This window comes from Lathyrus oleraceus, chromosome 1 (assembly GCF_024323335.1).
Source record: "Lathyrus oleraceus cultivar Zhongwan6 chromosome 1, CAAS_Psat_ZW6_1.0, whole genome shotgun sequence".
NCBI lineage: Eukaryota > Viridiplantae > Streptophyta > Magnoliopsida > Fabales > Fabaceae > Lathyrus > Lathyrus oleraceus.
In genome coordinates, this window is record NC_066579.1 from 354,864,879 (window position 1) to 355,009,057 (window position 144,179).

The window sequence follows — 144,179 nt, forward strand, 5'->3', positions numbered from 1 at the left end:
ATTATGATGTTTTATCCAACATAACAATTTACTTATACATCTTAAGCTTTCCAATTCATTTGATCCCACCTTAAAATCATAAAAAATGAAGGAGTTAGGTCCTTGGGAAGTTGACCCAAAATTAGGGTTTCAATCAAAATGACCTATAATGTTTTGAAATGAATGATGATCCTCCATGTTTCAAATGATTTTTTGATAAACATGAACGTTGTTCACATGGTTCCTAAGAACATTTTTTCTCTTAGGGTCATCATCATTTGACAGACATACCAAAAGTTAGGTCTCAGTGGATTTCAAAATAGTCAAATGAATTCACTGATCAACTTCTCAAGTCCAAACTTCAAATATTGATGAATTGATGATTGAGGACACTCACATAAGCTCATATATGCATAAAATTATGAATGAAAGAACTTCGTTTGATTGTATTTATTCATAGGTTGAGGTTGCTTCATGAGCAAGGCACAGTCAATGCATAGTTGAATTAGGGTTTCCTTGGGAAACAATCCTCAAGCCCTTTGGTTTATCTTGATAAAATTGTCAAATTTAGAAACTTGGGAGGAATATATGATTATTTAAAGCTTTGTGAACCATTGCCATGCTTGCTTTCAACTTCATCTGGCCACATCAATGAGCATAGGGGCCTCCTAGGAGCCTTGGATCACATGATTGCTAAAGCTTCAAAACAAAAGATGTTAGTGACATATTTTTGTGCTTTTGCTTAGTAAACAAAATAAGAAAAGCAATAATATACAATTCAAGCATGCTTGGTGGTCTCAAACCAACTCACACAAGTCCCAACCCAAGGGTTAAGGAGCCAAGATGTTATGATCCTTGAGGCAAATGCAATGTGCAATGATATGATGCCATGAGGGATCTTAGGGTCAAAATTAGGGTCTTACAGAGTGAAGACAGAATCTTGTTCATTGAAGAATGATTAATGTCATTACTCTCCTTGTTTCTTTCTAAAACAGTTTTGCACGCCTCATTATTCCCTTCTTGAAATACTTTCTTTCCATATTAAGATTCTTTTCGGTTACGCGTTCTGGACTGGTGAATCTACGTCAGACTCTTGATATATCAGAGTTAGTATTCAGAGGATGATTATGTATAATCCCATCAGACATTCCCAATGCACTAGACTTCTTTAGTATCAGAGTCTGGATTTAGTAGTCATTTATCAGAGCTTCTGACTTCTTAATGTTGCGCTAGTATCTGCGTTGATCAGAATCAAAACCTTCTGGACGCATCCTTTCTGAGTGGCATCTGATCATCGAATATTTTATATTTGATGTAATTTTCTATCTGATGTATGGTCAGAGTCCTGCATAATTGGTCAGAGTCATGCACACTAAGAAAAAAATCTCATTAGAGTACCATTTTTGTTTCATCCTTTGTTATCATCAAAATCTTAGAGATATATTGTAGAACCAACTTTGTTCTTACAATCTCCCCCTTTTTGATGATGACAAAACATTTCAGAGTAAAGATGAAACATTTAAAGAAAATATTAGATCAGATAGTACAGAGGGCTCCCCCTGAGTTAGATCTTTGGATAACTCAGAAGTTCTTACCGGACCTTCCTTAGTTTGGTGCTTTTAGCTACTTTCCTGCATATCTTTAGTAATAGTTTATTGAAAATGTTTGCAGTGCTTGAGAGGAATTAGTTATGTTTTCATCAGAGATGTTTTAGTTCTCCCCCTTTTTGTCAGAATCAAAAAGACATAGCAGCAAAAAAATTGATATTGATAGAGAAGCATTTACAGATAAGCACATATGTCAGAAAGCAGAAAGCAAGGAGTAAACAACAAAACATAGAAAGCAACAAGAAAATAGCCTAGGTGCCTAAGGGTTTGGAGGCGGAGGCATCCTCTGGAGCAGCTGGGACAACATGTTCTGAATGTTAACATTGACAGAGTCTTGTTGATCCAGTTTGGCTCGAACTATCTGTTGTTCTTTCTGCAGTTCCTCTAGAGTCTTCAAGACCAGAGGGACGAACCTAGAATTGGAGTGCTCCCCCTGAGTAAGTTCATCAGCGTTGGCTTTGGCAGCAGCTTCTTCACCAATACGAGCTATTTCTTCAGCGTCGGCTTTAGCTTTTTCCTCAGCCTCAGTAGCAGCAGCAGCAATAGCCTTTGCTTTAGCTTCTGTGATTCTCTGAAGTTCTTCTTTATGCACTTTCTCTTCAGCTTCCTTCCTTTCCCGTTCCTCATCTTCTCTGGCTAGGCGGTCTTGGAGTCTGATCCCAGCGTCTCTGATGAAGTCATTGCGGACTTGTTCAGAGAGGCCTTTCAGCTTGAAGGCTTCAGAGGTCATCCAACTAATCACTCTGTTCCAGTGGATCCTTAAAGCAGAGGGATCATCACTAATACCAGAGTTGATGGTCAGAGACTTGACCTTCTCAACTGAAGACTCTGCAAAAACCTTGATTGCTTCTTCAAGGGTAGGAAGAGTAGTTTCTGGTTCAGTGGCAGAGGCTGGGGAGGGTGAGGAGGGTGAGATGGAGGCACTTAGATTAAGTGTGGGAGTTGTTGGGTCAGCGGAAGTGATGGGTGGTGGTATGTTAGAGTGGATCTGTGAGGATAGTTCAGGTTGTGGGGTTGGTTCAGATGGTGGTTGGGTTGGTTGTGGTTCAAAGTGGGTTGGTTGTTGTGCATGTGGTGTTTGAGGTGGTTCAGATGTGGTTGGATTTGGATGTTCCGGAGGAGGGGAAGTGACTTCAGGTTCAGGTTCAAGATGTGATGGTTGTTGAGAGGCCAGAGCACGGGCTTAAAGCTGAGCCAGAGTGGGGATTGAGGGCCAGATGGTTCAGTATCAGAGGAGAGTTCGTAGTAAGATGGGGATTGAGGAGATGGTGATGATGATGGTGAGGTGGTTTCATTCAGCATCTCTGCTTCTGAAACTGGTAATGTTGTGGTGGCGAGATTGAATATTAGAGAATGTGGGTTAGAGGATATGGTGGTTAAGGGAAGAGTTTCAACAAAGGTGTATATGGGAGTTGTTTAGGAAAGAGAAGAAGCAATTGGTTTAATTTTGACAGAGGTAGGGAAAGATACAGACTTACCTAGAGAGCCAACCAGTGGACCTGAGGGCCTTGATCCAAAGGATTCTCCCAGCTTAGCTTTCTTCGTCTTCTTGGATTTCTCAGAGGGCTCCCGCATTCTCTTCATGAAGTTCTGTGGATGCTCAGGTAGCCAATCCACTGAGAATTCAGAGATATCCACCCCTTGATTTACAAGGTTCTGTAGATAGTAGGCTACTACCTATGGAGGGTCAATCTTGGAGAATAGGTAGAGTCTGTTGGGAATCTCCCTCTGATCTCTGAGTGCTTCCCAGGAGGTATCAAGTGTTGGTTTGGCTCTGACTTGATCAATGATTCCCATGCTCTTCGGATTTCGAGCATTAAGATGTCTTCCAGTGTCAATGGTGACATCTTCCATGAGTCTGAGCTGAATCAGGTGGTCCACGAGGCCACTCTCGATCAATACATCAGATATCAGTCTCCCCAGAGGGATGTAGTTCCTTGTCTTCATGTTGTTTCTGGTGTCTTTAACTGAATCTCTGAGGTACTTGAAGAGGAGTGCAGGTAGACAAAGTTTCAGACCCTTGTGAATGCAGTACAAGATGCACTTCTAATCTGTGTTGATGTAGTCATAAGAGTTTGAAGCAGGACGATGACGGATGGTGCCTAAGATGATCTTTAGCCAGACTCGGAGGTTCTGATGTAGTTCCTTGTTCTTGGAATGCTTGCCTTCAGCACTCTGTTGGAAGATGGAAGGGTTTATTTCCTGGGACAAGTACTTTACCCTAGGGTTTATGTTGTAGATGCGTCTTCTACCTATCTTCTCCATGTTCAGAAGGGAGGCAATTGATTTCTCAGTGATGACTATCTTGACTCCCAGAACATAGGAGACAATGTAGTTATCATCAGAGTCTACGAAATGCCAGAATTCCTTCACCAGATTCGTGTACACAGGGCCATAGAGGTGTTGAAAGTAATTTTCCCACCCTTGCATTTTCAGTTCTTCAGTGAGGTCGACGCCATTACGCTTCATGTTTTCGAGATCAACCAAATTTCACATAGAACTTCAAGCTTATCAAAGGGAGTTGCTAGATGAATGTGGGGCTCACGATCAAGGATGTGGGGTTCCCTGTAGATTGAAGTTGAGACGACGCCGGTGGTTGCAGTAGTTTGGTGGCTAGAACTGGGTGCTTGCTCTGTTGAGTTCATCTGTTGGGAGAAGTTGTAAACTGATTATTGTTGAGAATCCATGAAGAACAGTTGAGGGTGATGATGAATGTTTGAAGAACTTGATGAAGACAACAGAAATCCTTTGAAGGAGATGAAGAACTGAGAGAGAGAGGGTTTTGTGAGGTCGTGAGTGTGAAAGTGTGCAAGTGTAGTTTGTGAAATGAATATATACACATTTAGGGTGCATGCAAAACGATAATAGAAAGTGAGTTTAATAGTTAAGAAATTGAATGCAGCATGTTAACCAAGTAAGCACGTTTAGAGAAGAATGATTACAGCCCATGATGAAGGTCTAATCCCCAAATCAGCACACTGCTCGAGGAGATATCAAGAGTCTGTTTCTTGATTTCTGCTAGACAGTTGTCTAGAAGTTCCAAGGTCAGACGCAAGATGTACCACACGTTACTTTATCTAATCTTCAAGAATACCAAAGGATTGGATCCTGAAGATTTCTAACTCAGATGACTTCTAACTGGTAGTAGCATCAGAGTTAGATACAGAATCCAGGTGTTTACTTCATAGTCTTATTTTGCTATTTTAGAGGCACATTCCATTCTGAACAATTTTGAATGTTTAGATTTTTCAAGATAAAAGAGAATCTATCTTCAGCCAGGGGTTTGGTAAAAATGCCAGCCCATTGATGGTCTGTATCAATAAATTTTAATGTTATTACCCCTTTCTGAACATAGTCTCTAATGAAATGGTGTTTTATTTCTATGTGCTTAGCTCTGGAATGCAAAATAGGATTCTTACTTAAACAGATGGAGGAAGTATTATCACAGAAGATAAGAATGTTACTCTTAAAAATCTGAAGATCTTCTAGTTGATTCTTAATCCAGAGCATCTGAGTAGTGCATAGTGTTGTTGAAATCTATTTTGCTTCTGCAGTGGACAGAGCTATGGCTGATTGCCTTTTGCTGGCCCATGATATCAGATTCTTTCCCAAGAACTGACAGTTCCCAGATGTACTTTTACGTTCCATTCTGTCCCTTGCATAATCTGCACCACAGTAACCAGAAAGTTTATACTCTGATGTTTTCTCATACATCAGGTCCATGTTAGGGGTTCCTTTCAAATACCTGAGTATTCTTTTAACAGTTGTTAAATGGGATTCTCTAGGATCTGATTGGAATCTAGCACAGAGACATACACTAAACAGAATAGCAGGACGTGTAGCAGTCAAATAGAGAAGAGAGCCTATCATACCACGATAGAGCTTCTGACAAACCTTCTGGCTAACTTCTTCTTTTTCCAGAATGCAGGTTGGATGCATAGGTGTCTTAGCAGGTTTGCATTCCGCCATTTCAAATTTATTCAGAATGTCTTTTGTGTATTTACTTTGATGAACATATGTAGCTTCTGAAGCCTTATTGATTTGAATTACTAGAAAGAACTTTAGTTCTTTCATTAAGCTCATTTCAAATTCTGCCTGCATTAGCTCATAAAATTCTTGACATACAGAAGGATTAGTTGAACCAAAAATAATGTCACCAACATATATCTGGCATATCATGAGGTCATTACTAATGTTTTTACAGAAGAGTGTAGAGTCAACTTTTCCTCTAATAAAGCCATGTTCCAGAAGAAAATTGCTTAGTCTTTCATACCAAGCTCTAGGAGCTTGTTTTAAACTGTATAATCATTTCTTAAGTTTAAAAACATGTTTTGGACAACTGAAGTTTTCAAAACCTGGAGGTTGATTGACATACATTTCTTCTGATATATAACCATTAAGGAATGCAATCTTGACATCCATTTGATATAGTTTAATTGAGTGATTTACAGCAAATGAAACAAGTAAGCGAATAGATTCTAACCTGGCGACTGGGGAAAAGGTTTCGTTGTAGTCAATGCCTTCTTGTTGACTGGACCCTTGTGCCACCATTCGAGCTTTATTTCTGACAACTTCTCCAATCCATTGCCCGCTCATGGTAATGCTACTATCAATACGGTGGATGGTTGTCTAGGAAATTTCTAACTCTTTGATATACAATGTATCCGTTGGTATTTAGTGGAGATGCATAGAACTTTGTGTTTGATCAATGATTCTGAGCACGACCATGATGGTTGTGTAATCTGTAGTGTGAGCCCTCGTGGGTGTATGATTGTCAAGAGGGATATCCAGAAGTTGATGGACGAGAATGTAATCCAGACTCAACAGTCAAGGGATATAGATGATGTTAATGTGATCGTGACAGTGTTCAAGACCCCTGAGCTGGTAATAATTCAGTATGACAGTAGCATCAACAACAACATTAATAGATCAGTTTCGCCGTTGGTTATACGGTTAGCAGGTCCTGTCCCGTATCCATCCGATAAAGTTGTGCCTTATCAGTATAATGCTATAATGGTGGAAAATGGTCAAGAAGTTCCTTTTCCTATAACGAATTCTATGGTGAATATAGTTGATATTGCAAAATTGACCCGTAGTGGTCGTGTCTTCAGTCCGGTCTTTCCGAAGGAGGTAGAGGACGTCTCAGCCAGTAAAAAGGTGCATGCGCATGTGGCGAATCTAGTTAGTGCTCCAGTATGTCAGTCTAGTGAATCCAGCAAACTGAAGCCTAATGATGATAATGAAGTTTTGCGATTGATTAGGAAGAGGGATTTTAATGTGGTGGAACATCTGCTCCAAACCCCGTCAAAGATTTCAGTATTGTCTCTGTTAATGAATTCTGAAGTACACAGAGAAGCATTGTAGAAGGTACTAGAGCAAGCCTATGTTGAGTACGATGTTACTGTTGATCAGTTTGACCACATTGTTGCTAACATTACTTCCTGCAATAATCTGAGCTTTTGTGATGAAGAGCTTCTTGAGGAAGGCATAAATCACAACCTAGCACTCCATATTTTATATGAACTGCAAGGAGGATGCACTGTCCAATGTGTTGGTTGATATTGGTTCTTCTTTGAACGTGCTTTCGAAATCAACTCTTTCCAGACTCTCTTATCAAGGCGCCCCTATGAGGTACAATGGCGTGATTGTTAAAGCATTTGATGGTTATCGAAAAACCGTCATTGGTGAAGTGGACCTGCCAGTTAAGATAAGTTCGAGTGATTTTCAGATTACTTTTCTAGTAATGGATATCCACCCGGCCTATAGCTGTTTATTGGGAAGGCCATGGATCCATGAAGCAGGAGCTGTGACATCTACTCTGCACCAGAAGCTTAAATTTGTGAAAACAACAAGCTTGTCATTGTTGGTGGGGAGAAGGAGCTCTTGGTGAGCCATCTGTCATCCTTTTCCTATGTTGAAGTTAAGGAGGAGGTTGGAACTCCATTCCAAGCCTTGTCTACTGTTGAAGTAAAGAAAACGGGGGAACTCATGTCGTCTTTCAAGGATGCTCAGAAAGCTATTGAGACTGGCAGCACTTATCAGTGGGGTCGCATGGTAGAAATTGTTAAAAACAAGAATAGGGTCGGATTGGGATTTCAACTAGGTGCAATACCCCAAAATTTACCCTTCATTTTTCTTGGAAGCATGGGATTGTGTTTCACATTGCATTAGCATCATACTAGGTCATACTCATTGCATACTACATCAGTGACTTGGGAAATTAGGGTTTGATTGATCACTCCTTAACAGATGGAGCCAACACAAAGCAAAATTGAGAATTGGACTTCATTTTCCAAATATACAAGTCTAAAGGGTCTCAAGGAGGTCCAAGTGTCTTATTATGGTCCTCAGTGCATCAGTGAAAGATTCAGAGCTATCAGAGTATTCACCTGGATTTAATCAAGAAATTAGGGTTTCGTGGATACCGGCAACAGGAAATGTTTGATTGGAAGTGAAGGAGCTTATCCATTTCATGATTGGAGAGTCATCTTGGTCTAGGAAGACTCACATTTATCTCAGAAAGATCCATTGGCAATCAGTGCAATCAGTTCCTGATCATTTTTCCCTAAAACTAGGGTTTGGTATAAAATCAGTTTATTTCTGATTCCTTGGGTGAAACTCTTTTCCATGGCCCTCCATATGTCCACAAGGGTCTACATAAAAAAAATCAGCTCATTATTTGATCCAGAGGTGCTTCAATTGATCAATAGAATCGGGAATCAGATAGTATGGGAAAAGTCAACTGTGGGGCCAGAAAAGTCAACTCCTGACATTTTGAAAGTGGAATCTCAAAATTCATGCCTAAGGGAGCCTACATGTGAAATTTTATCAAGGTTGGATCATGGATTCATCATTTAATCAGGAGTTGGAAAAGTTTCTAAATTTGGAAATAGTTGACTTTCCATTTAAGGCAAGTTTTCATGATTGTTGCACCCATTTTAAGCCCATTTTCCATTAAGATGCAAGATCCATTTTAAACTTTCTCCAACATGAAAGTTGTTCCTCTTGTTCCAAGCTTTCTAGAGATATAAATTTTGTTTCATTTGGATTAAAATTGAGAAAGTTATGCTTGGTCAAAGTGAGACATTATTTTAGGACACTTAGAAAATTTTCTAAGTCCAAAATCTTCAAGATTTGTCAAGACTTATGGGCCAGTTTTCTTGCACTTCAAGGAATCTTTTGAAAATACTTTCTTCATTACAATTGTACCTTTCCATGTCCTCTTTCACATCCTTTTGGAATAATCCCATTTGGATAATTGGTTTGGGAGATGCAATCATCTAAAGTTAGCATCATGAACTGAATTTTTAGGAAGCATTTAGGCCAAACTGGCCCAGCCATTTTGCAGATGATGAGACACGATTTCATGGCCATTTTTCACCTCTTTCCACTCATCATTTCAACTTGTGTTCAACATGAAAGATGTTAAGCTCCATGCCCTCTTCCTACTGTTTGCATTGCCTTGCCATTTGGTCATGTATACATCAAGATACAAGGTCACAAAGTCACCCTGTTGGATTGTTTTTATGCTGCAGCCAAAACAGACCAATAATGCAGCAGACCAAGCATAACAGCACATGCACTCTTTACCTCATTTGGCCATGTACTTTTTTTGTCAACTCACTTAAGTTTTGCCACAATTATAAGTTTTCTCATACACCTCACTTTTGCACCTTTTGTTCATGAATCCAAACCAAACATTGCAAGCCCATTAAGGACACCTTGAGCCTACATATTTAAGACATCAAAACCCTAATATGAAGGGTGGCTGCTACTATTTTCGAGCAAGGGCAAGGTTGGACTCCATTTCCATTTTCAAAGTTCTGAAAGCACAAGCAGCAGCATTATTCCTCTTTTATCTTCTCCACCACCAAGAAGCAGTGGACTGTTTTCCACTAGGTAAACCTTTACTTCTCCATTTCCATGGCCATATATTCATGCTCACCATCAATACTTACTATGATTATGCTTGCTACTGTTTTTTCTTCATGTTATTACCATGTCATTCCATGCTTGCTTTATGTTGTCAACAATATGCTATGCATGCTTATAAAGCCCTCAACATGAGGCATTGCTTTTAGCTTGAGTTTGTGTTGTTTGATTTCTGTCATATCCATGTGCGTATGCTCACCTTGTTGTTCACTTTTCTCTATGTTCAAGTCACTATTTTTAATGAAACAAAACACCATGATGATCTACTCGTTCCATACTAGAACTTTGGTTTTTACTTCATGACGTTTGGAGCACTGTAGCGTGAGGAATGTTGGTTGAAAGATGGAAGAGTTTCGCTGAATTTCACGCGTTTTAGCTGCATGTTGTTAGGGTTTTTTTATGTTGCATGGAGAAGACCAGACGTGTCATCACGTGGGGCCATTAGATCGCGTGTGCTTGAAACAATCCTGGCCATTCGCTGTTATTTTGTCTTTTATGACTTAACATCCACATGACCGATCGATGGCAAGTGACATAATTTTTTTTAATGTCCATTTTATTTACTTGTCACGCCTGGAATAATGTGTGGACCGGGCCTAGCGCGCTACTACTACCCACACCCCCTTTCTTCCAGGCCCATCAGCAATGTTTCATTTTATTTTCATTTCTTTTCTTAATTCATTTTTATTTTCTGTTTTGCTTTTTAATTAATAAAAATATTTTATTTGTTCATAAAAATACCAAAATATATTTTTCACATTCCTTAATGTTTTATTTAATTTATTTAATTTTTATTTTCATATTTATTTATTGTTAATATTTTATTTTAATTATTTGTTTCAAATAGTCCATTCTAACACACATATTTTTATTAATTTTATTTTCTTGACTTAAAATTATTTTTAGGTTTTTATTTTTGGGATGAGGGTTGCCCAGTGTCTCATGGTCAACCTGACCTTTTCTTGGAATTTTATTTCTCATTTTCAATTTATTTTGGATTTATTTTTGACCTAGCTTGCTTGGTTGACTTTTCATTTGACTTCTGTTTTATTTCAATTAATTTATACACTAAATCATATTATTTTTAAAATATTTTTGGGGGATGATGATTTCCTGACTCCTTAGTTAGTTTAATTTTTCATAATTTTCTTGATTAATTTACTATTTATTTGATAATTTTTAAGTTGACTTGACTTTTCCGTTGACTTTTCTATGATTGATGTTTGACTTAAGGGATTGCTTAGGGAAATTGAAGAGATCTTTTGATCCTCCCTTGTTCATCTCATATGCCATGTATTAGAGGCCTTTCATCTTGATTTTATTTGATCCTTGCATCCTTTCCCGATTAAATTATTCAGTGATCCTTTGTGTGCATAGTTTCATCTGTCTGATTCATCTGATATTTTTTTATACTTGTTTCTTTCATCCATGCTTCTATTGTTTGATTGTTTAACATGTTTATACTTCTCATGCATTGTCTAATGCTTATTCATTTCATTCTTTGATTATTTGATTTGATCATATACCTGTTTATTTATCTTATCTGTTTGATTAATTGTTGCCTACTTGTATGATGTATGAGGCATATATTATTATTGTTTGATTGCCATGAACAACCCCCATTCATAACAAATGTACCCCTCTCCCATGAAGTGTATTATGCTTATTCTTTCATTCTTTATTCATCTGCTAATACAAGGATAAAAACGAACATCCGATAACCATTTCAAAACAAGATCAAAACCTCGATCCAACGTCGAGTAATCATTTTCAAACTTAATAGAACCAACATGTATTCATCCATCCTTTTGTAAGTCGATTGCTTCAGGCATCGCCATTTCTCTTGTAAGTCGATTGCTTCGTGCATCGCCATCTACCTGTAAGTCGATTGCTTCCTGCATCGCCATCTACCCTTTACCCCACTCCTCTTCTTGCTCCATCCGTCGATTCTTGTTCCGTTTAGGTAGCACCCATCAGGTAGAACCCCTTGTATGATAACATAGGTAGAACTCCCTTATTCTTTGTATGATACCATAGGTAGAATTCCCTTATTCTTTGTATGATAACATAGGTAGAATTCACTCATTCTTTGCATGCTAACATTAGGTAGATGTTCCCGTTTGTAAATCCTAACACATAGGTCCACATTGCATGACAACTCTAGGGCAGAGCTTCCCCATTTTTTAGACCTCCCGTGCGTCTCCGATCTTGTGGCATGTCAGTCCGTTCTATTGCAAAGAGGTAACTACCTAAGACTCGATTCAGCGAGCTGCGACACCTGCTGCTAGGACGTGAACACATTGCCCACTCTCCTTTGACACAACTGGTGTCCTCCTTTGTAAGTCCATGTTCAGATGGCAATCCTTAACCCGTAGTTAGCCGAACTACGACAACTTTGATTCTCATGTTTAGATGAGATACGTAGGCACGAGATGCGATGTCTTGCCGAGTTTTTGACTGACAACTAACAACTAATCCTTGTTTGTTTTCGCCCTTGTTGCGATTATTTTCTCTCGCCCTCGTTGCGATCGAGACATTCCCTTTCTCTTCCCCTAGTTGCAATTGAGACCCTTGTTCCCGTAGTTAGCTGAACTACGTTTTGCTTTGATTCTCATTCCAGATGAGATACGTAGGCATAAGACGCGATGTCTTAGCGAGCACACTTCTCTTTAACCCATAGGTAGCCGAGCTACGAAGACTCTAATTCTCATACTCATATGAGATACGTATGCAGTGGATGCGACATCCGTGCGAGTCATTTTCTTTTGACCCTTTCTTTTAGTAAATAGTACATTAGATACACACACACCCTTTAGACAAGATCAACAAGAGTGGATCCCGTAGAGTACTACGGATGCGTAGGGGTGCTAATACCTTCCCTTCGCATAATCGACTCCCGAACCCAAGATTTGGTTGCGAGACCTTGTCTTTTCCTTTCCTTTCTCCAGGTTTTCTTCGAGCGTTTCCTTTCCCTCCTTTGGGATAAATAACGCACGGTGGCGACTCTTCTGTCATTTCTTTTTCGCCGGTTGTTTTTCTCGCAGGTTGCGATACTAGGGTCGTTCAACATCAAAGCTGAAGATGTGCAACCGAGTTTCCTCAGTTGAGGGTTCATTCATGGTAATGATTAACACTCAGCTACTGTGATCGAGGATGATGAAGATGAAGCTTGTGCCAACTTTGTGACGCATGGCCAGACTTGCAACAATTGGGTTGCTATTGATATTCCTGTTATTGTTCACCGCTCTAAGTAATTTGTTTTTTATTTTTAAAAATCCTTCCCCTGTGCCTAAGGGAGAAGTGAACATTGTTAGGCATTTCAATTATCATCAATAAAATATAACTTTATTCATCCACATTTATGATGTTTTATTTTCACTTTTTGCTTTTCTGAAAATGGTAATCATAAAAAACATAAATAAATAATAATTGTCCATCTGCATAATATTTGGTCATAATTCACTTCTCTAAAATCAAAATATCAAATCATTATGTAGGTTGGTTCCCAAACCCATTGAATATAATGATCTTACTCCCTCTCCAAACTTTGATTTCCCTGTGTTTGAGGCTGAGGAAGAAACTGATGATGAAGAAATATCTGATGAATTATCTCGTTTACTTGAGCACGAGGGAAAAGTCATTCATCCATTTGAAGAGCAGATTGAATTAGTAAACTTGGGTTCCGAAGATAATGTGAAGGAAGTCAAGATTGGGTCTCAACTATGTCCAAAAGCTAAGAAGTGGTTGATTGATCTTCTTCGAGAATATTCAGATGTGTTTGCTTGGTCCTATCAAGACATGCCTGGTTTGGATTCTGAGATTGTAGAGCATAGATTGCCATTGAAGCCAGAATGCCCGCCAGTCAAACAGAAGTTGAGGAGAACTCATCCTGATATGGCAATGAAGATCAAAGAGGAGGTTCAGAAACAGAATGATGATGGTTTTCTTGTTACTGCTGAGTATCCGCAGTGGGTGGCCAATATTGTGAATGTTCCTAAGAAGGATGGAAAAGTATGCATGTGTGTTGATTATAGAGATTTGGACAAAGCTAGTCTGAAAGATGATTTCCCTCTATCACACATTGATATGTTGGTAGACAATATAGCTAAATTCAAAGTCTTTTCATTTATGGACGGATTTTCCGGTTATAATCAAATCAAGATGGCACCCGAAGATATGGATAAGACCATATTCATTACGCCCTTGGGAACATTCTGTTATAGAGTAATGCATTTCGGTTTAAAGAATGTTGGTGCAACATACCAGAGAGATATGACCACTCTTTTTCATGACATGATGCATAAAGAGATTGAAGTTTATGTTGATGATATGATTTACAAATCAAGTGATGAAGAAGAACATGTTGAGCATTTGTTGAAGTTATTCCATCGTTTGAGGAAGTACAAACTCCGCTTGAATCCCAGTAAGTGTACTTTTGTTGTTTGTTCTGGTAAGTTGTTGGGCTTTATTGTCAGTGAGAAGGGTATTGAAGTTGATCCCGCCAAGGTCAAAGCAATACAAGAAATGCATGCGCCCAAAACTAAGAAGCAAGTTAGAGGTTTTCTCAGCCGCTTGAATTATATCTCAAGATTCATATTGCATATGACTTCCACATGTGCGCCTATATTCAAGCTTCTTAAGAAAGATCAGTCTTGTGATTGGACTGAAGATTTCCAAAAAGCTTTTGACAGTATCAAAGAGTATCTACTTGAGCCTCAAATTCTGTCTCCACCTGTTGAATGAAGACCGTTGATCATGTATTTGACTGTGCTTGATGATAGTATGGGCTGTGTTCTGGGTCAGCAAGACGAATCTGGAAAGAAAGAATATGCTATTTACTACCTTAGTAAGAAGTTCACCGACTGTGAGACTCGGTACTCTATGCTTGAAAAGACATGTTATACATTGGCTTGGGCCGCTAAGCGTCTGCGCCGGTATATGTTGAATCATACTACTTGGTTGATATCCAAAATGGATCCAATCAAGTATATTTTTGAAAAGCCTGCTTTAACTGGGAGGATCTCTGATCCGTTGTCGCAGACGGGCCAAAAATGAGTTTAAAAGTGTAGTAAAACGGAAGCGACACTCGAATATCGTATCACAAGGACTCTTGAATATTATAACCAAATGAATAGAAAGAAGGGGTTTTTAAGGTTCAAAACTTAAATCGAATATGATTAAAGGTAAAAGCAAAAATTTATAAATAAGCTAATCTATTGTATTGATTTTCGACTTATCATCGATTCTTATAATTTCAATTCCCTAGCGGATTCAATCCCATTCGATTATAATACCCACTGATAAGTGCAAACGGGTATTATATGATGTATGTTCCTAATTTCCGAATTAAGCAAACGGATTTAAGCAGACGCGAATTAAGCAAACGCGACTTAATCAAACACGATAACGAAAAAGCTACGCTAACGTGATTATAGTTAAGGATCATACAAACAATCAAATTTAATCAACTCTATCCTATAAGAAACAATCGAATTAAGCAAACGAAATTAATCGAATTAAGCAAACGAGTTTATAGGAAGAATTGAAAAGAAATTGAAATTAAATTGAAATTAATAAAAACCTCAAAGTGGAATTCAAATACAATAGATCAACTCTTTGGGAATTAGCTCTCCATGAAATCTTCTAAGCAATATTGTATCATCAAAATTTAGAATTAGGATTTCTATAGTAGTGAAAGACCTAATATAATAAAAGGTAAATTTGGGCCCTTATAGGATCCGATCCGAAAATTAAAAAAACTGGCACAAACTAACTATTTTAATTAAGTCTGAAAATTCAACGAATTATTCGACCCTCCTTCACTTAGAATTATCTTTTGACTTCAACATTAAACTTTTAGCTTATCCTCTCAGCTTTCCAACGCATATTAGAACGCATCAATCTAATCCTTGTAGCTCAAGTTATGATTTGCATAGTAACAAGGTATGAAATAACTATTTATGCTGAAAATAAAGTACGAAAATAAAATAAAATAAAAAATAAACTTAAATATAAAAATACACTAAAATAGTAAAAATAATAGAATAAATTATAGAGTTTCCTAAGTATAATAGTAGAAGAATGTGCATCAAAATGCAATGATCAAACTCCTGTTGGTAGATGTTGTTATCCGAATATGATATTGAATACCGATCTCAAAAAGCAACTAAAGGTAGTGTCTTGGTTGAACATTTGGCTCACCAACCGATTGAAGACTATCAGTCAATGCAGTACAATTTTCCTGATGAAGAGATTTTGTACTTGAAAATAAAATATTGTGATGAACCATTTGTAGCAGGGTATTCGTTACCTTTAGATTTATAGACTAAATCAAAAGTAAATCATACAATTCGAGTCGCCACCGCACTTCTATTTATCCAAAGGAAAGGTTAGAAAGCAAACAAAAACCGAGAAGTTTTATCAAATCAAAAACTAATAAAAATGTCAGAGATCTGTGTAAGGGGGTTTGTTATGCAATGGGAAGGTTTTAAGCACCCAAAACATCCTTAGTACTCTAAGGGAGCCCTTTTTGCAAAGCGTATTCTAGGTTGGTATTTGTGAAAATATTTGTGCAAACAAGATTGGGGAGATGAGAAAAGAATATACATATTATTTACAATTTTGTTTGAATGGATAAACCCATTGCCTACGTACCATCACAAAGGTAGGATCAAAACCTCGTAGTTCGGGGTAAAAATCTCAAAAAGATTAGTGAATTGATTTGACCAAAAGCCTTATGGTCTTTTGTTATCAAAGGGAGAAAACTCAACCTAAACCAACAATCCACCATGTGAGGAAAGCTTCAAGATACTAGTGAGTGATCCACCCTATAATAAGTATGGAAGACTTATAGTCCAATCACTAAGGATAAGGTGAGGTTTACATCAACCACTATGATAACTCAAACCTATGGCTAATGTTTATGAAAAGGTTTTAACAAAGGTGGTCATTGGAACCACAAAAATCACTTGAAGTGAGTTGTATTTACAAGTTAGAAGTATTCACAAAATGAAGTCAAAGTTGACTTAAGATTCAATTCAAAATAAGTATTAATGAAAAGAGTTAAAAAAATCAAAGGCATAAGGCCTAGGTTTCTAATTTGAAAACAATGTCAATGTTTTCACAAAATGAGTTTGGCTTAGGTTAGAGTGGAGAGAAGAAGAGAATGGCTAGTCCTAAACATACAAAGATGAGAGAAGAGATAAAACCCTTGGAGTTCCTTTCTTGAGATCATAAAGATGATTCAAGATGCTCCTTTCCTTTGGACTTAGCAAGCAACAAGCAATCAAAACAATTAAACATTCAAGCTCCTAGGATCTCCAATTGGCTTGTCTTTATCTTAACTTGGCTATTCATGACAATGGTCCTTCTTACTATCTCAAGTTTGGAATCCCTATCACACAAGAACAAACAATCAAAAATTTCACAATGCAATAAGAGGAATGGACAAAGAGAGAGTTTAGATTAGGGGTCCTTTGAAGACAACTTCAAGATTAAGCATTCTAAAGGCACGAGGCCTAGTTGCTCTTCAACAAAATTAGCATTCTAAAGGCATGAGGCCTAGTTGCTCTTGAACTCCATTAAGTATAGGTTAGGTCATAATTCTAAGTACTTTCTCCTTTTTGCATTGGGTTCACACAAACAAAGACAAAACAAGCACAAAGCCACAATATATTTATATACAATAGTAAGCTCAAATGAGCAAAGGGAAAATGGCATAAACATAAACATGAGCTCAAATGAGCAAAGGGAAAAGACAATATGAATAAATGAGAAAGAAATTAAATTGCATTAAAGTAAATTGCAAGAATTAAATGCTTGAATTAAAAGTTAGTAATTAGTAGTTAGTGTTAGTGTGCCATAAGGCAATTTAGCGCTATATTAAGCAATCGTAAGTGGACTAATATAGTAGTCACACCTATCTGAGGCTGGTCAATAAAACTATAGGCAAATAAACACAAGTTAGAGATCATGACTAGTAAGCCAAGCTCCTACAACTTGCCATGCCAAAAGAAAAGAGGGATGACCTTATATGGATTTTAGGTTTTTTGCTTGACCAAGAAGCAACCTATCTTGGATCCAAAGCAATTCACTTGATCTTTGATCAAGTTAAATTTGATTTGGATCAAAGAAGGTTAAACCTCTAATATGTCAAGGCTAACCACAAATCATTAACTCATTGGTCAAAATAAAAAGAAGAAGATGAGAGATGAAGATGGAATGTACAAAGTAAAAATTCAAATGACATAACCAAAACACAATGATCAAATGTGAATGGAATCAACATCAATCAATGGTAAACAGAAGTGAAATGAAGATTAGAAGTCAAGAAAGGTCAAACATATTTTTGGTATTTTTTGGAATTAAAATATTACATAAAATAAAATGAACCAAGTAAGGTCAAACTTCAAATCCAATTCAAATGAATTTGGATAAGTCCAATTGGATCATCATAAGTCTAACATGGTCAAACTAGGTTTGACAAATTTTCTCAACATTTTTTGAAAACAGAAACTATTTTTAAACAATTAAAAATGAAGAAATATAACACAAATGGACTAAAATCTCAAATAAATCTCAAATCAATTAAGAAATTGATGAGAATGTTTTTCATAGACTTATCATCATCCATATGTATTAAGAAAATATTTTTGGCATTTTTGAATATCAAAAGGTATTTTAAATGAATTAAAAACTATCAAAAATGAAATAATTCACAAAAAATATTAAATGGAATCACAAAAATAATTAAAAATCATATTAAGAAACTAGATTTTAAAAGAAAATTTTTGCAATTGGTCCCATATTTTTGTGATTCCAAATAAAAGAGTTATGAATTTCTAAAAATAAATGGAATAAAAGGAAAATAAAACAGAAATTAGAAAAAGAGAAAAATCCAGGAGCGTCTGATCAATTTCATTAAATGACGTGGACATGATCAATGGATCAGAAGCGCGCGCATACCATGTACATGATTCAAGCGCGAAGCAACATGAATTAAAATAAGTCATTTGAATCATTGGCCAGGATTAGAACGTTGGAGCCTCATCCAAGGGCCAAAACTCATCCACGTGGGGACGGTGGTGGAAACCACCGTCTTCTCCGGTGAGCAAACGAATTCCGGCCACCAGTTGTAGGTTTTGCAACCTCAACTAAAACACACGTGCCTTATACCAAATTAAAGTTGGGGTGATGTAAATCACCCCTGTAACCTTGGGTTTCTCTCAAGATCCCTATAGAAGGAGAAATCTGAGATGGAAAATCCAGATGTTCAATCTGAAATGCATCAATTCATGAAATTAAAGCCACCATTGGCTTGCCTCTCACACGAGGACTTTAGAGAACCAAACATACACAAGCACAACATAATATATGAGGAGATTCGAATCAAAACAGTTGAGATGTAAACCTTTGAAGTGCAACTTTGATGAACACGATCCACTCCAATTCTTGCTTGCAGCTTGATCTTGAGGTATGGTATGAGTGCAAGGCTAAGGAATAAGTGTTGAAGATCAACTGATTTTGTTGAAATTCAAACTTGAAAAGAGAAATGAAAATTCAAAATTCCTGTAGTGTGGCTGGGATTCAATTTCTGCAGAGCTTCAAGTTGATTCAAGGACCCGAAATGAATGAAGCATGACATGTATTTATAGTTGAAGCTGCAAGGAATGTGTGACAAACTCGTGTGCATGAAGCTTTAGGTCCTCCATGCATGGGCCTGTACAGGCGCATGTGAGGCCCAAAAGCAATTGGAAATGAATGTTGAGCTCATACCAAATGGAAATGGACGTGCAATTTGAATGGCATTTGCTTGTGTAAGAAGATTTCATGTGAAATGCATAAATGGTCACAAATATTCCTCTCTACGAAAGTCCCATGTGGAAAATCCAAACATAGGCATGTGAGTAAAGGTTGGAAAGGTCTTGACATAAGGAACAAAAGCTGTGTTGAACAAAAATCCATTTGGAGTTTGGAAAATTGTGAAAACTGTCCATGAAGTTTAATGTACAAAACATGTCTTTGAAAATTTTGCCAAAAATGACCAACTTCAAGCCCTTCTGTTTCAATGATGCAAGCCTCAAATAAAAAAACCTCAAACATCAAAGTTGTAGATCATTTCAAGATGATCAATTTGGAGTTAAATGTTGCATCATTTGGATTTTTGATGAAAACGTTATGGGCACTTGAACTTGGACTTTTTCAAAATTCAATGGCTTTGGTCCAAAATGACCTATAATGTTTTGTATTATCACATGTACTTCTTTTAGGATTATGAAATTTTGTCCAACATACTATTTGAATTATATATGCTTTCCAATGCAATTAGTGTCACCTAAAAATCCTAAAAAATGAGTGAGTTAGGTCCTTGGGAAGTTGACCCAAAATTAGGGTTTCAGTCAAAATGACCTATAATGTTTTGAAATGAATGATGACCTTCCAAGTTTCAAATGGATTTTTGATGAACATGAAAGTTTTCATATGGTTCTTCAGAACATTTTTTATCTTGGGGTCATCTTCATTTGACAAACACATCAAAAGTTAGGTCTTAGTGGATTTCAATTTAGTCATATGACTTGACTGGTCAACTTCTCAAGTCCAAACTTCAAATCTTGATGAATGAATGATTGAGGATACTCACATAAGCTCATATATGCATAAAATTATGAATGAACGAACTTCCCTTGATTAAATTTGATCATAGGTTGAGGTTGCTTCATGAGCAAGGCACAATCAATGCACAGTTGAATTAGGGTTTCCTTGGGAAACAATCCTCAAGCCTTTTGGTTTATCTTGATCAAATTGACAAATTGAGATACTTGGTAGGAATATATGATGATTGATAGCTTTGGGAACCATTGTCATGTTTGCTTTCATCTTCATTTGGCCATTTCAATGAGCATAGGAGCCTTGGATCTCATGATTGCGTAAGCTTCAAAACAAACAAGTTAGTGACATATTTTTGTGCTTTTTGTTAGTAAACAAAATAAGAAAAAGCAATAATATACAATTCAAGCATGCTTGGTGGTCTCAACCAACTCACATAAGTCCCAACCCAAGGGTAAAGGAGCCAAGATGCTATGATCCTTGAGGCAAAATCCAATGATCAATGATGTGATGCCATGAGGGATCTTAGGGTCAAAATTAGGGTCTTACAGATGCCCCTATTTAAGGTCATTCTAGCCGGAGATATGAAGGTTAAAACCTTCGTCTCGACGTGATAGAATGGGCTTAAATAATAACAAAGAGACGAGTTTTGGTCCCTAAGAGACCTCATGATGCAAATGTATGTATGCAAAAGTTAATGCTCTGTGGGGATATATAGCCACAAAGAAAAAAGAAATCCGGAGAAACTGAGAATCCAAAGGAGTAATACACTCACTAGGGAGACAGAGACTCTGGGGAGAAATAAGGTAAAAATGCGTGAGCAGGTCACGACTTGAAACTTGCTGGGAAACACGAAGGGATTCCACGAAAATAAATCGATGGAAAGACTCGAGTTGACGCAAAGATGCATGTATTGGGGAATATGCCAATACAGCAAAACTATCCACAAAGGATAGTTCGGATAGAATTCAGACTCAGGTGGGGATGTCCACAAAGGACTGAGCTGAGGAAGCGGAGCAATGAGATATTACCGGCTACTGGGTAATAAACTCAAAGAGAGACATGTGATCAAAAACCGGTATAAGGGTGAGAGAACAACACGCTTAGGGAGAAAAAAATATCTAAGACCGGTATAAGGGTGAGAGATATCAATCATCCAAAACATCTGAGGAGGACCTAAAAGGTATGTCTCAACTCAGGAAAATCTGACTCCACAGGGGACAAAAAGTCATAATAGGGAGCAGAAGGAAGGAACACCAGGGATACCGGTTACTGGGCATATAATAGGTGACCAACCAGGCGTGAATTGGGGAATATTTCCAAGACACTCATCATCCGAAAGGAGGGCTGAAAAAGCAAACTCGATTACAGGATGGACATTCGATTCCATAAGGAAATACGAATCTTACTCAACTGGGGAAGAAAAAGGCTTCGACTGAAGAGCGCATGAGATACATTATCTATTACCGTCAGAACGTAGATAACATACTCGCATGGAAGATTATCCACAACCGGTTACTGGGTTAATAAAGGATATATCAACCGAAAATAAAGGACATCGGGATACCGGCTACTGGGTATATAATGATGACCAATCAAAAGGAGAAACCATCACTACCACACAAAGGGTAAATGAAAGATGTCTCATTGGGGATACATTGACAAGAGCAATGATCCAGGAGATATATCACCAGTTACTGGGTGGTATACTTAAAAAATGAAGGAATATCAATACCGAATATTGGATAAAGATAACCAACAAAGAGGTAATTACATCTACCGGTTACTGGGTAGAAAACCACAAAAATAGGACTTACAACTACCGGTTACTGGGTAGAAGGCCCCAATCATCCGCTGGGGGAGAGAATGAACAATTACTGTTTACTGAGTAATTGATCACCTGAACCACAGGAAACTGCAGGGGAAATAACAAGAAAGGGGTCAATCTAGGAACAAACTAGAGAGACACAATGAAACAAGACTCAACCGAGTGAGGATATAACTCAGGGGAGTAATTCCATCCCAATACATAATTAGGGAGGAAACTGAAACAATAATCATCCACGAGGACATAACTCAGTGGGGAATATAGAAGGAAAGATAGACACTTTCTGCCTATAGGGCTGACTCTATATGGAGAGATCAGACACAAACATATGCTTGGGGAAGTACATTTCACCAATAGCAGGAGATAACAAGCAAAGATATATGGCAAAGAATGCAATATGAATATTTGAACCCTAAAATTATGCATGTATATGTGTGGTTTATGTATGATTAATGCTGACAAACAGACATATCTAACACGAACAGGTCCAAGAATCAATGGACAGACATCCGGTATAACATCTCAAAAGAGAAGGCCAGGCCCACAGGAGAAAATCCAATCTGGTGGGGAGCATCTAATACCAGGAAACACCAATCACCGCTTCCTTGGACAAATACTAATGATGGGGATCAGAGACCGCTGATGGGGATAAGCAAAGGTCACAACTACCAAATGTCGGGGATCTTCCAACAGTTCTCGGGAACCGCTGAAGAAACAATTCTGCCGCCGGGAGAAGGAGCAAACTGCTCCGCTGGGGAAACTATAGAGTCACCCCCAGGGCTTCGCTGCTGAACAGACAAAAGAACCTATGTAGAGGAAACTCTATCGAGGAGCTCAACACGGATAAGATCCATTGTAGAAGAAACTCTACTGGGGAACTTATCAGGGGGAAAGATATGAAACTTTGTGGGGAACAACCACCAAACAGAAGTTTCAACAAATAAAACACTTCCTTTCATCTGCCGGAGAGACATCTCTGCCAAGGAGAAAGAAACAATTCTCCGCTGGGGAAAGACACAACATCTTCACCACCAACCCTGCTAGGAGGAAACCTTCCGATAAGGAGGGGAAAACAAATATCAAGATCTGATCAGGCAACTCCACTGGGGAAGACTGAAGGCGATCATACTGGGGATAATCTTCGTGTGCAACCCTACCGAGGATGAGTTATAAGTCATCCTGCTAGGGAGAGACTATAAGTCAACTTGCTGAGGATTTCCACTCATGCTGGGAATTCCTGCTCACTCTGCAGAAGATTTCCACTTATGCTGAGGGAAAGACCAACTTCCTCGAAAATAGATAGCATATCACTTTTTATCAATTTATAAGGGATTTTAGGTCAGTCCACATAAGGGATGACAACCATATAATTGATAAAACACAGATGCTAGACTCAGACTCTCTAGGGATCTGAGGACGAATGTACACACATTTCCTAAAAGATCAAGGCCAAAAGTCCAAATTCCCTGGTGACTTGATGATGTATCACCTTCCTCTGCGCTCGTTGAGGAGACAACCTGAAAGATGATGAGGAGAAAAAAAATATGCTAGAAATATGAACAAATGCCTTACCCTTTTGGAAATTGTACTATCCTTGGGAAAGCACTGAAGACGTTCCATATATCCTTTCAATCATTGTGAATGTTCACTTTGTTTAAAAACAGTTTTACAAAAACTTTATTTATTTAAAACAATGATATTTATCAATTCAAAACATGTAAACATTTGCTGAACAGGAACAAATAAGAGTGCAAAGAATTGGATAGAGGCTCAAATTTATTTGATAGAATGGTAGTCCGCAAATGACGAGACTCCATGGATCTTTACAAATTTGAAAATGGTGATATATATTGGAAAAAAAAGGCTACATTGAACATTATGACCATTTCTCCACCAACTCTGAATCCGATGTATTTGAAGCTTCAGTTGACGATGATTGAGCGAGAATCTTTGACAGACGACAGCTGTAGAACAAAGTCTTGTTAGGATGCAGGTACTTACCAAATCCCTAATATTGCCTAGATTGCCCCAGGGTGAGGTACTCAATCTAGCGGGATATATATATATATAATATATATATATATATATATATATATATATATATATATATATATATATAATATATATATATATATATATATATATATATATATATATATATATATATATATATATATATATATATATATATATATATATATATATATCATTTTTTATATGTCTCTAACTTTTGCCTGGACCGCCCTTTCGGGTTTTCAATCCACCGAGATGCTCATTTTTTCCTAAGTCGCCCTTTCGGGTTTTTAACTTAGCGAGCTATTCTGTTTTTATTTTAGGCGAAGTATTTCTTGACTGCATCTGAATTCACAGGACGAGTGAAATCCTCCCCATCCATAGTTGTAAGTATCAAAGCACCGCCTGAAAAGGCTCTCTTAACAACATATGGACCTTTATAGTTTGGAGTCCACTTGCCCCTGGAATCGGGCGCGAAAGACAAAACTTTCTTGAGCGCAAGGTCACCTTCTCGGAACACACGAGGCTTGACCTTCTTATCAAAGGCTTTCTTCATCCTTTGCCGATACAACTGACCATGGCACATGGCAGTTAATCTCTTTTCTTCAATCAAATTCAGTTGGTCATAACGACTCTGAACCCATTCAGCCTCAGTCAACATGGCTTCCATCAAGACTCTCATTGATGGGATCTCAACCTCCACGGGGAGCACAACCTGAATGCCGTATACAAGAGAGAAAGGGGTTGCCCCTGTTGAAGTGCAGACAGATGTACGATAGCCATGCAAAGCAAATGGCAGCATCTCATGCCAATCTTTGTACGTAACAACCATCTTATGGATAATCTTCTTGATGTTCTTGTTAGCAGCTTCAACAGCCCCATTCATCTTGGGTCTATAGGGAGAAGAATTATGATGTGCAATCTTGAACTCGCTACACAGCTCCTTCATCATTTTGTTGTTCAAGTTAGATCCATTATCAATAATGATCTTATCTGGCACACCATAACGGCATATGAGTTGATTCTTGATAAACTTCACGACCACCTTCCTGGTCACATTCGCATACGATGCCGCTTCAACCCACTTGGTGAAGTAATCAATTGCTACAAGAATAAAATGGTGATCGTTTGACGCCTTTGGCTCTATCATGCCAATCATGTCAATTACCCACATGGAGAAAGGCCATGGAGATGAAATAACATTCATAAGTGTCGGGTGAATATGAATCTTATCCGCATAAATCTGACACTTGTGGCATTTCTTCACATATTTGCAGCAGTTAGACTCCATTGTCAGCCAATAGTAGCCTTCTCTCAACATCTTCTTTGCCATGGCATGTCCATTGGAATGAGTACCAAATGAACCTTCATGGACCTCAGTCATCAACAGGTCTGCTTCGTGTCTATCCACGCATCTGAGCAGAACCATGTCAAAGTTTTTCTTGTATAGCACATCGCAATTGAGGTAGAAATTGCCTGATAATCTCCTTAAAGTCTTCTTATCTTTAACAAATGCCCCAGGCGGGTAAATCTGACTCTAAAGAAAACACTTGATATCATAATACCATGGCTTATCATCTTGCACTTCTTCAACTACAAATACATGAGTTGGTCTATCCAAGCGCATCATAGTGATATTGGGAACTTCATTCCAGAATTTCACCACAATCATCGAAGCAAGCTTAGAAAGAGCGTCTGCCATCCGATTCTCATCTCGAGGAATATGATAGAATTCAACCTCAGTAAAGAAAGTTGAAATCCTCCTCGCATAATCTATATATGGGATGAGGCCAGGCTGATTCGTCTCCCATTCACCATTAATCTGATTAACAACAAGGGCCGAATCACCATAAACATCAAGATGCTTGATCCTAAGATCAATACACTCTTCCAAACCCGTAATACATGCCTCATATTCCGCCATATTATTCGTGCATTTGAAAGTTAGCCTTGCTGTAAAAGGAAAATGTGTGCCCTAAGGAGTAATAATCACTGCCCCAATACCATTTCCATATTGATTAACACCGCCATCGAACACCATACCCCATCGGGAACCAGGCTCTGGCCCTTCATCGAGCGTAGGCTCATCGCAATCTTTCATTTCAAATACATAATCTCCTCATCAGGGAAGTCGTACTGAACAGACTGATAATCCTCAATTGGTTGATGTGCCAAGTGATCAGCCAAGATACTACCTTTAATAGCCTTCTGAGCTCGATACTCAATATCATACTCAGACAACAGCATCTGCCAACGGGCAATCCTCCTAGTTAAAGCAGGCTTCTCAAAGATATACTTGATTGGATCCATTTTGGATATCAACCAAGTCGTATGATTCAACATATACTGGCATAAGCGCTTAGCAGCCCAAGCCAAAGCACATCATGTCTTCTCAAGCATTGAGTATCGAGACTCATAATCAGTGAACTTCTTACTCATGCAATATATAGCATATTCTTTCTTCCCTGATTCATCTTGCTGACCCAATACACAACCCATAGAGTCCTCAAGAACATTCAAGTATATAATCAATGGTCTCCCTTCAACCGGCGGAGACAGAATCGGAGGCTCAGACATATACTCTTTAATACTGTCAAAGGCCTTCTGGCAATCCTCAGTCCAAACATGACGTTGATCTTTCTAGAGGAGGTTGAATATAGGTGCACATGTGGCCGTCATGTGGGATATAAATCTGGAGATATAATTCAAGCGGCCAAGAAAACCTCGGACTTGCTTCTCAGGTTTGGGCGCAGGCATTTCTTGTATTGCTTTGACCTTGGCAGGATCAACTTCAATACCTTCTTCACTGACAATAAAGCCCAATAACTTACTAGAACAGACTACAAATGTACACTTGTTCGGATTCAGGCGAAGTTTGTATTTCCAAACGCTGAAAAAGCTTCAACAAGTGCTCTAAATGTTCAACTTCCATTCTCGACTTCGCAATCATATCATCAACATATACCTCTATCTCCGTGTGCATCATATCATGAAACAAGGTAGTCATAGCACGTTGATACGTGGCTCCAGCGTTCTTCAAACCGAAGGGCATCACTCGATAACAGAATGTTCCCCAAGGTGTGATAAATGTTGTCTTCTCCATATCCTCGGGTGCCATTTTGATCTGATTATAACCGAAAAATCCGTCCATAAATGAGAAGACATTGAATTTAGCTGTATTGTCTACCAACATATCAATGTGTGGTAGAGGAAAATCATCTTTCGGACTAGCTTTATTCAAGTCTCGATAGTCTACGCACATTCGGACTTTTCCATCTTTCTTAGGCATAGGCACAATATTGGCCACCCATTAAGGATATGTAGAAGTCACCAGAAACTCCACATCAATTTTCTTCTGAACTTCTTCTTTAATCTTTACTGCCATATCAGGATGAGTCCTTCTGAGCTTCTGCTTCACAGGCACACACTCAGGCTTCAACGGCAGGAAATGTTGCACGATATCAGTATCTAGACCAGGCATGTCTTCATATGACCAGGCAAAGACGTCGACATATTCTCGTAGAAACTCAATCAACCCCTTCTTAACAGACTCTTCCAGGAGTACCCCAATCTTCACCTCACGAACACAATCCTCAGACCCCAAGTTGACTGTTTCCAGATTCTTAAGATGCGGCTGAATGATCTTCTCCTCGTGCTCAAGCAAACGGGTAATCTCATCAGGAATCTCTTTAACATCATCTTCTTCGGCCTCAAATACAGGGAACTCAAAGTTGGGAGAAGGTGTTGGATCATTATGTTCAATGGGTTTGATCAACCTGCATAATGATTTTGGATATAAAAGAGATTTCAGAATTCAGACAAGGCAAATCATTATGCAGATGAAAAGATTGATTTTATTCTCTTTTTTTTTAGGGTTTTTAAATGATCACCAATTTCATGCAAAAGCAAAAAGGGAAAATAATTTGGAAAAACAAACATTTAACATGTAATTATTGAATGAATATCATTGTATTAATATGTGCCAACAATGTCATCACTTCTCCTTTTGGCATGGGAGAAGGGTTTCTAAACAAAAGTGAACACATTACATGGACTTATAGATAGCTGTTGGAACATCAACAGCGACCCAATTATTGCAGATTCCTCCAGGGATGATAAAGTTGCCCAGATCTTCCTCTGCATCATCTTCCACTATGGCAGCAGCCTCTTGGTCTTCAACAATATGGATGAAACCACCACTCTGGAATAGCCCATGCTCGTTGGAAGTTCCTGAAGAATACCCTATTCCAGCCCGGGATTTATTGTCTTCCAGCCTAATCATTTGTCCTAAACCAGTAGTTGCACCATGCTCAATGGCCAACTTCGCATCATTGTAGGACGCAAATGAATAAGGCCCTTTCCTTGAAGGCTCAGCAATAGATAAGGCTTGGAACGGAGTCCCAACCTCATCCTCAGCGTCTATGTAGGAAAAGGAAGACAAATGGCTTACCAAGAGAGCCTTCTCTCCCCCTATCACCATCAACTTCTTATTCTTGACGAATTTTAACTTCTGGTGTATGGCGGATGTCATGGCGCCTGCCCCGTGAATCCATGGTCTGCTCAGCAAGCAGCTATATGATGGGTGGATATTCATGACCTGGAAAGTGATTTGGAAATCACTAGGTCCAATCTTGATTGGGAGTTCAACTTCACCAATCATGGGTTTCCTGGATCCATCAAAAGCCTTGACTACCACTCCACTCTGCCTCATGGGAGGCCCCTTATATGAACGTTTCTCCATAGTGGATTTCGGCAACACATTTAGTGATGACCCTGTGTCTACCAACACATTAGACAAGGAATCATCCTTGCAGTTCATAGAAATGTGTAGATCCAAATTGTGGTCTTTTCCCTTCCCGGGAAGATCAGCATCGCAAAAGCTCAAATTGTTACAAGTAGTTATGTTTGCAACAATGCTATCAAACTGTTCAATTGTGACATCGTGATACACGTATGCCACGTCCAATACCCTCTGAAAAGCTCCACGGTGTGGCTCAGAATTCATCAGCAAAGATAGGACAGATATCTTTGATGGAGTTTGAAGCAGCTGATCAACAACATTATACTCGCTCCTCTTGATGAGCCTCAGCATCTCATCACAGTCCTCTTTCAGAATGCCATTCTGGCCAACAGGGACAAGAGCTTTAACAACAACGTTAGGGTCAACGCCCTTCACAGGACTGGCATAATTATTAACAGCAGCTCTTCTCATGTCATCTTGGGGTTTCGGCGACGCTGAGAAAACACGACCACTACGGGTCACACCACTGACATCAGATATACTCACAACAGAAGTGGAGGGCAACGGCATCTCCTTCCCATATTCTAACGCAACTGCATTATATCTGTAGGGAACAGCTTTATCTGAAGAGTACGGGATAGGGCCCGTTGGCTTGATTACGAGAGAGGGAGAAACCTTCTTCTTGCTGCCATCATATCTGACAACAACAGGTTCTGGTATTCTGAAAACGGGGGATATAACATTCACTTCATCCTCATTGCGATTTTGAAGTATCTCGATCACACCCTGATCCAGCATCTCTTGGATGTCCTTCCTGACTTGGCGACATCCTCTCTCGTTGACAGTGCACACTCGGCATCTTTCATGGTCATGCTCATAATGACTGTATCCACATAACAGTCTATGCATCTCGACCAAAGATTGTCTGATATGACTGACATACATGACTTTATATTTGCCAGGGTAACCCTGGACCATGTTCACAACAACTTTCCCATGCTCGGGCAATGGGTGCTTCTTAACATTCGGACCTACATCCTCGAAAAAAAATCCCACTTCTAACAAGGTCTTGCACCTTGGTCTTCAGGGGATAGCATTTCTCCACATCATGTCTGGGAGCACCGGAATGATATACATTATGTAGCTCAGGCTTGTACCACCACTGAGGGTTGGTCGGTACAGCAGGTGGGTCGCGTGGAGTAATCAGCTTTCTATCTATCAGCGACGGATAGAGCTCAGCATAGGTCATTGGAATTGGATCAAAAGTGACCCTCTTCCTATCATAGCTAGTGCTAGTATTGTTGTTGTTTCGAGGCTGGTAGGCCTACTGTTGCGGACGATGTTGTTATTGTTGATATTATTGATGTTGTTATTGGTAATGTTGAGCTTCCCTGAAGGCAGGTGCTATGTGAGCCACCTGGTGCTGTTTACTGGCAGGGCAGACAATCTTCCTCTTCACAAAGGGTCTTCTTTTAATATGGGAAGACACGGCATGTGCCTCTCCCTCTTTCTTCATTGTAAAAGCCCCATAACACTTTGCAGAAGAGCCCTCATCCCTGGTCAGACGTCTTTCCTGGGCTCCTTCCTCTAGCCTCATCCCCATGTTCACCATTTCGGTGAAGTCTGAGGGAGCACTAGAAATCATCCGCTCGTAGTAGAAAGAGCTTAAAGTCTTTAGAAGTATCTTCGTCATTTCTTTCTCTTCGAGTGGGGGCACAATTTGTGCGGCCAATTCATGCCACCTCTGGGCGTACTCCTTAAATGTCTCCTCCTCCTTCTGGGACATAACCCTCAGTTGGTCCCTGTCGGGAGCCATATCAACATTGTACTTGCACTGCTTGACGAAAGCTTCGCCAAGGTCGTTGAAGGAGCGGATGTTCGCACTATCCAGACCCATATACCATCTGAGTGCAGCACCAGACAGGCTGTCCTGGAAATAGTGGATGAGGAGTTGATCATTCTCGATTTGAGTTGACATCTTGCGAGCGTACATCACAAGATGGTTGAGAGGGCAAGTGTTTCCCTTGTACTTTTCAAAGTCAGGCACTTTGAACTTGATAGGGATTTTGACGTTGGGCACGAGGCACAACTCAGCAGCAGATTTACCGAAGAGGTCCTTCCCTCTTAGAGTCTTCAATTCCTTGCGTAGCTCAAGGAATTGGTCATTCATATCATCCATTTTCTCATAAACATTTGGGCCCTCAGATGGCTCAGAGTGATAAATGGTGTCTTCGATTCTCGGTAACGTATGCACAACGGGAGGTGGCACAACAAGGACCGGGCTAGATGCCGGCAGAAAAGCAAAGGTCAGAGCAAGACCCTCAAGTACAAAATTTGCGGGCATCCCCCAGGGAAACCCGACTGGCATAGTTGGAGGAGTGAAATGAGAAGTGGCGGCGGGCACAGTTGGGGAAGCTACCTCTTAGATGACCATCCTCTGGGGAGGAGTTACAGGTGTTGGAGAATACTGGCTCTGAGAAGCCAGCACTGACTCCATCATGGCAGTCAGCCTAGCTACTTCTTCCTTCAATTCTCTGTTCTCTTGTTCAGGATGATCCATCAGCTTTGGTAGATTCACTCTGGTGTTATACCGGTGTGTCAGCTTGTCTTCAAAATAAATGAAGAACACTGAGTTAGACCACTGATCAAGAATCCTTGAACAAAACCTGCTTATGCACATGATGCATGCAATGTTTGTGCATATGATTTTGTTTTTGTTTGAGGAACTTTTAGAGATCTATTTGCAAATGTTTGGAAATATTACTCTTTTAGACATGTATGGAATATTCATATCAATAATATCTGGAAAAAAAATTACACCAAAGAAGTACAGTCTTGGTAACCAAATACAATACAATAGAGAAGGAAAATGAACATCCTATGGAACCCTAGAAACAATCGTCCAAAGCTCTCGAGACCGGAAGATAAGTTGCACGAAGCCTGAAATTCTGGTATTAGATATAAGATGTCGAAGGTAATGTCATGACACTAATATCTGTTAACACAAATAGGATAAAGAAACAGAATGGTAAAGCAAATGACACAGGGAATTGTTAACCCAGTTCGGTCCAACTCACCTACATCTGGGGGCTACCAAGCCATGAAGGAAATTCACTAAAATAGAATCAGTTCAAAGACTCTCCGTACACTTCAACAAGTTACAGTCTTTCTCACCTAATCTCTACCCGTGCAATTTCTACCTAAGCACTCTTAGATATGAGAACCCACTCACTTCCCTACAATCACACATGTGATCTTAAACAATAATCCCTTGAGAAAAGAAAATACTTTTCAATAACACACTCTTGATTTTACTTCACAATTTCAATCAAGAAGACACACTCTTGATCTTGCTTCATAACTTTGATCAAGAAGACACACACTTAATCTTGCTTCACAACTTTGATCAAGTAGACACACACTCTTGCTTAACAGCTTTAGAGTGACAAATTACAACCACAAATCAGTCCAATTCAATCATCAAAAGATTACTTGAATGACTTACAAGTCTCACGACTAAACAGACACAAACCCTAGCTCTCTCACAATATTTCGCTCAGTATTGGTTGTGTTGTAAAACAGGTTTTCTAAGTCCCTTTTTATAGAAGCTTTCAGTTAGGCTTGGACATCTTGAAAACCCTAAATCTATTTTCCAATCAAATCTTTTCATAACAGCTGGTTAGATCTCTTTGGAAAATAAGTAAATCAGGTTGTAATCCATGATTGAATGCGCCAGCTAATCAGATCTTCAATCATACAAAGATTTCCATTAATTGTACAATCACAAAACACCAGACATTCATACTGAATGTTCTATGTACAGGATGTCATGACATCGGGTCTGACATCATGGAAAATTCCTGTATAATCCAATAATTCCTTTTAAAACTTCCAACAGGTACAACCATATCAGATGCCATGAACTTGTGTATGTCATCTGAAACAATCCTGCATGAACATGTCTTTCATTCAAGCTCCAGCAGGTACATCCAATATCAGAAGCCATGGCATTGTATGTGGCGTTCTGAAACAATCCTGCATAAACATGTTCTTGAACTCCAGCAGGTACATAGGATATCTTATGTTAAGACATCACACATAACATCTTGTGAACACTCTTTGTTTTACCAAAATTGCTGCCAACACATAGAATCAACAAACTCCCCCTTTGGCAAATTTTGGCTAAAACATATATTTGTCCTTTTTGTTCACAAGGTAAACTATCAGCAGCTAAACAACATAACAGTAGTTTAATCAGCAGCAGAAGCAAAAACAATTACTAGTTATAGCTACTAGTAATACACACATGCACAAGGGTACTTCTCCTCCCCCTAATTCTGTGCAACAAAAACAGAATTACTAGTTATGGATGTAACTAGTAAGACACACAAATGCACAAGGGTACTCCTTCTCCCCCTAAATCTGTGCACACAGCAAGTAACAGCTATTGTAACTCCAGCACATGTACCATCCAGAATGTCATTCTGACATTTGCTTCAACGTCACCACCTGTGTACCACCACATCAGACATCCCCTTTGACATATGTAAACAAAACAACATTCTGTTTAACAATAGTTGTCCATCTGTCCAGCCACATACATCTCCTCACAGCTCCAGCTCCACATAAACACTTCTCCCCCTTTTTAGTCAAAATTGACCAAAGGTGACCAATTAGACAAAATAAATGTCAATTAGCCTAGTAGAGAATGTCAGCACAGATGTTATAACATTAAAAATGTTAAAACATAATATTCAGGAAGTACAAACCATCATTATACACAGCTGTGATAGCTGACATAATGAACAAATCCAAGGAACTCTTCAAGAGCCCTAAATATTACAAAATAGACATCAATGAGGACTGCCATAAATTACACATTTTCAAAAAACAATAAAACTGTAGCATCTAAACAACAACACCAGACCAGCTTTCAAAATACCATCCACCACAATCTTCACAACACCATCTTCAGTCTTCAACACACAAGGGAGGAACCATTAATCAGAAGAAGAAGTATCATCTTCACTTTCACCTTCACCTTCATCTTCAGAGTCTTCAGAGCTTTCAGAGCTGCCACTGGATTGGGCTTTTGCATCTGAATTCTTAGCAGCCTTCTCCATCTCTTCCTTTTCCATGTTGCAGATAAGAACTTCCAAAGCTTCTTTTCTTGCCTTGGCCACCCTTATACTATTCTCTAATTCCTTGCAGGTATCTTTTAGTTGGTCAATTAAGCTCCTTTGAGATGCAGGCTCCCTTCTGGCAGATGTCATGACAACATCAATGACATGACTTCCCTCAAACAGCTTATAATGAATGGATAAAGGGGGTTTTCTTCTGCTTGGCATGTCCTTTGTATTAAGAATGCCTGGTTGTTGACTCAAGATAATACCACAAAGAATGGATGGGAATGCAATGGGCAATTTCACAGCATTTGTAGAGGCATGTCTGATGGTTTGATCAAATATAAACTTTCCAAAATCATAGTTAATCCTGGTTCCAACTTGAAAAGAGAAATGAAAATTCAAAATTCCTTTAGTGTGGCTGGGACTCAATTTCTGCAGAGCTTCAGGTTGATTCAAGGATCCGAAATGAATGAAGCATGGCTTGTATTTATAGTTGAAGCTGCAAGGAATGTGTGACAAACTCATGTGCATGAAGCTTTGGGTCCTCCATGCATGGGCCTGTACAGGCGCATGTGAGGCCCAAAAGCAATTGGAAATGAATGCTGAGCTCATACCAAATGGAAATGGACGTGCAATTTGAATTGCATTTGCTTGTGTAAGAAGATTTCATGTGAAATGCATAAATGGTCACAAATATTCCTCTCTTCGAAAGTCCCATGTGGAAAATCCAAACATAGGCATGTGACTAATGGTTGGAAAGGTCTTAACATAAGGAACAAAAGCTATGTTGAACAAAAATCCATTTGGAGTTTGGAAAATTGTGAAAACTGGGCATGAAGTTTGATGTACAAAACATGTCTTTGAAAATTTTGCCAAAAATGACCAACTTCAAGCCCTTCTGTTTCAATGATGAAAGCCTCAAATGAAAACACCTCCAACATAAAAGTTGTAGATCTTTTCAAGATGATAAACTTGGACTTGCATTTTGCATCATTTGGAGTTTTGATGCGAAAGTTATGGGCACTTGAAGTTGGACTTTTTCAAGATTCAATGGCTTTGGTCCAAAATGACCTATAATGTTTTGTAATATCACATGTACTTATTTTAGGATTATGAAATTTTGTCCAACATAACAATTTAAGTAGACATCTTAATATTTCTAATTAAATTAGTCTCACCTCAAAATCATAAAAAATGAGTGAGTTAGGTCCTTCGGAAGTTTACCTAAAATTAGGGTTTCAGTCAAAATGACCTATAATGTTTTGAAATGAATGATGACCTTCCAAGTTTCAAATGGATTTTTTATGAACATGAAATTTGTTCATATGGTTCTTAATAACATGTTTTCTCTTGGGGTAATCTTCATTTGACAAACACATCAAAAGTTAGGTCTTAGTGGATTTCAATTTAGTTAGATGACTTGACTGGTCAACTTCTCAAGTCCAAACTTCAAATCTTGATGAATGAATGATTGAGGATACTCACATAAGCTCATATATGCATAAAATGATGAATTAAAGAACTTCTCTTCATTAAATTTGATCATAGGTTGAGGTTGCTTAATGAGCAAGGCACAGTCAATGCACAGTTGAATTAGGGTTTCCTTGGGAAACAATCCTTAAGCCTTTTGGTTTATCTTGATCAAATTGACAAATTGAGATACTTGGGAGGAATATATGATGATTGAGAGCTTTGGGAACCATTGTCATGCTTTCTTTCATCTTCATCTGGCCATTTCAATGAGCATAGGAGCCTTCTAGGAGCCTTAGATCTCATGATTGCTTAAGCTTCAAAACAAACAAGTTAGTGACATATTTTTGTGCTTTTTGTTAGTAAACAAAATAAGAAAAATAAATAATATACAATTCAAGCATGCTTGGTGGTCTCAACTAACTCACACAAGTCCCAACCCAAGGGTAAAGGAGCCAAGATGCTATGATCCTTGAGGCAAAATGCAATGAGCAATGATGTGATGCCATGAGGGATCTTAGGGTCAAAATTAGGGTCTTACACCATTGCTTGAAGAATGGCCTAAACCTGGTTCTCATTGAGACATGGTATTTGATGGAGTTGTTAATCAGTATGGTAATGACATTGGGGCAGTAATTATCACTCCTCAAGGTACTCATTTTCCGTTTACATCTAGATTGACTTTCAAGTGTACAAACAATATGGCTGAGTATGAACCTTGCATTATGGAGCTTGAAGAAGCCATCGATCTTAGAATCAAGTATCTTGACGTCTATGGAGATGCATCTTTGGTTGTGAATCAGATCAAAGGTGAATGGGAGACGAATCAACCTGGTTTGATACCATATAGAGATTATGCGAGGAGGATTTCAACTTTATTTACAAAGATTGAGTTTCATCACATCCCTCAAGATGAAAATCGGATGGCAGATGCTCTTGCAACGTTGGCTTCAATGATTATGGTGAAATTCTGGAATGAAGTTCCTAATTTGACAGTGATGCGTCTTGATAGGCCAGCTCATGTGTTTGCTGTTGAAGAAGCTAAAGATGTAAAGCCGTGGTATTTTGATATTAAGTGCTTTCTCCAAAGTCATATTTACCCACCTGGGGCAGTTTAGAAAGATAAGAAGACTTTGAGAGCTAGCAACTTCTACATGAATGTTGATGTGCTCTACAAAAGAAATTTCGATATGTTTCTGCTCGGATGTGTGGATAGACACAAAGCAGACATGTTGATAACTGAAGTCCATGAAGGTTCCTTTGGTACTCATTCCAATCGACATGCTATGGCTAAGAAGATGTTGAGAGTAGGTTACTATTGGCTGACAATGGAATCTGACTGTTGCAAGTTTGTGAAGAAATGCCACAAGTGTCAAATTTATGCAGATAAGATTCATGTTCCTCTGACACTGTTGAACGTCATTTCCTCTCCATGGCCCTTGTCCATGTGGGGAATTGATATGATTCGTATGATTGAGCTCAAATCTTCGAACGAACATCGTTTCATTCTGGTGGCTATTGACTACTTAACCAAATGGGTTGAAGCGGCATCATACACAAATGTGACCAAGCAGGTTGGCGTAAGGTTTATCAAGAATCAGATTATATGTCGTTATGGTGTGCTAAGTAAGATCATTACTGATAATGGATCTAACTTGAACAATAATATCGTGGAAGCTCTTCGCAAAGACTTCAAGATTGCAAATCATAATTCTTCTCCCTACAGACCTAAGATGAATAGGGTTGTTGAAGCTGTGAACAAGAACATCAAGAAGATCATTCAGAAAATGGTTGTGACGTACAAAGATTGGCATGAGATGCTCCCATTTTCTTTGCATGGATACCTGTAGCACCTCAAATTTGCACCTATCATTGTACATACCATTTCATATTAGGTCATAGCATATCATGACCCATTGCATAGCATTGCATTGTCCCCAGTTGCCTCAAGAGCAAGCAAGTCAAGAATTAGGTCAAACTGATCAGGAGATCAGTCAACCAAGCAAGCAAGGTTGTTTCTCAAGGAGCCAAGGCCCTAGGGTTTGTCCAACAAGTTCACATGACTTGGAGGTCCATTTGAAGTGTTTAAGTCAAGGGTTGGATGTTCAGAAGCCATCAGTTCATGCACAGACAGTCAGAAACCCTAGAAAGTCAAAGTTGGTCAACTGTGGTTGATTTTTTGGTTTTGATGGATGGATTTGGTTTGAGAGAGCATATTCATGTCCCAATAGGCCTCATATGTCATGGCAATCAACATCATTGAAAAATTTGAAGCCAATCAGAAAATTTCCAAAAATAGAAACTGGACCTGTAATTTTAACTGCCAAAAATGGAAACTTCTTGATCCTCAACTTGCATCATGATACAAGCTTCAAATGAATTTTTGCCCAACATGAAAGTTGAAGATCTTGTTCTCCCATTTTCAAAAAGTCCAAGAACTCTCAAATCCCACGTATGGTTGTCAAGATATGATCAAATCAATTTCAAAAATTTGTGAACTTCAAAGAGCCATATCTCTCAAACCATTTGGCCAATTTTTGTGGGGTTTTTTCCTACAAACCACATTTCATCTCCTCTTTCCAAAAATATAAATTTCATGTACTAAAACCTTGCCAATCAAAATGGCATTTTTTGACTTGTCTCATTTAAAATTCAAGTGGACCAAAGGTTGACTTTTTGAATTAATTGTTTTCAGCACATTTGGCCATTTGGAATTGATTTATAATGTCATTTGAGACTTGCCAAGGCCCAAAATTCGTGCACATGCTATCACATACCACCATTTTGGTCAAGAGTGCAAAATTAGCAAATTGGTTCAAATGAGCAAAACTTGATTAGCATCCACTTAGCATTGCTTAAACAGATGGTATATAACACATTTTCTGCAGAATGAACAACCCTAGCAGCCTTCACACACAGAAATTTTCTTCATTCTCTCAACTTGATCTTGCTTGCATTTTCCATTTTTCTTCCAAAACACTCAAAGTCCACGACCTGGCTAGCATTGTTCAAGCATCTAAGCATCATTGTGAACTTATTTCCATTGCCATTTCACAACTGGAAGGGGGTTTACTCTACTGTTCTTCAACACCAACCATCCATGGCAGAACTTGATTCCAGCTCTTACAAGGGATGCTGAGCCAAGTTTTCTTCATCATTCAACTTGTGGAAGAAGAATCTCCATCTGTTTTAACTATCCAAAGCCAGAAAGTTCCTGAATCTTCACTGCTCATCACTTTGGTCAGTTTTTCGATTTGCTTGTTTTGCCAAACCATGCCATGATTAGAGTAGATCCTAGTATGCTGATTACTATGAACTTTGTATCATGAAAAATAGTTAAGTATTGTGCAAGAAATCAGAAATTTAAAATTGATGTTCATATGCATTTCTGCTCGATTCTCTTTCAATAGGGTGCTTCCATGAAAATAGTGTTTGGATTTGTCTTTACCATGCTTAGATGAACACATTGGTATGCTACTTATTCATTTCTGAGAATGTTTGTTCTTGAGCAAAAGTTTGATGTGAATTTTCTCCTGTTCGATTCATGAACCATGTTGTGTTATGTTGAAAATGGATAATGGATTGTTGTTTGCCTTGCCCTAATGAACATTTCTGTGCATTCAATTTTGGTTTCTGGGATTTTTGTGAAAAATTCGATTTGAAAGGGATGATGTTCTTCATGCTGCCCAGAAAAACCCTAATCTCCATGTGCCATGCCCAGTTTCTGTTGCAATCTCCCGTGTGTGCATCCAGTTCACTGTTCCATTGGAACTGGCCAATGGGAACATTTCCCTGGCCATGAGCAAAACGCAGCGTTTTGCTAAATGAATCTCCAAATTACACAAATGCCACCCGGTCACTTATTTATTCTAATTAATCCATTTTAATTTCAATAAATATTCCATTTGATCATCACGTCTTTGAAAAATCACAACTTGCTCATTTCAAGTCCAAATCCAGTGGGGTTTTTTGCATCATGATCATGAGATTGTCTACTTTTTTATCATTATTTTTGATGATTTTTTGGATCATTGGTTTTAAAATGGCCTTAGGGTTTATATCATGTGACCAAAAATTGTACATGTTGCCAAAACCCTTGTGAAATAATCATGTTGCATCCATTTGATCTGAAAATTTTTATGGCTATTCGACACTCATCCCTGTTTGTTTTGGTGTAAATTTCATGATTTTATCATATGTGGATTGAGAGCTTTGAAATTTTGAAGTAAGGTGTGACAACTTGTGTCACACCATGAATGTGTCATTTGCTGATTTTTGTTTACATGCTTCATGACCTCCAAATAATCCAATTTTTTGCATGAATCTCCTCTGATATGTCTAGTTGACTTGTGATTTTTCTTGGAATTAATTTAGCTATTTTCCATTTGTTTGAGATTTGTCTTTCCTGCCTAGTCAATTGTTGACTTTGTGTGATACTTCTTGCCATTTCATTTGGGAAATTCTCATGCCTTATTGTATGATCATGAAATTTTATATGTGCATACTAGACACCTTGAGCTTTGCATTGGTGTTGATCCCATCCATTTCTCATCTGTTTTCATTTAGTTATGATTTTTTGAAGATGACACATGTTTTGTTGACTTCTTTGTGCACATTTGAAATTGTGTTGACTTCTTGATTTTAATTGACTGCCTTCCACTTGTCCAAATGCAATGAAATTTGACATGCTTACCATGCTAGATGTTAGGATTGAGTATGATTTATTTTATGATTTTTGAAGTTGTTTGAGTTGACTTTTGATGCAAGTCATTCTGTTGACTTCCTTGTGCTTTCATTTGCTATGCCTTGCCTTCTTTGGTTTGTGAATTGATGATGATGCATGATATGAGTTTGAAACCAATTGTGCTTGCTTCTTAAATGCTTGAACTTGACTTTGGTTGACTATTTGTTTGCTGTTTTGACTTTCCCTTTTGTTTTTGACCCTAGGCTTGTCCTAGTGGTCTTTTAGACTTATGTTGAGCTCATTGTTTCAGGTTAAGCATCAATGCTTCAAAGAAACCATGCAAATTTGGTTGAGTTTGATTATATATCATGTGCTAACCTTTATTTTGTAGGTGGTATGATTCATATAGTTGGGTCTTGTGCTTTTGCACTTCTGTTTATTGATCTAACTGTTTGATCCCTTTCTTTCTGATTTAAACTGTTGAACTGTTTACTGATAAGTTTGACTTTTTCAGGTACTCTTTAGTTGCTTTATTTGCTTGCTTTGCTATTTAGCAATTTGCTTTTGAGGTATAATTACTCTCTCTTCATGTAGTCTGGAGACCCGACCTGTTATTTGGCCGGGCGAACTGTCTGAAGTCCTCCTTAAGAGGCCATGCTTGTGTATGTTTAAAATTGTCCCAAGCAGGAAAAGTCCTTCAAGTAAGGCAATTGGTAGATCAAAGGGATAAGCAACCTATCCCCTACTATTCAGTGAGTCTTCTCCTTGCTCCCATTACATGGTTGTAGCATTGAGATCAAAACCCAAAATCTATCGAGTCAATAATGTGGAAAGAGCTCCATCTTTCTGAGCTCCCACACTTTCTGATAATGCTCTCCCTGATCAGGGATAAGAGCAATGAGGCACACCCCTCATCTCCTTTCATCTGCTTCACCTTAGCCTCTCAATGGCAAGGTTAAGAGCAACTCTTTGACCCTATCCCAGTTGGCCTCAGTGCCTAATCCTTGTGTGAGCCTCTTGTGTGCATATAGTGTGTGCTTCATGTGATTGTATTTGCTTGCTTTGCCTCTTAGGTTTAGTTTAGACTAGTTCTTTTCTCTCGCCCTCGTTGCGATCCTTTCTCTCGCCCTCGTTGCGATCGAGACTTTTCCTTTCTCTCGCCCTCGTTGCGATCGAGACTTTTCCTTTCTCTCGCCCTCGTTGCGATCGAGACTTTCCCTTTCTCTTGCCCTAGTTGCAATCGAGACCTTTGTCCCTCCGTAGCCGAACTACGGCAACTCTGATTCTCATGTCCAGATGAGATACGTAGGCACGAGATGCGATGTCTTGTCGAGTTTGACTAACCACTAACGCTAAGTCTTTTCTCTCGCCCTCGTTGCGATCGAGACTTTCCCTTTCTCTTGCCCTAGTTGCAATCGAGACCTTTGTCCCTCCGTAGCCGAACTACGGCAACTCTGATTCTCATGTCCAGATGAGATACGTAGGCACGAGATGCGATGTCTTGTCGAGTTTGACTAACAACTAACACTAATTCTTTTCTCTCGCCCTCGTTGCGATTGAGACCTCCCCTTTCTCTTGCCCTAGTTGCAATCGAGATCCTTGCTTCCTGTGCAAGTTAGGTTAGGTGTGGCTTGCTTCCTGTGCAAGTCATGTCTAGGATAGGTTGGCCCTTGTGCCATTTAGCTAGAAACCTTAACTTAGGGTTGACTTTGCATGACAACATCTAGGCTCGAGTCGTAGTCTCCCTAGAGTTGTGTCTCCCTCTGTTATCTGGTTAGGCTAGATCCTTGTCCCTGCGTAGGGGAACTACATCGCCCTGATCTTCACACCAGATGAAGTATGTAGGCAGGAGATTGAGCTGATCTCTCCGGGCGCCCTTTTTCTTTTTGTGTGTGTTGTTTGACAGTTGCTAGGCTCGAGTACCTGACTCCTTAGCAATTTGTTGTCTGTTTGTTTGAGTGTGTGCTTGACAGTTATAGGCTCGAGTCCCCGACTCCCTATTAACTTGTTGTGTTGTTGTGTGCTTGGAAGCCGATGTAAGTCCATCGAGTGGCATTTGGGTTCCAATGTGTGTGTGTTTTGGTTCGGATGCTGATGTAAGCCCAGTGATTGGCATTCAGGCTCCACGTTTGCCTTTGCCTGTGTTTGTTTGCGTGCGTGTCAGCCGAGCTACGAATGCTCTAATTCTTCTCTCGTCCGAGAAGATACGTATGCATAGGATGCGACATCCTAGCGAGCATGTGTCGTTTCCCCAGCCCGAACTACTTCGACTCTGATGTCTATGCCTTATAGACTAAGTAGGCCCAGGATACGATGTCCTGCCGAGTCAGTTTCAGTCAGTTTCTTTTGTCTCTTTTCAGCCAGTGTGTGTGAGTGTGAGCAGCGTTTTAGCAACCATTTTCCTTCCTTTTGTGCGTGGATCTCGTAGAGTACTACGGATGCGTAGGGGTGCTAATACCTTCCCTTCGCATAACCGACTCCCGAACCCATTCTCTTTGGTCGCGAGACCATGTTCTTTCCTAGGTTTACTTCGAGCGTTTCCTTTCCCTCTTTTGGGATAAATAACGCACGGTGGCGGCTCTGTTGTTTCTTTCTTTTCCCGCCGGTTTTTCGCGTAATGCGACAGCTGGCGACTCTGCTGGGGAAAAGAGAAGTTGACCTATGCTGGTCCATCTTCCCTGAGCGAGTCTCTCCTAGCGCTCTCTAGGTTAGGGTTTTGGTTGCTGTTTGTTGTTGTACTTTATTGCATTCGTTTGTATATATTTGCATTTACTGTTTGCATTAATGTTTGCATTCATATTCATTATTCATTCTGCCTGGCTGTGCTGTCTGTGTTTCTCTGTTTGGGGGTGGGAGTTACTCGAGGTAAAAGGCCCAATACCCAGGCTATGAGTGAAATCTAGGAAACCTAGGAATAGAGTGATTCATGGGAAGCGGGTGGTATGGCGCCACTTAGCGGAACATTGATATCACGAGCAGTTCAGACCCTGGTAGGATATTATTGGTGCATACATCGGGTGTGCACAGGATGATATTCTGCGAAAGGTTATTTATGCTGCGTTTCTCTCGACCTTACCCTGGCCTAGACTACACCCGTGAGTGGGGAAGGGTTCATTATTACAGGTACCGTTGGTGACTCCTGGTACTGATCGTGACTACGATTTATATTTCTGGACGCCGGAGGTTTGACCCTGGTATTGATCAGAGGGTTCCGTTTATTTCGGATCCCTAGGCTGAATTTGAGGGTACTCGCTCAGATGGTGACTCAGTTCTCCAGACTTGGGTTCAGATGCCAGCTCCTCAGATGACTTTGGGGTTTCAGATGGTTCCTCAGATGCCAGTTCCTGCCAGTCTTGGCGCCATCATTTGCATCATAGCATGTTTATTTTCCAAAAAATAGTAATGCATGAAAAAGTTAACTCGCATACGCATATCCTTTTCAGGATCATTCATGATAAAATAGCATCCGCCTCATACGCATATCATGTACATATCATCCTTACATTACAGACATGTTTGGGGACGTGACTTCTCACTTTGGGTTTTGACTGAGACAGGATTGTTGATCACCGTCCGCACCACGACCAGACTCAATCAACAGAGAAGTATGGATCAGGTTCAGACTGAGTTAGCTGAGATGAGGGCAAACATGGCCCAGTTCATGAACATGATGCAAGGAGTCGCTCAAGGTCAGGAAGAGCTCCGAGCTTTGGTTCAGGGACAAGAGACTGCACTTCAGACTTCCAACCGTGCTTCGCCTGTTACTGCACCCGCTCATGAGACTATCAATGTTGCTTCTCTCACTAACGACTATGCCGTCGGGGATGAACTTGAGGGTATAAGAATCAATGGACAGCCTCTTGCTGCAGAGGTCAATGTCAGAGCTACCCGGGCTCCGATTCGTCATCCAGCTCCGTTTGTCAACCAACAAGAGGACATGTTTAATCTCCTCAGTGAGGACTATGACGTTGTGAAAAACGAAGAGAGGGATAGAAAAGTGGATGCTCTTGCTGAGAAAATCCGAGCCATGGAATGTCAGAACTCCCTTGGGTTTGATGTGACCGACATGGGTCTGGTGGAAGGGTTGAAGATCCCCTACAAGTTCAAAGCACCTTCTTTCGACAAGTACAACGGTACCTCCTGTCCTCGCACCCATGTGCAAGCTTACTTCAGGAAGATATCCGCTTACACTGATGACGAAAAGATGTGGATGTACTTTTTCCAAGATAGTCTATCTGGGGCATCTTTGGACTGGTACATGAATCTGAAGCGAGAATCAGTCAGAAGTTGGAGAGATTTGGGTGAGGCCTTTCTGAGGCAATACAAGCACAACATGGACATGGCGCCGAGCCGAACTCAGTTGCAGAGCTTGTATCAGAAAGATAAGGAAAGCTTCAAAGAGTATGCCCAGAGGTGGCGTGAGCTAGCCGCTAGAGTGCAACCTCCTATGCTGGAGAGAGAGCTGACGGACATGTTCATTGGGACCTTGCAAGGAGTGTTCATGGATCGCTTGGGAAGTTGCCCGTTCAGCAGCTTTTCTGATGTTGTTGTCTGTGGGGAGAGAACTGAAAGCCTTATCAAAGCAGGAAGGATACAAGATCCTGGCGCTTCAAACTCTTCAAATTCTAAGAAGCTATACTCTGGGGCACCCAGAAGGGGAGAGGATGAAACAAATGCTGTGCACCGCCGAAGAAGTGCAAACAGAGGATCATATCGTCAAGTCGCTGCTGTGACTATTCCAGTAACTCAACAACAACAGAGAAGACCAACTCAGCAGCATCAGCGTCCACAACGTCATCCTCAGCAGCAGGCTTACCAGCCTCCCATTGACGATCAAGCTGGTACAAGTAATGAGAGGAAGAAGATCATTTTTGATCCAATCCCCATGTCCTACGCCGAACTGTATCCCACTCTGATAGAGCGGAACTTGATCACTCCCAGAGACCCGCCGCCCATACCTGTCAACCCTCGGTGGTGGTATAGGCCTGAACAGCATTGTGTCTATCACTCGGGTGCTCCTGGTCATGATGTGGACAGTTGTTTCCAGCTGAAGATGAAGGTTCAAGACCTTGTGAGGTCAGGTATTCTGATCTTGGAGGATTTAGGTCCCCGTGTTAATCAAGCCTGAAGATAACAAGTCCCGGGCTGGCGCCGACTTTTCTTCAGAAGGGTTGTTCAGAAAACAGAAGCTACTGATGCAAGAAATACTGACAGTTGTCATCCCCGGTGGGATCTATCACAATTGGGTCACTGTGGGCGTTCCTACAGTTGTTCATAAGTCTTTGTAATAATCACTTTGTTTAAAAACCCTTCTCCCATGCCAAAAGGAGAAGTGACGACATTGTTGGCAACATTTTGTGCAATGATATTTTCATTCAAATAAATTCATGTTAAACATTTGTCTTTCCATTTGTTTTCCCTTTTCGCTTTTTGCATGAAATTGGTGATCACAAAAAACCTTAAAAAACAAGAATAAAAGCAATCTTTTCATCTGCATAACGATTGTCTTGTTTGATTTTCAAAGTGCTTTTTATACTCAAAATCTTTATGCAGGTTGTTTCTCAAACCCATTGAACATGGTGATCGGACGTCATCTCCCAATTTTGAATTCCCTGTATTCAAAGCGGAAGAAGATGATGTTGAAGGGATTCCTGACGAGATTTCCCGACTTCTTGAGCAAGAAAAGAAGATCACACTCAGCTGCATCTCGAGAATCAGCAGAACAGCCAACTGGGGCATTATCAAAAAGAAAAAAGAAAAAAAAAAAAAAAAGAAAAAAGAAAGAGGAGGGTGCAAAATCAAAAGAAATCAAAAGAAATCAAAATCAAAAGCAAAATCAAAAGAAAAAAAAAACAAAAGAAAGATAGCACCCTCAAAGTCCCAAGTTGACTAATGCTGAATTCGACGGAAAGAAAGAAGAGATCAACTGCCATGTGTCATGGTCAAGTTATATCAGCAGAGAGTGAAGAAAGCATTCGATAAGAAGATCAAGCCTCGTGTGTTCCGAGGGACCTTGTGCTCAAGAAAGTCTTGTCTTTCGTGCCCGATTCCAGGGGCAAGTGAACTCCAAGCTATGAAAGTCCATGTGTTGATAAGAGAGCCTCTTCAGGCAATGTTTCGACACTTACAACAATGGATGGAGAAGTTCACTCGTCCTGTGAACTCTGATGCAGTCAAGAAATACTTCGCCTAAACAAAAAAAAGCAAAAGCTCGATAAGTCGAACACCCCAAAGGGCGACTTAGGCAAAAAGGAGCGTCTCGGTGGATTGAAAACCCGAAAGGGCGATCCAGGCAAAAGTTAGAGACATTGAAAAAAGGAGAGAGAATTCGTATCCCGCTAGATTGAGCACCTCACGCTGGGGCAATCTAGGAAAAAATTAGGGATTTGGCAAGTAACTGCATCTTGACAAGACTGTGCTGTACATCTGTCATCCGTCAGGGATTCTCGATCCGTCGTCAACTGAAGCTTTGAATACATCGAAAATTCAGAATGGTAGAGGAAAGATCATTATGTTCGATGTAGCCCTCTCCAATATATATCACCGATATCAAACTTGTACAGATCCATGGAGTCTCGCCCTTTGCAGACTACCATTCCATTACATCTATTTGAGCTTTTATCCAATTATTTGCACTCTTATTTGTTTCAACTCAACAAACGTTTTGCATGTTTTAATTGATAAAGTATCATTGTTTTCAAAATAAACAAATTTTTCACAAAATTGTTCTTAAACAAAGTGAACATTCACAATGATGGAAGAATACTTAGGAGATCCGCAGTGTTCTCCCGAGGGTGGTATGATTACCAACAGATAAGACATTTGTTCGTATCTCGAGCATGACTGTATCTTTATCTTGCAGAACCTCGTATGGTCTTTCCTCAGTGAATTTGCCTGACGCAGTGTTGTTTGAAGTTGTTCATCTTCATGTTCCCGGCAGTACAGATTCTTCCTCCAAATCCCTGTTAGCTCTATTATGGGGCATCCCCAGTAGAATGCTGTTTGAGCCCTATCGTGGGGCATCCCCAGCAAGTTTGCTGTTTCGGACATTATTGTGGGGCAGCTCCCCTAGCAGAGTGTTTACTGAAGACTTCAACTTTCGCCTCTCCAGCAGAGCAGTCTTCATCTCCCCCCCAGCATGGGTGCTTTTCTTGGAAGTTTCAGTATTTGGAGGATCGACATCCCCGTAATCCGGCATTCCCTCAGATAGATCCCCTAGTGGAGTTGTTCGCGTAAGGAGCTTTATCAATGCTTTTGTATTTCTCATCAGAGATCTGGTTGCTTCTCGGTATCTCAGATTTTCATCACGAGTTGTTGTGGCGCATACGCCTGTATGTTGAACTCTGTTCTCCGGTTGTGACTGACGATCCCTCCGGAAGCCTCTGGTGGCCTTCCTCCCCTACAGGATGATGATTGTTCCCTATTGTCCCAGTCCCCAGTGGATTTTCTTTGCTCTCTGGTAGCTTTGGTTTTCTCTCCGGACGGTTGATTCCCGGACCTGCGTGTTGAGCATGTCTGTTTGTCAGCATTCATCATACATTCATCATGCATAATGCATACATGCATAATCATAGCATTTGGATACTCATGTTGCAGCTGTCGCCGGGTATCTGTTGATTGTTACCTCCTGCTATTTGTTGATACAGATCTCTCCAGTGGATCCTCCTAGCAGAGTTGGGTGTGTCTGATCTCTCCATGTAGAGCCAACCCCTTAAGCAGAAAATGCTTATCCTTTCCTGCCATTTCCCCACTGAGATACATCCTCGTGGATGACGGTTGTTTCCGTTCCCTCCCTACACGGGATGGGTTTTCCCTATTGAGTTCTTTCCTCATTAGGATGAGTCCTGTTTCAGTCTGCCTTTTTGGATCGATCCTAAATCGGCTTCCTGTTGGCTGTCTCCTATGCTTCCCTGGGGCATAAATGAATAGTTGCTCACTAACCGACACTCATTCATCTTATCCTCAGCGGAATTTGTTGGCCTCTACCTACGAACCGGTAGCTGTAAGTCCTTTCTTTACGGTCTTCTACCCACTACCCGGTAGTTGTAAATCCTTTTTTCTCACTCTGTCTCTCAGCAGATCGTTTATGGCTTCTACCTACGACCCGGTAGTTGTAAGTCCTATCTTTGTGGTTTTCTACCCACTAGCTGGTAGTTGTAAAATCCCACATTCCTCTCCTTGGTGGAATTAACCCTTTGTGCTCATCCCGATGATGACTGGTTACTTTTCCATTGGCCTCTACCTACAAACCGGTAGTTGTAAGTCCTATCTTTGTGGTTTTCTACCCACTAGCTGGTAGTCGTAAAATCCCACTTTCATCCCCTTGTTGGAGTTAACCCTTTGTGCTCATCCTATCGATGACTGGTTACTTTTCCGTGGTTTTCTGCCTACTAACCGGTAGATGTAATCCCCTCTTTGTGGTATTGATACTCTTTTCCCCTTTGGATACTTGCCTTGATCAAGCAGTATTGTCCCCATTGGGTCTTCCCCTTCTTTTTGGATACTTGCTCCGAGTAAGCAACTTTATCCTCTTTTGATTGGTCATCTTTTGCATACCTAGTCTGGTACCCAGATGCCTTTCTTTTCGGTCGATCATTCATTTAACAACCTACAACCCGGTTATGGATAATCTTCCATGCGAGTGTATTATCTACGTTCTGACGGCTATAGATAATATATCTCATGCACTCTTTGGTCAATCTTTCGATTGTTATCACCAGCAGAGTAAGATTCGTATTCCCTGTGGAATCGGATGTTCATCCTCTAACAAGTTTGCCTTCGCTCTCTTCAGGATGTTTTCGGTCGATTATTCATTTAACAACCTACAACCCGGTTATGGATAATCTTCCATGCGAGTGTATTATCTACGTTCTGACGGCTATAGATAATATATCTCATGCACTCTTTGGTCAATCTTTCGATTGTTTTCACCAGCAGAGTAAGATTCGTATTCCCTGTGGAATCGGATGTTCATCCTTTAACAAGTTTGCCTTCGCTCTCTTCAGGATGTTTTCGGTCGATTATTCATTTAACAACCTACAACCCGGTTATGGATAATCTTCCATGCGAGTGTATTATCTACGTTTTGACGGCTATAGATAATATGTCTCATGCGCTCTTGGGTCGAAGTCGTCCTCCCCAGTCGAGTAAGATTCGTATCCCCTATGGAATCGGATGTCCATCCTTTAACAAGACTGCTTTTCTAGCCCTCTTCAGGATGTTGAGTGTTTTGGAACACAAACCAATTCACGCTTTGGCACTCAGGCCAATTTTCCGGTATTCAGACCGAAGGAGTTTCCGACGATCAGGTCGATGTACTCATGGCACTCAGGCCAATTTTCCGGTATTCAGACCGAAGGAGTTTCCGATGATCAGGTCGATGTACTCATGGCACTCAGGCCAATTTTCCGGTATTCAGACCGAAGGAGTTTCCGACGATCAGGTCGATGTACTCATGGCACTCAGGCCAATTTTCCGGTATTCAGACCGAAGGAGTTTCCGACGATCAGGTCGATGTACTCATGGCACTCAGGCCAATTTTCCGGTATTCAGACCGAAGGAGTTTCCGACGATCAGGTCGATGTACTCATGGCACTCAGGCCAATTTTCTGGTATTCAGACCGAAGGAGTTTCCGACGATCAGGTCGATGTACTCATGGCACTCAGGCCAATCTTCCGGTATTCAGACCGAAGAAGTTTCCGACGATCAGGTCGATGTACTTATGTTTTTTTCCGGTGTTCAGACCGAAGAAGTTTCCGACGATCAGGTCGATGTACTTATGTTTTCTTCCGGTGTTCAGACCGAAGAAGTTTCCGACGATCAGGTCGATGTACTTACGACGCTCAGACATTGGTTATCCCTGTGTTACCATTTATTTTGGTATCCAGGTTGACGTTTCTGTTTCGGTATTCAGGCCGATTTCTTTTCCGTTCCAGACGGATTGTTCTTTCAAGACTGTTTCTTTGCCGATCCTGACAGGCGTTGTTTATATTATATCCAGTTGGTGCAAATTTCTACGGTTCTTTTGTATTCAATCCCTGTTTACCCTGAAAGTCTGACAGCCGTTGCTCTCATCCATTCGGGTTCCCAGCTGATTGAATAGGGGCAGCTGTAGCACCTCAAATTTGCACCTATCATTGTACATACCATTTCATATTAGGTCATAGCATATCATGACCCATTGCATAGCATTGCATTGTCCCCAGTTGCCTCAAGAGCAAGCAAGTCAAGAATTAGGTCAAACTGATCAGGAGATCAGTCAACCAAGCAAGCAAGGTTGTTTCTCAAGGAGCCAAGGCCCTAGGGTTTGTCCAACAAGTTCACATGACTTGGAGGTCCATTTGAAGTGTTTAAGTCAAGGGTTGGATGTTCAGAAGCCATCAGTTCATGCACAGACAGTCAGAAACCCTAGAAAGTCAAAGTTGGTCAACTGTGGTTGATTTTTTGGTTTTGATGGATGGATTTGGTTTGAGAGAGCATATTCATGTCCCAATAGGCCTCATATGTCATGGCAATCAACATCATTGAAAAATTTGAAGCCAATCAGAAAATTTCCAAAAATAGAAACTGGACCTGTAATTTTAACTGCCAAAAATGGAAACTTCTTGATCCTCAACTTGCATCATGATACAAGCTTCAAATGAATTTTTGCCCAACATGAAATTTGAATATCTTGTTCTCCCATTTTCAAAAAGTCCAAGAACTCTCAAATCCCATGTATGGTTGTCAAGATATGATCAAATCAATTTCAAAAATTTGTGAACTTCAAAGAGCCATATCTCTCAAACCATTTGGCCAATTTTGGTGGGGTTTTTTCCTACAAACCACATTTCATCTCCTCTTTCCAAAAATATAAATTTCATGTACTAAAACCTTGCCAATCAAAATGGCATTTTTTGACTTGTCTCATTTAAAATTCAAGTGGACCAAAGGTTGACTTTTTGAATTAATTGTTTTCAGCACATTTGGCCATTTGGAATTGATTTATAATGTCATTTGAGACTTGCCAAGGCCCAAAATTCGTGCACATGCTATCACATACCACCATTTTGGTCAAGAGTGCAAAATTAGCAAATTGGTTCAAATGAGCAAAACTTGATTAGCATCCACTTAGCATTGCTTAAACAGATGGTATATAACACATTTTCTGCAGAATGAACAACCCTAGCAGCCTTCACACACAGAAATTTTCTTCATTCTCTCAACTTGATCTTGCTTGCATTTTCCATTTTTCTTCCAAAACACTCAAAGTCCACGACCTGGCTAGCATTGTTCAAGCATCTAAGCATCATTGTGAACTTATTTCCATTGCCATTTCACAACTGGAAGGGGGTTTACTCTACTGTTCTTCAACACCAACCATCCATGGCAGAACTTGATTCCAGCTCTTACAAGGGATGCTGAGCCAAGTTTTCTTCATCATTCAACTTGTGGAAGAAGAATCTCCATCTGTTTTAACTATCCAAAGCCAGAAAGTTCCTGAATCTTCACTGCTCATCACTTTGTTCAGTTTTTCGATTTGCTTGTTTTGCCAAACCATGCCATGATTAGAGTAGATCCTAGTATGCTGATTACTATGAACTTTGTATCATGAAAAATAGTTAAGTATTGTGCAAGAAATTAGAAATTTAAAATTGATGTTCATATGCATTTCTACTCGATTCTCTTTCAATAGGGTGCTTCCATGAAAATAGTGTTTGGATTTGTCTTTACCATGCTTAGATGAACACATTGGTATGCTACTTATTCATTTCTGAGAATGTTTGTTCTTGAGCAAAAGTTTGATGTGAATTTTCTCCTGTTCGATTCATGAACCATGTTGTGTTATGTTGAAAATGGATAATGGATTGTTGTTTGCCTTGCCCTAATGAACATTTCTGTGCATTCAATTTTGGTTTCTGGGATTTTTGTGAAAAATTCGATTTGAAAGGGATGATGTTCTTCATGCTGCCCAGAAAAACCCTAATCTCCATGTGCCATGCCCAGTTTCTGTTGCAATCTCCCGTGTGTGCATCCAGTTCACTGTTCCATTGGAACTGGCCAATGGGAACATTTCCCTGGCCATGAGCAAAACGCAGCGTTTTGCTAAATGAATCTCCAAATTACACAAATGCCACCCGGTCACTTATTTATTCTAATTAATCCATTTTAATTTCAATAAATATTCCATTTGATCATCACGTCTTTGAAAAATCACAACTTGCTCATTTCAAGTCCAAATCCAGTGGGGTTTTTTGCATCATGATCATGAGATTGTCTACTTTTTTATCATTATTTTTGATGATTTTTTGGATCATTGGTTTTAAAATGGCCTTAGGGTTTATATCATGTGACCAAAAATTGTACATGTTGCCAAAACCCTTGTGAAATAATCATGTTGCATCCATTTGATCTGAAAATTTTTATGGCTATTCTACACTCATCCCTGTTTGTTTTGGTGTAAATTTCATGATTTTATCATATGTGGATTGAGAGCTTTGAAATTTTGAAGTAAGGTGTGACAACTTGTGTCACACCATGAATGTGTCATTTGCTGATTTTTGTTTACATGCTTCATGACCTCCAAATAATCCAATTTTTTGCATGAATCTCCTCTGATATGTCTAGTTGACTTGTGATTTTTCTTGGAATTAATTTAGCTATTTTCCATTTGTTTGAGATTTGTCTTTCCTGCCTAGTCAATTGTTGACTTTGTGTGATACTTCTTGCCATTTCATTTGGGAAATTCTCATGCCTTATTGTATGATCATGAAATTTTATATGTGCATACTAGACACCTTGAGCTTTGCATTGGTGTTGATCCCATCCATTTCTCATCTGTTTTCATTTAGTTATGATTTTTTGAAGATGACACATGTTTTGTTGACTTCTTTGTGCACATTTGAAATTGTGTTGACTTCTTGATTTTAATTGACTGCCTTCCACTTGTCCAAATGCAATGAAATTTGACATGCTTACCATGCTAGATGTTAGGATTGAGTATGATTTATTTGATGATTTTTGAAGTTGTTTGAGTTGACTTTTGATGCAAGTCATTCTGTTGACTTCCTTGTGCTTTCATTTGCTATGCCTTGCCTTCTTTGGTTTGTGAATTGATGATGATGCATGATATGAGTTTGAAACCAATTGTGCTTGCTTCTTAAATGCTTGAACTTGACTTTGGTTGACTATTTGTTTGCTGTTTTGACTTTCCCTTTTGTTTTTGACCCTAGGCTTGTCCTAGTGGTCTTTTAGACTTATGTTGAGCTCATTGTTTCAGGTTAAGCATCAATGCTTCAAAGAAACCATGCAAATTTGGTTGAGTTTGATTATATATCATGTGCTAACCTTTATTTTGTAGGTGGTATGATTCATATAGTTGGGTCTTGTGCTTTTGCACTTCTGTTTATTGATCTAACTGTTTGATCCCTTTCTTTCTGATTTAAACTGTTGAACTGTTTACTGATAAGTTTGACTTTTTCAGGTACTCTTTAGTTGCTTTATTTGCTTGCTTTGCTATTTAGCAATTTGCTTTTGAGGTATAATTACTCTCTCTTCATGTAGTCTGGAGACCCGGCCTGTTATTTGGCCGGGCGAACTGTCTGAAGTCCTCCTTAAGAGGCCATGCTTGTGTATGTTTAAAATTGTCCCAAGCAGGAAAAGTCCTTCAAGTAAGGCAATTGGTAGATCAAAGGGATAAGCAACCTATCCCCTACTATTCAGTGAGTCTTCTCCTTGCTCCCATTACATGGTTGTAGCATTGAGATCAAAACCCAAAATCTATCGAGTCAATAATGTGGAAAGAGCTCCATCTTTCTGAGCTCCCACACTTTCTGATAATGCTCTCCCTGATCAGGGATAAGAGCAATGAGGCACACCCCTCATCTCCTTTCATCTGTTTCACCTTAGCCTCTCAATGGCAAGGTTAAGAGCAACTCTTTGACCCTATCCCAGTTGGCCTCAGTGCCTAATCCTTGTGTGAGCCTCTTGTGTGCATATAGTGTGTGCTTCATGTGATTGTATTTGCTTGCTTTGCCTCTTAGGTTTAGTTTAGACTAGTTCTTTTCTCTCGCCCTCGTTGCGATCCTTTCTCTCTCCCTCGTTGTGATCGAGACTTTTCCTTTCTCTCGCCCTCGTTGCGATCGAGACTTTTCCTTTCTCTCGCCCTCGTTGCGATCGAGACTTTTCCTTTCTCTCGCCCTCGTTGCGATCGAGACTTTCCCTTTCTCTTGCCCTAGTTGCAATCGAGACCTTTGTCCCTCCGTAGCCGAACTACGGCAACTCTGATTCTCATGTCCAGATGAGATACGTAGGCACGAGATGCGATGTCTTGTCGAGTTTGACTAACCACTAACGCTAAGTCTTTTCTCTCGCCCTCATTGCGATCGAGACTTTCCCTTTCTCTTGCCCTAGTTGCAATCGAGACCTTTGTCCCTCCGTAGCCGAACTACGGCAACTCTGATTCTCATGTCCAGATGAGATACGTAGGCACGAGATGCGATGTCTTGTCGAGTTTGACTAACAACTAACACTAATTCTTTTCTCTCGCCCTCGTTGCGATTGAGACCTCCCCTTTCTCTTGCCCTAGTTGCAATCGAGATCCTTGCTTCCTGTGCAAGTTAGGTTAGGTGTGGCTTGCTTCCTGTGCAAGTCATGTCTAGGATAGGTTGGCCCTTGTGCCATTTAGCTAGAAACCTTAACTTAGGGTTGACTTTGCATGACAACATCTAGGCTCGAGTCGTAGTCTCCCTAGAGTTGTGTCTCCCTCTGTTATCTGGTTAGGCTAGATCCTTGTCCCTGCGTAGGGGAACTACATCGCCCTGATCTTCACACCAGATGAAGTATGTAGGCAGGAGATTGAGCTGATCTCTCCGGGCGCCCTTTTTCTTTTTGTTTGTGTTGTTTGACAGTTGCTAGGCTCGAGTACCTGACTCCTTAGCAATTTGTTGTCTGTTTGTTTGAGTGTGTGCTTGACAGTTATAGGCTCGAGTCCCCGACTCCCTATTAACTTGTTGTGTTGTTGTGTGCTTGGAAGCCGATGTAAGTCCATCGAGTGGCATTTGGGTTCCAATGTGTGTGTGTTTTGGTTCGGATGCTGATGTAAGCCCAGTGATTGGCATTCAAGCTCCACGTTTGCCTTTGCCTGTGTTTGTTTGCATGCGTGTCAGCCGAGCTACGAATGCTCTGATTCTTCTCTCGTCCGAGAAGATACGTATGCATAGGATGCGACATCCTAGCGAGCATGTGTCGTTTCCCCAGCCCGAACTACTTCGACTCTGATGTCTATGCCTGATAGACTAAGTAGGCCCAGGATACGATGTCCTGCCGAGTCAGTTTCAGTCAGTTTCTTTTGTCTCTTTTCAGCCAGTGTGTGTGAGTGTGAGCAGCGTTTTAGCAACCATTTTCCTTCCTTTTGTGCGTGGATCCCGTAGAGTACTACGGATGCGTAGGGGTGCTAATACCTTCCCTTCGCATAACCGACTCCCGAACCCATTCTCTTTGGTCGCGAGACCATGTTCTTTCCTAGGTTTACTTCGAGCGTTTCCTTTCCCTCTTTTGGGATAAATAACGCACGGTGGCGGCTCTGTTGTTTCTTTCTTTTCCCGCCGGTTTTTCGCGTAATGCGACAATACCGTATATCCGTCTGCATTTCAACAGGGGCAACCCCTTTCTCACTTGTTTAAGGTATGGAATTTGTACTCCCGATAGAGGTTGAGATCCCATCATTACGGGTGTTGATGGAAGCCAAGTTGACAGAAGCTGAATCATGCCAAACTAGATATGATCAGTTGAATTTAATTGAAGAGAAGAGGTTGACTGCCATGTGTCATGGTCAGTTGTATCAACAGAGAATGAAAAAGGCATTTGATAAGAAGTTCAGACCTCACGTGTTCCGAGAAGGTGACCTTGTGCTCAAGAAGATTCTATCTTTCAAACCTGATGCTAGGAGAAAATGGACTCCTAATTATGAAGGCCCATATGTTCTTAAGAGAGCATTTTCAAGCGGTGCTTTGATTCTTACAACTACGGATGGTGAAGAGTTCACTCGTCCTGTGAATGCTGATGCAGTCAAGAAATACTTTGCCTAAAAAGAAAAGAACAGCTCACTGAGTTGAAAACCCGAAAGGGCGGCTTAGGCAAAAATGAGATTTTCGGTGGATTGAAAACCTGCAAGGGTGATCCAGGAAAAAATTAGAGACATAAAATAGAAAATTTATCTCGATAGATTGAGTACCCTACCCTGGGGCAATCGATGCAAAAGTTAGGGATTATGACGAGTAATTGCATTCGGTTGGTCCTAATCATTTGAGAAATTTTGAGCAAGTCAGTCAGTTCTTATTCATCATTCTCAACTGAAGCCAAGAGCGCAGAGGATATTAAAGTTGGTAGAAGGATTATTGATCATTGTGTTCAATGTAGCCCTTTTCCATGTAAATTACCATTTTTAAACTTTTGTAAAAGATCTATAGAGTCTTATCATTTACAGACTACCATCCTATTAAATAAAGTTGAGCCTTTTATCCAATTGTTTCTACTTTTATTTATTCAGTCAAATAGAATTGAATTTTATGATGATAATTAATAAGTAAAAATCATTTTTCTTAAATAATAATGAAAGCAATTACTTTAAAAAGATCAATCAATTACAATAAGGAATATCAACATCAATTTGAGAACATGTAAGTCCTAAAGTGTGAAGCATTGTTGGTTTCTCCCAAGCAGTTGGTTTGGTAACCTATTCCTCCCCAACAGCAAGTCAGTTTCCCCAGTTGAGTTTGTAATCACCTCCCCAACTGATTTGTAGGTGTAAGACCCCAATTTTGACCCTAAGATCCCTCATGGCATCATAACATTGCATTTGCATTGCCTCAAGGATCATAAGCACCTTGGCTCCTTACCTTTAGGTGGGATCTCTTGTGAGTTGGTTTGGGATCACCAAGCATGCTTGAATTGTATATTATTGCTTTTCTCATTTTATTTACTAACCAAAAGTACAAAAATATGTCACTAACATCTCTTGTTTGTAGCTTGAGCAGTCACAAGGTCCAAAACTTCTAGGAGATCCTATGTGCATTGATATGGCCAAGAGAAGATGAAAGCAAGCATGGCAATGGTTCCCAAAAGCTCTCATCCATCAAATATGCCTCCCAAGTGTCTGAATTCATCATTTTGATCAAAGTAAATCAAGGGGCTTGAGGCTTGTTTCCCAAGGAAACCATAATTCATCTGTTCATCAACTATGCCTTGCTCATGAAGCAACCTCAACCCATGATCAAATAAAATCAAGGGAAGTTCTTTAATTCATCATTTTATGCATACTTGAACTTAATTAAGTGTCCTCAATTATCAATTCATCAAGATATGAGGTTTGGACTTGAGAAGTTAATCAGTCAATTCATCTGACTATTTTGAAATACACTGAGACCTAACTTTTGATGTGTTTGTTAAATGGAGATGACCCCAAGAGAAACAATGTTCTTAAGGACCATATGAACAATTTTCATGTTCATCAAAAATTGATTTGAATCTTGGAAGGTCATCATCCATTCCAAGACATTATAGGTCATTTTGACTAAAACCCTAATTTTGGGTCAACTTCCCAAGGACATAACTCCTTCATTTTTCATGATTTTGAGGTGGGATCAAATTAATTGGAAAGCTTAAGATGTCTAATTAAAATGTTATGTTGAGAAAATTTTCAAAATTCTAAAATAAATACATGTGATAATGCAAAACTTTATAGGTCACTTTGGACCAAATGCATTGAAATGTGAAAAAGTCCAACTTCAAGTGCCGATAACTTCTTCATCGAAAATCCAAATGATGCAAAATTTAATTCGAAATTGATTGCCTTGAAAATATCTACAACTTTTATGTTGAAGATTTTGTCATTTGTAGCTTGCATAATTGAGACATAAGGACTTGAACTTTGGCCAATTTTGAAAATCTCACATGTGCATGTTTTGCACCCTACACTTCATGTCCACTTTTCATCAATTTCCAAGGCTCAAATGGAGTTCTGACCAACATAACAAATTATCCTTATACAAAAAGCTTTCCAACCATTACTCATGAGGTTGTGTTTCTATTTTGGACATAGAATTTTCGAAGACTTGAACATAATGGTGCAATTTTGGAAAATCATTTAATTTGCATTGCATGAGTCATTACCACATAACCTGCACGTCCAGTTTGCATTTGCTGATGTTCAATTGCCAAATCTAGTTGGAATTGGGCCCTCTATGTGCCTGTCCAGGCCCATGCATGGAGGCCCTTTCCATTCATGCAAGTGTGTGATCATGCACTTCAGCCATGTCTTGCCTGTAAATACAATGCATATGAGCTTCATTTCATTAACCTGAAGGCGCCCCAAATGTTGTGCAATTGAAATCCCACCCTCACACCAAAGGAACTATCTCACTTTTCTTTCAATTTTCAGATCTAGAATTCAATTGCCTCGACTGTTTTCTCAGATCTTAAAGTTCATAGACCTCTTCACCTTGATCCATAGTGTGAACTGTAAGCATTAGCATCAAGAAATTGTGACTCCAAGCCCTGCAAATCATAGGTTCACCTCACACTTTATTTTCTTCGAATCAGCTTGTATAGTGTTTAATTCTTGTTATTGTTGTGTGATCTGAAGTCCTCTGCATATAGGCAACACTATTGAGCTTTCAATTTTCAAAAATCATGAAGTTCATTTGAACACCATAGATCTTCCATCTCTGATTTCTCTTAATGTAGAAATCTAGAGTGGATTTGGTTGGTACAGGGGTGACGTGCATCACCCCAGCTCTCGATTGATGCATGGATCGTGTCTTTTGGTTAACATTTGATTCTCTGCAAATTTGGACTTGGCCGGAAGTTGGCCGGAGAAGATGGTGGCGCTGGCCACTGTCTGGTCTCCAGATTGGATCTGAGTCGTCCATCTCAGTTTCCAGATCTAATCCCATGCGTCCAACGTTATGACTTTTTTATTGGCAAGGTGCGTTTCAGTTGACCAAGGCACATGGTAGGCGTGCGCTTCCTGACCTCATGATTTGCCAGCTCAATTAATGAGCTCAGATCAAACGGTCCACGCATTTTCCTTTTTTTCATTTCTGATTTTAATTTCTTTTATTTCTTTTAATTCCATTTCTTTTAAAAAAATCATAACTCCTTCATTATTGGTCCAAAAAATATGAGACCAATTTCATTTTTCTCCTTTTAATTTCTACTTTCTAAAAATGATTTTTAATATTTTTTATTTTATCATTTGATATTTTTTAGTAATTTTCTCTTTTCTGGTTATTTTTAATTCATTTAAAATAGTTTTTGATATCCAAAAAATACAAAAATATTTTTCCAACCTCTTTGAATGATGATAGATCTATGAAAAATATTCTCATCAATTTATTAATTGATTTGAGATTTATTTGAGATTTTAGTTCAATTAGGTTATTTTTATGCATTTTTAATTGATTTAAAATAGTTTCTGACTTCTAAAAATGCTGAAATTTTTTGTCAAACTTTTTTGACCTTGTTGAACTTGGGATAATTCACTTGGACTTTTCAAAGTTGATTTGAAGTGAGTTTGAAGTTTGACCTTTTATTATTATTTTAATTCAAGTTTATTTTTAATATTGAAAAATACCAAAAATATTGTATTTGTTTCTTGACTTCTAATCTTCATTTTGCTTCTGTTTTCTATTGTTTGACCTTGATCTTCTCTATCTTTACATTTATGCAATTTACTATTCTTGTACATAAAAAAATCAAGAAACAATTAATTCTTGCTCTTTACATTTATGCAATTTACTATTCTTGTACATATTATTCATTTGCTTTTGCTCTTTGCTCACTTGAGCACATGTTTATGTTAATGCAATTTGCCTTTTGCTCGCTTGAGCACATAATTGTATATATATTATTGTGCTTGTGTTTTGTTTTGATTGTTGTGGACCAAATGCAAAAAATGGACAAATGGACTTAGTTTCTAGGACATTCCCTATGCAAAATTGGAGTAAAATGCCTAATGTTGAAGATGGATTAGAAGGACCAAATCTCTAAACTCAATCTTGTCCATTCTTGATTTACTTCATAGAACTCTTTTATGTGTGTGCTTTTGTGTTAGGGAATCCTATTTGAGCCAAATTGAAGAACCATTGCCATGTTCATCCAAAGTGAAAGATACAAGAGCCATTGGGGATCTTCTAAGAGCTTGTTTGATTATGTTGATTGCTTGAGCTTACACTTATTTTGCTTGCATATTCCAAAGGATGGGAGCTACTTGGATCATCAATATGATCTCAAGAGAGGAACTCCATTTGTGGTCTTGTTTCTTATCCTTCATCTCTTGTGTGATTAGGACTTTAGCCATTCTTCTTCTTCCCTACACTCTAACCCAAGCCAAAACTTTTTGTGCAAACATTAGAAACCTAAGCATTATGCTTTTGATTTTCAAACTTTCTTTTCATAACACTTATTTTGAATTGAACCTTTAAGTCATCTTTGACCATATTTTATAAATACTTTTCATTGGTAAATATAACTCATTCAAATACTTTTGTGGTTTCAATGGCCACTTTCTTAATCAAAAACTTTTCATAACCTTTAGCCATTAGGTTTGAGTTATCCTTGAGGTAGATGTAATACTCACATATATCCTTAGTGATGGAAAATGAGTCTTCCATGCTTATTATAGGGTTAACCCCTCACTAGCATGCTGAAGCTATCCTCACATGGTGGATTTGTGGTTTTAGGTTGAGTTTTCTCCCTTGGATAACAAAAGACCTTAAGGCTTTTGGACCAATCAATTCACCAACTTGTTTTGAGATTTTTACCCCGAACTACGAGGTTTTGATCCTAATCTTTTTTAAGATGGTACGTAGGCAATGGGTTTATCCATCCAAACACAAAATTGTAAATAACTTGTATATACTTTTCTCATCTCTTCAATCATGTTTGCACAAATAATTTTTTCACAAAATACCAACCTTACAACAAGTGTGAAAAGGGCTCCCTAGGAGTACCTAGGATGTTTTGGGTGCCTAAAACCTTCCCATTGCATAACCAACCCCCTTACCCAGATCTCTGACATTCTTACTAGTTTTTGATTCGATAAAACTTTTAGGTTTTTATTCTCTTTCTAACCATTCCTTTGGATAAATAGAAGTGCGGTGGTAACTCGACTTGTATGGTTTACCTTGGATTTAGTCAATATCTCTAAAGGTAACGAATACCCCGCTACAGTAGGCTCACATCTTCAACGGTTTGCATGGACCCGACCCAGAGTTTTATCCCCTATAAGTCCCCCAACGGAGTTCATTTCTGATCCCCGACAGTGTTGATTGTGTCCCTTGCAAGGTTGTCTCATTTGATACAATGTTGACCTAAAATTCCCCGCAAAGTTGACAATTCAGGTCTTCGGCAGATCTTCTCTCTCCATCCCCATCCAGGTTTAGGATGTTCAAAGCCAGTTGATTTGCATCCATCCATAGTGTGTTTCTCTGGTTGGTGTTCCCATCTTGTAGAGGATAGCTGAGTGTTATAGCGATGATTCAAATCAGTGACATTTGTATCCTTTGTAATTATTTTGTCAACATAATCATCAATAATATACATACACATTCATACATCTGATATTTCATTATGCATTCTATTGCATTTGACTCCTTACTTTTGATCCTCTACTACGGTGATATTATTTCCCTATGCAGGTTTGGTGTGTCTGTCCTCTTTCAACGGTAGAGTATCAGCCCTTTAAGCGGAAAGAATTTAACCTTTCTCATTCCCCATCGAGTTATTTCCTTGTGGATGATTATTATTTCAGTTTCCTCCCCGGTTGATTATCTGGATGGAACCACCCCCTTGAGTTATATCCTCATCGGACGGAGTCTTTATTTGGCCGTTTCTCTCTAGCTCTTACCTAGACAGATATCTTTGGTCCCATTGAGACTCTATTACCCAGTAATTGGTAATATTCTTTTCAATTTTGAGTACTTTCTCAATACCTCGTAAAAGTAATTTACTTCCTATTTTTCCCCAACAGATTCGTTTTCACGTTTCCCCATGCAGTCTATCTTTGATATGTCCATCCTAACCGATAACGGATATTCTCCCGTTTGTGGTTTTCTACCCATTAAAAGGTAGTTGTAATCCCTATTTCATTCCTCAGAGAGTTAATCCTTGATATGTTCATCCTAATCGATGACGGGTTTTCTCCTCTTTGCGGTCTTTTGCCCAGTAACCGGTAGTTGTAAATCCTACTTTCTCCTTTAAGTATATCCTTGATATGTTCATCCTAACCGATGATAGATATTCTTTTTTTGGTATTCTATCCAGTAACTGATAGATATAATTCCTAATTTGTCAGGCAGTTTATCCTTGATATGTTCATCCTAACCGGTGACGGATATTCTTCCTCTGAGCCTATCCTTGATATGTTCACTTTAATCGGTGACGGATATTCTCTCCTTTCGGTCTTCTACCCAGTATCTGGTAGTTGTAAATCTTCTTTGATATTTTCCCCAGTAGGCTACTCTTACCCAATAACCAATAATGAATACACCTCCTTTTTCCTCAGCGAGTCATCCTTGATATGTTTACCCTAACCGGTAACGGATGCCTCTTTGTCAGATTATATTATCTTCCTACCCAATAACCGGTAATAGATCATATACTTCTGGTACTCCTGTGTTGAAGTTCATTCTTCCCCAGTTGAGTTCGAGTGCATATTTCCTCAGTGAAATCTCCATTCCCTGTTTGGTTCAGGTATTTCAGCTTTGTTATGATTTATCTGTCCCCTCTGCAGTTTTTTCCCCTATTCCTCGGCCGAGTTCTTCCATTGATTTATTTTCATGGAATGCTCTCGTGTCCCCAGCAGTTTCTAAGTCGTAGCCTGGCCTACGCGCAACACTTTTATCCCCCAGAGACTCTGTCTCCCTAGTGAGTGTTCCTTATGGAATGCATTTTTCTCCTATGGACTTTCAGTCTCTCTGAATTCTTTTCATTTGTGGTAACATCTTTCCCCATAGAGATTACTTTTAACAGACAAATCATATGCATCATGAGGTCTCTTAGGGACCAAAATTTGTTTCTATATGTTGTTATTTAAGTCAATTCTACATAGTTGATACGAAGATTTTAACCTTCACATCCTCGGTTAGAATTTCCTTAAATAGGGGCAGTTATGAGACCCCAATTTTGACCCTAAGATCCCTTATGTTATCTCATCATATGCATTAGCATTGGGATCACACCCTGGCATCCTCCTTACCCCTCATTCATTGGGTTTGCATTAGGAGAGATCACCAAGCAAATTTTGATTGTATCATACTTTGTCTTTCATTATTTACTAACCAAAATACCAAAAATATTTCAAGGTATAGGTTGTTGCTTTTATAGGTAGTGTGTATGCCCACATATGCTATATCAAGCTCATATTTAGGGTTTAAGACCCTCAATGCAAGGAGTTCAATCAATAGATGGTTCACATTGACTCTAGATATCATATATGGATCCCAATGGTCTTCACATATAATTTTTATCAAGAATTCATCAAGAGTTTGAAGTTTGTTAGCCTTGGAAACCCTAATTCATCTAGGTGTCTTGTGTGACTTCTTCAACAAGTTTATTCATCAATTGAATAAATATTTCAAGGGATACTTCATATCAAATCATCTTATGCATATATGATCCTCCATGAGTCCCAAAAATTAACAGAATGTCAAGCTAGCAATATGGTTCATGGTGGTTGACCAGAGAAGTCAACTAGTAAAAACTAGGGTTCCCTAGACCCTATCTCCTACAATATTTGTCATATGAAAATGATTCTAAGATCAAAGTCACTAAAAATGACATTCCAAACAACTTCCATGTTGAAGTCAAGACCTAAGTTTGCTTGTAAAGTCATTTTGTATGGTGAAATATTATAGGTTATTTTGTCAGAACCCTAGTTAGGAGGTCAAATTCCCAAGACCATAACTTACTCAATTGTTATGATATGAAAGCCATTAAAATTCCATCATCAAAGTAAATATGTCTACTTAAACTTTGATGTTTGGAGAAATTTCAAATTCAACTTGCAAATACAAGTTCCACGAGGAAAGATTATAGGTCATTTTGGGCCATTACCATTGAACAAGTGATTTTCCTTAAGTTTTAAAATGCATAACTCCATCATACCAAATCCAAATGAGGACAAATTGGTGACAAAATTTAAATTTATTGAAAGAGCTACAACTTTAATGAAGGAACATTTTCCATTTGAAGTCCATAGAAAATGTTATTCAAGGTAGAAGAAGTGAACATTTGACTTGGTACTTATAAAATTTTCAAATATGTTTGAGTTTCCAAATTTCCACCTTAAAATTCATCATGATCAAAGATTCAAATGGAAAATTGTTCAACATGAAAGTTGTTCCCCTTGATCTCACCTTTCCAAAAAGTCCAAGATCATATCATTTGGATCAAAATTGAAGGACTTTCGTATGGGTGCAATGTGTGGTACCATTTGGAAGAATTTCATGATCAAACTCATTCCAACTTTGCATGGCTTAATGCAACACTTTCAGCATGACCTATGCATGACTTTGGACATTTGCAAATGATTGTTTGGGCTTTGCACACGGCCATGATAGCTCATGAAGGAACTTGCTATTTTTGAACATTTGAAAGAAAGTGTGTGAAAAGCATATGCATTGGCTATAAATAGAGAAGCATTATGATCAGAGCTCCATCAGTACCTTGCCCAAGTTTTGCCAGACCAATCCAAACCCTCCATTCCATAGAACTTTTGAAGATTTATTTTGAAATCGAGCTTGAACATCATCTTCTGTTTGGAAGTTCAAACTCCAAACATTCGCTTCCCTTTTCATCTCAATTGGTTTCTGCAAGCAAGAAGAGGAGAAAGCAAGCAAATCCAGATCAAGATCAAGTGAATTTGAAGCAACTCAAAGGTGATTTTTTAGAAAATTCATCTCTTCGATTTTCTCTTAATTCTTCACCATTCTTTGTGATTTTTGGTTGTCTGAAGTCCTACCAACGTAGCCAACAAGAATGAGTTGCGTTGAGGTCAAATCAAAGCAACTCAGTTCATAATCCTCAAAACTCAAATTCCATGTATCTTTTTATATACTTGGAATTGGACAAAATTGAGGCCAAATTCGAGCTCCTAAGCTTTTTTTAGTTGAATCCATGCCCTTGTTTTGTATTTTGGTGATGGTTGATGGTGGACCAATCCGATGAGTTCCACCGAAGAAGAAGACCGAAGCCCTAGCTCCGGTGGTGTGTTGTCACACCTCTCAACCATCAAATCTTATTTAATTGTTTTAATCATAGCCATTGGATTTAATTACCATTGTTGCAGCGCGTTGACTAGGGTGTACCATGAATGACATGCGCGCAGCCATCAGATCTGCCACCTCAATTAATGAGGGAGATCTAATGGCTCTGTTTTTTTCTATTTTTCATTTCAATTTCTGATTTTATGTTTAATCATTTATTTTGTTTAATTCATAATAATTTCATTTTTAATCCAAAAAATATGGGACTTTCACCAAAAATCTTTAAATATTTTCCTCTTTCATTTTACAAATTAAAATTATTTTTTGGATTAATTTTGATATTTTTCACGAATTAATTGTTTTTGCACATATTTTTAATTATTTAAAAATACTTCTGACTTTTCAAAAATCATAAAAAAAAATTGTCTAAGGTCATTTGACCTTGCATGGCCTAGGATAAATCTCTTGGTCATTTATTTGGTGTTTTGAAGAGATTTTAGGTTTTGACCAAATTAAATTGAATATTAATGCATTTTTAATTTGATTTTTATTTGATTAATTGTGTATAAATTATGTTGAGCCATTTTTATTGGCTTGTGATGTTTGACTTTTTTTTGGGCCTTGGTCAAGGTTGATTTGACTTTTGTTGGATTAAAATCATTGGATTTAGGGAATTGATGAAATGTATATTTCATCTCCCAAAATGAATGAATAATTTTAATTTGATAAAATTCCTCCCATGACCAATTTGTGTTTCTCTCATCTCCCCTCCCTCTTCATCTTCATCTTCAATCCCATTATTTCCCATCCCTTTCATTGACCAATGAAATCTCAAGATCCTAAGGCTAATTGGTTCATCAATAACCTTGTGTTGGATGAACCAATACAAGTATGGATGAGATAGATTCATCCTTTGATCTTTTTTTCTCTTTTAGTGTGTGGTATGTTTTAGGAGTTTGGTTCATTATACCAAATCTATAACATACATTAGCACCTAAATTTTTATTGCTCGGCCTCAGATAGTTGTGACTTCTAAATAAGTCCAATTATGATTGCTTAACATAGAGCTAAATTTGACCCTAAAGGCATAGCCTTCTAGTAAGTGAGACTGTAAGTCTCCCATATTTCATGGTATTATATGGAAACTTGGCCTTTTTCCTTCCTTTGGAAGATGTCTTGGTTCAAGGATCTATGATTTTGAATAGATGGTTGAGTGTTCTCCAAAGAATGACTTAATCAATTGAGAAGCAAAACTCAACTAACATCTAATTAACTTTGACTAACACTAACTATTATTAACTTTGCTTTAATTTCAAGTCATTTACTTTATGCAATTTAATTTCAAGTCATTTACCATTCATTGCCATTTTCATTTCATTTAACTTGTTTATGTTTATGTCATTTTCACTTTGCTCATTTGAGCCTTATATTGTGTTTGTATATATTTGTTTGTGTATTTTGTTTGTGCTTGTGGTCTTAGGACCTTAAAATACTTAATAAACAACAAAAACCCTAAAAAAATGTTTGTGTGGACTGTTGGGTTTGATCTGAACTTTTGGACTTAGGATTAGGCAACATTCCATATGCAAAAGGACTTGGCCAATGCCAACATTTATGAGACCAAGTTATTGTAATTTGAGCTTTCATATGATTCAAGTATTAGATCCACTTGAATTCATCTGCTACATGGTCTTGATGCAACTGTTATTTTGATCTTATGCCTAATACTTTATTCTGAGCAAAATCAAAGAGTATTTCATCTGGTACATGAGAAGACAAAGGAAGATTGTTAGATATGGATTTGTTTGCTTGGATATGGCCATCTTTATTTGATACCTTACTCTTCATATTGCTAATTGCTTGTGGATATTTTCTTGATTCAAATTCCAGAGAGAAAGTGGGTTTTCTATATGACATTCTTGTCTGCCCATTGGTCAGATCTTTTCAACTCTTAACTTTTAATTTTATGCTTAGGATTAGTCTCTTCATCTCCTCCCACTTATTAAATTTCAAAATCTCTCTCCCTTTTCAAAAACCTTTTTTGCTTGCAATTTCAAAAATTAGACCTTATTTCAAATTAGAAACTTTGGCCTTATGCCATTGCATTTTTTTAAAACTTTTTTCTTGATCAAAACTTGTAAATGAACTTAACAATATTGACTTGAAATTTCAAAAGATAAAAAGAACTAACACTCATTCAAACTTTTGGGTCCTTTGTGCCTCTTTTAAACTTAAATTTTGATTAAAAGCAATTCACTCATTTTGAAATTGTTACCACGAACTTGGAGGTTTTGATCCCTCATTTTTATGTTGGTACGTAGGCACAAGTCTGAAGGTTTTGTCAAACACAAAAATATAATCAATAAATTCTTTTCTCATCCCCATACTCTATTTTTCTCAAACATCTTTTATATCAAAAACACAAACACACATAAAAAGGGCTCCCTAGGAGTACCTAGAACATTTTGGGTGCTAACACCTTCCCTCTATGTAACCAACCCCTTTACCTGTAATCTCTGGTATTTTATTAGTTTTGATTTAAAAACTTCTTATCTTTGAGTTTTGTTCGTACTTTTCCCTTTTCCTTTGGAAACAATAAAAGTGTGGTGGCGACTCTAGTTTAATTGATGTTAAACTTATCCATAGTTTGATGGTTATGAATTTATCGCTACAGTGGAGACCCTTGCTTTGTGAGGTAAGTTAATCAATAGCTTAATCTCAAAAAATTTACCGCTACACAAAGGACCAAAACCAGTTGGTTTATGGTGCAAACCAAGTCAAAATTTTCCAATTTGAATCCCCAAAATCTCATTCTCAGGCATGCCTCATATCAAAACAAGTGCCCAGAATCCATCCATAAATATCACTCAAGCTTTCCCAAACACTAACTCACTTTCCCAACACCTCACTGAGCTATTGAAACTTATCGGAGTTCACTTCTGAAACCGATTCCGATCGAGTAGATATGTAGGTGTTTAATTGGCTGCATTATATGGTAAAACACTAGCTGGATTCTAATGTCTTGACTGATGTCATGACATGGTGTGTATGTGTGACTGCATTGTAGGTTAGAATATCTAACTGTACTCTAATGTCTTGACATATGTCATGACACACTTGAGTGGTTACTGCAGGATTAGCTAATACAGGATTTATTGAATGTCAAACTGGATGTTGTGACATTCATCCCTGTCAGCAGATACTAAGGAATAGAACAGCTGGTGTTCTGTTAGAACTTAGTATTTATTTCCAGTCTGGTTATCAAGGAAATACCAGACCTGGCATAAGGCCTACTGACTGAATGTCAAACTGGATGTTATGACATTCATCATTGACAACATATACTGAACGATAGACAAAGTGGTGTTCTGCTATACTTCAGCATGTTTCTTAGTCTGCTCTTCGAGAGGATAACAGAACTGACTTAAGGCCAATTGTGTAAATGTCAAATTGGATACTTTGACATTTATTAATGTAAGTTGTTACTGTAGTATGGTCATTTTGGTCATATATAGGTCAGCAAAATTGTACAGTCTGTTTTCTGGAAAAACAGACTTAGCATATGATCCTTGATGTCAAGCTGAATGTCGTGACATTCATTCCTGACAGCATATGCTATATTGTAGGTTGTTCAGTTTTCTGTTTCAGCTTTTTCTCAGGCTATTCTTCAGGGATTCAACAGCTGAGAGAAAATCCAGGAAATCAACAACCAAGCTACATTTAATGAACCTAACAAATAGCCTATTTGTTAGTAACCTAGATGTGGAATTTAGGGGAACTCGCGTGACCTTAAATTCAGGAGAATACAAATGCAAAGGCCCAAGTACTGCAATATAAAAGGAAGTCGTTCCTTCATTCAGAACTGGGGATTTTGAGGCGTGAAGATTTAGTGTGTCCATCATACTTCACTGCTGTATTTTTGTGAGTCTTGTATTAGACATATCTTGTAAGCCAAGCCATTATCACGTAGATGATTGCTTTGGCATACGGTGTTCATTGAGTTGTAAGTGTTATGTCGCTCAAAGCTTTTAAGCGTGAGTGTTGTGTATCTTGATTAAAGCTGTTAAGAACAATCAAGAGTTGTTTGAAGTGTGTCTTCAAAATTGTCTTTAATATTGATTAAAGGTAGTAATCACTGAGGTGATTGAGGGGGAGTGAGTAGGAACTCTGATCTTAGAGTAAGATTGAAATTGCATTGGGTAGGGATTAAGTGAAGAGTTGTAAACGGGTGAGTTTAGCTTTGAATTAATACTACTGATAATGGATTTCCTCCCTGGCTTGGTAGCCCCCAGATGTAGGTCATGTTGGACTGAACTGGGTAAACAATTACTTGTGTTATTTACTGCACTTACTTTTAAGATCTGCATAATTCTTGTCTGTGCAGAATTGGATGTCATAACAACCCGTGTGACATCTAAAGTCTGATAACTAGAATTTCAATTGGCATCAGAGCAGGCACCCTGCCTGTTAATTTCTGGGTGAGATCTAGGGAAGTTACTTTCTAGTACCATGGACAAGGATATAGGACACTCAAATAGACCACCCATGTTGGATGGCTCTAACTATGATGACTGGAAGCCTCGTATGATAGCCTTCTTAAGGTCTCTAGATAGTAAAGTCTGGAGAGCTGTCAACAAAGGATGGGAACATCCAACAAAGACAGGTGAAGATGGAGTCAGTGTGCAGATTCCTGAAGAAGAGTGGGACAAGGAGCAAGAGGCATTAGCTCTTGGAAATTCCAAGGCCTTGAATGCATTGTTCAATGGAATCAGTAAGAACATCTTCAGGCTGGTGCACCACTGTGAACTAGTTAAGGAAGTTTAGGATACCCTCAAGGTAACTCATGAAGGTACTTCCAAGGTGAAGATGTCCAAACTTCAGATGCTGACCACCAAGTTTGAAAATCTGAGGATGAAAGAGGATGAGACTATTCATGACTTTCACATGAATATTCTTGAAATTGCAAACACCTCTGGTGGACTAGGTGAGAAAATGGCTGAAGAGAAACTTGTAAGAAAGATTCTCAGGTCCTTGCCTAAGAGATTTGCTATGAAGGTCACAGCCATAGAGGAGGCGCAGGACATCTGCAATATGAAGGTGGATGAGCTAATTGGTTCTCTCCAAACCTTTGAAATGGGCTTGTGTGAGAATGCTGAAAAGAAGAACAAAAGTGTAGCTTTTGTATCTAATGCTGAAGAGGAGTCAGAAGCAGGATACACTGAAGGTGATGAAAGCATATCAGAAGCCTTAGCCATGCTTGGGAGAAAGTTCAACAAGTTCGTGAAGAAGATTGATCAAAGAGGTAGACCTAATGTCAAGAACATCCCGTATGACATTAAGAAAAGATCAACTTCTGAAGAGAAGTTCAACCACGGCAAGGGAATCCAGTGTCATGGTTGTGAAGGGTATGGACACGTCAGAGCTGAATGTCCTACTTACCTCAAAATGCAAAATAAGGGGCTAGCTATAACATGGTCTGAAGGAGATTCTGAAAGTGAATCTGAAGGAGAATCTGAAGGAGAATCTGCTAAACACGTCACTGCACTAACCAGTGTTTGTGCCACTGATGATGACTCAAGTGCAGATGAACTGACCTTTGATGAACTTGCTGCAGCTTATAAGAAGCTGTGTGTCACCAGTGCAGAAGTACGTGTACAAGGAGAAAAGCAAAAGAAACTCATCAAGGAGCTGGAAGATGAGAGACTGAAGCATCTGACGGCCATAGAGGATCTAAATGGTGAGATAACCCTGCTGACCTCCAAGCTGAATCAGATGACTAAATCCATCAGAATGATGAATAAAGGAACTGACACCTTGGAAGAGATCCTAAAGGTAGGACAGAAGTCTGGAACCACATCTGGTTTAGGCTTTGGGAAAAGATCCTCAGCTGAACGCAAACGCCCAAAGGCTAAAGTTCAGAAATCCAAAGGGAAGTCACATCCAATGTCTCAACATCGGGGAACCAGGATGACTAATCATCAGAAGAGGAAATTCCAGAAATGGAAATGTCACCACTGTGGTAGGCTTGGGCATATAAAAGCCTTCTGCTACAGGCTTCATGGTTACCCGAACCAAGTCCCTCATGTCAGACCTAAGCATAAGACATTTAGGCACCATGTCTCCAACAAGAAGCGACAATGGTATGCTAGGTTAGCCCACACAGCTCTAAGAGCTTCTACCAAAGAAGACTGGTACTTTGACAGTGGATGCTCAAGACATATGACTGGTATGGAAAATCTATTGGCAGATATCCAACCTCACTCTACCAGCTATGTGACCTTTGGTGATGGTGCTAAAGGAAAAATAAAAGGTGTGGGTAAGTTGGACTGCTCTGGAGTTCCAAAACTGAAATATGTGTTGTTAGTAAGAGGACTAACTGCAAACCTCATCAGCATAAGCCAGCTGTGTGATCAAGGGTTCTATGTTCAGTTTACTAAGGAGCTATGTATTGTGACGAATGGTGACAATCAGGAAGTTATGAGAGGATCTAGGTCCAAAGATAACTGCTATCTGTGGGAACCTAAAGTCTCAAACTTCTCCACAATATGCTCTTCAATCAAGGAAGAACAGGAGGTGAAGCTGTGGCATAGACGCCTTGGACATCTCCACTTACGGGGAATGAAGAAGATCATATCCAAGGAAGCAGTCAGAGGAATTCCAAAGCTGCTTATTGATGAAGGAAGAGTCTGTGGAGAATGCCAGGTGGGCAAGCAAACCAAGATGTCACATCCGAAGCTGGGACATCCTACTACTTCCAGAGTTCTGGAACTGCTGCACATGGACTTAATGGGACCTATGCAGGTTGAAAGTCTGGGGGGAAAGAGATATGCATACGTGGTGGTTGATGACCATTCCAGATACACGTGGATAAGTTTCATCGGAGAGAAGTCAGATACATTTGATGTCTTCAAAGACCTGTGCATCAGACTCCAAAGGGAAAAGGACAGCTGTGTTGTCCGAATTAGGAGTGATCATGGTATGGAATTCAAGAATTCCAAGTTTGATGAGTTTTGCTCGTCTGAAGGAATAAGTCATGAATTCTCTTCCCCTATAACTCCCCAGCAGAATGGGATAGTTGAAAGGAAAAATAGAACTATCCAAGAATCTGCCAGAGCTATGATTCATGCAAAGAAGCTCCCTATGCACTTTTGGGCTGAAGCTATGAATACCGCGTGCTATGTTCACAACAGAGTCACCTTGAGAAAAGGAACCTCCTCCACTCTGTATGAAATATGGGAAGGCAGAAAACCCACTGTGAAGTACTTTCATATCTTTGGAAGTAAATGCTACATTCTCACAGATCGTGAACAGAGAAGGAAACTGGATCCCAAAAGTGATGAAGGTATATTTCTAGGATATTCCACTAACAGCAGGGCGTACAGAGTGTTCAACTACAGGACCAATGTCCTGATGGAATCCATAAATGTCATTGTGGATGATAAAGAGGAAGGAATCGATGTCATAGAGGATGTTGCAACATTCCCTGACAGTTCAACAGACATTCCAGTCAAGTCTGAAGAAGTACAGGATCCTCCTCCTGAATGTGAAGTAGATGCAACCACCAAAATGCTATCTATCAGAATTTAGAAAGACCATCCTAAGGATCTTATCATAGGGGATCCCAATAGTGGTGTGACTACCAGGTCAAGGGGAATAAGCTCAAATTCCTGTTTTGTTTCCAAGGTTGAACCCAAGAATGTGAAAGAAGCCCTGACTGACGAATACTGGATCAATGCCATGCAAGAGGAACTTGAGCAGTTCAAAAGGAATGAAGTATGGGAGCTAGTTCCAAGACCTGAAGGGACCAACATCATTGGTACCAAGTGGATCTACAAAAACAAGTCTGATGAGAAAGGAGTAATTACTAGGAATAAAGCAAGACTAGTAGCTCAAGGATACACTCAAGTTGAAGGGGTTGATTTTGACGATACGTTTGCTCCTGTGGCTAGGCTTGAGTCCATCAGATTGCTGTTAGGTATAGCATGCATTCTGAAGTTTAAACGGTTCCAAATGGATGTGAAGAGTGCATTCTTGAATGGCTACTTGAATGAAGAAGTCTATGTGGAACAACCTAAAGGGTTCTGTGATCCTAACCAACCTAAGCATGTATACAAGTTGAGGAAAGCCTTGTATGGGTTGAAGCAAGCACCTAGAGCATGGTATGAAAGGTTGATCGAATTTCTGACCTTAAATGGATACAGAAAAGGTGGAATAGATAAAACCTTGTTTGTGAAGGATGAAGACGGCAAAATCATGATTGCTCAAATCTATGTGGATGATATAGTCTTTGGTGGTATGTCAGAACAAATGGTAACACATTTTGTTCAACAAATGCAATCTGAGTTTGAAATGAGTCTGGTTGGGGAACTAACCTACTTTCTTGGAATGCAAGTCAACCAAATGGAGGACTCTATGTTTCTCTCCCAAAGCAAGTATGCCAAAAACATAGTTAAGAAGTTTGGTATGGATAATGCTAGGCACAAGAGGACTCCTGCTCCTACTCATCTGAAGTTAACCAAAGATGATGGAGGGCCTAGTGTTGATCAATGCTTGTATAGAAGCATGATAGGCAGTCTACTATACCTAACTGCAAGTAGACCTGACATTTCTTATGCAGTTGGAGTGTGTGTTAGATACCAAGCAGAGCCTAAAGTGAGCCACTTGAATCAAGTCAAAAGGATTCTCAAGTACATCAATGGGACTTGTGACTATGGGATGCTGTACTCACATGGGTCTGAGCCTGTCCTATCTGGGTACTGTGATGCTGACTGGGCTGGGAGTGTTGATGACAGAAAAAGCACATAAGGAGGATGTTTCTTCTTGGGAGACAATCTCATATCGTGGTTCAGCAAGAAGCAGAATTGTGTATCTCTGTCCACTGCAGAGGCTGAATACATAGCTGCTGGAAGCAGTTGTTCCCAACTGGTTTGGATGAAACAAATGCTCACTGAGTACAATGTCACTCAAAATGTCATGACATTGTTCTGTGATAATCTCAGTGCCATCAATATTTCCAAGAATCCCATCCAACAAAGCAGGACCAAGCATATTGACATTACACATCACTTCATCAGAGATCTGGTGGAAGACAAGGTGATCACCTTGAAACATGTAGCCACTGAACTTCAACTAGCTGACATATTTACAAAAGCTCTGGATGCTACTCAGTTTGAAAACTTAAGGGGCAAACTGGGAATATGTCTCTCTGAGAACTTATAACAACCACTGATGTTTGGGATGTATTGTTTAATATCTCTGTGTCGCAACCTGAAAAATACAGTGCGCAAAAAAAACAACCGGCGAAAGAAAAAGACAGAAGAGTCGCCACCGTGCGTTATTCATCCCAAAGGAGGGAAAGGAAACGCTCGAAGTAAACCTGAAAAAGGAAAGGACAAGACGGGGTCTCGCAACCAAATCTTGGGTTCGGGAGTCGGTTATGCGAAGGGAAGGTATTAGCACCCCTACGCATCCGTAGTACTCTACGGGATCCACTTTTGTGGTTTTTGTCTAAAGGGTATGGGTTTACCTAATGTGTTTATTTACTAAAAAAAAAGGGTTAAATGAAAATGACTCGCGCGGATGTCGCATCCACTGCATATGTATCTCATCTGAATATGAGAATCAGAGTCTTCGTAGCTCGGCTGACCTATGGGTTGGGGGGATGTGTGCTCGCTAAGACATCGCGTCTTATGCCTACGTATCTCATCTGGAATGAGAATCAGAGCAAGCCGTAGTTCGGCTAACTACGGGGTTATGGATTGGATTTTGGACGAACGACGTCACTACGTAATCTACCGGGTGCTCGACCTTTGGAGACTTACTCGCCTGTAGTAGAAGGAGTAAACGTGTGTTTAGGAGAAGAAAAATCAATGAAGGGTTAGGGTTTGGGATGCTCAAGGGCAAAAAGGCAGTCCTCGACGAAGGAACCGCGCTACCTGTGGGGATACGAACACATACAAAACAAACACGTATAAAGTAAACATGCCAACAAGGGGCTAAGAAGTAAATAAACAAAAGAAAACAAATGCCTCCTATCGATGTCTTCCAGCTAAGAAAGCGATAAAATGCGGAAAAAGAGGTAAAAGTACCACACGGATAAAGATCCGAAGTAACAGCAATTAAAGGAGTAAGAAACCCAGGGATCTCCCAAGCTAATGCCATCAAAGGAAGGTGAGTCAGTACAGGTAATCAGAATGAAACCTCCAGGGGTTATCCCACAAATAAAGTGGGAAACCACGCAAGTTATCCCTGCAAAAGTCATGTGCCTTCACAAAAACTCAACAAAAGGGTTAGTGAAACAAGATAGGGTAACCAAGAGTTGCCCCCAAATCAAAATATAACCACATGAATCATGCTCTTTCAATTCACAAAAAGCTCACAAAAAGCAACCAAGGGTAGGAGGCCTAAACCTCTTGTCAAACACATGCATCAAAAGGGTATCAAATCCACCCATAATACCTCATACATTTAGAGCATTCAAATTAAAGGCATAAAGATGATGGATATAGGGCAAACCTGATTGGAGAGCTTTATTGAAATTGAGTTGCACCCATGAGGCAAAGGTGATTCTGTGCAGTTGAGTTCCCTTCAGGGTTTGGAGGCTGCTCTGAACTCTGTTAGCTCTTCTCTCACTATCTTTTTCCTCAGGGTTTTGTTCCAAGGAAACCTCAGAGTATTTTGCTTCTCTTCCTTTTTCTCAAGTGAAGCCTTGGTATTTATAGACTGAATTTTATGGTTTTGTGGGCTCAAATGAGAGAGACCCAAGTCCAAAATTTTTTATTATATTTTATTTATTTTTTTATTATTATTTTTATTTATTTATTTATTTTGTAAAAAATTTTATTTTTTTTTCGTTTTATTTTTCATTTTTTTTTCCATTTTTTTTTTCGGATTTAATTCTGATTGACATGATGAAATGCTAAATGAATGCATGAATGAGGAGGGCAAATTTTGGGGTGTTATAGCTGCCCCTATTCAATCATCAGCTAAACCGAGTAGGATGAAAGCGAACAGCTTATCAGACAAACGGGGTGAGCTGTGATTGAATACTAAAGACAAACCAAAAATTTGCGCTCCGAGAACACCACAAAAACGCGGAAATACACCGTGCTGTTTATTTTTCTTCAGATCCTCTGGCTTAATCTGGAGTTTCGATCCTCTGGTTGAACCTATACTCAATTTAGTCCTCTGGTTGGATATTAATTTTGATCCTCGAGCTGGATACGATTTTGATCTTCTGGCTAGATCTTCTTCGATCTTCTGGCTAGATCTCCTCCGTTTCGATTCTCTGGCTGAATCTATTTCCTTTGATTCTCTGGCTGAATCTACTTCGATCTTCTGGCTAGATCTGAATTATTTCGATTCTCTGGCTGAATCTATTTCCGGTCTTCGGGCTAGACCTGACTTCGATCTTCTGGCTAGATCTTCTTCGATCTTCTGGCTAGATCTCCTTTGTTTCGATTCTCTGGCTGAATCTATTTCGATCTTCTGGCTAGATCTGGATTGTTTTGATGATAAATTCCCATCATTAGGATCCCGCATCTGAGGCATGCGCTGGTTGACCCTCTTTTGAAATCTACACCCAACCTTCATATTAGATATGCAGCTTCGAGAATATTCCACTTTTGGGCTTCGTACATATTCTTCGGGCTAGAACATGTTGTAACGACTCCTCAATTAGACTTGGGCTTGCTGGGGAAATAAAGCTTGTAGGCGACTTCACTGGGGAATCTTCAAATTGAGTCTTAGGCTGGCTTACTGGAACACGATTCTCAGGCTGAATCTTCGAAATGACCCTCAGGCTGGATCACTAGAACACGATTCTCAGGCTGAATCTTTGAAATGACCTCAGGCTGGATCACTGGAACACGATTCTCAGGCTGAATCTTCGAAATGACCCTCAGGCTGGATCACTGGAAAACGATTCTCAGGCTGAATCTTCAAAATGACCCTCAGGCTGGATCACTGGAACACAATTCTCAGGCTGAATCTTCGAAACGACCCTCAGGCTGGATCACTGGAAAACGATTCTCAGGCTGAATCTTCAAAACGACCCTTAGGCTGGATCACTGGAAAACGATTCTCAGGCTGAATCTTCGAAATGACCCTCAGGCTGGATCACTGGAAAACGATTCTCAGGCTGAATCTTCAAAACGACCCTCAGGATGGATCACTCACGCTTGATCCTCTGGCTGGATCTCATGACCTTGGTTGTAAAGTAATTCTTCAGTCTGCTTGGAAGAACCTGTTTATCAGCTTATGTGTATGCTTGATATGATATGCATGCAAATGCAAATGTTATGCATGGTGTAAAAAGAAATCTGCTTGGGGAAGCAAACTCCGGTAGGGAACAGATCGCTATATCAATCCTTGAATGCTCTGTGGGGAATGATCCGTCTGCCGGGACCAATGAGCCACCAAAAATAAATTGGCTGCTTGAAAAGTTGACTTTGTGGGGGGAGTATCAACTATGGAAACTTTTCTCGGCGAGGCTCTGTGAGGAGAGTCTGTGGGGAAAACACTTCCTGGGGAAATGTCGTAGGAAACGACCTTTGCTGGGGATATGAACTTGCTAATCGTCCTCAAGTTGGGGATTAGAACAAATCTGTTAGAAATAATCTGCTGGGGATGAGATGAACATTGGGAACACCACCCTCTTGTCCGTTGGGTATGCAACCACTCCGCTGTTGCTAGGAAGATACAGTCTGACACTGTCAACTCCGCTGGGGATATATAGTCTGGATACTGTCAACTCTACTGGGGATAAACAGTCTGGATACTGTCAACTCTGTTGGGGAACATGCTCTGCTGAGGAGAGACTTTGTCAACCGCTTGGGGATGAGGATTCATGACTTGGCATCCGGTTCCTGTGACCTGCAACCAAAAATACACGTATGCCTCGGGGGAATTACTCGGTTTGAATTCACCGTTCGGGATTAAGCACATTCAAAGCAATTTTAAATGTTTTCCTGTGCAAATCATCTGCAAAAGCCACCATTATGTTCATATGCAATATGTTTTATAAAAAATTCTAACATTTTTGCAAACAAACTGATAAATGAAAAATAAAGAGACTCTTTAACTGAATTATTCGACTCTTAATGGGGAGAAAATTTGTGCCAGGAATGGGCGAGGGTATCAGGAAGCTGATCCCTGAAAAGAGGTGATCGCTATAAAAAGAGAACTATCCTAATGACAACGGGGATACGGGGTCCCACTGAGTTTCGACTCTGCTATGACTCGTATGTCCTCAAGACGCTCTGCTCATCTTGCTTTCTGAATTGGATGATTAGTCGATCTTTAACCTTCGAAGATTGCCGGATTGAATGAAACGGTGATATAACACTGATGAACTCAGATCACAGTCATTCGCTTATTCCCTAACTTTTGCCTGGATCGCCCCCTTTTTCGGGTTTTCAATCCTTCGGGATACCCATTTTTGCCTGAGCCGCCCTTTTGGGTTTTCGACTCACTGGGTGTACTCTTTTTTTATATCCCTAATTTTTGCCCGAACCTTTTTATTCTCTTTTCTTTGGTTCGTCGGGATGCCCTTTTTTTTCCTGGACTATTCTTTTTATCGTCCAGCGGGTCTATTTTATGCGAAGTATTTTTTTTTTAACTGCGTCTGAGTTAATAGGGGACGGTAATCCTTCGCCATCCATGGTTGTTAGCATCAAAGCTCCGCCATAGAAAATCCTTTTAACCACGTACGGACCCTCATAGTTCGGTGTCCATTTGCCCTTGTGATCTGTGTTGGGAGGAAGAAATCTTTTGAGTACCAATTCACCGACTTGATACCCCCAAGGGCGCACTTTCTGACCAAATGCTTTCTTCATTCGTCTCTGACCGAGATACGTCAATTCTGGGTACGTAGTTCCAGCATAGCACCATTTCCCGTTGGTTTGATTGATGACCAAAGCTGAATCCCCGTATACATCCAGGGTTTTAATCTGTATATTGACGGCTTCCTCAAGTCTTAGGATACAAGCTTCGTATTTGGCTTCATTGTTGGTGCAGGGAAAAGTTATTCTGGCACCAAATGGCATATGAACCCCCTTCTGGTGTGGTCAACACTACACCAACTCCGCGACCATTGACGTGGACCGCCCCATCAAACATCATAACCCATTTGGATTCAGGGTCAGGCCCCTCCTTCGGGAGTGGTTCCTCTCAATCTTTCGATTTGAGAAACATGATGTCCTCATCAGGAAAGTCAAACCTCATAGGTTGGTAATCATCAATCGGTTGCTCTGCAAGATAGTCTGATAAGACACTTCCCTTGATGGCTTTTTGTGAAGTCTATTGGATGTCATACTCTGTCAGTATCATTTGTCACCTAGTAACCTTTCTGGTAAGTGATGGCTTTTCAAAAATATACTTGACTGGATCCATTTTTGATATCAATAGAGTCGTGTGAGTCAACATATACTGTCTTAGTCGGCGAGCAGGCCATGCCAAAGCGCGATAAGTTTTCTCGAGCAATGAGTATCTTTGTTCACAGTCGGTAAACTTTTGCTAAGGTAGTATATTGCATGCTCTTTTCGACCTGACTCGTCATGCTGACCGAGCACACAACCCATTGACCTTTCTAACACAGTCAAGTACATGATCAACGGTCTTTCCTCTCGGCCTGTAGACTGGCCCCGATCTTGATCTCTTTCTTGTCGTCTTCGGTACCAACGTTGATGGTCTCAACCACCTCCTGATAAGGTGTAATAGCTCGGTCCTCCTGTTTCAACAATCTGGCTAACCCTTCAGGCAATTCACAATCTTCCTCAGCCCCTTCTTCGGCTTGATAGATAGGATTGTCGAAGTCATACTTGGCCATAGCAGTGTCGTTAGCAGTGAGATCCGAGTGGTCGGCTCTGCATGATGGAGGATCATGCTTTACCTTAGAATGAGAGATTTTTTTTTTTGGAAAGAAAGAAAAAACGAAAAAAGAAACATTGCCATTTTTTTTTGTAAAAAGTAAAAAAACTGAAAGAAAGAGAACACAAAATTGTTTTCAAAAGCCGTCCTTTATTGATGATAAAAATAATTGCGAAACGTAACTAAATGGATGGCCCTACAAATGAGCCGTTACACCTTGGGCAAAGTGTAAGAATTTATTATGCATGTAATAAAGGAAAACAATAAAAATCACTCTTTCAGCAGAGTAACCCGGACGGTTTTTTCAGACGACCAATTGTCGAGCTTTTCTCCCGGGACACACGGGCGAATCCAGCTATCTAAGTCACAGTCGCTGTCAGCCTTGTCTTCATCTGCAGCATTGACAATGTGGGGGGAAACCAAACCCCCGCTGGAGAAAGTACCGGTTTCATTCTTCTGAGATCCCGGAGCATACCCCAATCCAAACTTGTCTTCTTTGATGACTGGCTCCACAAATTTGCCCCAGCCTTGGGCATTACCAGCTTTAACCACTTCGACAGCTTGCTTGTATGAAGAGATAGAAGTCCCGACCTTCTCAAACTCAGGTGAAAAGACAGCTTCGGGCGCGACCTCATTGATGTTTGTAGTTTCGAAGCCCTGACACAGCATCTCATGCATCTCGCCATCCATCTCTACATACTTAAATGTAGACAGGTGGCTAACAAAAATATCCTCTTCACCACATACAGTGACGATCTGACCTTCTAGTTCATATTTGAGCTTCTGGTGGAGAGTAGAAGTAACAGCACCGACAACATGAATCCAAGGCCGACCTAGCAGACAGCTGTAGGCAGGCTGGATATCCATCACATAAAAGGTGCTCTTGAACACCTGCGGTCCAATCTTAACTGGCAATTCAACTTCGCCAAAGACAGCTCTCTTAGAGCCATCAAAAGCCCTCACAACTAAGTTACTTGGCCTCAGGATGGTGTCATCGCAATCCAACTTCATTAAGGCTTTCTTTGGAAGAACATTCAGAGAAGAGCCTGTATCAACCAAAACATGGGAAAGCATCACCCCTTTGCACTCCATTGTGATATGCAAGGCTTTGTTGTGATTCCTGCCCTCAGGTGTCAGGTCATTATCGGTGAAACCTAGCCCCCGGCTAGCGTTTACATTGGAAACTACCGACTCCAGTTGGTTAACAGTTATCTCCGGTGGAACATAGGCCATATTCAGTACTTTCAATAAGGCTGCTCTGTGCGCCTCAGAGCACAACAATAGTGAGAGAATGGAGATCTTTGAGGGTGTCTGATTTAGCTGGTTGACTACCTTGTAGTCACTTTTCTTGATAATCCTCATAAACTCATCCACTTCCTCCTCGAATGCGGTCTTAGGAGGATCTTCCTCAGTAGTAACCTCTTCGGTGGATACCTGTTTCCCTTTAGCCTTGGCAGCTGCCTCGGCTTCAGTATTCGCGCGTAATGTTGATGGTGCAAATAGGCGTCCACTGCGAGTGAAGCCACCAACCCCTCCAACATTGTCTATAGCGGAGCTACCAATGTCAATGTCTTCTTCGTTAACTTTCTGCCCCTGGCAGTAGATATCAGCCCCATAGTGCCACGGGATAGCACTGTCTTTCTCATACGGAACAGGTCCTGGTACCGTGATGGTGATTGGACCAATCAAAGTCGGTTGAGGGCTGTCAGAGTAAATTGCGACTGGTGCTGAACTTTCGATGTTCACCGCTGCTGGTTCTGTACTTTCTGGGAAATATATTGTTGTCGGAGCGAGTCTCTCGGGAACACATATTTCTTCAGGAGTGAAATAAAACGTCACCGTCGATACATCATTCTTCACCGGACGGGCCTGATCGAACTGAAGACAACCTTCATCTATCAGCTGCTGAATACCCCTTCTCAAACTGTCACATCCGTTTTCGGCAGCTTGACAATTTCTGCATTCTTCCCCACAGCCCGGGAAAATCTGTCCTTTCAGAAGTCGGTCTTTAACCACCGATAGCGAAGTCTTCACCTTAGTCACATCAGAAACCAAATTCAAAGTTTCCCCACTATCAACAGCATTAATCCTCTGCCCGTCGTGAGCCGGCATCGGGTTCTGGATAACATTAGGCACCGGAGCGAAATTGATAGCCTAGGCATCTCTCAAATCTTGTACCTTTAACTGGAGAGCCTTGCAATTATCTGTAGTATGGCCAGGTGCGTTGGAGTGAAAAGCGCATCTGGCGTTGACATCATAACCTCTAGGCAAATTATTGGGATCGATTGGTGGGGCCAGAGTTCTCAATGTAACCAGATTCATGTCAATCAGCTTGGGAAATAATACTGAATAAGGCATTGGGATTGGCTCGATGACCCGGTCCGTCTGCCTTAGACGTTGTTGATAGTGTCTCTGCTGACCCGGATTACCTCCTTGTTGTTGATTGTTGTACCTGGGTTGTTGTTGCGGATGATATTGCGGTTGAGGAACAGGTGTTGGAATAGTGACTGCGGCCACTTGATCTTGATAATAATTAGGGCGTCCTTTACTCCTGCCTCTGCCGGCATACACAACGCTTGCCTCGCCTTCTTTTCTTCGCTGACCGTTACCAGCAAACGGTCTCTTGGGACCTGATGGGTTGGAAACACTATTGTCTTGAATTCGGCCCATCTTCAACAGACTCTCGATTCTTTCTCCAGCAATTACTATCTCTGCAAAGCTGATTGACGGGCAAGCAGTCAATCTCTCAATATAATTGCCTTGAAGAGTATTCATGAACATGTCCGCCATCTCCCTTTCAGACATAGGGGGTTGGACGGACGCAGCAATCTGTCTCCAACGCTGAGCATATTCTCTAAAGGTCTCCTTGGCAGTCTGGGACATACCTTGCAACAAGGTCCGATTTGGAGCCATGTCCAAGTTGTATTGATATTGCTTGAAAAAAGCCTCTGCCAAGTCTTTCCAGCTCTTGATGGTAGTACGAGACAAATGAGAATACCATTCACGAGAAGCTCCAGTTAGACTGTCTTCAAAATAGTACATCCACAACTTTTCATCTTCCGTGTGAGCTCTCAACCTTCCCAAATAAGATTGGAGATGAGTGCGTGGGCAAGAAGCCCCATTGTATTTCTCAAAAGTAGGGGGTTTGAACTTGTGAGGAATCCTTACTCCCTGAACCAGACCAAGATTTGTGACATCAAAGCCTAAGGAATTTTGAGACTCCAAAGATTTGAGCTTCTCAACAATCTCATCCATACGGCGAGTGGTCTCGAGGGCCTCGTCGTGCAAAGAAAATTGATCATACTGATAATCTTCAGTAACGGGGTGTCCATTAATCCGAATTCCTTGATTCACATTGTACCTTCCGCCAATACCATTTCCAACATTCCCTGTGTTGCCAACATTACCCGGGTTTCCATCAGCATTTGCGTTACCCGCGTTACCAGTGTTCACAGGGTTATCAGCGTTCCCAGGGTTACCAGGGTTTCCCTCAGCATTTGGTATCTCCACCTCAGGCCCCGGTTGCCCAACCAATTCCCTCAGCTTTTCTTGACCTGCTGCCATACCAGTCATCAATGTCATGAACTGATCCATCCTTTCACGCATATCAGCCAGCTCTTTCTGTACTTGGTCCATCGCTAGTCATGGACGGTTTTCCTTTGTCGGGTATCTGTGAACTCTCTTGGGACCAATAACTGCCTGATACAGGGAACAAACATTAGACACTGCGGTGACACCTGCAAAACAGACAAGGGTTAATATGCATGGTATGCGATGCACTGCTTGTTCAGTTTTAAGGCACCCCCGTTTTGAAAGGGAATACCCTGCAAATGAATAAGCATGAGATGTTGGATGCAAATATGCAGATGATGCTATGCAATGCAAAGGCATGTCAATCAGAATTGATGGATCCGCTTGAACATCTGTCAGGTTGCACTTCCTAGAGAGAAATTCACTGAGGAATATAATACAAGACCAAAACTCTGCTCCAGAAAACCGGGTTGGTTGGAGGTTAAGGTTTCCTGAATTTAGCCCACCCCTCACTAGTAGGTTCTAAGAACAGAAGTTCGTCAGCTTCAGCCCTTCAGTCGCGAATAATACGTTTACCACTGAAGGTTTGGCATTATTACGGGATAAAAGACCTCCACTGACTCCCCTCAACAGGACATCCTAAAGCAAGTTCCCAGTCTCGGGGTCCTCGGATTGATCAGCGAGAATGCGCCCACCAGAGCTAACATAATCATGCTCGGAGTAGAGGCCTCGACTGAGTTCTCGGGAAATGGTTACCAGAGTCGACGATTTCTTAAGGAACACCATGTCGTTACGGAACATCCGTAGGACATAATATATCCAAAAGAAACCTCGTCTGGGTGTGGTTCTTCACGAACGACTTAACGTAGCAACATGCCACGCAAGCCTCATGATCATCCACTCTAAAACCTGTGTGTACACTCAAGCCTGGGTAATGGGCTTATCTCTCATAGAACATCCCATCCCAACAAACAAACAAACAGATCCAATAGATACAACAGATGCATGCAAGCAGGTAAGCAAATAAATGTACAAAAGCATGAACACCCAATAAACAAGAAATCACACAAGCTAGAAGGGACTCGCTTAGGGAAGATGGACCAGCAAGAGGTCAACTTCTTAGTCCCCAGCAGAGTCGCCAGCTGTCGCAACCTGAAAAATACAGTGCGCAAAAAAAACAATCGGCGAAAGAAAAAGACAGAAGAGTCGCCACCGTGCGTTATTCATCCCAAAGGAGGGAAAGGAAACGCTCGAAGTAAACCTGAAAAAGGAAAGGACAAGACGGGGTCTCGCAACCAAATCTTGGGTTCGGGAGTCGGTTATGCGAAGGGAAGGTATTAGCACCCCTACGCATCCGTAGTACTCTACGGGATCCACTTTTGTGGTTTTTGTCTAAAGGGTATGGGTTTACCTAATGTGTTTATTTACTAAAAAAAGGGTTAAATGAAAATGACTCGCGCGGATGTCGCATCCACTGCATACGTATCTCATCTGAATATGAGAATCAGAGTCTTCGTAGCTCGGCTGACCTATGGGTTGGGGGGATGTGTGCTCGCTAAGACATCGCGTCTTATGCCTACGTATCTCATCTGGAATGAGAATCAGAGCAAGCCGTAGTTCGGCTAACTACGGGGTTATGGATTGGGTTTTGGACGAACGACGTCACTACAGAATCTACCGGGTGCTCGACCTTTGGAGACTTACTCGCCTGTAGTAGAAGGAGTAAACGTGTGTTTAGGAGAAGAAAAATCAATGAAGGGTTAGGGTTTGGGATGCTCAAGGGCAAAAAGGCAGTCCTCGACGAAGGAACCGCGCTACCTGTGGGGATACGAACACATACAAAACAAACACGTATAAAGTAAACATGCCAACAAGGGGCTAAGAAGTAAATAAACAAAAGAAAACAAATGCCTCCTATCGATGTCTTCCACCTAAGAAAGCGATAAAATGCGGAAAAAGAGGTAAAAGTACCACACGGATAAAGATCCGAAGTAACAGCAATTAAAGGAGTAAGAAACCCAGGGATCTCCCAAGCTAATGTCATCAAAGGAAGGTGAGTTAGTACAGGTAATCAGAATGAAACCTCCAGGGGTTATCCCACAAATAAAGTGGGAAACCACGCAAGTTATCCATGCAAAAGTCATGTGCCTTCACAAAAACTCAACAAAAGGGTTAGTGAAACAAGATAGGGTAACCAAGAGTTGCCCCCAAATCAAAATATAACCACATGAATCATGCTCTTTCAATTCACAAAAAGCTCACAAAAAACAACCAAGGGTAGGAGGCCTAAACCTCTTGTCAAACACATGCATCAAAAGGGTATCAAATCCACCCATAATACCTCATACATTTAGAGCATTCAAATTAAAGGCATAAAGATGATGGATATAGGGCAAACCTGATTGGAGAGCTTGATTGAAATTGAGTTGCACCCGTGAGGCAAAGGTGATTCTGTGCAATTGAGTTCCCTTCAGGGTTTGGTGGCTGCTCTGAACTCTGTTAGCTCTTCTCTCACTATCTTTTTCCTCAGGGTTTTGTTCCAAGGAAACCTCAGAGTATTTTGCTTCTCTTCCTTTTTCTCAAGTGAAGCCTTGGTATTTATAGACTGAATTTCATGGTTTTGTGGGCTCAAATGAGAGAGACCCAAGTCCAAAATTTTTTATTATATTTTTATTTATTTTTTTATTATTATTTTTATTTATTTATTTTTTTTTGTAAAAAATTATTATTATTTTATTTTTTCGTTTTTTTTTTCATTTTTTTTTCCATTTTTTTTTTTCATTTTTTTTCTTTTTTTTTTTTCCGGATTTAATTCTGATTGACATGATGAAATGCAATATGAAATGCTAAATGAATGCATGAATGAGGAGGGCAAATTTTGGGGTGTTACACTCTACCTATTAAACTATTGGAACTATGCTCTGATTGGTCAACAGATCATAGCTATGCCACTTGCAACAAGTGTGGCAACAAGAGGGTAAGGAGACACCCTAACGTGAGAAGGCCTATGCACCTGCAGGAATTCAAGGATGTTGTTTATGCAGGAGTGGTTCTGGATGTCAGAAACAAAGTCATGGCATCTGATATGGCTGTACCTACAGTAAAGCAAAAGTGGGTGATTACTTGATCAAAGCTGTGAAGCAAGATCAAGTGGGTGCTAACTTGGTTGAAACTGTGAAGTAAAACCAAGTCTGTAATTCTGTCATTTTTTTCTGTTTATGTTGTTGGCTTTGGCAACATTTTTGACAAAAAGGGGGAGTAACAGGTGATACCCCAGACAACAGACTTTCATGACAGATTCGAAGATTCCCTCCCCTGCAACTGATGTGTGTTGAAGTTTTTATTTAACTTCTGTACCTCTGTATGTGTGCTGTGGATGTGTGCTGCAATTAGAAGTTTTTATTTAACTTCTGTATGTGTGTTGTTATGTGAAGTTTTATTTAACTTCCATGTGTGTGAGTGTGTTGCCACTCTGAGTGTATTAGCTAGGTCTGTTTCCTGCTAGATGTGTGATTCCGCTGCTATGAACTCTATTATGGGGATCAAAGTGTTTTAGCCAAAAAAATTCCAAAGGGGGAGTTTGTAGGTGTTTAATTGGCTGCATTATATGGTAAAACACTAGCTGGATTCTAATGTCTTGACTGATGTCATGACATGGTGTGTATGTGTGACTGCATTGTAGGTTAGAATATCGAACTGTATTATGATGTCTTGACTGATGTCATGACACACTTGAGTAGTTGCTGCAGGATTAGCTAATACAGGATTTATTAAATGTCAAACTGGATGTTGTGACATTCATCCCTGTCAGCAGATACTAAGGAATAGAACAGCTGGTGTTCTGTTAGAACTTAGTATTTATTTCCAGTCTGGTTATCAAGGAAATACCAGACCTGGCATAAGGCCTACTGACTGAATGTCAAACTGGATGTTATGACATTCATCATTGACAGCATATACTGAACGATAGACAGAGTGGTGTTCTGCTATACTTCAGCATGTTTCTTAGTCTTCTCTTCAAGAGGATAACAGAATTGACTTAAGGCCAATTGTGTAAATGTCAAATTGGATACTTTGACATTTATTAATGTAAGTTGTTACTGTAGTATGGTCATTTTGGTCATATACAGGTCAGCAAAATTGTACAGTCTGTTTTCTGGAAAAACAGACTTAGCATATGATCCTTGATGTCAAGCTGAATGTCGTGACATTCATTCCTGACAGCATATGCTATATTGTAGGTTGTTCAGTTTTCTGTTTCAGCTTTTTCTCAAGCTATTCTTCAGGGATTCAACAGCTGAGAGAAAATCCAGGAAATCAACAACCAAGCTACATTTAATGAACCTAACAAATAGCCTATTTGTTAGTAACCTAGATGTGGAATTTAGGGGAACTCGCGTGACCTTAAATTCAGGAGAATACAAGTGCAAAGGCCCAAGTACTGCAATATAAAAGGAAGTCGTTCCTTCATTCAGAACTGGGGATTTTGAGGCGTGAAGATTTAGTGTGTCCATCATACTTCACTGCTGTATTTTTGTGAGTCTTGTATTAGACATATCTTGTAAGCCAAGCCATTATCACGTAGATGATTGCTTTGGCATACGGTGTTCATTGAGTTGTAAGTGTTGTGTCGCTCAAAGCTTTTAAGCGTGAGTGCTGTGTATCTTGATTAAAGCTGTTAAGCACAATCAAGAGTTGTTTGAAGTGTGTCTTCAAAATTGTCTTTAATATTGATTAAAGGTAGTAATCACTGAGGTGATTGAGGGGGAGTGAGTAGGAACTCTGATCTTAGAGTAAGATTGAAATTGCATTGGGTAGGGATTAAGTGAAGAGTTGTAAACGGGTGAGTTTAGCTTTGAATTAATACTACTGATAGTGGATTTCCTCCCTGGCTTGGTAGCCCTCAGATGTAGGTCATGTTGGACTGAACTGGGTAAACAATTACTTGTGTTATTTACTGCACTTACTTTTAAGATCTGCATAATTCTTGTCTGTGCAGAATTGGATGTCATAACAACCCGTGTGACATCTAAAGTCTGATAACTAGAATTTCAAGATACACTCATCCCCTTCCCTCAAACAAGTTACCATTCCACTCGAAATCATTCACTGAAGCTTAACCTTATTGTTTGAGTCTTGATTATCCAGTATCAAGCATTTAATTCTTATTTTAGGTCAAAACAAGTTTCTGTATTTTTGGAAAATACTCCACACTCAGAGCCAATCAACGGCTCATGAGTGTGGAGGTAAGAATGATGATGTGTTTGGATGATGATTCTATGTTCAAATCTCATTAAAAAACATGTGTTCTGGATTTTTTATTTTGAAGGTCTAGAGGTTGACGACGAACTCTTGCACGCTATTTGAATTTCAAATGTATTCGTTGTCTATTCCTGATTGACCAAAATGCGTGTGTGTTCACTTTTGGCATGTGTCTTAATATTTTATTTTGTTAAAGCACTTTATTATCACTAAGAGCGCTTGGCTTAGTTGGTGAGGGGGTTGACTCCATGACCCCAAGGTCAAGGGTTCAACCCCCAGCGCGCCCTGTCGCAACCTGCGAAAAAACAACCGGCGAGAAAGAAAATGACAGAAGAGTCGCCACCGTGCGTTATTTATCCCAAAGGAGGGAAAGGAAACGCTCGAAGTAAACCTGGGAAAAGGAAAGGGAAAGACAAGGTCTCGCAACCAAATCTTGGGTTCGGGAGCCGATTATGCGAAGGGAAGGTATTAGCACCCCTACGCATTTGTAGTACTCTACGGGATCCACTTTTGTTGTTCTTGTCTGAAGTGTGTGGGTTTATCTAATGTACTATTTACTAAAAAGGGGGTTAAAAGAAAATGACTCGCACGGATGTTGCATCCACTGCATACGTATCTCATCTGAATATGAGAATCAGAGTCTTCGTAGCTCGGCTGCCTATGGGTCAAATAGGAGTGTTCTCGCTAAGACATCGCGTCTTATGCCTACGTATCTCATCTGAATATGAGAATCAGAGCAAACCGTAGTTCGGCTAACTACGGGTTAAGGGTTGTGTTTTGGGGTGAACGACGTTACTACGCAATCTACCGAATGCTCGACCTTTGGAGACTTACTCGCCTGTAGTAGAAGGAGATAACGTGTTCTTAGGAGAAGAAAAATCAATGAGTTGGGGTGTTTTAGGGATGCTCATGCAAAAGGGCAGTCCTAGACGAAGGAACCGCGCTACCTTAATTGACATGTAAACGGGAGACTATACGAAGCCTAGCAATCCTATGGGGAGACGATCACACCATACAAAACAAACATGCATAAAGTAAATACGCCAGCAAGGGGCTCAAACATACATGGGTAGGGCTTTAGTCAAGAGGGGTCATATCAACCTCGACAAACAAGCCATGGGAGGGTAATCAAATGGGCTCTTAACCACTGGCATTGAACGTCAGGGTGAGCAGATCAAAAGGGTAATGAGGATAAGACCTCATAGCTCTTAACCCTGGATAGGGTGAGCTCATGACAAAGCGTGGGGATTCAGAAAGATGGAACCCTCTCCACTGACTGACCGGACAAAAGATTTTGGGCTTTTGTTCTGAAGCATCAACATGTAGTGTAAGCTTAAAGAACGACACACTGAATAACGGGGGATTGACTACTAATCCCTTTTATCCGTCAATTGCCTCTTCGGGGAGGTCTTAGGGCACAAAAGTAAACAAACAAAAGAAAAAATTGCCTCCTATTGAGGTCTTCCAGCTAAGAAAGCAGTAAAATGCGGGGAAAATAAAGGGATCAAGAGATCTACCGCACGGATAAAGATCCGAAGTAATAACGGCTAAAGAAGCAAGAAAACTAGAGATCTCTCAAGCTGGCATCATCAAAGAAAGTAGGTCAATACAGGTAATCGAAATAAACCTCCAAATGGTATCCCACAAATAAAGTGGAAAACCAAGCAAGCTATCCCTGCAAAAGTCATGTGAGCCCTCACAAAAACTCAACAAACGGGTTAGAGTAACAGGATGGAACCAGGAGAAAAAAATGCCATGATAAACACAAAAATAGATTAGAGCAAACAGAAAAAACAACTACTGTCGCGATCGCTGCTGCGTCGGTTAGCGAAGGCTTAACGAAGCCTCGCTACGGGCTCGCCTAGCGAAGGTGCTAGCGAGTGCCTGCGGGTTTTGGATTTTTTCATGGATAACAGTACGATTTTAGGGACTCCAAACCCTATGGTATCCCTTTCAGAAATCAAGTGATCAAACATTCAAAGCATTATTTTATACATCTAAAACCACATGCAAAACCTAGCGATGATACCTCATACATTCAGAGTATTCAAATTAAAAAGCATAAAGTAATGAGAATAGGGAAAACCTGGTTGAAGAGATCGAATACAATTGAATTGCCCGACTAGGTTTGCAAGGCAATGTTAGGGTTTATGCGAGATAGAATAGGTTCTCTGCAGATGAGTTCCCTTCAGTCTCTGGAGGTTGCTCTGAGTTCTGTTAGCTCTGTTCTTTCTCTCTCTGATAATAGGAATAGAATAGACTAGGGTTTTGTTTCACTGAAACTCTGAATTTATAACCTGACTTTGTGACTTGGTGGGCTCAAATGAGGGCAACTCAAGCCCAAAACTTTCTGTTATATTCTGAAAACGCGTGCGCTTCGCCTAGCGAAGGATTTGCTCGCCTAGCGAGCATGACAGTTCCCTTCGCTAAGCGAACCATTCTGCTCGCCTAACGAGCATGACAATTCAGGCTCTGCTTTTCGCTCCTTCAAGATTAGTGTTTGAATGATGAATAAACCCCATTTGAACCTGTTGGAAGTAACTCAAGTCTTTCCCTTGTGTTGACTGATCACCCGGATAGAACCCACAAAATGTCTTGGATGATATTCAAGCTTCTTGGAGCTAATTCCGATTGACATGATGAAATGCAATGTATCTAATTCTGATTGATAATGCTAAATGACCTAAAAATGAATGCATGAATGAGGAGGGCAAATTTTGGGGTGTTACACGCCCACTTTCATTTATATTAGTTTCTTATCTTTTATTTTTATTATTTTTCACTTATTTATTTCTCTTTTCATTTTATTTTTTGTCCTCACTTATTTTAATGTTGATTAAATTTTTTCCAACATAAACCCTCATTATTTTTTCCTCTTTTATTTTATTAAACTTTGTTTCATTTCATTTGGACATTTTTGATTGATTTTTAATGTCTTGAACATTGATGGCTAATGAGATCTATTAAGTCATCATTTTGGATTGATTAGGATTGATAAAATCTTTTATGTTTCAAACCTATCAATGAATGATCAATGGTAACCCTTTTCTCAAAGGTAAAATCAACCAACACACAAACAATTTCTACTCCAAACTACGAAGCTCTGATTCTTTATCACCTGATAAATGATATGTAGGCACAATGGCCCTAATCCTTGGCGAGCACAATAACAAAAAACCCAAAAACCATTATTTCACACTATTTTGAAAAATAAAGCAATAAATAAGTTAAATACCCATATACGCCAATAACTTAGATGGTTCCCTTGGACGTGAAGGGTATTAATACCTTCCCTTTGTGTAACATACTTCCAAACCCAAGTCTCAGTTGTGAAACCAATTCTTTATATGTATCTATTGCACTTCTTGTATGCGCATCTTCTCCCCGAGTGTTTTATCGACTATTTCCCCTTCCCTTCTTATAGGAATAAATAAAATTCGGTGGCGGCTCTATGTTTTCCTTTTCTTTGTAGAGGCCCACTTCTTCAGTCCTCAGTTTCATTATCGTAACCTCCATACCGTGACCTTCCAACGAACACCTTTCATTCATATGTTATCCTCCGTAAAAATCGTACCTAAGTGCTTGTACTTGGCTCACGTTAGCTTTAACTAGGCTGCTTTCAACTACCTTTTTATTTAACAATTCAATCTGATCTAAAAGAGAAGTATGGGTATCAACATCTAACATACATTTAGGCATGCCCACAGTTTCCATCTTGACTGACCTTTCACTCTTGGAACGGTATTCATTCATACACATCTTCTCAATAAGGTCTTTTACTTGTGGTTCAATCATTTGTCGAATAGTACCTCCCGCAGAAGCATCCAATAACATGTGAGCTTGAATCTTGAGACCTTTGGTGATGTTTTGCATATGCTCCATATTATTCATGTTGTGATTCAGACATATGTTTAACAAAATTTTGAATCTTTCCCACGAGTCATAAAGTGACTCAGTTTTCGACTGCTCAAAATTCATAATTTCTGCTCGGCGCTCGGTAAACTAGGTAGTAGTGAAAAATCTTTCTAGGAATTTATCCTCCAATTCCTTCCAAGTATGTATCTTTCCATTCATAAGGCAAAGTAACCAATCTTTCACCCTTCCAATCAGTGAGAACCCAAACAACCTCAATTTAACCTGGTCTTGAGTGACATCAGTTGGTTTGCACATTGAAGTTGTTTCATAGAAACGTGCAATGTGCATCCATGGGTTTCTAATTGTGTTCTCATCGAACGGATTTTCTCTTAAACCATAAAGTATTATAAAAATTAATGTCAAAGTTAGTAGGGTTTGCTGGTACAAACCCTCTTGAAACCTGTCCTTCATCAGTTCATTTATAGTAATCCCCCATAGTTAGGGGTTTTGAAGCTACCATTATGACTACTTCTTTAGAGTCAAAAGAACTTGATAGTTTCTCTTCTTTGGGTATTCCTCCGTCCAAAGCTGATTCTCTAACTGCTTTTCTGAGAGCACGTGTGAGTCTTTCAATTTTTGGATCCAATGGTATCGATGTTGATCCTGAACTGCGTACACAAACAAAAAATACCTCAATAGCACCATGATAAACAAGAAAAAAAATACTAACAAATTATAAAAAAATTCAAAAAAATTCGCCTTGTTGAAAAATTAGCAGTCCTCGACAACAATGTCAAAAACTGGATGACTTCTCGACAAGTGTATCGATACTATCGAAGTAATAAAAATATTGAATTCACATGGACTTCCTTCAAGAAAGACAAAATGTGTGCAATGTATAAAAACTAGTAAAAACGAGGGTTCTTGTTTCAGTGTGAAAAGTAAATAAACGATTAAACAATATCATGAAAGCGGTCAGATTATGTTCTAGAATCCCATATTTCTTAATTGTTGATGTTTGATGCCTTGTATGAATGGTCTTATCACTACAACAACACAATGAATTAACAAAACAGTTAGAGCTGATCCCTCACGAAATAACTCACTAACCACAACTTAGAGCTTTCTATCCCTAGTCTGCCAACCTAAGCAGGGTTAGGTGATGTATAGAATGTTTATTCTCCATGCCACTACTCAGGGTCTCTTATTCCTATTCAACTAGCGTAAGTACAACAATTTCCCTAAGTTTGACATATAGACTAATGGTCAGTATTCCCTATGTGTCCCAAAACAGATTAAAAGATTATCTCACATAAAAAGCATTAAGAATAATAAGAAATTGAATGGCATTATAAATCAAAAGGTTTATATAATAGTCAATTCAACATAGAATCCAACAATATAGAAATAGGTTCATCATAACACAACCTAGCCTATAGGAGCTTAGCTACTCATAATGAAATTAATAATACCAGAATTGATAGATGAAAATAACATATAAAATCCTTTAAAGTAATGGCCTCCAATGGTTTCAAATGCTCAAACAATCACCATTGTTGCCCTCAAAATCGGGCCTTGATCTCCTAATTTGGTAACGCTTATGAAAGTGCAAAAAATCCCCTTTTAAAGGCGTTAGAATGGATCAGAACGTGTCAGAAAAGCCCAGTAAAAGTACTTATCATGTTTAATCTCTTTTGAGGGCCTATTTTGGGTATGTTAATATTGTTTTGTTATCCATTTTTGTCCTGATTATGCGTATTTTCCAAGATATATCTTAAATTATCCTAGCTTATGTTTTAGTAGTACGCCTAAAAACCTGGCCTTGTCGTGTATTAGATTTCACCTTTTTAATAGTTTGAATGATTTGCTTTGTTGATAATTTAAATCTTTTGTTTAAATGATTAACCAATTCAGTCGTTTGTTAGAAATCTCTTTAGATCTTTGATAGGCTTGAGAGAACGTCTATGGATTCTTATTTTCATGGTCGAATTTGTTAAGTCCTAGGTTTTATTTCCATGACCCGGCTAGACATTCTTATTTTACGTGGATGATTACCATGGTCATATGTTTTATTAACATAACTCGACTAGAGGTTTTCAGTTACATGGTCGATTACTTAGGTCAAAGGTTTTTATGAACATAACCCGACCAGAGGTTTTCATTTACGTGGTCGATTACTTAGGTCAGAGGTTTTTATTAACATAACTCGACTAGAGGTTTTCATTTATATGGACGATTAGTTAGGTCAACGGTTTTTATTAACATAACCCGACTAGGGGTTTTTATTACGTGGCCGATTACTTAGGCCAGAGGTTTTATTAACATATCTTGGCCATAGGTTTTCATTTACGTGGTCGATTACTTAGGTCATCGGTGATGCCTATTATTCCTTATCGCCACGAGGACGAGCTTGACTTTACTGTAAAAATGACACACAAACATATGAGTTGAGGGTGCCTCATTAAAAACCCTTTCCCTTGCAAGGGAAAATATTGCTACACACAATGTTGATTCAAATAAAACCATTACATAATGTTTAACTGTAATAAAACCTAAGGTTGGAAATGTTCCAAGCCCTCGGTATTTCTAGTCCTTCAAAATTTTCAAGTTTGTAGGTTATATTATTCAGTTTATGCTTGATCCAGTAAGGTCCTTCCCAATTTGGGGAGAGTTTTTCCTTTTTTTGTCTGTAATCCTCTTCAGAACCAAGTCTCCTTCTTGAAACCTTCTTGGCCCAACATGCGTGTTGAACCTTCTGGCCATCCTCTTCTTTATTGCACATTCTTTCACATGATCCATTATTATGATTTCTTCTTTAAGGTCGGTCGAGTTATCCATCCCCTCCCTGTTGAGATCATCATCTAAGTTTAATCGTCGCCAAGTTTAAGAATTGACTTCTACTTGTTGAATGAGCAGTAGTGTGATAGGACCATGAGATCTCATGTAAGTACTCAACCCAACACCCATTTTCTTTATCTAACTCCTTCTTCATTCCTGATAAAATGATCATATTTTCTGATTTTTCATGGTCATTAGCCCAGGGATGATCAATTGATACAAACCAGTTATGAATGTTGAGGTGCTTACAAAATTCTATAATAAACGAGCTCGTGAACTGCGTGCCATAATCTAATACAATGATCCCTGGTAAGCCAAAATCGCATATGATATTTCTCTAATAAAAATGTCTTACCATCTATGCTATGATTCAAGATATGGGCTCGGCTTTCACCCACATGGTGAAATAATCCACCTCCACTATAAGAAATTTTAGTTGCCCGGTAGCTAAAGGAAAAGGACCGAGGATGTCTGCTCCAATCTGATAGAAAGTCTAGAGGGATATTACTGAATGTAATAATTCTACAAAAGAATGCATGAAAGGAGCATAAATCTGACATTTCTCATAACGATTTACAAACCAAGCACAGTCTTGTAGCATACTCGGCCAATAGTACCCGACCTTGAGTATCTTTCCAAATAAATCTCTTCCCTCAATATGACTTCCGCATACTCCATCATCTACTTCCTTCATTATGAGCACTACCTCTTCTTCGGCGACACAAATCAACATCGAGGCCGATATACCCATCTTGTATAGCTGGTCGGCTACCATGAGGTATCGGGAAGATATCCTTTTGATATGTCGTGCTTCAATCTCTTCATCTGGAAACGTTTCCTGAGTCAGGTATTTAATGATGGGTGTCATCCAACCCCTTTCATTTTACGGTACCATCACCTCATCCACTTCCATGCTCGGTGCTTCTATAGTCTCCTAGATTACTGTCCTATTTAACCCAGGGCCTTGGTGCTGGCTAATCGGGATAACAGATCGGCTCTAGCGTTTTCTTCTCGAGGAATATGTGTTACTTCAAATTTTGTGAACCCCTTGGATAATTGGAGGCTCATTGTAGATACTTGAGTAATATCGAATCCTTTTTCTAGTAGTCTCCTCTAATTTGACTAGCAACCAATTGTGAGTCAGTTCGAACCAACAGATAAGAAACTTTGACTTCCCTAGATAGCTTCAAACCAACAATCACTGCACCGTATTCTTCTTGGTTATTGTTGGCCTAAAAATTGAATAGTTTCTATTTACTACGATAGGATGTCCCTGGAAGTACTACCTGAGTTTCTAGGAGGTAACCACTACTGCCAAAGCTAATCGTTTGATCTTCTGATAACGAGTTTATGCTCTTTTGAGAACTTTGCTGAAAAATAGATCGGTCTTTCATCACCATCATTCTCTTGAACCAATACCGAGCTAATCGCATTATCAGATACTGCTAAATACAAGTTGAGGGGTGAGTTTTTCTTTGGACATACCAAGATCGGTGGGGCATGTGAAGTCAAACTTCTTTATGATGAATGTATTTTGATGAAGACAAAGCTCCAAGTGATAAGAAGGCAAAGATGTTACTCAAAGATAAAGCATCATGATTCAAGAATTTAAGTTATTGCACTTCAAGAAGGTATAATGAGAATATTTACCTTCACTAAAGTCTTAGATGCTCAAGTATTCAAACAATCATTATATAACCTTTTTCCTTGTGCATGGCAAATGTCTTAGGCTTATATTTTTCATGTTTTTAACTAAGTAAATCGATTTACCTTTAGTCAAATCGATTTACCACTAAAGCCTATACATTTCCAAACGCAAAGAATTAATTTTTCAACTGGGTAAATTGATTTACCTCTCATGGAAATCGATTTCCTATTGTAAGTTTTTGAAATATTTTTGAACGTTGCCACAGGAAAATCGATTTACCCACTATGTAAATCGATTTACCTATATGCGGTTTTGAAAAATCGGTAGCTTTACTAACACCTCTTCATGCACCACTTCATGGAATCATTTTATTTCAACTTGACAATTGTTCATGATATTTTTCAGACATTTACCATGATTCATTAGAGGTGTTATGCACATATAAATATATGATCTTTAAAATTCAAAAATCACCTCTTCCAATCAAAACTCGTAGAATTTTCAGAATTCACATTTCTTGTTGTCAACATTTATACAAGATATTTTATGCATATTTTCGCATCATTCAAACCTAAAAATACTTGAGCAATCTAACACCTTTGTGTTTGTGAATTGTTGTCATTGGAAGAGAAGATCAAGTACATTGATATATCACTTAGTGTGATAACTATACTACAAATTTTACACTAAAAAATTATTGGTGTAATCCATATCTTATTTTTCAGAATTGTTGAAAATAAGATTGTTTGATTTGTATTGCTTGATTTTTCAAGATTGTTGGAAACAAATGTGTGTGCAAGAAAAGAGAGGATTGTTTTCTTTTCTTGTGGTGATAGTTTTCAAGAGGATTGTTCTTGATAACCTGGTTAGAATCTTTTGTAGGAAGATCTAACAATAATAAAATCTCTTACATGTGGTAAGGGGACTAGACATACCTTCGGATTATGAAGGGAACTAGGATACATCCTTATGTTCTTTATTTGTATGCACTTTATCTCTTTCTAAACTCATCACCAAACCAGAAAAATAAGAACAAACTTGTCTCTAAAACCAAAAATTTTAATTGGTTCTATTTCACCTTAAGTCAAGAATACGAGTTATTCCAAATGCAGCCTGGAGAATCAATTCTCAACTTGCAAAAAAGATTTATGCATTTGATGAATCACTTGAAAACGCCTGGTAATACTTTAATTAATGATGAATTTAATCTTAAAGTACTTAGATCTTTAACCAGGGAATGGCAACCGAAAGCAACGACGACATCCGAAAAGAAAAATCTGTCAACGATGACGTCCGCAACATTATTTGGGAAACTCCAAGAATATGAGATGGAACATGGTAGACTTGAAAAGCATGAGAATCTAGACAAGAAATCCAAAAACATTTCCTTAAAAGTTGATTCCAAAGAAGTTGAAAAGGAAGACAATCCGGAGGAAGACGAGAACTTCATGCTTCTTGTAAAAAGGTTAGGTAAATATTTTGGTACTAACAAAAAATCTAACTTTGCGAGAAAGAAGAAATATTTTAACAAGAAGGAAGCATCTACGTCTATTCAAAACAACATTTTCTATGAATGTGGAAAGTAAGGACATATAAGACAGATTGTCAAAAATTCTCAAAGAAAAGTAGTTTCAACAAAAGAAAGGATTCAAAATCTAAAAGAGTTTACATTGCATGGGAAGATAATAAAGTGAGTTCATATTTTGATTCTGAAAGCGAAGAATGTATTAATCTTGCATTAATGGCTTCACACCTTTCCAATGATGAAGAAGAAGAGGTTAGTAATGAAACATCTTCTCATAATGATTCTCAAGGTGCTATTGATGAACTTCTTAATGAATGTAAGATTTTGTATAAAACGGTGTCAACACAAAAGAAACAAATCTTATCTCTTGAAGAAAAAATTGATACCATGGAAAAGAATTTCGAAGTTGAAAAACAAAACTTTCTTGAAAAAGAAAAACAAAATCTCACATGCAAAAATTGTGATTCACTTACTTTCCAAATTTCTCAATTAAAAAGAGTTCTTGAAAGATATGAAAAAGGACAAGTTGGATTGAAAAATGTTCTTAGCCAACAAAAAGTATTCAAATGATAAAAGTGGTCTTGGTTATTCTAATTTCAACAAACCAAGTACTAATGAAACCTTATTTGTTAAGGCAAGTGACCAATCCAACAAGGAAAAAGTGAATAAAGCACAAAAAGTTCAACAACATCCTAAGAAGATATTTCCTAAAAAGAAATTATATGTTCCTATGTATATAAGTAATTTTGTGCCTACATGCTTTTATTGTGGTATAAGTGACCATACACCTAATGCTTGATGTGTTAGAAACTTTAGTGTGGCAAGTGGGCACTATGTGTGGATTAAGAAATGTATTAATTATGAAGGACCCAAGGCACATTAGGTACCCAACAATTCTTATTTCATTAATACATTTGCATCCATTACAACCAACTCAAGGTGTTATATACCCTTGCTGTTAATCACGATCGAAACGTCGATTACTCGAACAGCAAGATACCATGTCTCTTTAGAATCATCGATGTCCTTAACATAGTCAGATTTTTGAGACATTATGTACTGCACCTAATCAGTAAAAAAGCATCAACATTTTAGCTTTCCCAACTAAAATCATGAAACAAATTTAAGCAAAATACTGAAACGACGGATAGCAATGAAACAGTACGGCAGATACAACACAAACGACAATGGAAAGCAAGCTAAAATCATGATACAAGCCTAAACCCTAAACAATGAAATAATAACAATAATATGGATACAACACGGACATCAATGTAAAAGCAAACTAATCATACAAACGATACCTTTTTCCAGCTAAAGCAAACTAAAATCATGATATATACTCATGCAAGACAATGAAACAATGGATAGTAATGGAAGAGATAACAATGAAAGGGATAACAATGAAACACGATATATAAAGTTCCTTTGGCTCGAAATTGTTACAATTGATTGCTTGCGAAATATGTCTGCTTTATGATGATTGCTTGCAAATCTACTATATAACATGAGAATACCTTAAGAGTTTTTCATAGTGATGATTCGTATTCCAAAAATGCATTGCATGGAACATGGGTAAATGGAATGGGCTTTTCGGTTACTAGAAAATGTGAATTCATGTTGGCATATTGATTTGAAAAATGAAACTGTATTAATTGAGATATAATGATTAGAAATGGCAAATTACAAATTAGGGTATGAAATACACCTTAGTATTAGTTTTAATTTGGGCAGAAATATAAAAATGATGGGTATTTCTTTTCATATTATATAGTAGATTTTTTGAGATGGAAAAATAGAGAAATATTTATATAACAGAGCGCAAATTCAAACATTTTTTTTAAAATGATGGGTATTTCTTTTCATATTATATAGTAGATTTTTTGAGGTGGAAAAATAGAAAAATCTTTATATGACATAGGGAAAATTCAAACTCTTTCTTTCAAATAATTTTTTAAAATTCACCTACATAATAGGGGGCAAAATATATATCAACTTTAATAAATACTACAACAAAAACAGTTAATCTTCCCGGTTTTTAAAGACCAAATCTTGGGAATAAAAACCTTCTCATAAAAGATGTAATCTAAAAGATAGTAGACAAAGTAGTAATAATAATAATAATAATAATAATAAATAATAATAATAATAATAATAATAATAATAATAGTAGTAGTAGTAGTAATAATAATAATAATAATAATAGTAATAATAATAATAATAGTAATAATAATAGTAATAATAATAATAATAATAATAATAGTAATAATAATAGTAATAATAATAATAATAATAATAAATAATAATAATAATAATAATAATAAATAATAATAATAATAATAATAATAATATTATTATTATTATTATTATTATTATTATTATTAGGTAACTATCCAATTCTCCCAATGTATTTTTGGCTAGTTTTAAGAAAACATTCTCCCATGTCATTTTTGGTTAGTTTTAAGAAAACATTAAAAAAAGAGTAATATAATCAAGAGAGAGAGAAACTAAGAAAGAGAAAGAGTAAGGTGAGGGAAAAAGAGAAAAGTGATGGAAATGATTCTTCAATGAGTCAACATGTTAGAGGTGGTCTTGATCCTATTTTGGTTTCTATTGTTGGTGCTGAAATTAAACAATTTCAATGATCTTCTCAGCTTGATTAGATTGTTGCTATTGTTTTCTCCACTAAGCTTAAGATTCTTAGGGTATGAAAAAGTTGAAAATTTACTTTGTTGAGTGTTCAATCAAAGTGGATTTGTTTGTTTTTTTAGTTGTATTTGTATTTGTTTTTTTGCTTTAAAGTTAACCTATAGTTGGAATGAGAACTTAATACTTTGGGTTGGAAGAGCAAGCATTGAGGTTGTTTATGGAAAGTAAAGATAGTATGTATTGTGACATTATTGTTAGTTGGATAATCCTATTCTACTCCAATTTTCTTCATATATTTTTTTATGTATGAGATTTTTAGGAACTAATCAATCTATGTGATATTTATTTATTATAAAAAATTGGATGGTTGGCGTCCCTTTCTATTTCTCTATTATTTTAGAAAAACTCATTTAAAAAATATAACATGTGGATTAAGATTTCATTGGACTGCAATGTTATGCCGGAGAAAATATTGATTGATTAAAAATTAATATGAAAAAACAAAATAAGTGTAATAAAGATAAAAATATTGTAATAGAGGTGAGATAAGACTAGACAAAATAAAATTAAAAATAAAAAAATTAGAAAAGATATTGCAATATCACCGTCATAAATAAGAGGATGAAAAATAGGTTTAGAAAGTTTGGGTATATAGAAAAAAAACATATAAATTTTGTGATAAAGAAAATAGTTCAGATAAAGATAAATCAAACAATTAGAAAAAAGATGAATATCTAAAAAAATTATATAAAAATTTACTTAAAAAAATTAAGATTAATAATATAATTAAAATATAGTTTTAAATTGAATATTACAATTCATATATCAACTTTATTTAATGGAATAAAATTTGGTTGTTATTGTTGAAAACGTATTTGTCTCGGATGGTAGTATGGGAAGTATGTATTAATCCGTTAATATTTGAAATTCAAAAAAAAGACTAACAAATATTTTCATCAAATGCAATGAATTATTAATTCATTATTAAGACTGATATTTTCTTAGCCGTTAAAGTTAGCTCATTTCATTAACAAATAATATGGTCAAAATACATAAAGGTGCTTTAATAAAATTACGAGCACTAGCTAGACCTAATCATGAGCTATTTGCTTGTTCATGGAAAAATCAATCTTAGAATTATAAAATTAAAGAGAGAATAAATGTCTACAATAAAATATAATAGCACCCAATAAAGTGAAATTTATATACCACGTGCTTAGAATCAAGTCCATATTACACTTGAATTTCGATGGTCTGACTTTGATCATTGTATTTTATTTTTTAAATTTGATTTTGGTGTATCTGATAATTGTTATATGTTATTATTAAGAGAAATATTAATATATTAATATAGACTGAATTGTTAGTAAGAAAATATATAAAATAATAGAATTATGAAGGGTTATAATTATTTAAGAAATTAAAGGTTAGTGGAGAATTAATAGAAAATAAGGGAGTTAATTGGAATAAAATAAATAAAATAAGTTAAATTAAAATTAATCATTATAAAAAGGAAGAATGAGAAAGGAAGAAAAAAAAATAGAAACATATATTTTTGAGGGAGAAAAGAAAAAGCGCAATCTAAGGAGAAAGTCATGCAAAGAGTAGGATCTTCCATCACCAAGAGTTCAATACTTTTTTGCATAATTGAGGTAAAGGGATATTGTTTTATATTTGGTGTTTGAGCATTGGAATAGTGGAGTTTCCCTTAATCCATTATAGGTTTTATGACCCTTGAATTGTGTGATTTTATGCAAAACTTCTATGTTTATGATTTATGTATGTTAATAGATTATACCGTGACTATATTGTGATATTTATGTGCAATCGTTGTATGGATTATGGTCTTGGTTATGTAATTGAGAGATGCTGAAATTGAATAATAATGTTCATATAAAAATGTGATAAATTGATGAAAAATCGTGATGGTTTATGATGATTGGTCCACTTTATATGTTGAGTTTTATGATTTTGACCTGATAATTGATGCAAAGTTACATATATTTTAATTGTCGCGTATAGGGACTGTCATGGAGTAAAAAATTGGGGTTTAAGGATTGTTCTGCGTGAAAAGGAAGAAAACCATGTACTGGTACGCAATGACGGTTGTCATCGCAAGAGGAAGAAGACGCGTCTCGCCCAGCTGACGCACACCAGCGCTAATGACGAGCGCCTAACCATACCGTCAACATATGATGATGAGTGCCCTTCCTTTCAGACTGTCGGAGAGTGACGGATAACCCTAAAGGGGCGACGACCGTCATGGCCAAGACAGTCAGACTATTAGCCCTGTTTCGTCTATTTTTCGTGTTTAGTCCGATTTTTTGCATGAATTTTAATCCCTCGGCATAATTCTTATTGTTTTAAGGGAAGAAGTACTAGGTAATGAATCTGTAATGGTCAAAAAACAATCAATGGTCAACCCATGAATAATAAATGTGAAAAGTGAGTAATTAGTGTACATTATGCCAGTTTAGTGTTGAAATGAACATAAGTGTACTTAATTTGTGAATGTCATTACTATAAGTATTATCAGGACAAATTGTGTATGAGTCGAGTTATAAGTTGGGACGTAAGTCTAGTGTTAATATAATAAGATTAATTTATGGCGAAGATTTTTAAATACCTTGTGGTTCATTATGAAATGGTGTCGTATCTTTTTAGGTTCGGTAAGAACCAAAGTTGTTTGTCTTAGGTTCTGTAAGAACCAATGTTGATTGTGTTTAGGTTCGAGAGAACCAATGTTTATCCTAATTGGCGGTGTTATGATGGTCATAAGAATTGCTGTTTAGCCTATTTGGCGATGTTTTAGGTTCACAAGAACCAATGTTAGCCTTAATTGGCGGTGTTAAAATTTGATGATGGAGGCTCAGATGAAGGATATGTATTTTTTTGAAAGCATTCATGCATCGTGTATGAAATTCTGGTGTAGTCAGTATTCAGATGTTCTACCTCAAGTCATGACATCTGATCTAACATTGTACATACAGCAAGACAGTTATTACACCCTGTACTAATGTACACCCTTTTTATTTTTTTTTTCCAGTGTCACATCCTCTCATTCTATGTCATCCTAGAATGGAGGAACACCTAGTTATGTGCACCATAACATTCACCACTGTTGTTTTCCTGCACAGTTGTCATCATGATGTCTCAATCCTGTTTTGAACATCATCTGTTACATTGTTCCAGTTTGTTGGTCATGTACTTGTATTTCCTAGATTAAAGGTTGTAACAAGTTAAACTAATCTCCACTTATTAAGGAGCTAACAAATAGATTATTTGTTAGGTTCATTAATTGTAGCTTAGTTGTTAGTTTCCTAGATTTTAGAACAGCTGGTGGATTCCTGAAGAATAGCCTGAGAAAAATCCTGAAACAGAAAAACTAACCATCCAACAATATAGCATATGCTGTCAGGAATGAATGTCACAACATTCCGTCTGACATCCAAGCCCAGAACCATATGCTCAGTCTGTTTAGTTCCTGAACACAGACATCTAAATTTGTTGTACTGTAAAAGACCAACCAGTCTCTACTTCAGTATCAGCTTACTGGATGAACTGTCAAGACATCCAGTTTGACAGTTTCCCACAGCTCTTTTGGCCTTGTCTGATATGCTTTTGAAAACCAGACTTCACTACATACTGAACTGAATTCATCAGCTTATTAAACAGTATGTGCTGTTGTTGATGAATGTCAAAACATTCTGATTGACATTCCAACAGAAGGCTATGTATCAGGTTTGTTATTAACTTGATTGGCAGACTGTAACACAACCTGAATTATGGCAGACATGATTATAACATGCAGAGGTAAACAAACACAGGAAATTGTTAACCCAGTTCAGTCCAACATGACCTACATCTGGGGGCTACCAAGCCAGGAAGAAGATCCACTATTAGTAGTATCAATTCAGAGTTAAACTCCCCCGTTTACAACTCCTCACTTAATCCCTACCCAATGCAATCTATACCTAGGAACTCCTAGATAGAAACCTCCAGTTTCCATTCCTATCACTACAAATACAATGTAATGTGCAAACACCTTGAACTTGCTTCACAGCTTCATTCAAGAACATAATTACTCTTGCCTACAGGCTTTGAGTAACAAACACTCTCAGGTTTACCACTGAGAGACACATGGTAACCTTCCCACAGATTGGGAGGTTTACCTTACACACACCCCTAAAAATTCATTCTAAGAGGCTTACAAAAACTAGATTACAATCAGCTATTTATAACCTAATCACCCAACTGGATTTGGGCCTTCAGAAAGCTGCAGCAGACTTGTTCTTTGCTGTTACAACTTCAGCAGAAAAATTCTGCTAAAAACAAGGTCTTCAAGTTCCTAATCTCTCTCCATATATATCTCCATATTTTGAGCCTATATATATTCTGAATTAGTCTTCAAGTCCTCCACAAGGGAGTTAGGATATTCACCAGATATCCTTGCTGATCCCTTGACATATACTGAATTAATTAATTCAGTCTTCTACACATGTGCGATGTCACAGACCTGACGTCGTGACATCGTACATGACATGTTGGTCCAGATGTTGAATTTCTTCAACCCAACATATTAAAACAACAGAGGTGGATACATTATTTGTTTTCTAAAATTAATGCCAATCCTGAGGTATCAACAATCTCCCCCTTTGGCAAATTTTAGCTAAAACAAATAGGCCTCTGTTATTATCTCCCCCACCATGAACACCAATGTTGGTGTACACGAGGAAGATGAGGTACACGGGTCAGTTGTACCAGAACCCTTCCCTTCAACAGGAGAGCTTCCTGAAGAGTATGTAATGCTGAGTACACGAATGATGTAACTCAGATTACAAGGCACAACTGTCCTCTTAACTCAGATCACAAGACACAAGTGGTAATTCAGTTGGTGAATTTTGTGTCTAACCCCAACCCCAACTTTCTGTTTGCTACCACAGTGATCTGTTTGCTTCTCGACCCCAGGACTATGTTTCTTTCTCTCCCCCTTTTTAGCTAAACATTTGTAAAGGCACCCTTCACAAAACCAGATCCAGGCGCAGCTTGCCCAGACCTTAACATACCCCATGATTCTGAGATTGGAGTGTTTCTGTTGTGGGGAGAGGAGAGCTCTTGCATCCTTTAAATAGTCCAGCCCGTGCCTAGGAATTTTCGGTAGAAATAAATGCTTGGTCAAGATGCATTTATTTTTGCTGAGAAACAGTCAGAGAATCACCAACAAAATCTCAGACTATCTTTGAATACCTTTTATAGCTCTTGACTGTTTCTTTTCCAAAACAGCCGTTCCAGTGCATGGAGACCATTCCATATATGCAGTCAGACACGTTGCACGCGATGTCTTAACATTCCTGCATTCAGCCAGCATTCAACAAGACCTCTGTCATACCTCCAGTAGAGACTTGACACCTAGCACTGCTACAGCTCACTTTTCACACTTCAGTTGCTGGTTACTCCCCTTGTACCACACAGCTGTAGCCATTAGTCTTATTCTGGTTTATCAGACTTTGCCACACCACCCTCATAATTCCTAATGACTTGAAAAATCAGAAGGAATCAACAGCAATGTCCAGGGCAATGTCATGACATCCGGTCAGACATTCTTCTGCTCACTCAGCCTTGACATACATCACAGCATCCTGATAACTACCTAGTCATCTGAGAGCACATAGACCACAAGCTTGGTGATTGCTTGCAGCACAAAGGCACAACTCCCCCTGTCATGGACAACCTACTCTCTTGGAGGTCACACATGATCATATCCAACACCCCAAGGTTGGACCTTCACATACTTCCTGATTCAAAGAGATTCCAGACCACTTGATGAAAGGAAAACATAAGACGCATCTTCATGTCTTCAAGAGCGCACCCTCTGTCCAACCCTCTTGGCTGAACACATCCACACTCTGTGTCAATTTCTCTTCTAACCAGAACAGAAGATCACTTCACAAGATGTTTGAACATCAGCTGAGACTTCCTTCACAGCATCACAGGGAGCACTATCTGATAGACTTCAGATATTACTGAGTCCTCATCTTGGGCCAGAGGAATCCAGACATACTTTGGGATATATACACTCTCATCCCACTACCAGAGACAGTCTTCCATAGATAGATCAGAACTTCTACCACAAGTTCCAAGGGATGAATGGAAGCCCCTCCTTTTGTCTTCAACTTCCTACTTTTCTACTCGAAAGTAATTAGTCTCAGACCTTACTCAAGAATAATCTGCTGCCATATGTTGATTATCTTGATTCTTAGAACTCACTTCTGAGATAGACCAAATGCCACTGGTTGATTACCTCCTTCATGAATCCTCACATGAAAAGGTCAAATGCTGCTTTTTGACCTCCCCAAATTTATCAGACTTCTCCCAAAGATATTCTGACCTTCCAAGTAAGAATAGAACTTCAAGCTTTTGAAGTATCCAATCTACAACCCTGTAGACCTTTCTATCTCAAGTTGATGTGCCACTTCACCAACTAAGCGTCTGATGTTGAACCAAATGTCACAACATTGTGTTTTGACATCTAGCTGTTGAATTCAGCTCCTTCTTCTGCCACTTTGAAAGAACTTCCTCCCTTCACAGAACAAGAGTTCAATGTTCTCATAGACTTGATTGTGGAACCAAGTTTGAGTAAACAACCTCCATCCTGCAGGTTTGCAGTTAAGTCATCCAAGATCACACCTTGATGAATCCCTGCTTCTTCTCCAAAGACATCAGACACTCTGATGTATGAGTCTTCAGAAGGACCAGTTAGAAACTAACCCTTCAGCTATGCCAAGGATTCCTCTTCCTAAAGCAGGGCTGTTTCCATGATGTCAAGACTGCTGTCACTAGTTCTTGACTCCACAGTGTGCATTAGCCAATGCACTTCCTTACCTAGATCAGAAATAAACTGATCCAAGTAACCACCATCAAGACTATGATGTCTTCTTCTTCTTGTACACACCAGGCCTGAACATGTTTCTTGCCAGGAAACCTTTTCAGAGATCATACGCTTTTGCTGCCACCAAAGAGACAGATCAAAGCCAATGTACTATCCTTCCTGTGATTCTGCACAGGGTCTTGAAGACGAGATGTTCCAGCATCTTTAAGAACATCAGTTGTCTTGAGCTCCAAGGATAATCAATTAAATACTTGTACTTGACACAAGTAGACATTGATCTTAAATCCTTTCCCAATTATCCTTTCAGATACTTCCACCATAAGAATACTTTGAAGGTACTCTTTTTGTGTCAACATCTTCTGCTTGCAAGCACCTCAACAGTCTTGAGACTCTTTCCAGATTAGATTCACCCTTAGGAATGAGAGAGATGAATCCTTCCTTGCAAATGTGTCACACATCAACCAGAACCCATGTGACACAGGTCAACAGCCAACCTGACCCTAGGCTGACCAAACGTGAGGGGGTTGACCAAAACTCCCCCTCAAATCAACAATCATGGAAACTCCACACCAATATCCATGCATTGTACACAAATGTCTCAACATGACATCCACCATCCCTTACCAGTGGCAACTAACTCCTCCAATCACACCAATCAGGCTTCAGCTGATCATAAGTACTTGTGAGACACACACCAGTCAATTGTAGATATGCATTGCCAGAGCATATTACCTCAACCAACCTCTGAATCTTCATATTCTCACTCCTAGTAAGAACTGCCACTTCTGAACGTGGTGTTTGAATAACAAGATTCATGGTTCCAACCCCCTTAAATGATATCACAATCAGGTTACCCCATTATTGACTGCTAACATCCAGGAGGCTTGTCTTCCAACACATCATAGTACTTCAGGGAACAACTATCCAATCCTGATCAAATTGCAGGAAGATGCCTAACAGCAGGAGATTGCACAATGTCACATCTCAACCAGCTCAACTTCTAGGGATGACCTTCTTGAGCTCACACCCAGTTGACTCTGCCCTTGTCAACTTAGCACACACAGATGTCTCCTCTTCCAGGTCAGGAGTAGGTTCCAAACAGAATTATCCCTTTGTTTGAGCCCTAATACATCTGCTCTTCAACCAGTAGCTGCATACTTGTTGAACAACATGTTCTAACATCACATAGAACATTGGTTCCACCTCCTTGGAACAAACCTTCCTTGAAGGTCTTCAAGGTCTTCATATACACTACTCAAGAGAGTAAGAGAATCAGTAATTAAGTGACTCTTACCATCCTGAAGTGAGAACGTCATGATGAGTGGACTTGAGGAGACTCAAGTATCTTTGACATCTTCAGTAGATTATGATGAGATCTTGAACACAGCAGCCTTTCATCCACATGAGGGGAAACTACATCAGAGTTTGAGTTCTTCCAGGTATTATGCAGCGGAAATCATAATACAACTCAACCTGTGAACACACACTTCACCAGATTGGCCTCCAAGACCATACCAGGTTTGAATGTGATTAAGTACTGGCACAGCTGTCTCACACTCACCCCAATTGCCAATCTCCAGAGACAGGTACACACCATTCCTGTTATGAACAGTCCATCCACCTACTTCAAGGGACCATTCAGGGAATTTCAGAACCTTACCCAGGTTCCAGCTTCAGTACTAACATAACTCCTTGCCAGCTACCAGAAAGTATCACCCATGGATCTCATCCAGAGACAGAACAGGATGCCTGCTCTGATACCAATTGAAATTCTGGTGTAGTCAGTATTCAGATGTTCTACCTCAAGTCATGACATCTGATCTAACATTGTACATACAGCAAGACAGTTATTACACCCTGTACTAATGTACACCCTTTTTATTTTTTTTTTCCAGTGTCACATCCTCTCATTCTATGTCATCCTAGAATGGAGGAACACCTAGTTATGTGCACCATAACATTCACCACTGTTGTTTTCCTGCACAGTTGTCATCATGATGTCTCAATCCTGTTTTGAACATCATCTGTTACATTGTTCCAGTTTGTTGGTCATGTACTTGTATTTCCTAGATTAAAGGTTGTAACAAGTTAAACTAATCTCCACTTATTAAGGAGCTAACAAATAGATTATTTGTTAGGTTCATTAATTGTAGCTTAGTTGTTAGTTTCCTAGATTTTAGAACAGCTGGTGGATTCCTGAAGAATAGCCTGAGAAAAATCCTGAAACAGAAAAACTAACCATCCAACAATATAGCATATGCTGTCAGGAATGAATGTCACAACATTCCGTCTGACATCCAAGCCCAGAACCATATGCTCAGTCTGTTTAGTTCCTGAACACAGACTGCTAAATTTGCTGTACTGTAAAAGACCAACCAGTCTCTACTTCAGTATCAGCTTACTGGATGAACTGTCAAGACATCCAGTTTGACAGTTTCCCACAGCTCTTTTGGCCTTGTCTGATATGCTTTTGAAAACCAGACTTCACTACATACTGAACTGAATTCATCAGCTTATTAAACAGTATGTGCTGTTGTTGATGAATGTCAAAACATTCTGATTGACATTCCAACAGAAGGCTATGTATCAGGTTTGTTATTAACTTGATTGGCAGACTGTAACACAACCTGAATTATGGCAGACATGATTATAACATGCAGAGGTAAACAAACACAGGAAATTGTTAACCCAGTTCAGTCCAACATGACCTACATCTGGGGGCTACCAAGCCAGGAAGAAGATCCACTATTAGTAGTATCAATTCAGAGTTAAACTCCCCCGTTTACAACTCCTCACTTAATCCCTACCCAATGCAATCTATACCTAGGAACTCCTAGATAGAAACCTCCAGTTTCCATTCCTATCACTACAAATACAATGTAATGTGCAAACACCTTGAACTTGCTTCACAGCTTCATTCAAGAACATAATTACTCTTGCCTACAGGCTTTGAGTAACAAACACTCTCAGGTTTACCACTGAGAGACACATGGTAACCTTCCCACAGATTGGGAGGTTTACCTTACACACACCCCTAAAAATTCATTCTAAGAGGCTTACAAAAACTAGATTACAATCAGCTATTTATAACCTAATCACCCAACTGGATTTGGGCCTTCAGAAAGCTGCAGCAGACTTGTTCTTTGCTGTTACAACTTCAGCAGAAAAATTCTGCTAAAAACAAGGTCTTCAAGTTCCTAATCTCTCTCCATATATATCTCCATATTTTGAGCCTATATATATTCTGAATTAGTCTTCAAGTCCTCCACAAGGGAGTTAGGATATTCACCAGATATCCTTGCTGATCCCTTGACATATACTGAATTAATTAATTCAGTCTTCTACACATGTGCGATGTCACAGACCTGACGTCGTGACATCGTACATGACATGTTGGTCCAGATGTTGAATTTCTTCAACCCAACATATTAAAACAACAGAGGTGGATACATTATTTGTTTTCTAAAATTAATGCCAATCCTGAGGTATCAACAGTGTATATCAGAATTAGGTTAGGAGTTCAGTCGGGTGTTAGGACTTCGGTCTGGTATTTTGAACTTCGGTCTAGTGTTTAGGACTTCGGTCCAATGTTTTAGGATTTTCAGTAAAATAACTCTGAAATTCGGTGATGGTACCACATGCATGAGAGTATAGGAGATGAGCATTGCATATTTAATCTTGTATGTGTTGAGAACTTGTGTAACTCTTATTGACTATAAATGATGTATTGCTTATTATCCTTAATGTTGTTACACCATTTAATTATAGAATGTATTCTCACCCCTTCTTTGTTTCCGTGTTATGTAAACGTATATCTATGTAGATGATTCTCATGTCGAGATTGAGGAATCATAGTTGATAATTAATTATGGAGGATGGCATAGATGGCCTTTTCAATTGCTTTGGTTTCTAATTTATGTTTTGCTAGACCTTTAATCGGCTAGAAATTTCATTCTGAATATTAGCTATGATATTGTAACATCGGGCTGAGATCTTTTATCATTTGTTTTATTTTGGTTTGAGATAAATCCTTATGTTTTAATATTCTGTTTTGGATTTAATTTTCCATTTTCAAATAAATTTTGAGTACTTTGTTATGTGACGCCCTTAACGCATTCTATTATATTCCACAATGTTTTATAAATAAAAAGAATATTTTTATTGTGGGTTTAGGGTGTTACGTAATTGGTATCAGAGTCAGGTTCGTCCATTCGACCTTAAGTGTTAAGATTTTATTATACCCTAGTGCGCGATATGTGTGATAACACTATCAATACCTTATCCCCTTAAGCGTTATTTTCTTTATTGTTTACAACCAATTTATGTTTGGGTTGTGTAGGAAGAAATGGCTTATATTATGGTTCAAGCTACTAGGGCTTTTCTAGGTGCTCATTATTGGATTCAAGAGATTGGGAAATTTTTTAGGGTAATGGCATGGCATGTTGCGCAAAAGGTGTTGTTTGGACCTCATATGTTATCTGAAACAGATGAGTGATGAATGAAGAATACCCGTAAAAATTGGAGGTCACATACTACTATTACTTGGGAAAACTTTAAAAAAGAGTTTTTAGACAAGTATTTTCCAAAATATGTTTGTAACCATAAGGAGATTGAGTTCTTAAAGCTAAAGTTGAGTAATATAACTGTGGTGGACTATGCCACCAAATTTGAAAAACTGGTTAGGTATTGTTATCATTGTAATGGTGTTTACCCTGAGGGTCCAAAGTGTGTGAAGTTTGAAGGTAGTCTGAGTCCAGAAATCAAACAATTTATTGGTTATTAGGAGATTCACCATTTTTCAGTGTTGATGAACAAGTGCAGAACTTATGATGAAGATAGTAGTGCAATATCTACTCACTATGAGAGTGTGAATGAGAGAAATTTGCCAGAATTGTGGTAAGCTTTATGCAACCCCAAGTGCCAAAGGAAATCATAAGTATGCATTTGAGAGTGGCCAATGTAATGGTATTTCAATGGGAATAGTAGGGGAGGTGCCCCTACTTCTCAGAGTTTTGGAAATGTGGAAACCTAGGCCGTCGTGTCTTTGAGTGCAAGTAGTAAGGATTCAAGATTTATATCCACCAGCCGAGTAAAGATGTCCTTGAAACAAGATGCTTAAGTGCTCATGATGCTAGCCTCCCTGAAAGTAGAGAGCGAGGCTCCAATATAATCTTCTGGTTGTGTGTGAATTCCTTGATGTCTTCCCTTATGATATTGATGAACTGTCACCTGAAAGTGAAGTCGTGTTTTCAATAGATTTAGTACCTGGTACTAGACCTATATACATGGCATCGTATAAAATGTCTGAATCAGAATTGAGTAAGCTTAAGAAGAAGCTATTAGAAAATAAATTTTTCAGGCCAAGTGTATCACCTTGAAGAGCACTAGTGTTGTTGGTTTAAAATAAATATGGAAGCATGAGTTTAAGTGTGAAATATTTGCAGTTAAATAAGGTGACTATTTAGAACCGGTATCCTCTTCCTAGGATTAATGATATTATGGATCAGTTGAAGGGAGCTTGTGTGTTTGGCAAGATTGATCTGAGGTCAGGATACCATCAGATTGGGGTGAAGTCGGAAGATATTCCTAAGAATGCATTCAAAACCCGTTATGGAAATTATGAGTACCGATAATTCCTTTCAATGTGTCTAATGCACCAGGAGTATTCTTGGGGTATATAAATAGGGGTTTTCACCCTTATTTGGATCAATTTTTCATGGTGTTTATATATGATATCCTGGTATTTTACAAGTTAGATGAAGAGTGTGCATAACCTTTGAAAGTCGTGTTATAGACCTAAACAGACAAGAAGTTGTTTGCTAAGGTGTCCAAGTGTGACATTTTTGTTAACAGAGATAAGTTTCCTTTGACATGTGATATCTAGTGGAGGAATAGTAGTGGAGCCGTCTAAAGTAGACGTAATGTTGCAGTGGAAGATGCCTAAGTCGGTGACTGAGATCGGGAGTTTTTAAAGTTTGGCTGGCTATCATAGGAGGTTCATAAAAGGTTTCTCAAAGTTGGATTTGACTTTGAATCAGTTTACCTGGAACGTGTAAAGCCTATGTATGGGATGTTCATTGTGAATAAAGTTTTCAAGAGCTTAAGAAGATATTGACATCAACGTCTGTCTTGATTCTACCAAACCTAAGTGATTCTTTTGTTGTATATTCTTATGCATCTAAGTTGGGATTAGCTTGTGTGCTTGTGCAGAAGGGTCAAGTTGTAGCTTATGCTTCTTGATAGCTCAAGACTGATGAAATAAATTCTCCTACCCATGATTTGGACAACGAGATAGATTTAATTGAACAATTTAGAGATCTAAGCTTGGTATGTGGACTAACACCAAAATGTGTGAAGCTAGGTATGTTCAAATTAACTAACAATGTGCTAGAAGAAATTAAAGAAGGTAAAAAGTTGGATTTATATTTGTTAGATAAATTGGTGCTAATCCGTTAAGGAAAAGAAATGGATTTCAGAGTAGGTGATAATGGAATTACGAGATTTCGGGTTAGAGTTGTGTGTCAAATATATCAAAACTTAAGAAGATACCTCTAGAAGTAGGTCATATGAGTGGCTTGAATATTCGTCTAGGAACTACAAAGGTGTATCAAACCTTAAAAGAATATTTGATGGCCAAACAAAAAGAAGGACATTGCAAAGCTTGTGTCTTATTTCTTAGTTTATCATGAGTTGAAGATAGAACATTACAGTAGCACAACTATAGCGTGATTTGGGAGCTAGAAAGTCAAATGAAGGAGTCTTATCCAGACTTGTTTGTTTCAGGAAAACTTTCAAGGATGAAAATTCAATAAGTGGGGGAGAGTTGTAACACCTCAAAATTCGTTTTATTTTATTTTATTCCTTAAATCCTATTTTGGTTTGTTTCATGATTATTATGTGTTATTATTTATGGAAATATTAATATAAATACTGAATTGTTAGTAAGAAAATATTAAAAATAATAGGATTATGAAGGGTTATAATTCTTTAAGAAATTAAGGGGTTAACGTAGAATTAATTGAAATAAAATAAATTAGAATTAGAATTAGTCATTATAAAAAAGGGAGAAAAGGAAAAATAGAAACATGTATCTTTGAGGGAGAAAAGGAAAAGAGGCAAGGTTTTTTTACAAAAATAACCCACTTTTTCAAGGAAATTCCCAAAATACCCCTGGTTTCAAAAAAAAACCCAAACTACCCCACTTTTAGGAGGAGTCGCCAATTGGATTGGATACTCCTCTTAAAACTTGAATGGAGGCGCCAATTGGATTGGCTAGGGAAGCTGCCCTAGCCAATCCAATTGGCGCCCCTGTGTAGGTTTTAAGAGGAGTCGCCAATTCAATTGGAGACTCCTCCTAAAATGGAATTTTTGTGTTATAAATAGATGCGTTGTGTGAGTAAATGTTTCACATCTCACACAATCATTTGGCAATCATGTTTGGTGTTCGTCGCCGATACGGTAAGGTGATTTATGCGAGAGATGAACCTTAGATGTTGATGCTGTTCTGGAACATCACTATGTTTGATCAACTGAAGCGGGAGCTAGTTCGTTGGTTAGATGGGAAAATACCAGAAGGGCAAAAAATTAGAAGTATTGAGAGACTTGACAGTATCTTTGGTTGGGTGTGAATGAAGACTGATAAGGATGTTAGGAAAATGATGTTCGGTCGAGACGACATCAATTTGATTGTTGTAATTAGTTAGAAATATTTATGTTTTCAGATAGCTTATTTTGTACTGATGTTTGTTGTGAACCTCGTTGTAACAAAAACTTAATGATATATAATGATTGAAGGTTACAGAAATACAATGTTACAAAAAGCTTAAGACCTAGATGATGCTCCTCGATTGGGACAGTTGTTCTTGTTGTGTCCTGGTTGACGACAGATACTACCTAATCTTATCATTTTATCTGTGGAATCCATCTCTGTTCTGATATGTGTGCTGTTTGGCCTTCCTTTCTTCTTTCTACGCATCTCGTTATTGTGCCAAAAAATATCACCTTCATATGGAGGCCAGTAATCCTCCATTGGTAGTACTGAGAAACTTTGGTTATATACATTCATGATGGTGTTGGCCTTGTACACATCAGATAAATGGTTGTAAGCATCTTGACGAGTATAAGCGCATGCTGCAATGACATGGGAGCAAGGTATGCGGAAGGCCTGGAATTTTCCACAATCACACTGTCGCACCTCGATTAAAAATGGGGATACGACTTTAAGCGAAGCGCAATCGCACACTCGTAATGATGGACTGAATAGAGTCGCCACCGAACTTTATTTATTCCTAAAAAGGAAAGGGGAAATATCGATAAAACCCAAGACAAAACGACAATGATTTTTTGTCGTCGCAACCAAATCAGGGTTCGGGAGTCGGTTACGCAACGGGAAGGTATTAGCACCCCTCACGTCCGTTGTATTCAATGGGAACCGTTTAGTTAGTTTCGTTTTTGAATGTTAGCTTATGTTAGTCTTCTCAAGTTATAATGAGGGAGAGAATAATAGGATCAAAAGAAAAGAGAAGATGTTTTTGGATTTTTTTTGAAGAAAGACTAAACCTAAGTTTTTTATTAGTGGGCCTGACAAGATTTACAAATCCTGCTCCTACGTATCTCAATAGAGAAGTCAAGGCTTACGTAGTTTTGGGTAGAAAAATGTTTGTTTGTTGGTCGATTTTAGTGAAAGCTATATTGTCTTAATTGATGAAAAACATTATTTTACCCAAAACAAATGAGGAGCGAACGTATATCACACATCGAATGGATTTATAAATCTACATTCGGAAAAACGTCACCTATCTCGATTCAACATTCGTGGCCGAAACATTGCTTTGCATCACCTTAAGACAATATATTTTTCGTTTATGAAAAAGGTTTTTGAGTGGTCGCACGGCGGCGAGAAAAGAGTTTGATTGGTTGGATGTATTTTGAGTGATGGCGAGAACTTGGATGAGCGAGATATCCATCTCGAATCCTAGTCTCAGGAGTGCACGGTATACACCATGTTCCATTTCCATCTTATTTGACAAAAGTATTTAGTAAGGATTAAGTATTTTTAGGTTTGATTGAGAAAGGGGTTTGAAGAAACCGCAATGACAATTTTAAACGATGGCGAGAGCTAAGATAGGCAAGGCATCCACCCTGAATCTTAATCTCAGGAGTGCACGGTATACACCGTGTTCCATTTCCATCCTTATTGAAAAAGTGTTAAGGTAGGAATTAAGTATTTTTTGAGTTTGAAAAACGGATATTTGAGAATGAGACATAAGCCCTAAGATCAAAAATTCAAGGTTCCACCGGAATGCTAGATTCCAATGGTCCTCTTCTTTTTTATATGTTTAGAAAAAAGTTTTAACATTACACTTAAATGGGAAAATGTTCGAGTCAAGATAAAACATGATTTAATCGGATTTAGAAAAAAATACTTGATGTTGCACCAAAATTACTTATTCTATTTAATCAGTGTCATCATAGTTACTTACTTAATTTTGCAATAAATAAATAAATAATTAGTTAAATAATAGAATGAATAATAAAAACAATTTAGAAATTATAATTAGTTATATTATCCAATTAATAATAGTAACAATTATTTAATTAACTAATAATAACTAAATAAATAGATTAAATAAAATAGAAAAATGAATAATATTTTTTTTAGAGTTATATGCATCATAATTATCATAAGAACAAATGCTAGTTAAGAAGAAAAAAAACAAGCCCAAATGGTCCAAATCAATAATTCAAAATGAAGCAGAAAGGAGGTGTTGGCATAGAATGGGGTGTTAGTTAAGTAATTAGCAAGGCTCGGTAGACTTAAACCTAAATCATCAAAACATAAATCTATCCTTTTGGAAATTAAAACAAAAACAAAAAAAGAATGAAAATGTTTCAAATGTCAGGCGCTTCTTTACTGATTAAGGTTTTTTAAAAGAATTTGACTTTTCCAACTCTAAGATCCAATATATAAATGACATATGGCATGAGATATTTAAATTTTAAAAATAATAAATAAATGATAAAACACTCAATATCAGAAATTATACCCTTTCCTCTTCTCTTCCACGCTACTTTAAGAAAAAAATGCATAGTTGCTCTTTCCAAACTCAATCGCCTCTTCTAGTTCGAATGCATGGTGAGAGGTTGATCCTTGACGAGCTCCCAATCGGTGAATGAAGCAGGGTTTGATAGATCGAAGCTTGAATCATATAGAGCATCGACGTATGGATCTTCGTCGTGCGGTGGGGAACGACAACGCCAGTGTCTACCTCACGCGGTGGTGGTTTTCTGCATGATTTCGGTGTCGATGAAATAGTAGCTCTGACGCGGTTATGATTCACCTTTGAACCTCAACTTCTTCTGTATTTTTCTTCTCTTTAGATCTGATTTGAAAACTGTTTATGGTTTTAGAGTGTTGTTAAGTTGTGTTGGTTATGGTTTGAAGATGAAGCATTGATGGAGGAAAAGCAAATTGAAAATATGCAGAGTCAGTGATAATATGTGATTTTTCCTTTTTGATTTGTATAGAGGTGAAGAGGGTGAGTGAGATGTTGAATGACCGGTTCGAGATCGTGTGGTTTGAAGAAAGGCTTATGGAGTTTTATTTTCCTGCATTTCTATTTTTTTTATGATGCCACGGGTTGAAGAAGGGTGATATGGAGTGGTGAATGTTGTTGATTTCGGGATACCAAGTAATATACTATTGGGAGGAATACTTGGTGAAGTTATCGTTATTTTTTGGGTGTTATGGTGAATCTGTGAAGAGTTTGGTGTAGTGAAATATGTAGGTTGTAGATTGTTTCATGATAACAGGTTTTGATTTGTGATGAAGATGAGAGTTTATGTTGGAATGGTTATGATTTGAAGATGGTTGAGTGAAGGTTAGTAGTGGTGTTGTTTAATGGGTGAGTTTGGAAGTGAAGCTTGGTAGTTTAAAAATGAGGTTCATGTGTGTTTTGTGTAGTTTTTTTTAGAAATGCGGTGTATTTTTGTTACTGTGAAAATGGAGTTGATGAAGTAGAAATTCATTACATTGAAAGAAGTTCATCGATTTTCACAAGGAAGAAAAAGGTTGTAGGTGTGAAGATTGGGGCAGGTTTTGATGAGAGTAGAAAGCTGGGAATTTGAGAAGCCGTGGGATTTCAATAAGGCGAGGACTGAATCAGGGTTATGTGAGTTGTTGAGTAGAAGTTTGGTGGAGATTTTGAGTGGGTGAGATGGCGAGAGAAGAGGCCGCTTAGGATTCACCATCTCTTTTCTTCATGAGCAAATCCATACTTATATAGTGTACCAATTAGGGTTTTTATTTTTTACAAATGCCAATAATGCCCATAAGATGTTTTATGAATTAAAAAGGGTTTAGAAATAATTAAATGTAATAAAATCAGATGAATTAAAATAAATAAGATAAAATTAAAACAACAAGAGGATTAATCCTATTTATTTTTCGAAATTTTGATAAAAAAAAACAAAAATGAAAGGGCTCAAAATAAATAATAATTGATCGCAAAAAACGTTCAAAAAATTAAAATGAATGTACCAAGATGATCAGTATGAAATAAACTTTTCGGAAAAATACAGCGTTTGAGCCAATTTTGAAATAAATTTTGACCGGTTAAGCAGGCTTGAGCTGATCAAAAAGTGGCCGAAGAATTAGCTGAAAAATAAATCGAGCATACCAGATTAAACTATGCGAAACGTAGATTAATAAAATTGATATCTAGAAGCTTGATTTTAAAATTTCCGTTCACTGATTTGATGCACATCCGTTGATTAATTCAACCGGTTTGTCTATAGATCCGAAAAAATTATTTCAACTGATATTTTAGGCACTATGCGGTATGGAATGCATGGTATGCTATGTAGACATGCAATAGCTATGACGAATGTATTGAATCAACGATTCAGGGTCAATATTGGGGTGTGACATGCACCAATTTCTGTTTAGTCTAATAGCATAGGCTAAATTTGGTCTCCCCTTGTTGTGGTCCATTGTTTCCTGGACGCTGAAATTTTGCCTATGACGATCAAAGACTGTTACAGCGTGTGTGCTAGCTTTGATGCTCTCCTCTTTCATGACCTTCATGCAACCTTCATCCATTTTCCTATAAATACATCCACTCCATCAACACTTCTTCCACACCATCACTCTCACTACTTCCTCTACAATACTTCTTCTACAATTTCATCTTCAACAACTTCTTGTAGTTTCATCTGCACCAACCCTCCCGACAAAATGTCTATCCTCACAATGGGCGAAGCACATAGAGGAACAGTTGCAAACATCGCAACATATGTATGTTTTTTCTTTTGTTAACTTTTTATCTTTCATATTCACCAACCCCCTTTTATTTTAACATACCAACTTAGTCAAGTTTTTTATTCTTTCTTTTATAGGATGTATCAAGGTTCCGAACTCGGGTCCACGAATATGTCCATATGGACCCGATGATTCAACTTTATGTTGAACTCGCCGGTTTTGGTCATATAAGCAAGATTTTGTCTTGGTCCATAGATAACAAATTCATTCTAGCTTTATGCGAAAGATAGAGACCAGAGACACACACATTTTGGTTCCCAACCGGTGAGTGTACCGTGACGTTAGAAGACGTCTACATGCTTTTGGGACTACCCATTGAAGGTAAGGTTGTTAATGGTAAAACCAACTATGCAAATTTAATTTGCATGGAGCTCTTAGAGACTGATTTATTAGATGATAATGCAAGACGTCAAGGTATACTACTCTCACGCCTTAAGTCGTACTATAATAGTTTATACTTAGATGAGCATTCTACTGAAGATGCTCAAATAATAAAAACTAGGTGTTACATTATGCTGTTAATTGGCTCGTTTTTATTTCCCGAAGGTAGTGGTTCTAGCATGCATATTATGTACTTACTTCTACTTAGACATGTAGATAGAGTAGGAAGTTACAGTTGGGGATCTGCTTGTCTAGCCTATCTCTATAGCTCCTTGTGCAAAAACTCACACAAAGACACATCTACATTTTCTGGATGTGCTGTTTTGCTACAAGCATGAGGTTGGTCAAGACTACCGTCTCTAGCACCCGTCAATAACAACCCTTTCACATTTATGTATGCACAAAAGTAAGTTGTTTAAATTGCTATATCTTTACTTACTTCTTTAAAGATTATTACCTCTAACTAATATTTTTTGACTTTTTGGTGTAGATGGTCTGCACGTGGTATGAGTTACAACAGATGTCCAAGACACTATATTACTCAGTATCGCAACCTGTTGGATCACCTTCGACTGACAGACGTAAGGAAAATAACTTAATTATTTCGTTATATCTTGTTAACTTCTTCTACATTGACTATAATCCTATCTTCTTTCACATTTCAGTTCATTTAGCGTCCATACCTTAATTTGGATCATGACCATGAGGTCAACGCTGAAGACGCGGCCGTATGGACTGCATGCACACCGATAATATGGTTCACAACTGTGGAGATGCACAACAGTGATCGTGTGAAGCTGCAGTTCGGTATGCTCCAAAATACCCCAGATCCCCCAACTAGCCTAGGAGAATGGCATATGCGCAAAGTTAACGATCAATGGAACTTCAATCCATGGCAAAGCTTCGCAAGATCGGAGTGTCGCAAATGGAAGCACCGTCATGACCATGCGTTAACTGACGCAGTCATGCCAACTTAAGAAAAACCAAGTCGTACTTATATGGTTTGGTATAGATCGGTTGGTGTTCAGTTCATCGCCGAGGATATGTACTTGTACGACCCATGCCAGATGACTTACACACCTGACACCTCAACATCAAACCCCCAAGAACAGTGTCAGACCGGATACACACAACCCCATGTCCGTCAAACGTTCCGTTCAACCAACACACAAACATACAACCAAAACATGCCATACACCCAACCCCAATACCAAGAGCATACCCCATACCACCAACAACAAATTGACCATCAACCTGAGACCAAACATCGCTTCGCACCCACCCCATCACCCTACCAAAGTCGCCTTAGCCAGAACATCCAATAATCATTCAACACCAACCGCCCATCCTCCTACCGTAGCCAAGAAGCCCAAACATCACAAAACCAAAACATCCAACAACCCTATCTCTACCAAACACCCCAACAACCTTTCTAACCTTTCCTCGATGCATCGTTCACACCCATGTCTCCCTTCAACCGTCCCGGTCGCCCATCAATCAGTCAACCACATCCCAACTTCTCTGGCATGGGTCATGAGCTCAGCTACGGCGGTACACCATCGATGCATACTGAAGACTATGTCGACTTGTCTGAATACCTCAATAGACCTTCTCCTGTAGTTGGTAGTGACGCTCCTGGCCCCTCAGATGATCAAACACCGATGCAGAATCGTCAACATGGGTTAGGGTCAAGGGTTAGGGTAGCTAGAGGATGTGGGGCCGGAGGTTGGTTAGGTGATCCCGGTCATCACCATTAGGTTTCTTTGTGTAAATGGCAAATTTTATTAATATCAAGTGGTCATATATCAAATTTATCTATCACGTATACCATATAACACAAAAATTGCATTTTAGGAGGAGACTCCAATTGAATTGGCGACTCCTCTTAAAACCTACACAGGGGCGCCAATTGGATTGGCTAGGGCACCTGCCCTAGCCAATCCAATTGGCGTCTCCATTCAAGTTTTAAGAGGAGTCTCCAATTCAATTGGCGACTCCTCCTAAAAGTGGGGTACTTTCGGATTTTTTTTGAAACCGGGGGTATTTTGGGATTTTTCTTGAAAAAATGGGTTATTTTTGTAAAAAAACCAAGAGGCAACCTTAGGAGAAATTATGCAAAGAGTAAGATCTTCTATCACCAAGAACTCAAGAATTTTCTGCATAATGAGGTAGGGGATTGATCTATATTTGAAGTTTGAACATTGGGGTAGTGTAGCGGGGTATTCGTTACCATTAGAGATATTGACTAAATCCAAGGTAAATCATACAAGTCGAGTCGCCACCGCACTTCTATTTATCCAAAGGAATGGTTAGAAAGCGAACAAAAACCTAAAAGTTTTATCAAATCAAAAACTAGTAAAAGAGAGTCATAGATCTGGGTAAGGGGGTTGGTTATGCAATGGGAAGGTGTTAGGCACCCAAAACATCCTAGGTACTCCTAGGGAGCCCTTTCCATACTTGTTGTAAGGTTGTTGTTTTTTTTTGTGAAAAAAATTTGTTTGTGCAAACATGATTGAAGAGATGAGAAGAGAATATACAAGTTATTTACATTTTTGTGTTTGGATGGATAAAACCATTGCCTACATACCATCTTAAAAAGATTAGGATCAAAACCTCGTAGTTCGGGGTAAAAATCTCAAAATGAGTTGGTGAATTGATTGGTCCAAAAGCCTTAAGGTCCTTTGTTATCCAAGGGAGAAAACTCAACCTAAAACCACAAATCCACCATGTGAGGATAGCTTCAACATGCTAGTGAGGGGTTAACCCTATAATAAGCATGGAAGACTCATTGTCCATCACTAAGGATATAGGTGAGTATTACATCTACCACAAGGATAACTCAAACCTAATAGCTAAAGGTTATGAGAAAGTTTTGATTAAGAGAGTGGCCATTGAAACCACAAAAGACATTTGAATGGGTTATATTTACAAATGAAAAGTATATACAAAATATGGTCAAATTTGACTTAGAGATTCAATTCAAAATGAGTATTAAGAAAAGAAAGTTTGAAAATCAAAAGCATAAGGCTTAGGTTTCTAATGTTGAAAACAAGTGTTAGATGTTTGCACAAAGGTTTTGGCTTGGGTTAGAGTGAAGAGAAGAAGAAGAAGGGCTAAAGTCCTAAACATACAAGAGGTGAGGGATAAGAAACAAAACCACAAAAAGGAGTTCCTCTCTTGAGATCATATGGATGATCCAAGTAGCTCCCATCCTTTGGAATAAGCAATCACGTAAGCATAAACTCAAGCAATCAACAATCAAATGAACTCTTGGAAGGTTCCTCAATGTATCTTGAATCTCTCTCTCTTAGAAGCACATGGCAATGGTTCCTCAATTTGGATCAAGTTGGAATCCCTAGCACAAAGAAACACACACATCAAAAGGTTCTATTTACAAATCAAAGAATGGACAAGATGGAGTTTAGAATATGGTCCTTTCAATGTTCATCTTCAAGCTTTAAGCATTCTAAAGGCATGAGGCCTAGTTGCTCTTTGACATTTATAGCACTCTAAAGGCATGAGGCCTAGTTGCTCTTTGACTCCATTTTGCATAGGGAAGGTCCTAAAGTCTAAGTCCTTTTGTCCATTTTTTGTATTTGGTCCACAACAATCAAACAAAACACAAACACAATAGTATATACACAATTATGTGCTCAAGTGAGCAAAAGGCAAATTGCATTAACATAAACATGTGCTCAAGTGAGCAAAGGAAAAAACAAATGGATAATATGTGCAAGAATAGTAAATTGCATAAAAGTAAAGAGCAAAAGTAAATGTTAATGGTTAATAGTTAGTGTTAGTAGTTAGTGTGCCATAAGGCAAATTTAGCGCTATGTTAAGCAATCGTAATTGGACTTATGTAGAAGTCACAACTATATGAGGCCGGTCAATAATAATGTAGGCAACAACACAAGTTAGAAGTCTTGGTTAGTGAACCAAGTTCCAACAACTTGCCATGCCAAAAAGAAGAAGAGAAATGATCTTGTATTGGTTTAAGTCTTTTGCATGATTTAGGAAACAACCTATCCTTAATGCAAAGCCGTTCACTTGATCAATTGATCAAGATGAATTAGATTTGAATCAAGGAAGATTAAGTCTCCCTAATCAATGCTAACTTATCAACCTTCAACTCATTGATCAAAAAGAAAAAGAAGAAGAAGAAGAAAGAGATGAATAATGGAAAAGGAAATGGAAAGAATAAAGTGCATAAGGTGAAATAAAATGTACCAATCCATGTGTGTTGAGCAAATGACATTTGAAGTCAAAGTCAAATAATGAGAAACCAGAAATGGGATGAAGATTGGAGGTCAAACAACAAGCAAAATATTTTTGGCATTTTCAATATCAAAATAAACTTGAATTAAAAATAAAAGAAAGGTCAAACTTCAAAATCACTTCAAATCAACCTTGAATGGTCCAAGTGATTTATCCCAAGTTCAACAAGGTCAAACAAGGTTTGACAAAAAATTTCAGCATTTTTAAAAGTCAGAAACTATTTTTAATCAATTAAAAATGAATAAAAAATAACCTAATTGAACTAAAAGCTCAAATAAATCTCAAATCAATTAAAAAATTGATGAGAATATTTTTCATAGATCCATCATCATTCAAATAGGTTAGGAAAATATTTTTGTATTTTTTGAATATCAAAAACTATTTAAAATGAATTAAAAATAACCAGAAAAGAGAAAATTCACAAAAAATATCAAATGACAAAATAAAAAATATTAAAAATCAAAATTAGAAACTAGAAATTATTTGGAGAAGAATGCAATTGGTGCCATATTTTTTGGAATTAAAATGAAGAAGATATGAATTTTTGAAAATAAAAGAAATAAAAGAAATTAAATCAGAAAATAGGAAAATCAAAAAAACCAGGAGCGTCTGATCAAGCCTCATTAATTGACGTGGCTGATCAGACGCTCTACATGCGCGCTTCCATGGTACGCTTTAGTCAATGCGAAACATGTGACATTATTGAAAGTAAACAAAATGCATGGCTGAGATTAAAACGTGGGAGATGCATCCAACGATCCAGATTGAATCTCGCAAGGTGGACGGTGGCCAGCGCCACCGTCTTCTCCGGCGAGCACTCAAGCTCCGGCCAGAGTTTCAGGTCCCCTAAACTCAACCAAAATCCACGATCTAGGTACCAAATTAAAGCTACTCTAGATCTCCATAGTGAGAGAAATCAGAGGTTGAAACTTGATGGTGTTCATCATGAACTTGTTAGATTTTGAAAATTGAATGCACAGCAATGATGCCTCTATGGAGAGGACTTCAGACAACACAATAGCCAAGCAAATAGGTCAAGAAATAGTGAGTTTCGAAGAAAAAACCAGTTGGAGAGAACCTTTGAGTTGTGGTGATCTGAGCTTGCTTCCTTGCTTCCTTTGGCCAAACAGAAGTACAATGGACTATAGGATGAAGGTCTAGGAACTTTAGATCTAGAAATTCAACCAGATTTAGTTGAATTTTAGATCTGAGAAATTTGAGTGAAAATGAAATAGTTCTTTTGGTGAGAGGTTTGGTTTTCAGTTCAACAACATTTCAGGTTGATTCATGGATGATTTCAAGTGAAGCAAGCAAGTCTATTTATAGTGGAAGCTGATGCAAGGAGGTGGAAAATCCGTGTGCATGGCAAGAGGATATGCATTGCATGGGCTTGCATGATCATGTAAAAGGCCCAAATCCAATGCCAAATGCAATCTGAGATATAATTGAGCTGAAATGGACGTGTAGTTGGCAATGCATAGGCTTGTGTAATGAGTTTCAACATGTTATGCACAATTATGCCTAAAACTTCCCCTCTTCGAAAATGCCATTTGCCAAATCCAAACATGAGCATGTGAGTAATGGTTGGAAAGGTCTTGATGTAAGGAACAAATGTTATGTTGGGAAAAAATCCATTTGAAGTGTGGAAATTAGTGAATTTTGAGTTTAAAGTGTAAGGTGCAAAACATGCAAAGGTGAGGTTTCCAAATTTGGCCAATGTTCAAGCCCCTCTGTTTTGATGATGAAAACTTCAAATGAAAAAACCTTCAACATTAAAGTTGTAGATCTTTTCAAGAAAATCCAAATGGAATTAAATTTTGCATCATTTGGATTTTTGATGAAAGAGTTATGGGCACTTGAAGTTGGACTTTTTTGCCTTTCAATGCATTTGGTCCAAAGTGACCTATAATGTTTTGCACTATCACATGTATTTCCTTTGCGATTTTGAAATTTTGTTCAACATAATATTTTAATTAGACATCTTAAGCTTTTCAATGCATTTGATCCCACCTCAAAATCATAAAAAATGAATGAGTTATGTTCTTGGGAAGTTGACCCAAAATTAGGGTTTCAGTCAAAATGACCTATAATGTCTTGGAATGGGAGATGACCTTCCAAGTTTCAAATAAATTTTTGATGAACATGAAAGTTGTTCATATTGTCCTTAAGAACATTTTTTCTTTTGGGATCATCTCCATTTGACCAACACATAAAACGTTAGGTCTCAATACATTTCAAAATAGTCAGATGAATTGACTGATCACCTTCTCAAGTCCATGACTCATATCTTGATGAATTGATGATTGAGGACACTCAAATAAGTTCAAATATGCATGAAATGATGAATTAGAGAACTTCCCTTGATTGTATTTGATCATGGGCTGAGGTTGCTTCAAGAGCAAGGCATTGTGGATGATCTGATGAACTAGGGTTTCCTTTGGAAACAAACCTCAAACTCTTTGACTTGCTTTGATAAAAAATGATGAACTGAGATGCTAGGGAGGCATATTTTATGGATGAGAGCTTTGGGAACCATTACCATGCTTGTTTTCATCTTCTCTTGGCCATATCTTTGTACTTATGATCTCCTAGAGGCTTTTGACCTTGTGATTGCTCAAGCTACAAACAAGAAATGTTAGTGACATATTTTTGTGCTTTTGGTTAGTAAACAAAATAAGAAAAGCAATAATATACAATTCAAACATGCTTGGTGATCTCAAACCACTCACAAGAGGTCCCACCCAAAGGTAAGGGGAACCAAGATGCTTATGATCCTTAAGGCAATGCAAATGCAATGTTATGATGCCATGAGGGATCTTAGGGACAAAATTGGGGTCTTACAGATGCCCCTATTTAAGGTCATTCTAGCCGGAGAAGTGAAGGTTAAAATCTTTGTCTCGACGAGGTAGAATGGGCTTAAATAATAACAAAGAGACAAATTTTGGTCCCTAAGAGACCTCATGATGCAAATGTATGTATGCAAAAGGTAACACTCTGTGGAGATATGCGTCCATAAAGAAGGAAAAGAAATCAGAAGAAACTGATAATCCATATGAGTAATTTACTCCATGGGAGAGAGACTCTAGGACTCTCATGGGGATAAGAAAGGAATAAAATGCGTGAGCAGGTCACGACTTCAAAGCTTGGGGAGCAAAATTCCAAAAGGAGTAAATCCATGGAAAGACCCGAGCTGACTCAAAGGCGCATGTATTGGGGAGTAATGTCAATACAGCAAAAATTATCCATAACGGATACTCCGGATAAAATCCGGACTCAGGTGGGGAAATAACAAATGAGGTATTACCGGTTACTAGGTAATAAACTCAAGGAGACATGTGATCTGAACACCGGTATAAAGGTGAGAGAACAACAAGCTTGGGAAGAATGAATATCTAAGACCGGTACAAGGGTGAGAGATATCAAACGTCCGAAATCATCTGAGGTATACCTAAAAAGGTAAAGTTTGGCTTAGGAAAAAAACTGACTCCGCAGGGGGACACAAGGTCATAATAGGGAGCAGAAGGAAGGAACACCAAGGATACCGGTTACTGGGCATATAATAGGTGACCAACCAAAACGTGAGTTGGGGAATATTCCCAAGACACTCATCATCCGAAAGAGGGCTAAAAGCAAACTCGATTATAGGATGGACATTCGATTCCAAAAAGGGATACAAATCCTACTCAACTGGGGAAGAGCAAAAGGCTTCGACCAAAGAGTGCATGAGATATATTATCTATTACCGTCAGAAAGTAGATAATATACTCGCATGAAAGATTATCCACAACCGGTTACTGGGTTAATGAAGGATAGATCGACCGACAAAGAAAAGCATCGGGATACCGAAACTAGGTATATAATGATGACCATTCAAGGGGAGCAACAACCATTACCGGCAATCGGTAAATGAAAGATGGCTTGCTAGGGATAAACTGCTTGATAAGAGCAATCATCCAAGAGATATATCACCGGGGGGTGAAGGACTTATCAATACCGAATATTGGATAATGATAACCGTGAAAGAGGGGATTACATCTACCGGATACTGGGTAGAAAACCACGGAAGAGTAACCGTCATCGATTAGGATGAAAAAAGAGGTTAACTCTGCAAGGGGATGAAATAGGGTTTACAACTACCGGTATAAGGGTAGAAAACCACAGACTCCGTCGGGGATAAGATGAATGATTACTGATTACTGAGCAATTATTCATTTGTACCACAGGGAAGTGCAGGAAACAATCACAAGAAGCCAATCTAGGATCAAACTAAAGAGGCAAACCGAATCAAGACTCATTCCAATGAGGATATAACTCAATGGAGACTCCCATTCCAATATATGTGTTGGGTGGACACAGAAATAATCATCATCCACGAGGATATAACTCGGTGGGGAATATGGAAGGAAAGATAAATACTTTCTGCTTAAGGGGTTGACTCTATATGGGGAGTTCAGACACCGACATCTGCTTGGGGGAATGTATTACCAACTAGCAGGGGATCTCAAACAAAGATATATGGCAAAGAATGCAATATGAATATCCGAATGTTTGAAAACTATATGCACACATGCGTAGTTTTATGAATGCTGACAAACAGGTATCTCTAACACCAACAAGTCCATCGAACAAGTACAAACATCCGGTACTACATCTCAAGAGAGAAAGCCAGGATAACAAAGATCTCCGCAGGGGAATGAGCAAAACATTCCAACTGGAGGCAAAGATCATCAAAAATCTGCCATGGAAACACTCTACTGGGGAAATCATCAGAGGGGATCATGGAACTCTGTGGGGAACAACCACCAAATCAGAAATTTCCAAAGGTCATCAAACACTGTCCCAAATAATAAAATCACATCTTCCGAGAAGGAAGAATCACTATTCTGCTGAAAGAAGGAGGGAGGAATAAATCTTCCTAACACTCTGCTAGGGGGAGAAACCACAAAAGGCTCAGGAGGAAGAGGACACCGACATGCCAGGAATATGAACAACTGCCTTACCCTGTCAAGAATCTTACCATCCTTGGGAGAGCACTGAAGGCATTCCCAGTATCCTTATGTCATTGTGAATGTTCACTTTTTTTAAAAACAAAGTATGAAAAATTTGATTATTTAAAACAATGACATTTTTTTTTCAATTAAAACATGCAAAACATTTGTTGAATAGAAACAAATAAGACTGCAAATAATTGGATAAAGGCTCAAGTTTATTTGATGGAATGGTAGTCTGCAAATGGCAAGACTCCATAGATCTTTACAAATTTGAAATTGGTGATATATATTGGAAAAGGGCTACATTGAACATAATGACCATTTCTCCACCAATTCTGAATCCGATGTATTTGAAGTTTTGGTTGATGATGAATGGGCGAGAATCTCCGACGGATAACAGTTGTAGAACAAAGTCTTGTCAGGATGCAGTTACTTGCCAAATCCCTATTTTTTGCCTAAATTGCCCCAGGGTGAGGTACTCAATCTAACGGGATACATACATTCATTTTTTTATGTCTCTAACTTGTGCCTGGATCGCCCTTTCAGGTTTTCAATCCACCGAGACGCTCATTTTTGCCTAAGCCGCCCTTTCGGGTTTTCAACTTAGCGAGCTATTCTGTTTTTATTTTTAGGCGAAGTATTTCTTGACTGCATCTGAATTCACAGGACGAGTGAAATCCTCCCCATCCATAGTTGTAAGTATCAAAGCACCGCCTGAAAAGGCTCTCTTAACAACATATGGACCTTCATAGTTTGGAGTCCACTTGCCCTTGGAATCGGGCGTGAAAGACAAGACTTTATTGAGCACAAGGTCACCTTCTCGGAACACACGAGGCTTGACCTTCTTATCAAAGGCTTTCTTCATCCTTTGTTGATATAATTGACCATGGCACATGGCAGTCAATCTCTTTTCTTCTATCAAATTCAACTGGTCATAACGACTCTGAACCCATTCAGCATCAGTCAACTTGGCTTCCATCAAGACTCTCATTGATGGGATCTCCACCTCTACTGGGAGCACAGCCTCCATGCCATAAACGAGAGAGAAAGGGGTTGCCCCTGTCGAAGTGCGAACAGAGGTACGATATCCATGTAAAGCAAACGGCAGCATCTCATGCCAATCTTTATACGTGACGACCATCTTCTAGATAATCTTCTTGATATTCTTAATAGCAGCTTCAACAACCCCATTCATCTTAGGTCTGTAAGGGGAAGAATTATGATGCGCAATCTTGAACTCACTACATAACTCTTTCATCATCTTGTTGTTTAGGTTAGATCCATTATCAGTAATGATCTTATCTGGCACACCATAACGGCATATGAGTTAATTCTTGATAAACTTCACAACCACCTGCCTGGTCACATTAGCATATGATGCCGCTTCAACCCACTTTATGAAGTAATCAATTGCTACGAGAATAAATCTGTGTCCATTGGACGCTTTTGGCTCTATCATGCCAATCATTTCAATTCCCCACATGGAGAAAGGCCATGGTGATGAAATCACATTCAGAAGTGTCAGGGGAATATGAATCTTATCCGCATAAATCTGACACTTATGGCATTTCTTCACATATTTGCAACAGTCAGACTCCATTGTCAGCCAATAGTAGCCTGTTCTCAACATCTTTCTAGCCACGGCGTGTTCATTGGAATGAGTACCAAATGAACCCTCATGGACCTCAGTCATCAACAGGTCTGCTTCGTGTCTATCCACGCATCTGAGCAGAACCATGTCAAAGTTTCTCTTGTAGAGTACATCACCACTGAGGTAAAAACTTCCTGATAATCTCCTCAGAGTCTTCCTATCTTTCACAGATGCCCCAGGCGGGTAAATCTGGCTCTGAAGGAAACGCTTGATATCATAATACCATGGCTTATCATCTTGCACTTCCTCTACTAAAAATACATGAGCTGGTCTGTCCAAGCGCATCACAGTGATATTGGGAACTTCATTCTAAAGTTTAACCACAATCATTGAATCAAGCGTAGCAAGAGCATCTGCCATCCGATTCTCATCTCGAGGAATATGATGGAAGTCAACCTCAGTAAAGAACGTTGAAATCCTCCTTGCATAATCCCTATACGGAATGAGGTCGGGTTGATTCGTTTCCCATTCACCCTTAATCTGATTAACTACGAGGGCCGAATCAGCATATACATCAAGATGCTTGATCCTTAGATCAATGCACTCCTCCAACCCTATAATACAAGCTTCATACTCAGCCATATTATTCGTGCATTTGAAAGTTAGCCTTGCTGTGAAAGGGAAATATGTGCCCTGAGGAGTAATAATCACTGCCCCAATACCATTTCCATATTGATTTACAGCGCCATCAAATACCATGCTCCAATGGAAACCAGGCTCTGGCCTTTCATCGAGCGTAGGCTCATCACAATCTTTCATTTTCAAATACAGAATCTCCTCATCTGGGAAGTCATATTGCACTGACCGATAATCCTCAATTGGCTGATGTGCCAAGTGGTCAGCCAAGATACTACCTTTAATAGCCTTATGAGCTCGATACTCAATATCATACTCAGATAACAACATCTGCCAATGGGCAATCCTCCCTGTTAAAGCAGGCTTCTCGAAAATATACTTGATTGAATCCATTCTGGACATTAACCAAGTCGTATGATTGTTAGATACCCAAAAGTGCTTATTTGAGCTATCAAATATGGGCATCTTTCACTCCTTTTCCTTTCTAAAGTGTTCGAAACCACCTTTGTTTTTGATGAATTTCAATACAATGATAAACGATCTTGGTACCTTTGATTTGTGTGTTATTATGCAGGAATTAGGCATGAAATAAGAGAAAATGAAGCCACAAGAAAGTTGGCAAAGGGACCAAAGAAAAGATGCATTCATCAGCTTGCTCGCTAGGCGAGGGCTGTGGCAAAGGGCTCGCTAGGCGAGCGCCCAGCGAGAACCCAGCGAAAAGCTCCAGTATTTTACAGTGGCAAACATCAACAAACTCGCTAGGCGAGCTGCCAGCGAGGTGTGTAGCGAACACGTCCAGACTTGGTGAAAAGCGCAGCCAGCACTCACTCGCTAGGCGAGCCATTAGCGAGCTCCCAGCGAGCATTCCAGTAGCAAAACCTCTCAAGCTCGCTGGAGCGAAGGTTGAAGCGTGGGCTTCGCCTAGCGAAGGTTTTGTTCGCCTAGCGAACATGCCAGTCTGGCAAAGGTTATTTCTCTGGGCGCAGGTGCCTCAGGTGCCTCATTTAGGGGCTCGCTAGGCGAGCCATTCTGCTCGCCTAGCGAGCATGACAGCTCAGTAGCAGCTCTATAAGTAGCAAGGGCTACTTTTTAGAGCCATACTTTTACACCTCCATACTTTTGTACTTTTTAAGATATTTTTCCAGCATTGCTCTAGAGATCTTTTGTGACCTAGAAATCATTTCTCTTCATCTCTTAACAATCTTTCACAAAAAGAAGGTGGATTCCCATCCAATCTCGATTATTCGACTCGGATGTTGATCAACCTTCTTCCGAAACTTGTTGACCAAGCTACCATGAAAATGAGTAGTTAAGTTCTTCATTTTGTCAAGGTTAGATGTAGAAGATCATTAGCTTTGTGTGTAAATGGGATGATCTTCATTTGTAAACTCTTTAATGGTGAATATATGGTGAAAACTTTGTTCTTATTCAAAACTCTTTGTGTTGGTTTATGATCGAGAGATGTTTACCAACTCTTAACCTAGGTTTTCATCCAATCTTGTTTGTTAGCTAGAGATAGTAATGAATGATTTTGTTCACCATAAGGTTGAACCAAAAAGTTCTCATTTTGATAGATTGTGTTAGAGATAAACAATGGATCAAAATAGGAAAACTCACAATGTGTGTTAGAGATAAACACATTGGGAGGACTTTGTGAAATAGTTTATCATCTAAAGGAGTTTATAAGTTTTGTTGATCGAACATATACATGCAAAGTGATCGTCGAACCCTAACTTTGGCAATATTTCTCAAATATTAAAACCAAAACTTTTACCGCATTTTATTACACTTTTATGCAAGATACCGTGACAAACACCAAAACCCCATTGTTACCTTAAGCTAAGAGTTAAAACAACTGTCGAAAGGCGGTGATATCTCACAATCCCTGTGGAGACGATAACAAAAACCCGACACTTAAAATTACATTCAACAAAATGGCGTCGTTGACGGGGATTGTGAATTGATATTGCGAGCATCGCAATGGTTGCTTAATTTTTAGCTTTCGAATTTTTGACTTGTGCTTGTAATTTGTTTGGTTTAGTGTGCAACTTTTGTTTTATGCGAGGGCAGATCCCTGTGGACGAACTTCTTTTTGATCCCGAGATCGAGAGAACCGCAAGGAGGCTGAATAGCAAAACGAGATGAAGGAGGCAACGGGCTAGACAACGACAAGAACAAGGAGAAAGTTCTTCTACCACACATCCACCACCGTTCATACCAATCATGGAACCACCACCACCGCCCATTTCCACTCCATGTGTAAACAGTCCAAGGAACACTGCTTAGTTTGCCAACCACACGGGAAGGCAAGCCGAGATGAAAACGGGAACTCTCAATTTATTATATGGAAGTCCATTCACCGGAATGGAACATGAAGATCCCTTTTCTTTTCTCACAAAATTTTATGAGATAGCATTGGCGGCCGGAGTGGATCAGGCTCAAGAGCTACCGTTGTTCAGAAGATTATTTCCCCACGCTTTGCTCGGCAAAGCAAAAGATTGGTACTTAGATCAAACACCAGCCGTCATGATAGACTAGAACGTGTTGGAAGAGAAGTTCATCGAAAGATTCTTCTCCCATAACTGGTTCATGGAATCCAAGACGGCCATCTCTGTGTTTTCACAAGGAATCAATGAATCATTAAATGAGGCATGGGAAAGATTCAAATCCATGCTTCGGAAGTGTAAAGGGCATGGATTTGATGAATTGACTCAACTCCATATTTTCAAAAATGGACTTCAACCAAATTGCAAGACGTTGTTGGATGCTACCTCGGGTGGTTCCTTATTGTCTAAAAGCGCCGAAGAAGCTACAAATATCATAAATCGAATGGCTCTAAATGATCTTCAAAGTCAAAATAGAGGCAACTCTTTGAAGAAGCCGGGAGTGCTTGAACTTGGGACGAACGATGCCATCCTTGCCCAAAACAAACTCATCTCACAACAAGTGGAACTCTTAACGCAACAAATAAAAGAGTTGAGAGAACCTTCAAAAGCTAAACAAATAGCTTGTTGTGAGCTTTGCAACGGTGAGCATGACACCGGATTTTGTCCACCTCCCGGGTTCGAAGAAGTAAACTACATGGCAAACCAACGGGACTACTAACCGAGACAACAATAACAACAACCTTATCAACCACACCCTCAAAATCAACAACAACATTTCCAAGGGAATCAAGGGTTCCAACCTAGGAGTAACTATTACCATAACCAAGGTTATGGAGGTGGTTCTTCTAGCCGTCAAAACCCTCCCCAAAATCCTTATCAACCTCAACAACCGCCGGTTGTAACTTCTAAGTTGGAAGAGACATTGACACAATTTATGCAAATGTCAATGGCTAATCAAAAGAGCAACGACGCGGCTATAAAAAATCTCGAGACTCAAGTTGGGCAACTTGCTAAGCAACTAGCGGAACAACAACCCGGTCCTTCCTTTTCGGCGAACACGCAAACAAATCCTAAGGAGCATTGTAAGGCGATCACGACAAGAAGTGGGAGGGAGTTGACTAGTGAGAATAAAAAAAGAGATGAGAGTGAACAAAGAGAGGAAAAAGAAGAAAATGAGGAGGAAATATTGGAGGACCATATTGATGGTGAAGTGGGGGAGTGGAGTGAGGAGGAAGAAGTTGAAAAGAAAAAAAGTGTGGAAATTGAGAAAAATAAAAGTGATGAAGTGATGGTGGAGGAAGTAAAAAAGAAAAGAGCAAGAAGTTCTAGAGTTGCTAAAGGAAAGGAGGTAGTGAGCGCTACTCCGATCCAAAACCTTCCTTATCCACATGCTCCATCCAAAAGGGAGAATGAACGGCATTACGTCCGGTTCATGGATATTTTTAAACAACTGCAAATCAACATTCCGTTTGCCGAAGCCTTGGAGAAAATGCCCAAGTATGCCAAATTCATGAAGGACATACTTACAAAAAAACGGAGGTATACGGAACCGGAGACCATCGTCCTAGATGCGAGATGTAGTGCAATTATTCAAAGGACGCTTCCGAAAAAAGAGGTTGATCCGGGACGAGTTACTTTGCCGGTTAAAATTGGTGATATCTATGTCGGAAAGGGACTAATTGATTTGGGGTCAAGCATTAATCTTATACCATTGTCTATTGTAAAGAGGCTTGGCAATATTGAAATTAAGTCCATCCAGATGACGTTGCAATTGGCGGATAAGTCGACCACCCATCCTCATGGCGTAGCCCAAGATGTTTTGGTTAAAGTCGACAAATTCTTTTTCCCGGTCGATTTTATTGTTATTGATATGGAAGAAGATGATGATGCTCCGCTCATTCTGGGCCGACCGTTCATGAAAACCGCGCGCATGATGATAGACGTTGATGACGGTTTGATGAAGGTGAGAGTCCAAAATGAAGAAGTTACATTCGATCTATTCGAAGCAATGAAACATTCAAAAGATAGAAGTGATAGCTTTCGCATCGATGTGATCGAAGAGGCAATTTTGGAGGTTTCTAAGCATATTCATGAGATATCTCCTATGGAGTTAGCTCTTGACGACTCATTTGAAGTTTTCACAGCTGAAGAAGAGCAAGCTCTTGATGAATGCTTAAGGGAACTTGATGGTTTAAACGAACTACAACCGTGGGAAGTTGAGGAGGAAGACTTGAAGAAGGAGGTTAATGACGAAAAAGCGCCTATTAAATTGAAAATGTTACCTTCTACTTTGAAGTATGTATTCCTAGATGAGACCGAAGCAAAGCCGGTCATCATAAGCAACCTTTTGTCAAATGATGAAGAAGCCCGTTTGATCAATGTGCTGAAAAAAAATCAAGAAGCCATGGGTTGGACTCTTTCCGATCTAAAAGGAATTAGTCCTTCCTATTGCATGCACAAGATCTTGATGGAAGAGGATTTTAAGCCGGTAGCTCAACCACAACGCCGTTTAAATCCTACTATGAAGGAGGTTGTTAGAAAAGAAGTTGTAAAGTTGTTGGATGCGGGAATGATTTACCCGATTTCGGATAGTCCATGGGTTATTCTTGTGCATGTGGTTCCGAAGAAAGGTGGAATTACCGTGATCCGCAATGACAAGGATGAGTTGATCCCTACTAAAGTTGCAACGGGGTGGCAAATGTGTATTGATTATAGGCGGTTGAATACCGCAACTCGAAAAGATCATTTTCCACTCCCGTTCATGGATCAAATGCTCGAAAGACTCTCGGGGCAACAATATTATTGTTTCTTGGATGGCTATTCCGGGTATAACCAAATTGCGGTTGACCCGGCCGATCATGAAAAGACGGCTTTCACATGTCCGTTTGGAGTTTTCACATACCGAAAAATGCCCTTTGGGTTGTGCAATGCACCGGCGACTTTCCAACGATGTGTGCAAGCCATTTTTGCCGACCTTATTGAGAAAACAATGGAAGTCTTCATGGATGACTTCTCGGTATTTGGTGGTTCCTTTAGTCTATGCTTGGCAAACTTGAAAACGGTGCTTGAAAGATGTGTGAAGACCAATCTTGTGCTTAATTGGGAGAAGTGTCACTTCATGGTGACCGAGGGGATAGTGCTTGGCCATAAAGTCTCTTCAAGAGGGCTTGAAGTTGATCGTGCTAAGGTTGAAGTGATTGAAAAGTTACCGCCTCCGGTGAATGTGAAGGGAATCCGAAGTTTTTTGGGGCACGCCAGGTTCTATCGGCGCTTTATCAAAGACTTCTCAAAGGTGGCTAAGCCTTTGAGTAATTTGCTAGCTAAGGACCAGGTATTTCTCTTAACCGATGAATGTTTGCAAGCTTTTGAAACTTTGAAAGAAAAATTGGTTACCGCTCCAATTATAGTCGCTCCAAATTGGAATTTAAATTTTGAGTTAATGTGTGATGCGAGCGACTATGCAATCGGAGCGGTATTAGGCCAAAGAAAAGAAAAAAAAAATCATGTGATACATTACGCAAGTAAAGTTCTTAATGAGGCTCAAATTAACTATGCCACCAATGTAAAAGAATTACTTGCGATAGTGTATGCGCTTGAAAAGTTTAGGTCTTATCTTATAGGGTCTAAAGTCGTAGTGTATACCGACCACTCGGCGATTAAATATTTGCTCACCAAACCGGATTCGAAGCAAAGGCTCATCCGTTGGATCCTCTTGTTGCAAGAATTTGATGTTGAAATCAAAGACAAGAAAGGATCGAAAAATTTGGTGGCGGATCATTTATCCCGCTTAGTTAATGTGGAGGTTACCGCGTCAGAGAAGGAAACCCGGGAAGAATTTCCTGATGAAAAACTGTTCAAAGTTCAAGTTAGGCCGTGGTTTGCAGACTTTGCAAACCATAAGGCTAGTGGTTTTGTGCCTCCCGACCTAACTTCGAACCAAAAAAGGAAGTTTCTTTCGGATGCCAAGTATTACGTATGGGATGACACGTACTTGTTTAAGTTGGGTAGTGATAACCTTTTAAGGAGATGCGTTACTGGCGATGAAGCGCAGAGCATCCTTTGGCATTGTCACAACTCGCCTTACGGTGGACACTATAATGGGGTGAGAACGGCCACTAAAATCCTTCAGTCAGGATTTTATTGGCCCACTATTTTCAAAGACGCACATACCCATGCGCAAAGTTGTGATAGTTGCCAGAGAAGCGGTGTGATTGGTAAGAGAGACGAGATGCCTCTCCAAAACATCCAAGAGGTCAAAGTATTTGATTGTTGGGGCATCGATTTTGTAGGACCATTCCCACCCTCTTATGGTAACGAGTATATGCTTGTCGCAGTTGATTACGTTTCTAAGTGGGTTGAGGCGATTGCCTCACCTCGGGCGGATGCGAAAACGGTAATAAATTTTTTTGAAGAAAAACATATTTTCCCGTTTCGGAACCCCCCGAGTGTTGATAAGTGACGGAGGGTCACACTTTTGTAATGCACCGTTGGAAAGCATTTTAAAACATTACGGTGTATCACACAGAGTGGCAACTCCGTATCACCCACATGCTAATGGGCAAGCCGAGGTCTCTAATCGTGAGATTAAGAGAATTCTCGAAAAAACTGTGTCAAATTCGAAAAAAGAGTGGTCACAAAAATTGGATGAAGCGTTATGGGCATACCGTACCGCCTTTAAAGCTCCAATTGGCCTAACTCCTTTTCAATTGGTGTTTGGTAAAACTTGCCATTTGCCGGTCGAATTGGAGCACAAAGCCTTGTGGGCTCTGAAATTTTTAAATATTGAAAAGGATTTGGCCGGTGAAAAAAGGAAGGTGCAACTGCTTGAGTTGGAAGAGATGCGCAATGCCGCATATCACTCAAGTTGGTTGTACAAAGAAAAGGTAAAAAAATATCATGACAAAAAGCTTCGAAAGAAAGAATTCGTGCCCGGACAGTTGGTCCTACTATTCAATTCCAGGTTGAAGTTATTCCCCGAAAAGTTGAAATCAAAATGGTCCGGGCCATTTCGGGTCAAAGAAGTTAAGGAGTACGGAGCTATTGTCATTGAGGACATGGAAAAGAAGGACAGTTGGACCGTTAATGGCCAACGTTTGAAGGTTTATCTTGGCGGTCATGTGGATCGCGAGAGCTGTGCTATTCCTTTGGATGCTCCTCTGTGAGCATCGCACCGTCGAGCTTATCCGACGTTAAACAAGCGCTTATTGGGAGGCACCGCAATATTGTAAGTATTTACAGTTTTTCTGTTGTGACGTATTGGGATTCCAATTGTTAAAACTTGCTGAATGTACCAGGAATGCTATTTTTGAAAAAGCAAATGTTGTCATGCTCGCTAGATCCTCGCTAGGCGAGGCAGTAGCGAGCAGATTCGCTAGCTGCTCGCTAGGCGAAGCAGTAGCGAGCGCTGCGTGGCAGCACTAATTTAATTCTCAGCAGGCCACTCATTTTGGGCCCAAAAGCAATTTTCCTTTTCATAACTCTGAACCGAACACTCACAAGCACTCTCTCACTTTTCATCTCTCTCACAAACACTCAAACCCTAAACTGAAGCATTGCAAACTTCACTGCACTTCAAATTCAATCAATCTATTTTACTAAGGTTTGCCCTAATTCCATTTCTTTATGTTTGAACTTTGTAAATTTCTGATTTGCATGTCATTTAGGGTGAATTTGGGGGAATGGGTATTTTAGGTTTTGCATGTGGGTTTAGAATTACATGTATCCTAGAACGATTCTTTTCTTGATAGATCATTTTGTTCTGAAATAGATACCATGAGAACTTGGGTTTTGCCAAAATTTCACTGTAAACATTGCAGAACCCAAAAACCCGTAAAGTTCGCTAGCAACTCGCTAGGCGAACCAGTGGCGAGCATTCGCTGCCACTTCGCTAGGCGAAGCAGCAGCGAGCATGACAGTAGTTGGAATTCTGGTTTTGCTTGCTAATCTGTTTTGTGTTTGTGTTGCCTCCTCTCTATGTTTTGCAGATGGAATCCAGATCCGGAGCTTCGAAAAAGAGAAAGGGCGGGAACACTTCCCGTCCCGTACCAATACAATTCGACACCGACAAGTTTGTCGGGCCAAAGCAAGCCGTAAGATATATTGCTTTGGAAAAGCGAAAGATTTTACCGGAAAAGAGATTCTTAATCAACCCTGAAGGCACGAACCGAACATTCGCCGGGTTGATTAACAGCAAAAAGTGGGATCGGTTAATATCCCCCCTGGAGCATTACGATATCGCAACAGTGCGTGAGTTCTATGCGAACGCACTGCCGGATGATGACGAGCCATTCACATGGATATCTAGAGTGTCCAGCCATCCTGTTGCGTTCGATCGGGATGCAATTAACCGTGTCCTGGGTGAACCGCTCCAACTGGGAGCCGAGGAGAGAGACACCTACCACCAAGAATTAAGGCTTCACCGGGATACTGATGCAATTTCTGCTGCCCTGCTTTTGAGAGGGAAATCAGTTGAGCTGAACCCATCTGGGGTTCCCATGAGATACCATAGGGAGGACATGACTCCCTTGGCTCAACTGATCCTTTTGTTGGTTCTTACAAACATCGCACCCAAGTCTCATACTTCTACAGTGCCGATCCCAGTGGCACACTTGGTACACAACATCCTCACTAACGTCCAGATTGATGTGGCGAGGATTATTGCTTATGAGCTGAAGTCCGTGATTGAAAGCGGGCTAAAGTCGGGGGCACGAGTGAATTGTCCCTTGGCTTTCCCTTGCCTAATCATGAGCTTGTGCCTGCAAGCGAGGATAAGGCTACCCTCTAGGGGTCAAGTAAGGATCCCGCCACCCATTGATGACCGATACGTGGCCAAGTATTGCAAACCGAAGAATGTACGAGGTAGTTCAGCTGCTGAGGTTACCGGGGCTTCTGATGGTCCTGGTACTTCTACTCTAAGATCCGATCCTTTCCAGCAGGCTGTCTGCAACTACAACTGGGATTGGATGGCGGCAACTCAGCGCGCCATGCTCGATATGCACGATTCTATGCAGCTGTTACAGCTGCAGGCACGTGACCCCTCCGGTGATCACTCATTGATGACGTGTGAGCAGTTTCTGCAAAACGCTAGCTGGCCTGTGGACAGGCCTGTGTTTGGAGAGGGGGCGGGTGCATGTGCTTCTTCTGGTGCTGCTGATGGAGGTGATGATGATGATGATGAGGCTACCGGTTCTGAAGCCGGTAATGATGAGGGTTTTGAGTCCTTGGAGGGCTAAGTTATTTTATTTTTCATATTATGTTTTATTTCTATTGTATTTTCAGAATTGTGTATTTTGATTTTGGCTATGTACTTTTGGGGTGTTTTGTCCCCCATGAACAAATTTAAATTTTGAAGTAATGTTATTATTTATGTTTTAAATTTCTTCTGTTTTAATAAATTTTTGGTTGGTTGAGTGTTAAACCTTCTAGATTGGTTGCTCCTCAAAGAAGTATCCAATGAAGGTGCATCCGAGCGTGGATGGCAATGATAAAAATAAACAAGTGAACAATGCTAAGGTACATGGTTACCTCCGGCTAGAATTTTAGAATGCACTAAGAACTTTACTCTTTTTTGTAATTGAGTATTGTCTTTTTGCAACATAATTGAATGAATGTTTCATCTAGGACTTAAAACCACAAATTGTGAGGAAACCTCCATTTTACACTTAAATGCTGGATTCTAATAAGCTTTGTTGATTCATTTGATTCATGTTTTGTCTTTTATTATTGTGAATATGTGGAAGCAATTAGAAATGATCAAGGCACTTGTTTTCTATCGAGCACAACCAGTTCCAAATACAACTTACCTGTGAGCAGAGAGAGTATTCGTTAACCCCTTTGAGCTTAAACAGTTGAATCTCAACTTGAAATAAAGCGAGATTTCAAAAATCTTTTTCTTGAAACCCGGAAAATTTTGATAATTGTTCTTTTGCCGTAAAAAGTCAAGAGCATTCACTTAGGGTGAGTAAGAAATAAGTTGGGGAGAACGAAAATGAGAATCGGTAAGTGCCACAACTCTTGAAAAACCGAGCAAGCATAAAAAAAAAGATATATATATATATATATATATATATATATATATATATATATATATATATATATATATATATATATATATATATATATATATATATATATATATATATATATATATATATATATATAACATAGAAAAGAGAAACATCTGTTTTGTAAATATGATGTGAAAGAAAAGAAAAAAATAAAGAAAATAAAAATGAATGCTTGCTTGGAAGAAAAATAGTGAAAAAACAAAAATTGAGTTGTGAAATAAGAGTTGTGAAGGTTTCAAATGAGAAATAAATGGAACGAAGTTGAGATGTGTGAATAATGTACAGTGAATGTCTCTTTCGCATCGGCAATTTCGTTTTCAATGGCCTTAGAAATGACCCTTGTTTGTTAACCTAACCAAGCTTCAACCGAAAAGCCCTTAGTGATCTTCGTGCTTCCACATTACCATTTATAATTGTTAGACATTGTATGAATTGAATTGATTTCTTCATTGTTTGTTAGAGAGTGAGATTATTCCCGCGGTTGCAAACGCGTAATTTCTTCAATCCTTATTCGAAGAGGAGAGATAGGGTGATTCATTCAAGATAATATTGTTGTAGATAGATACATATTTCGCATTGCTACTAAGTCTTAGTTCTTGTGTATTATTTTATTCTAACCGTTGGAAATTTGTATCTGCTGATTCGCTTGTGTTTGAGTCGTTTTATCCGATTTCGGAGAAACCTTTTTCTTAATGCAAATCCTCTTGTCCTTCAAGAGGCATACTTTGCTTGAGGACAAGCAAGAATCTAGTTGGGGAGAGTTGTTAGATACCCAAAAATGCTTATTTGAGCTATCAAATATGGGCATCTTTCACTCCTTTTCCTTTCTAAAGTGTTCGAAACCACCTTTGTTTTTGATGAATTTCAATACAATGATAAATGATCTTGGTACCTTTAATTTGTGTGTTATTATGCAGGAATTAGGCATGAAATAATAGAAAATGAAGCCACAAGAAAGTTGTCAAAGGGACCAAAGAAAAGATGCATTCATCAGCTTGCTCGCTAGGCGAGGGCTGTGGTGAAGGGCTCGCTAGGCGAGCGCCCAGCGAGAACCCAGCGAAAAGCTCCAGTATTTTACAGTGGCAAACATTAACAAACTCGCTAGGCGAGCTGCCAGCGAGGTATGTAGCGAACACGTCCAGACTTAGTGAAAAGCGCAGCCAGCACTCACTCGCTAGGCGAGCTCCCAGCGAGCATTCCAGTAGCAAAACCTCTCAAGCTCGCTGGAGCGAAGGTTG